This window comes from Hemiscyllium ocellatum, chromosome 33 (assembly GCF_020745735.1).
Source record: "Hemiscyllium ocellatum isolate sHemOce1 chromosome 33, sHemOce1.pat.X.cur, whole genome shotgun sequence".
Lineage (NCBI taxonomy): Eukaryota > Metazoa > Chordata > Chondrichthyes > Orectolobiformes > Hemiscylliidae > Hemiscyllium > Hemiscyllium ocellatum.
The window spans coordinates 10,480,978-10,599,429 of NC_083433.1; the positions used below are offsets into that span (position 1 = coordinate 10,480,978).

General features: G+C 45.2%; 2 protein-coding genes across 9 annotated transcripts in view; both read right to left on the reverse strand.

Moving 5' to 3' along the window:
- Positions 1-19,221: 19,221 nt before the first annotated feature.
- mybpc2a (myosin binding protein Ca) lies at positions 19,222-106,536 on the reverse strand. Of its 6 annotated transcripts, none has more exons than XM_060849648.1 (32): positions 106,482-106,534; positions 92,858-93,121; positions 92,716-92,742; positions 89,216-89,239; positions 89,072-89,101; positions 79,765-79,842; positions 78,318-78,466; positions 77,612-77,729; positions 75,485-75,527; positions 72,471-72,527; positions 70,958-71,127; positions 69,601-69,733; positions 67,611-67,735; positions 65,124-65,229; positions 62,230-62,396; positions 58,884-59,049; positions 58,185-58,291; positions 56,557-56,586; positions 56,076-56,218; positions 52,356-52,515; positions 51,542-51,646; positions 48,681-48,869; positions 48,256-48,390; positions 45,850-46,017; positions 43,822-43,910; positions 39,399-39,594; positions 31,794-31,933; positions 30,252-30,411; positions 27,470-27,606; positions 24,652-24,838; positions 21,909-21,950; positions 19,222-19,400 (listed from the first exon to the last, which is right to left on the reverse strand). In XM_060849648.1, exons 1-31 carry the CDS (start codon positions 106,501-106,503, stop codon positions 21,940-21,942), a joined length of 3,636 nt encoding a protein of 1,211 aa, XP_060705631.1. In that variant the 5' UTR covers positions 106,504-106,534; the 3' UTR covers positions 19,222-19,400; positions 21,909-21,939. The 6 variants fall into 6 exon arrangements, with proteins under 6 accessions (XP_060705631.1, XP_060705632.1, XP_060705633.1 ...); XM_060849649.1 differs by having other exon boundaries at positions 19,222-19,457; XM_060849650.1 differs by lacking the exon at positions 89,216-89,239.
- An 8,503-nt stretch (positions 106,537-115,039) lies between these two features.
- LOC132831410 (transcription factor Spi-B-like) overlaps positions 115,040-118,452 on the reverse strand; it is a 23,291-nt gene continuing 19,878 nt past the window's right edge. For all 3 annotated transcript variants that reach the window (XM_060849543.1, XM_060849542.1, XM_060849541.1), the window contains exon 6: positions 115,040-117,832. In XM_060849543.1, coding sequence (XP_060705526.1) covers positions 117,513-117,832 — 320 coding nt within the window. In that variant the 3' untranslated portion in view covers positions 115,040-117,512. The remainder of the gene's footprint in view (positions 117,833-118,452) is intronic.

Below are 118,452 nucleotides of genomic sequence, written 5' to 3' on the forward strand. Positions count from 1 at the left end.
AACTTAAATTGACAGTTAACAGTTCTTGCTGCATTGCCATGCTGATTGTGGTCCAACCAACCGGCATCCTCTTCTTATGCTTTATAAATTGTTGTTCTCATTCTAATTTTGGTTTTCTTGCATTCCAGTCCTGAAGACGAAAAGGTTCCACAGTATGTCTCTTAGCAATGTTCATTTAATGTACCAAGCAGTTTTTTTTGTAAGAGATACCTAGTTCAAAGCACAATATATATTAGTTAATGTGATTTCTCAATTCATTCTACACTTTCTCCATATTCTTCCCCAGACTGAACACGGAATTTTGCAGAACATGAGGTTCATACACTGTATTCCTGTCCCAATGCTTTCAACTGCAGTCAAATTTAGTCCTGTGCCCCAGTTGTTCCTATAATTGTGCAAATTAGACCTCTTCATGAGTATAATCAACTAGGAGAAAGTGAAGACTGCAGATGCTGAAGATCAGAGCTTAAAAATGTATGCCATTTTGTGAATCTGATCCCATAACCTTTTTTAAAAAGTGCATTTCAGATCTTAACAGTTGTCTGTGTCAAATCAGTTTTTCTTTATTATCCTTGTAATTTTTTGCTAATTATTTGAAATGTACAACTTCGAGTTTCCAACCAACTTGACAGAAAAAACAATTTCTTCCTATCAAAACCATTCCATATTTTCAGTTTATGTTTAACCTTTGCTGCTCAAAGGAGTACATGTACAATTTTTCCAATCTCTCTGCTTAACCAAAGTCTGTCATCCATGGTATCATTCTGGTAAGCCTTTCCCATGACACTCTAAGGTTTTAATGTTTTTCCTTCATAATTATGCATAATACTGTAGCTGAGACCTAACCAGAGGTTTATCAAGGTTCAGATCAATATCCTTTTATTTTGTAATCCTATATACAAACCCAAATTCAAAAACACAGGAAAAAGGAGCTAGACCACTCAGCACTTCAAGGCTTCTCCACTATTCAATGCATTATTGGCTGATCTTGGACTTGAACTTCATTTTCCTGCTCACTCCCCATATACCTTGGTTCCCTGAGGGTATCAAACGTTTGTCTATGGCAGCCTTAACCATATTCAATGATGGGGAACTCCATAACTCCCTTGGCCAGCAGATTTCATAAGTTTCATAACTCTTTGAGTGAAGACATTTTTTCTTATCTCAGTCCCTTATCCTGACACTGTTCCCCTTCCTCCTGCCGGTGTTTGAGATTTTCCAACCAATGGAAACATCATTCAGTCTCTATCTTGCAAATCTCCTTCAATGTATATCGCAATGAGACTGCCTCTCATTCTTCTAAACTCTAGAGAATATAAATCCAATTTATTCAGCCTCTTTCATTCCAGTGTGTAATTTAGTGAACTTTTGCTGTATTGCCTCTAGTGCAAATATATCGTTTACATAGAATCCCGACCGTGCAGAAAGAGGCCAATCAGCCCATTGAATCTGCACCAACCCTATCCCTGTAACTCTGCATTTCCCATGGGTAACGCACCTAGTCTTCACATCCCTAGACTCTACAGGGCAATTTACCATGGCCAATCTACCTACTCTGTTTCTCCTTGGATTGTGGGAGTAACCCACACAGACATGATTAGAATGTGCAAACCTCACACAGAGGCTCACACTCAGGTCCCTAGAGCGGTGAGGCAGCAGTACTAACCACTGAGCCATGTAGTGTCACCAAAATCCTATTCAGTTATGGTAAGATGTCTGTGCTCTTCTACTCCAATTATCTCGCAATAAAGCCCAACATACCATACACATTCTTAATCAACCTATCACAAAGATTTGAAAATTTACTCCCAGGTCATGATGTTCATGCAGTCCCACCTCCCTTAAGATAATATCGTTTAGATTATTTTCCACTTCTCTCTGTTTTCTCCTAAGGTGTATCATTTCTTATTTATTCACATTAGATTTCCTCGGTCTTCTGTCTGCTTAGTTCATTCATCTCTGATCCACGCCCTCGTGTAATTGCGCTCACTGTTTATAGTGCCCAGTTTTGTATCCTCTACCATTTCAAAATTGTGTTCCCTAGGTGACAAAACTGTGGTTTTAAGAGATGTATTTTATCCTGGGTTTTTTTAAAATGAAGAAATCTTGAGAGAGAGAGGCAACAGTCAACTCAGAGCCACTAGAATGAACAGTTTGTGAGGCCTTCGGTTTTTTCCTTCTAAAGTTGGAGCAATAGAAGCAGCCTGAATGGATGGGGTCAGGCTGCCACAGAACCAGGATTTTTAATTTTATTTTTTTCATTCGCAGTTGCTGGGGTCTTAAAACTAGGTTTGGAAGCTCCATCTCTCCCTGCTACTCTCTCTCTCTCACACACAGAGTTTATGTTTTTTCCTCTTGCACTGGAAAACGACATATGAGACAATCTATTTTACTGAATTTGCCTTTGTCAGGGCTGTATTTATGGGTTGTTACTATATTTGAACAGTTACTGTTTAGTAGTTAAATCATCTGTTACTCTGTTAAGTTTTCCAGTTAACATTCCAATTACTTCTTTCTTTCGTTGTATTTTAACTATAGTGCATGAATAATGTGTATTTTGCTTGAAATCTGATCATTTGGCCAGTTAAATTGTATCCGGAATGCAAGGCCTGGCCCTTACCTTTAAAATAAGAAAAAAATAGGGTCTAGGCTTTCTTCTTAATATATTTTGAAGGGGTCTAGTCTGGTCTAAAACACCTATCAAACCCCACCGTTACTTTTGCTGACGATTTCCTCCTGACGTACTTCAAATATCTTCAGATTGTGCAGAACATCCTAATATAATAATTAGTTTACTACCTCCACGTCAGATCCAAGCCTTTTAATGGAACAATGAAAAAAGAAAACATTGAAAGCAAAGCATTGAATGTTTTCAGGAGGAAGTTAGACACAGGGGCTAAAGGGACCAAAGGCTATGGGGAGAAAGCAGGATTAAGAGTACTGAGTTGGATGATAAACCATGATCATATTGAATGGTGGAACTCCTATTTTCTTTGTTTAATGGAACACTTGTCCTTCTAATTCTTTGAAGCCTCATCACGCCTCAAGAATTTAAATGAAACACCTTTGGTGACTCCTTAATCAAGTAACGAGTAGTTCATTCAAATTCCGCCAAAGGCTTGAGGATTTTATTCAATCACTTTTTCCCCCACCAATCTGGTAAAGCTAATGAATAAAATTACTTTTTGTCAGTACTCCTTATTTATGGAGCTGAAATGACAGGCACTGCTCAAGGAGACATGTACTATCTGATTTGTGGTGTGTGTGCTGTTAGCCGGATTCTACATGTCCTTGTGAGGACTTTGCTCTTCCTTCCTTCTAAAGAATCGAGGAACAGAAACATATGGTGAAGTCCTGTCATATATGGTGCTAAGCATCAGAGGGATTAGATGAGAGAAACTAGGGTCTGTAAAGGTATGAAAACCTGCTAGATGATTGGAAGCAGTTCAGAGAGGGTTTACTAGACTAATACCTGAAATAAGCAGAAATGCCTCATGAGGAAAGGCTAAACAGGCTAGGCCTGTATCCTTTAGAGTTTAGAAGTGTCAGAGATGTCTTAATTGAAACATGTATGATCCTGATGAGAATTAACCAAGTGGATGTTGAAAACATGTGGGAAAATCTACAATTAGAGTGGAGTGGAGTGTTTTATGTCACCCTTCAACTCAATTTTGATTTAATCCCTGCCCTCCCTTTCAATTTTTTGATCACACAGCATTGTCCTTTGATGAGAAGGGCATTGCTTGTCACTGGGCACTCAGGTGTTTCCTTTCTCCCTGGTGGTGGAACATAAAATAAAGATTTACACACTTGTTGTTCTTCACTGTGTCCTACATCTGCACACACGACATGGGAAAGAAAAAAAAACAAACAGGAGTCTTCTGGCCACTCAGGTGATTCCTGGTGGTAGAAAATGAATAAAGATTTTATATATTCTTTGTTCATTTACTGTGTCCGACACCTGCACACACAATACGGGGGCTGGGGAAAAATAAGCACTACCGCTGTTAGGCTGTAGTGTGGGGGTTTAAAGAGAGAAAAAGATGTAAACAGAAGTCTCAGAGGTTCTGCTCAGTCTGAGAGCTGGTTCTGAGGGAGCTGGATAAATATATATATATATATATATATACACAGGAGTCTCAAGGATTCACTTCACTGTAGGGGGCTGGCTCTGAGCTAGCTGGTCAGAGTCCACGCACTGTGTGCATGTACTTAAATGGTGACTTGGTGATGGGATACTGGCTTCCATGGAGTTATTTCAACTACCATCTCCTCCAAACCCCCACCTGTTTTGAATTTCCTTGTCTTAATTCAGCTTTAAATGCTCCAGCCTACAATCTCTACCTCCACTGTATACTTTTGTTTGCATTCAAGTCAAACTTCATGGCACTGTCTCTGACTCATTCTCTGTGGGACTTCAAGCTTGTGGAATTTCTTACCTTCCTAAGCAGTCCCTTTCTTTTATACACTTGATATCATTTGCCGTACCCACCATTTTGAATTTTGAAAGCCTTCCTATCGAAACAGACCATTTCCACAACTCGCTACCAAATTTCTTTTTGAAGAATGCTGTACATTTTCCTCAAAACATGTTTGTTCAGAATTCAGTAATGAAGAATAAAAAGCTGCAGATCTTCAAAGAGTTAGGTCATTTTCATTAAAATACACCAACACCATCAGAGGCTTCCATTTTGAATTGCTGCATAGTGACTGGACTGCAGAAGGACATTTCTTTCACCTTGGTTCATGACTTCTCAATAAAGCAGTTAATGCTGTTTGATGAGCTCATTAACCACTTCAAAAACCAGGATGAATAACTAGCTGGGGAGAATATGAATGAGGATTAAAAGGACAAACAGAGAGAGAAGATCAAATGTCAACCGCAACAGGATGGCTGCTGTGCATCTGTCAACACTTGTCAAAGCTAAGATACAAGCCTTTTCAGTTACATGCCAGCTGACTGTCTGAGAAATTATCGCAAGTCCAATAAAATTTGGAAATGCTTCCTGAAAAATTGTTTGAACTTTCAGCATTTGAGCAACCAAAGGTCATTTGCTGTCCCCTTCTTTCCTGATTTGATGACATAGCTTTTCTGTTATTTTTCAATCACACCAGGAAAGGAAATGCCACTATTTCGTCTGTAATGGAACCTCCAGGAGTAGGTAGTGATAGTGAGGGAGGGCACCGAGAAGAACTGTTGGAGAAGTCAAATAGAAACTCCCTAAAGGAAAGGGTATCTTTTGGGGAAGAAGGCCTCTTGGGAAGCGGGCCAGACAGACAAAAGATTTCTAAACCAGATGTAAATCTTAAGCTTCATTCCATGCACCCAGTGTTTTCCTTATTTAACCTTAATTTCTCTTCGTGTTTGTAATATTCTGCTGTCAGTGGAAGAAAGAATCCCTGTTTCATGACCTTTGGGCTGTCCATTTGAGATTGCATGTCACAGGCTAATTGATCAGAGCTGAAAAACTACAGCATGGTAAAGTGGAGTGCAGTGGAAAAAAGGATCAATAATGCATAGTTGGAAACATAATTGATGACAAATAAGACAGTTTGGACTTTAGAATTACAACTCGATGGCTAAAAGACAACAATACTCAACCTAAACTGAATTTGCCAATCTCATCAACAGTGCAGTAAGAATGTTCAAACAGGCCTGAGACCCCACACCTAAATTAGGGAGAGAATTTCAGACAATGTTCACATTTCCAAATTTTCCACAGCAAGTATGAAGATGTGGATGTTTTTTGAGGAGAGAACCGCAACTGACTAGAGTCCTCTTCAGTCAAAATGCATGTCAACATTGCTAAAACTCACACCTGAAGATTAGCTATTTGAACGACATCGTGAATGACCATATTTCAGTAAATAATCAATACCTTCAGGAGAAGAAGCAGTTGGGAGATGGAGGTTTTTCAAAAAGTGGAAAGTCTTCTAAAGAAAAACCATGGGCCTAACACCAACCTTACCCCATCCCCTCAATGCCATTCCAATTATGATAATTGGGTGACACAGTGGTTAGCACTGCTGCCTCATAGTGCCAGAGACCTGAGTTCAATTCCCGCCTCAGGCAACTGTCTGTGTGGAGTTTGCACACTCTCCCTGTGTCTGTGTGGGTTTCCTCCAGGTGCTCCGGTTTCCTTCCACAGTCCAAAGATGTGCAGGTTAGGTGAATTGGCCATGCTAAATTGCCCGTAGTGTTAGGTGAAGGGGTAAATGTGGGGGAATGGGTCTGGGTGGGTTGCTCTTCGGAGGGTCGGGGTGGACTTATTGGGCCGAAGGGCCTGTTTCCATGCTGTAAGTAATCTAATAATATCTCATTCTGATCAGGTGCTTTCCAATTATGCTTTTCCATTTCAGACTGGTTTCATTTGTAAAAATCCTTCTCGACTAGCGCTACTAGCCAAGGCTTCATTGTCCAATATGGTAACGGATTATGTCAGATTCTGACACGCTAGTGAGTTAAACACCACCACAGGATGATGCAAAATATCGCACAGCACTGCTCATTTTTGCAGTGTTATGTCAAGATAGAGCCACAGTAAGATGTCTTTAAAATACAGTTAATACTTCCTAAACCTAAATATTCTTTAGCAGCACAAGGCAGGAATTGAGGAGGGAGTACTCAGCATGACTCAGCAGTACTCCCTATTGAGGAGAGAGTACTCAGCATGACTGGTTCTAGATTTTGCAGGAGGCACTAAACCCAGGAACCTATCTATGCTCAGGTCATTGTGCTGAAATATTTACTCTTTCCAAAAATGTTGCCTGACTTGTGGATATCTGTGGCGTAAAACCTTCTGTATTAATTACTGTTCCCACTCTCAGGAGGACATAATAGATCCCTGGACAGAATTCAAAGGGCAGCAGGAGAGTTACTGTCAGTGTCCAAGCCAGTAATGGGTGGAATGGTGGCTCAGTGGTTAGCACTGCTGCTTAACAGCACGAGGGACCCATGTTTGAATCCACCCTTGGATGACTGCCTATGTGAAGTTTGCAAGTTCTCTCTTTTCCCCTGTAAGTTTCCTCCGCATGCTCAGGTTTCCTCCCACAATCCAAAGATGTGGATGTTACATGGATTGGCTGTGCTGAATTTATCCCATAGTGTTTAGGGATGTGTAGGTGGATACTGTAGGGGTCTGGATCGGATGCTGTTTGGAGGTAAAAATTGAATCAGTGGATCAAATGGCGTCCTTCCATATTGTAGGAATTCTATAAACATTTGTTCCATGACCAACATCACCAAAACAAAACAGATGATTTGGTCATTGTGTTGTTGCTCTGATTGGAACTAGGTGCACATTTTGGTTACCATGTTTCTTGCAATGGTGACTATATTTTTGCTTTATTCAAGCCTAGGATGTGGGCATCACTAGGCAAGGCTGGCATTTGTGGCAAAACCCTAGTTGCACTTGAACTGAGTGGCTTACTCAGCCATTTCAGAGGACAGTGAGTCAACCACATTGCTATAGGTCTGGAGGCACCCAAGAATACAGTAAGGATGTTCAAACAGGCCTGAGTCTAGGCAGGAGAATTTCAGCCCCCATTCACATTCTCAAATCTTCACTAGCAAATATGAATGTTATTTTTAGGAGAGGACTGGAATTGGCCTGATGCTAGACTGGGTAAAAACAATGACTGCAGATGCTGGAAACCAGATTCTGGATCAGTGGTGCTGGAAGAGCACAGCAGTTCAGGCAGCATCCAACGAGCAGTGAAATCGACGTTTCGGGCAAAAGCCCTTCATCAGGAATAAAGGCAGTGAGCTGGAAGCATGGAGAGATAAGCTAGAGGAGGGTGGGCTAGGGAGAGAGTAGCATAGAGTACAATGGATGAGTGGGGGAGAAGGTGAAGGTGACCTCTATCTCTTGCAAAAATGCCATCCCGTATTCCCAATTCCTCCGCGTCTGCCATATCTGCTCCCAGGAGGACCAGTTCCACCATAGAACACACCAGATGGCCTCCTTCTTTAGAGACCGCAATTTCCCTTCCCACGTGGTTAAAGATGCCCTCCAACGCATCTCATCCACATCCCGCACCTCCGCCCTCAGACCACACCCCTCCAATCGTAACAAGGACAGAACGCCCCTGGTGCTCACCTTCCACCCTACCAACCTTCGCATAAACCAAATCATCCGCCGGCATTTCCGCCACCTCCAAAAAGACCCCACCACCAGCGATATATTTCCCTCCCCACTCCTTTCCGCCTTCCGCAAAGACCGTTCCCTCCGTGACTACCTGGTCAGGTCCACGCCCGCCTACGACCCACCCTCGCATCCTGGCACTTTCCCCTGCCACCGCAGGAACTGTAAAACCTGTGCCCATACCTCTTCCCTCACCTCTATCCAAGGCTCTAAAGGATCCTTCCACATCCATCAAAGTTTTACCTGCACATCTACTAATATCATTTATTGTATCCGTTGCTCCCGATGCGGTCTCCTCTACATTGGGGAGACTGGGCACCTCCTAGCAGAGCGCTTTATGGAACATCTCCGAGATATCCGCACCAATCAACCACACCGCCCCGTGGCCCAACATTTCAACTCCCCCTCCCACTCTGCCGAGGACATGGAGGTCCTGGGCCTCCTTCACCGCCGCTCCCTCACCACCAGACGCCTGGAGGAACAATGCCTCATCCTCCGCCTCGGAACACTTCAACCCCAGGGCATCAATGTGGACTTCAACAGCTTCCTCATTTCCCCTTCCCCCACCTCATCCTAGTTTCAAACTTCCAGTTCAGCACTCTTCCCATGACTTGTCCGGACTTGTCCGACCTGCTTATCTTCGTTTCCACCTATCCACTCCACCCTCTCCTCCCTGACCTATCACCTTCACCTCCTCCCCCACTCACCCATTGTACTCTATGCTACTCTCTCCCCACCCCACCCTCCTCTAGCTTATCTCTCCATGCTTCCAGCTTACTGCCTTTATTCCTGATGAAGGGCTTTTGCCCCCCCGAAACATCGATTTCGCTGTTCGTTGGATGCTGCCTGAACTGCTGTGCTCTTCCAGCACCACTGATGCTAGACTGGTAATTGTAGCAGAATTCTTTCCTTAAAGAGGAATAGTGAATCAGGTGGATTTTAATGATAATTGTTACCTTTGGCCATTCACAGTGGGCTTTGAACTTACGTTCCTGAACATTAGTCTGGGGTCTCTGGATTAGTAGGGCACAGCTTCCCCAAAAATCGAGGAGTGAACCTCCATATTTCACTTAAAAACTATTGCAACTCTAACTTCTTCCAGCTTTGATGGGAGGAGATCCTGAAGATCCTACATGACAAAATGTTATGGAGGTGATGGGGTCTCACCTGTCAGCTGGAGACCCAGTGAGTGACTTTTTTTGCCTCCTTTTTAGGGAGTCCTGTGGAACCACATGCCCATCAGGCAGTTGAAACTTCCTTAATGGACTTTCCCAAGGGTCACAAACCCAGCAGTGGGGGTGGTGGTGGAGGTGGGGGATTCAAGAAGACCCATATGTTGGCAGCCCTTTTGCCCATCAGTGCCTTGGGGAGTCAGTGGTTCCTGCTGGAATGGCAGCCATCAGAGATGAAAGATCATGGAGTGACCCTGGCCAAAGATAATGGCCAGAGAGGTTTCACAGAATGGTGGGTGGGCCGTGCAATGGTGGATTTTGGTTTTCTGGGCAGGAATTTTGCCTCAGTTCTGCTCTTATATCATGGGTGGCACGGTGGCTCAGTGGTTAGCACTGCTGCCTCTCAGCACCAGGGTCCCAGCTTCGATTCCAGACTCGGGCAACTGTCTGTGTGGAGTTTGCACATTCTTCCCGTGTCTGCGTGGGTTTTCTCCGGGTGCTCCGGTTTCCTCCCACAGTCCAAAGATGTGCAGGCTGGGTGAATTGGCCATGCTAAATTGCCCATAGTGTTAGAGGGAACTGGGTCTGGGTGGGTTACTCTTCGGAGGGTCGGTGTGGACTTGTTGGGCCGAAGGGTCGGGAATCTAATCTAACCTAATCTCATGGTCAGAGAGTCTGCCCCTATTCCCAATGTCGGGTGTCTCGGCCAGCACCTTTGAAGGAGGGCCCCTCTCTGCTCTTTTCCCTTCACTCTCCCCCCCCACCTCCACAAACCCAGACTTCCTCAGGAGATGACCTGCTTCCCTCCTTTCAGGGCAACAAATGTCAGTGTGTGGGAAGATTAACAATGGGTCTTCCTGCCCTGGACCTGGTATTGCTGGAGGGAGGACAAAAGTCAGATGCTCACCCTGCCACCCTTCTGCCCAATTTAATGCCCTCCACACCCAAACATTGTTACAAGAAGATTCCAGCCAATAACTCTGCAATACTCTCCAAAGGTGCTGCCTGATTTAGCTGAATATATCCAGCATTTTCAGTATTCGTTTTGAATTTCCGGCAGCCACAGTGTTTTTCTTTTGTCAGTATATGATTCATCGACTGCAAAATACATTGAGGTGTTAATGGTATGTTAATTATATTGTTAAGATACAAAGGAGTTGTTAAATTATGTACTAAGAGCACGTATAAAGAGAGACTGCTGGGACCCCGGGGAGCAAGTAGGAAGCAGACATATGTAATAATGCATTCTGTAAATAAACCAACTATTTAGGAAAGGATTAGTGTCTAGTTTCATACTTCACCAACTGGCTTGGGGTAGAGTTAACATGTTGTCATGAAAGCTGGCACTATGTAAATGCAGTTCTTTCAATTAATTGATGCAACACAAGGAATAAATGGAATATAAGCCAATGTCAAATGCTTCATCCATTTATTTTGAGCTCTTTTAACATTCAAGTTTGGTACAATTAGCAGCTGATAGGAATGGCAACACAGACTAGACTATGCTGCAGACTCATCTTATCATCTTTGAGAGAGAGTCCATTCATCACAGTATTCTCCCCCACATTATTAACTGCATTTCACAGAATTATGACAAATTGCCAGTAACCCAGGAAGGAATAAGGTTTAAAGTCTTGGTCAGCAGAGAAATTAACACAAACATGATCAGTCAATCAGAGCGAACAGTTAACGCAATACTGAGAAACAGAGTTGCTGTCTAAAAGGGACTCCATCTGTCTCAAGCTGCACAATAAACAGAATTATATAAGGGAAAATGCAGAAAATACTGAGAAGCACCTGTTTCTCGCTCCACAGGTGGTTCTCCATATTTTCTGCATTTTCTCTCATATAATTCTGTTTATTATGCTGTTCTAGACTGATGGAGTCCCTTTTGATTGGACCGGATTAACAGCACCACGCAGGGAACTCATATTCTATGTAGTCCACCTGGCTGACCTCATTATAATCACTGCAGCAGGGAAGGACGTGGCTAGGTGGGGAAGAGCCTGATAGACAATGGAGGGAAGAAGCTAAATAATAAGATGGAAGGTCTGTTGATGGGGTGAAAGGCAGCTGTGAGTCAGATAATTCTAAATCTGCAAAATGGGCAAGCAGTCAACTACAGGTGAGTGATTTGGAGATGAAAGTTTAGGAAAAGTCTTTGTAGAGAGCAATGTTAAATTTATAGCCCAGAAAGTGACCTTCTGACCCTTTGGTTCATTGTCATAAACTTCTTTCTAACAATCTTCATCTTACCCTATCAAACTAACCCTCTATAGGATGGAAATCTTCCACTCTTACTCCATCTGGCCTACATACAGGACTCTAAACCTACAGCAATATGTTTGACTCTTAGCTGCTCTTGGGAATGACCAAGCAAGCTACACTCTTCAGGGTAATTAGGGAGCAGGCAACAAATATTGCACTGCCCAGTGATGGAAAAGCAAAGCAGGTCAGGCAGCGTCCGAGGAGGCCATTGGCCTTTCGGTCATAGGTCTTTCATCAGGAATGAGGCTTGTGGGCTAGGGGACTGGGAAATAAATGGGAAGGGGGTGGTGTTGGGAGGAAGATAGCTGAGAAAGCAATAGATAGATGAAGGTGAGGGAGAAGATGATAGGTCAGAGGGGGGTTGGAGCAGATAGATGGGAAAGGTGATGGACAGATCAGGAGCTCCATGCCGAGTTGGAGGCTTGGGACTGGGATAATGTGGGGGGAGGGGAAATGAGGAAACTGTTGAAATCCACATTTATCTTGTGTGGTTGCAGGGTCCCAAGGCAGAATTTCAGGCTTACTTCCTCCAGGCATCCAGTGGTAACAGTTTGGCGGTGGAGGAGGCCCAGGACCTCTGAAATGATCCGCAAGAAGGCGTCCTGTCTCCCCGATGTAGAGGAGACCACATCGAGATACAGTAGATGATATTGGTAGAGCTACTGGTAAATTTCTGTCGAATGTGAAAGGATCCTTTGGAAGTTTCCTCGTTTCCGAAACATCGATTCTCCTGCTCCTCAGATGCTGCCTGACCTGCTGTGCTTTTCCAGCACCACACTCTCGACTCTGATCTCCAGCATCTGCAGTCCTCACTTTCTCTACTGCCCAGTGATGCCCACACCTGACAAAAGAATAAAGAACCGAGTACTTTATATATCTTTTCTCTTAGGGATTTGTGTGGTGCATTGATGTGTTCAAATTAAGTCTCATTTGTTCTAGAGATGTGACAGAACAGGTTGATGAAGATATCTGTACCTTTTATGTGTGTGACATGGTGGCCCAATGGTTAGCACTGCTGCTTCACAGCACCAAGGTCCCAGGTTTGATTCCAGCCTTAGGTGACTGTCTGTGTGGAGTTTGCACATTCTCCCTGTGCCTGTGTGGGTTTCCTCCCACAGTCCACAGATATGTTGGCCATGCTAAATTGCCCATAGTGCTAGGCACATTAGTCAGAGGGAAATGGTCTGGGTGGGTTACTCTTCAGAGGGTCAGTGTGGACTGGCTGGGCCAAATGGCCTGTTTCCACACTTTAGGGAATCTAATCTTTTCTTCTTCCTCTACGTTCCCCTTAAATGCGTCCATATGCTATTCATCACCATGTGCTGTCGGGCTTCCACATTCTCTGGGTGGTTTGTCCTGCATTTCTGATTACAATTGCTTGTAACTATCTTATGCTGAAACTGTGTTGCTGAAAAAGTGCAGCAGGTCAGGCAGCATCCAAGGAGCAGGAGAATCGGCGTTTCGGGCATGAGCCCATCTTCAGGAATTCCTAAAGAAGGGCTCATGTCTGAAACGTCGATTTTCCTGCTCCTTGGATGCTGCCTGACCTGCTGCACTTTTCCAGCAACACATTTTCATCTCTGATCTCCAGCATCTGCAGTCCTCACTTTCTCTTGTAACTATCTTATACTGATGGCCTCTAGCTCAGCTTTGGGAACTTTCTCCCACAAAGGGCAGGGGAGGACTTCTGCCCTTTTAAAGGCAGAGGTAGACAGATTCTTGATCAGCAAAGGGAGTGAAAGGTTATCTGGGCTAGGTGGGACTATGGCGTAATCACATTCGAAAAGAGATACACATTGAAAATTCTTCCCTTACTCATGTTGTGACGCGAGATTGCAGACTGCCGTTTCTCTCAAACTGGTAGATGTCTGGTTGGTGTTCTGGCTTTGAGAACCCACAGACAATGCGTGATGGGTCTCCATGCCAATTAAGGGTCTGTCCTTACAGGGGAGAAATGGAAAGATGGCAGAGCAGGTTCAGAACCTGAAATCCCTGCTCCCCCCTTCACCCCTGAAGAGCGAAAATCTTTCTGCAACATCCACTTGGCGTATAGCCACAATGAGGCAGACTGCTTGTAGGCGGTGGGCCAAATGTATCAAACACCATGATGCCCTTGACCAACATCTATAGCTGTGACATAATCAGAAACCATGTCTGTTTTACTTTAGCCCTGCAATTTCGCCTCAGGCGACTGACTGTGTGGAGTTTGCACGTTCTCCCCGTGTCTGTGTGGGTTTCCTCCGGGTGCTCCGGTTTCCTCCCACAATCCAAAGATGTGCAGCTCAGGTGAATTGGCCATGCTAAATTGCCCGTAGTGTTAGGCAAGGGGTAAATGTAGGGGTATGGGTGGTTGCGCTTCGGCGGGTCGGTGTGGACTTGTTGGGCCAAAGGGCCTGTTTCCACACTGTAAGTAATCTAATCTAACCTAATCTAATCTAAACCAAGTCAAGCTAACTACACTATATCTAAATAGGGTTTAATCGTGGTGGGCTGAATTACCTTGTCCTATTCCTTAACATTCATGTTCCTAAATGTACAGCAATATAGGTTAGAAAATAGGACAGGAGGAGGCCAATCAGCCCTTCGAGCCAGCTCTGCTATTCCATATGATCATGGCTGATCATCCAACTCACTCCCTGTTTCCTCTTCCTCCTCATACCCTTTGATCCCTTTAACCTGAGAATTATGTCTAACATTTTCTTGAAAACATAGTTTAGCCTCAACTGCTCTGTGTGGCAGAGAATTCCACAGACTCACCACTGTCTGAATGAAGACCTTTCTCCTCATTTCAGTCTGAAATGGCATATGACTCCCGCTGCCCCTTACAACAGGATACCTCTGCACTTCTCGCAGGATAAATTTGCATTGGTTATTTCATCAGCTTCAAGATTAGTAGAATTGGACATCAGGAAAGGAGGCTATCTGGATCTGTTGCCCCTTTGAAAAAGTTATCTTCAAAGGCCCCACTCCTGGCCTCATTTCCCACAGCTCAGCAACTTCTTTCTCTTCAAGGCTTTGTCTGATTTCCTTTTGGAATGTTACTATTGAGTCTGCTTCCACATCCGTTTTAGAGAGTACATTCCAAATCAATAACTTCTGTCTCCTTGTCAACTTCAGCAACAATAATCACTCAACCCAGTACCTGGCAGCCAGCTCCCGACGTTTCTGATAATTGACTCTGAGATTTTCTTTTTAATTAACCTGTTCAGGTTGTGTTCTGAGATGACCAGCCTCTGGAGCAGATCAGACTTGAACCTGGTCTTCTTTTCAGAGGTAGGGACACTACACTGCATCACAAGAGCCCATAATCATTCCTTAACTTAGAGGCAGGAAATATAGATAAATGCCAAGTCAAGGCAGGACTCTACACTTAATGGTAAGGTCCTGGGGAGTGCTGCTGAACAAAGAGACTTGGGGCACAGGTTCATTGTTCCTTCAAAGTGGAGTCACAGGTAGACAGGATAGTGAAGGAAGTATTTCGTACACTTGCCTTTATTGGTCAGTGCATTGAGTTTAAGAGTCAGGAGGTCATGTTATGGCTGTACAGGACATGGTTAGGCCACTTCTGGAATACTGCATTCATTTCTGGTCTCCCTGTGAGAGGAAAGGTGTTATTAAACTTGAAAGGGTGTTGCCAGAGTTGGAGGGTTTGAAGAGGCTGGGGCTAGTTTCCCTGGAACATCGGAGGTTGAGGGGTAACTTTCTAAAGATTGATGAAATCATGAGGGGCATGGACAGGGCGAGTAGACAAGGTCTTTTCCCAGGGTAGGGGAATCCAAAACTAGAGGGTTTAGGTTTAAGGTGAGAGGGGAAAGGCTCTTAAGGGGCAACATTTTCTCGAAGAGAGTGGTGCGTGTATGGAATAGGCCAGAGAGACTGGTGGAGGCTGGTACAATTTCAACATTTAAAAGGCATCTGGATGAGTGTATGAACAGGAAGGGTTTAGAGGGAAATGCACCAAATTCTGGCAAATGGAGTTAGATTAATTGAGGATATCTGGTTGTCATGGACAAGTTGGACCAAACAGTCTGTTTCCAATCTATGACTCAATGATTCTATTTGCCAATTGACAAATTCACCTGTCAAATCTTTGGTTTGGGTCTGTCCTCATTGATGTCAGTGCTTTGCCATCAGGACTTTGCTCCCATGAGTGGTAGAAAATGTGGGACAAATAGCAGAGCTAATTGTATGAGTATTCACATTATTAATTCCCAAAATCACTCAACAGCTGCTCAAAAGAAATCAGACCATTGTAACAAACAGTGAAGGCAGCGTTCTTCAAATGAGATACTGAATCAAGGCCCTGTCAGCCCTGTCAGGGAGATGGGAAAGATCCCACAGCATTGATTTCTAAGACACTACTCATTTCTCAATCAGCATCACAAAAATAGGCTCCCTGCTCTTCATCACTTTGCCTGAAATGGCTGCCATGCTTCACTGTATTACAACAGCAACTACTTTTCAACAGCACTTGCATTAATTATGAGGCTATTTTGGATTGTCCTGAGGTTGTGAAAGGCTCTACGTAAATGCAAACTCTTCTACTGGTTGATCGGCAAGTGATTGTACTCATAAATGGACTGATACACAACCCGCCATACTTAATGTGTCACAACTGACAACATCTTAACAGTGTTACTTGCTTTGCCTTTTATCTTTCTAACCCACCCACTCAGCTGCACTTGACAATGTGAATAGAAATGTAAAATCAAGTGTTTTGATTTATCATCTCTTACCTTACTTTCATTATATTCATAATGACTGACTTACATTCAAACATAAGAATTCAGAGTAGGAGTAGACCATTCTGCCTTCCTCCTGTGCTTCACCATTCAATAAGATCATGGCTGATTGGATTGTGGCCTGAACACCATATTCGCACCCATCCCTGATATCCTCTGATTCTGAAAATATTTGAGAATTTAACTAGCTCTGCTCTCACAGTATTCCACTACCCTGCCTTCAATGTTGTCTGGGAAGAAAGTTCCAAAGACATATGACCTTCTGTGAGAAAAATAATTCTTCCTCATCTCCACCTTAACTGGGAGATTCTTCATTTTTAAATTATGTCCTCTAGTTTTACATTCTCCCACAAGGGGAAATATCTTCTCAGTGTCTACTCTGTCAAGACCCAGTAGGATCTTATGTGTTGTCAGATTTCCTCTCATTCTCCTAAACTCTAGTGGATATAGGCCCAACCTTTCCTTATAAGTTAACCTCCAACCACCTTCTTCCCCAATCTTGAATTCACTGAAGACAGCAACCAACATTGACCATTGATTGGCTTGCACTATGCCTTGTCATCAGGCTTCTTCTAAATATTTCCCACTTCCAAAAGTACCAGCCCTCACTGGAGTGTGGCTGCCCAGTCACTGGCTCAGATAGCAAGCCACTTGACCAAAGAAGCAGCAACCAAACATCACTCACCAACCACAAATGGGCTTTCCAATAGAGGACAGTAGGCATTCTTACCCGTAAGCTTGTTTTTCCTTCCCCCAGCAGGGGAAGGAAAACACAACTGGGACTAGCTATTCCACCTAGACCATTTCTCTGGTTTGATTGGCATCATTTTGCCATCTAAAAGGCAGTGCCTCTTAACCTAGGTGATGTCACACCATTAAAGCTAGTGACCGGCTGCCTTCTAGGTTTCTTTTCAAAGAGAACCTGTTGCAAACCGTTTTTATCCCTTTGTGGGGTTGGTAGGATACAGTCTGAATAGGTTCCCCAGTGAAGAGACTGAGTGAAAAGGCCCACGTTGGCTAGAATTTAGACGAATGAGATGATTTCATTGAAAACATTTGAGAGAAACTTGAAATATGAACTGCTGAATATTTCCCCTTGCTGAGTAGACTAGAACCGGGGAGTTACAGTCTCAGGATAACGGGGTTAGCTATTTATAACTTAGATGAGGAGAAATCTCTTCAGGATCATAGAGATTTTCCAGCACGGGAAGAGGCCCATCGGCCCATCATCTCCACACCAGTCATCAAACATCTTTTGGAACGGTGGCTCAGTGGTTAGCACCGTTGCCTCACTGCACCAGGTACCTGGGTGGGATTCTAGCTTCAAGCGACTATCAGTGTACATTTTGCACATTCTCCCTGTGTCTGCATGGGTTTCCTCCCACAGTCCAAAGATGTGCAGGTTCGGTGGACTGGCCATGCTAAATTGCCCATAGAGTCCAGGGATGTGGAGGTTAGGTAGATTAGCCATGAGAAATGCAGCATTACGGGGTTTGGGTAGGTCTGGGTGGGATGCTTTTTGGAGGGTTGGTGTGGACTGAATGGATTGCTTCCACACGATAGGGATTCTATGATCTATCTATTCCAATCTCATTTTTCAGTACCCTGCTTATCTTTGGAATTCTCTTAGACAGTCCTTGACTTGTACCTTAGACAGTCATTGACTTGCTTTCATTTGTTGTTGTTGCATATATCAAGATACAGTGATAAGTGTTGTTTTGCATGCTATACAGGCAAATTGTACCATACAAAATACATCAGGGTAGCAGAACAGTGTGAGGAATACAATGTTACAGCTGTGGAGAAGGTGAGGAGAGAGAGATCAGAATTAATATTTGAGAGGTTCATTCAGAGTCTGATATCAGCAGAGAAGAAGCTGTTCTTGAATCTATTCGTATGTGCATTCAAACTTTTATAATTTCTGCCCAACAGAAAAGGTTTGGGGTGGGAGGGATCTTTGATTGTGTTGGCTACTTTCCTTAGGCAGTGGGAATCCATCTATAGATGGAGTCAATGGATGCGAGGCAGGTTTGCGTGATAGACTGGGCTGTATTCATGACTCACTGGAATTGGGAATAGCAGTTGACTACCATTCTTTGATGCATCTATAAAAATTAGTAAAGGTTTTTGTGGACCAGCCAAATTTCCTTAGCCTCCTGAAGAAGTAGAAGCATTTAAGAGGGATTTGGGTCAAATGCTGGCAAATGGAACTAGATGAATTTAGAATATCTGGTCACCATTGACAAGTTGGACCAAAAGGTCTGTTTCTATGCTGTACATCTCTATGACTCTATAATCGTTCAGACCCATGTGACATCCCGACTCCAACAGATGACCTCTCACAATCTCTCACCCAGCAATCCATGAAGAGAAGTGATAGCACAGTGGCATTATTGCTGCAGTATTAATCCAGAGAACCAGGTAATGTTATGGGGACTCTGGTTCAAATCCTACCATTGCAAATGGTGGCATTTGAATTCAATAAAAATCTGCAATTAAAAGTCTAATGATGACCACGAAGCCGTTGCCAATTGTTGAGGGACAAAGCCCATCTGGTTCACAAATGTCCTTGAGGGAAGGAAAATGCCATTCTGACCTGGTCTGGCCTCTGTGTGATGCCAAACCCAAACCCATGCTCAATGTGGTTAACTCTGGATGATACATAATAGGTAATAAATACTGGCCTAGCCAGTGATGCCCACATCCCATGAATGAATTAAGAAAATCTTGTGGGTGCTTCAAGAATACAGACTTTTAGACAAACAAGGAGAAAATCCCACCAAATTCTTCCAGCAAATTACCAGACAGAACTGAGCTATCTCATTGCCAGATGGATGTTAGAACTGCTCAAACGTTCTCATAGAACAAAATAAAATGCAACAGAGACATCGTCTAATCGCTTTATTTTCACTAAATATAAATATGGGCGACATAACACTGTGAAACAGAGTAATGCTTTCAAATATTAATGCAGACAAAAGTTGCCATGTCCATTTTGGGAAAAAGGTTGGCGTCGCTCCCATCATCCTTCGCTGCCTGAGGAAAATGATTGCCATGCATTCTGGGAAAACTGCCTGCAGGTCATAGGGCGAGAGGTCAGATTGAGAAGCACCACCACTTCAAAACATAACCTACATCATAAGGGAAATTTAAAAAGTCTACTGTCACCTGAGATACATTAACCGTGAAGAGTCCATCAGAATAGTCAGAAGTGGTATATCTTGACAGATATCATCAACTGGTCCTTTACTTTCCTATCGATAATGTGTAATAGGATTTGCTTAATGCTGAGGGACGCACTAAAGCTTGGGGCAGCTGCCATCAAGGTGCAGTGGGGAAAGACCAGTGTCTGAGGTCTTTCTGCTGAAACCAAATGGGGGTCTATTGAATTATTGGACCTCCGGGTGCCTTAAATATAACATAACATTATATCAGTAAGCGATGCTTTTGGTTTGGTTGCTGGATAGAGTCAAACTCCAAAGTTTATTTCAAAAACAGAAATTGCTGGAAAAGCTCAGCAGGTCTGGCAGCACCCATGCAGAGAAATCAAGAGTTAATGTTTCTGATTTACAGCATCCACAGTTCTTTCGGTTTTTAACCAATGTTTGTTTGTTTTATTCATAGGCTACTGCACAGAATTGAACTGCTTTAGTGACTTTGTATGCATTTTTGTCTGCATAGTTTTGTTATGAATAAAGTATATTTTTGAAATTTAAAAAAAAAGGACTTTCTCAATACAGCCACTGCAGAGGGTCAGTGGGGCAGGTCGCTTTTATAAGGCCTTTCAGCCATAGTGCACTGAGGAACATGTGTAGAGCCCCTGGGCTGACAAGTGACATACATTGTGAACATCAAGAGCATTGAAACTGTATTGAGGCTGTTCATGGTAGAGTATATTAGGAAGTAAAAAGTTTAACTCAACTGTGCTTTATGTAATTTTCAATTTGAAACGTTTTGCCCTCGGGTAGCATACCTGACATGAAAAATACCTTGTAAATGTCAAAAGTTTTACAATTAATTGTTTGGTAGTACAGAACCAGGGTGACGTTGAGAAAAAAAGCTACATTTTGCTTTTTTAGGATTTTGTCAGTCAGGCACATGGAGTGGAATACTTCCATGCACTAGTGTCATGTATGTCATGGGATTCTGAACAAGGGTCACTTGACCTGAAACATTAACTCTGATTTCTCTCCATAGCTGCGGCCATACCTGCTGAGCTTTTCCAGCATATTTCTTTTCCTTGTTTCTGATTTCCAGCATCTGCAGTTCTTTTGGTTTTTTTACATTAGAGGATTGATTACATCACAAACCAGCCATCCTGCCAACTGAGCTAGAGTGAGGTCAACAGCACGGGTTCAATTCCCACACTGGATGAGGTCACCATGAAGGACTCTCCTTCTCAGCCTTTCCCCTTGCCTGAGGTGTCGTGACCTTCAGGTTAAACAACCACCAGCAATCATCTTTCTCTGATGAGAGAGTAGCCCTATGGTCCAGTTGGACTATGGTGACTTTTACAGATATTAATACAGAAGGGCTTGGTTTCTGCAAAGAGAAGGAACTTATACACACACTGCACTGGTTCCAACTCAATAAAACAGATGGTAGTCATAATGGAGACACCAGTGTTAGACTGAGGTGGACAAGGTCTAGTCACATGACACTAGGTTATAGTCCAACAGGTTTATTTGAAATCACAAGCTTTCAGAGCACTGCTCCTTCATCAGGCATCTGGATGGGTATATGAATTAGAAGGGACATGACCAAATGGAACTAGGTCAGATTGGGATGGCTGGTCGGTGTGGAGAAGTTGGCCTGAAGGATCTGTTTCCGTGCTGTATAACTCTATGACTCTAACTCAGTGACCAGAGGTCTGCCTGAAGCTGCTTGGTGGTGGGGAGGGGAAGACAGAGCAGGAATCTTTCCATATAATGTCTGGCTAAGTCAAAGTGGGCTCTAAGCACTGACCTGGGCATTGAAGAGTTTGTAACAAACACAGAGAATGCTGGAAAAACTCAGCAGATCTGGCAGCACCTGCACAGAGAGAAACAGAGTTAACATTTTGAGTTTGGTAATGACTTTTCTTCAGAAGTCAGAACAATCATGACACATTTTGAAGACACATACCAAACTCAAAATGTTAATTCGGTTTCTCTCCACAGTGCTGAGTTTCTCCAGCATTCTCTGTGTCTGTTTCAGATTTCCAGCATCCACAGTATTTTGCTTTTATTCAAAGGCTCATGTTGTTCAGGAAGCCGAATTTGTATAATATGGCAGCTCTGAAATCAGATCACACAGATCTGTGAGAAACAACCCAAGGGAGTGACATAAAAAGACATGAATGTGATCTGAGAGATCTTTTTGTGATCATTCTTGTGTGTGACTAGAATCAATGGTCAGAAACTCAACTTCCTGCAGGATCTGGAATAATGGATTTGACCGTGGCATCTGATTGATTTTTAAAATATTACCATAATTGGATTGTAGTCACTTTTTTTAAAAAGCAGAGCTGAAACATTAATTCAGCTAAAGATGGATTAGAGTTCGTGAATATTGAGTAACAAGGACAAAGAAGTTGTTCTTACCATACAGTAGCTGCATTACACCGGGCGCATTTTACTGAGGAACTGTAACAGGAAGAGAAACAAAAATAAAGGTTTGTATTTCATTTCATTTCTGAAATGTATCACTCCTGTCTTGCTTCTGCTGAGTTGGTCCTTCAGCCTCCCTGGCTTTGTGGCATGTGTGTACTGAGCCAAGCTGTCCCATCCTGCACTTCCATTTGCCTTCCTTAGGCAAGGATCTTGAGTGGCTCCTGGTTGACTGGGTCTCTTTTCGAGAGCATGACTCCCATTCTAACCGAACTCACCAAATGTCAATCTGTGTCCAGCTCCCACACAGTTCAATGGAAGCCTTGTCTGCAGAAAACAGAAAATGCTGGAGATCATAGTGGGTCAGACTCCAGATGACTCTTCATCTGGTAGCTCTGACGAAGAATCACCTAGACTCAAACATTAGCTTGCTCTCTCTCTCCATGGATGCTGCCTGACCTGCTGTGATCTCCAGAATTTTTTTGTTTTCACTATAGATTCCAGCATCTGAAGTAATTTACTCCTGCACTGTCTATAGAGTTTGTATGGAGAATGTGATGTGGTTATTACGTGTGTGTGTGTGTGTGTGTGTGTGTGTGTGTGTGTGTGTGTGTGTGTGTGTGTGTGTGTGTGTTTATCACACACCAAACAGAAGCACAATTGGCCACAATATTCCAGGCCTTGAGGGACAGAGGAAGGGCAATGGAAAAGAGGAACATCAGCTAATATTAGTCTTGCTGATAGCTATTTTGTGATGGCTGAGTGTGAGCATTAGGTGAGGGTAACAATGGCAATGTGATCAGCTGGCATCAATCTCAGTGCCTTCAGTATCATTACAGAAAAGTTACAACACAGAAGGAGGCCATACAACCCTTTGACCCGACACAAGAGCAACTCAGCTCATGCCTCTCTCTTTAGATTCTTACCTAATTCCTTTTGTAAAGTCCCAATTGAATCAGTGTCCACAACTCGTTGGGGCAGTGTATTCCAGGTCTTAACCATTGACTGTGCAAAATAGGGTTTTCCTAGTGTCACCTTTGCTGCTTGTATTGCTCATCTTGTGTTGGTGTCCTCTGGTTCTCAAGCCTTCCATCAACAGTTCCCCCTTAGCTGTTCTGTCCAGATTCATAAACATCTGCCTCAAATCTGCCAACCCTTTCCTCTCTGAGATGAACAGCTCTCTGATCTGTCTAACTGAAATCCCTCTTGCCTGGTGCATTTCTTATAAAATGTTTTCTTTTACGCCCTTCCTAATTCCTTTATATCCCTGGTAAAATGTGGCATAACTGAAAAATGTCCCAACATTCCTTGAAAACCTCAACGTAAATGTCCCTGAACAGGTCATGATCAACTTGGACCCTTTCACTTGAAGGCTGTACTATCAAACAAGAGTGTCTATCGGTCCTAAGGAAAAAGAAATATATTATTCATGTGGTGAGTAATACTGGCTGGATCAGCATTTATTGCCCTAATTGCCCTGGGGAATTGCCCTCTTCCAGTATTTGGTCCGGCCTGTATTTGATTTCAGAACTACAAGAATGAGATTGATTCTTAGCAGCCTTCAGAATTGGCTCTTGGCCAGCTAGTCAAAACATTGGCTCAACACCACCACATCCTTCAAGGCAATTAATGCCAGCCAGACCACACTCAATCCATGAAATAAGAAAGCCTGAAATTGCACAAAATGTTCTAAAGTTTTCATATAGGTTCATCATTACCTCGCTGCTCTTACATTTTAAAGCTCTTGTATTAAAACCTTGTACCCTGATGGCTTTACTTTTATAACTTCATCATCAAAAAGTGCAGCCTTTCATGTGTTTGCAAGGTAGTCATCCACCCAAATCCCTCTGCTTTTCCACAGAAACGAGTCTGTTATTGTCACCCTCTCTGGACCTATTCTCTGAAGCCATCACCATTCGTCTTGTGACACTTTTGATTTCTAATCTCTCTTGGCCTTTAGTCATTCCCTGAGCGCCTCTTCACTTGGTCCTTTTTCCACAATCAATTGGCTTCATGTTCTTTCCTGGTGGTGGTTACAGGTGGAAGGGCAGGATTGATTTTCAGAAGGTCCCATCTTGCCCATTCTCCAGATTGGGACAATTGGAGGCCCATACCCACAACTCAGCGGGCAGCCAGACAGAAAATCCAGTAAAACTTGCGAATGATACATACTATTGTCAGCTTCAAAACAGAGCTCCAATACAGTAATTTCCAAGTATGAAAGTTTCTTTACTGGTTTATACGTCTGGGAGTTGTTATGGTTTACAGTGGGAAACTAGCTGCCTTCTTGACCCACAAAGCAGGTATTCAGGAAGGTGTCAAGCGGGGGGCCCTGAGTAGTCATTTATTGGCCATTGGAGAGTCTCAATTGCTGGTGAATTGAGAAAGGTATCCATGGGATTCTTGTGGTACTGTCAGCCAGGAGACCTGGGTTCAAACCCCATCTGCTCCAGGAGTGTATCATAACATATTTGAGCAGGTTGGTTAGAAAATATCTTGAGGAATTAGCCTGGAAAGATCAGACAAGTCATCCAGGAACCTTTCTTGTCCTCTCTAAACTATAAGGTGATAAAATCCCTTCTGATTCCCTTCAGCTCCACTGAAGAGTCATATCGGACTCAAAATGCTAACTTTGTTTCTCCAGCACTTTCTGTTTCTTCTTCCGTTGAGATTGGGCACTGCATCCACCTCCTGAACCATAGGTCATATGAAGCAAGATAACAACTAAGGGTCATACCTCTCACTTCCAGCTTACACTCCACCTCATCTTCACCCAGGTCGTTTATTGCCTTGCAGGTATACATTCCTCCATCGAAGGAGCTTGGCTTACGGATCTGCAGTGTCAGGACGCCTTGGTTGTGATGCATCAGGAACTTGGGATCATCTATGATCGCCATCTTGTTCTTCATCCAGATAATCTTCGGCTGCATTTGAGACAAGAAACTGGGATTACTTCCATGAAGACAGAGAACCAAAGTAAGTTACAATAGACCAATAGTAACACACGCACAAAAGATAGCAAGGATTTGCATTTGTAGATTTGATAGAGGTGTTCAAAGCATACAACCCATAAGATTTACTTTATAGAAGTTTATAAAATCATGAGGGGCATGGTTTAATAGCTAAGGTCTTTTTCCCAGGGGTCAGGAGATCCAAAACTAGATGGCATAAGTTTAAGGTGAGAGGGGAAAGATTTAAAAGGGACCTAAGGGCAACTTTTTCACGCAGAGGGTGGTGCGTGTATGGAATGAGCTGCCAGAGGAAGTGGTGGAGGCTGGTACAATTACAACATTTAAGAGGCATCTGGATTGATTTATGAAGAGGAAGGGTTTGGAAGGATATGGGTCAAATGCTGGCAAATGGGGCATGATTAATTTCAGATGTCTGGTTGGCATTGGTGAGTTGTTTCCGTGCTGTACAGTTCTATAACTCTACCACAAAGCAGTTGGCCCATCAAGACTGTCATTCTGTCACTCAATGAGATCACACTTGATCTGATTATCCCTAACTTCACTTTTGTGCCTTATCTTCAGAACCCGTGACAGCCTTACTGATACACTTAACAATCGATTCTCTTCAGCGCTCTGCAGCAAAGAACTCCCCAGGATCTGGAATGTGCTGCCTGAGAGAGTGTGGTGGTGTGCCACGTTGAACCAAGGCATTTAAGAGAGAGTTGAACCATTATCTGAAAAGGGAGAGCGTGTGGCGTTACAGAGAGGCAGCAGGAAGTGGCACTGAGGTGAACTGCTCTGTCGAGAGCCAGCACAGATATGATTGGCTAAAGGGCCTCCATGTGTGTTCCATTCTATGACCTGACCACCTTTCCCAACTTCCTTTGAGTTGTAGTTCATCAGAAGATCCCATAAACAAGAATGAGATAAACAGCTGGATAATGAGGATGAAATTGGACAGGGGAGGGACTGCAAATGAAGAATCACTTTTTGTCTGTTGTACTGTATGCCTGATATTAGACTGAATATCAGAATAATATTAATAGCCTAATGGTTATGGACCAACAGCTGAGTGCAAAAGTTTAATAAAAGCCTGTGCTGGGGTGTTAGCCTAGTGTTTGTGATCTAGTCTCTAGAATGAGACTTAAACCCTCAATCTCTTGGCACACAGCATATCCAACTGAGCAACAGCTGCTACATAAGACATTAAGAGTCAAACATAAAGTGTGACACTGGAGTTATGCACAGGCCAGGAAGATTATCCTTGCAGTTTTCCCTCCCTCAAGGACATTTATGAACAAGGCTGCATTTGGACAGCCCTGGGGTGCCGTGACTTCTCTTATGTGGGAAATAAAGCATTTAGAACCATCGAGCTACACAGCACGGAAACAGACCCTTCGGTCCCACCCGTTCATGCTGACCAAGTGTCCTAAATTAATCTAGTCCCATTCGCCAGCATTTGGCCCATATTCCTATTCACATACACATCCAGCCTTTTAAACGATGTGTTCACTGCTCAGTCACACGGCTGCACAAGTTTACTTCTCTATTTGTTTCACCTCCCACATGGTATCTGCTCCATCTCTCTTCCTTCTTTATTAAGGTGCTGTTGTTTCCATCTCCTTTTTCCAAAGTTCCAAAACAAAGCATCAGCTTATACTGCTCCAAAAATTCAATGAAATCAGCTCCAAAACTGAAAATACCTCAGAAAAGGAGCAGCTCTTACAGCCACAATGTTTTCTTGTCCTCCATCTTGGATTACCCAGATTCCAACATTGATGGGATATGTATTTCACTGGGAAAATTGTGTCCCATTCCTAATTGACCTTAACTGAGCAGTTTGCTAAGCTAATGCAGAGAGTCAATGTTGAGAGTCAACATCATCGCTGTGGGGCTGGAGTCACATATAGGCCCGATCAGGTAAGGACATTAGTGATCCAGATGGGATTTTACAACAATCAATAATAGCTTCGTGGTCTTCATTACTGAAAGTAGCTTTCAATTCCACATTTAAATTAACTGAGTTTAAATTCCACTCATAGCAGTGGTGCTTTTGAACCTATTTGCACAAATCATTTCTTAAAATAAAATCAAAATATTGTTGATGCTGAAGATCTGAAACCAGCACACAAAGTGCTGGAAAAACTCAATGGGTCTGGTGACATCTGTGGAGAGACAAACAGAGTTAATGTTTCATTCTGCGACATTCTGAAGATGAATTGTACCGGACTCGAGATGTTTATTCTGTTTCGGTATCCACGGATGCTGCCAGACCTACTGAGTTTCTCCAACATTTTTGTGTTTTCCCAAAACATTAGCCTGGAGCTCTTGTCCAGCAATATTAGCACAATGTTAGCATCTCCTTCTAATGATCAAATGTGAAATAACTTGGTCAGGCGCTGGAGATAAAGTCGAGTGATTCCATTCAATTGGACTCAGTGCGTAAGGGATGAAGTGGAAGGGGATTTGTTCCATTAGAGGTTTTACATTCTGAATGGATGAAAAGGATCTTGGTCCATTAGACTCTGAACTGAAGAGTGACTAGGAAAGAGTGTGCATTCCTTCAGATTATTACAGCTAAATAGTCTTCAATAGTATACTTACTTTAGGGCAACCTCGGACAGAGCAGCTCAGCTTTGCTGTGTAACCTGCTATAATAGAACGATCCAACAGAGGCTGCGTGAATTTCGGTGCATGGCTAAAGTCATGTTCCTTGAATGGTGAAGGATTGTAGATTTTGCCTGTGAGAGAAATAGAACATAGAACATAGAACATAGAAGGATACAGCGCAGTACAGGCCCTTCGGCCCTCGATGTTGCGCCGACCGAATCCTACCTAACCTATACTAGCCCAATAACTTCCAAATGCCTATCCAATGCCCGCTTAAATGACCATAAAGAAGGAGAGTTCACCACTGATACGGGCAGGGCATTCCATGAACTCACAACCCGCTGTGTGAAGAATCTACCCCTAACATCTGTCCTATACCTACCACCCCTTAATTTAAAGCTATGTCCCCTAGTAACCCCTGACTCCATTAGCGGTAAAAGGTTCTTAGTATCTACCCTATCTAAACCCCTAATCATCTTATACACTTCTATCAGATCTCCCCTAAACCTTCTCTTCTCCAATGAGAACAGCCCCAAGTGCCTCAGCCTTTCCTCATAAGATTTTCCTACCATTCCAGGCAACATCCTGGTAAACCTCCTCTGCACTCGTTCTAAAGCTTCCACATCCTTCCTATAGTATGGCGACCAAAACTGCACACAATACTCCAGATGAGGCCGCACCAGAGTCTTATACAACTGCAACATGACCTCAGGACTCCGGAACTCAATTCCTCTGCCAATAAAGCCCAGTACACCATATGCCTTCCTCACAGCACTATTTACCTGGGTGGCAACTTTCAGAGATCTGTGTACATGGACACCAAGATCCCTCTGCTCATCCACACTACCAAGTAGCCTACCATTAGCCCAGTAATCCATCATCTTGTTATTCCTACCAAAGTGAACGACTTCGCACTTAGCTACATTGAATTCCATTTGCCACATTTCCGCCCAGCTCTGCAACTTATCTATATCCCGCTGTAACCTACCACTTCCTTCCTCACTATCCACAACTCCACCGACTTTTGTGTCATCCGCAAACTTGCTTACCCAGCTTTCAAGTCCTTCCTCTAGATCATTTATAAAGATAACAAAAAGCAATGGTCCCAAAACAGATCCTTGTGGTACACCGCTAGTAACTGCGCTCCAAGATGAACATAATCCATCAACTACTACCCTCTGTCTCCTTCCAGCCAGCCAATTCCTAATCCAAACCTCTAATGTATCCTCAATGCCATACCTCCGAAGTTTTAGCATTAGCCTACCATGGGGAACCTTATCGAACGCCTTACTAAAATCCATATACACAACATCTACTGCTTTACCCTCATCCACTTCCTTGGTCACCTTCTCAAAGAACTCAATAAGGTTTGTGAGGCACGACCTGCCCTTCACAAAACCATGCTGGCTATCCCTGATCACGTTATTCCTACCCAGATGTTCATAAATCTTATCCCTTACCATTCTCTCTAAGACTTTGCCCACCACTGAAGTCAGACTCACTGGCCTATAGTTGCTAGGGCTATCCCTACTCCCTTTCTTGAACAATGGGACCACATTCGCTATCCTCCAGTCCTCTGGTACTATTCCTGTTGACAACGACGACATAAAAATCCAGGCCAATGGCTCTGCTATCTCCTCCCTAGCTTCCCATAGGATCCTGGGGTAAATGCCATCAGGCCCAGGAGACTTATCTATATTCATTCTTTCCAATATTCCCAAAACCTCTTCCCTGCATATTTCCAGGGCATCCATTCTAATTATTTGTGATTCCATAGCGCAGAATTCAGACGCAATGTAACTCAGCATTCTTCCCAATGTGTTTCAGCACTCGCTCTATCCCAGGTGGGGAAATGAGCAAGAACTGGGTGCCCTGTCCTCAGATACCCAATTATCACATCTCCAGAATCATATGTACACACCCATCATCCTGCTGCTTCATGGTGCAGTGTGCTGGTACACCAAATTACATCTTATGGTGTAACCGGGCAAGGCAAGATCTCTTGTGGTGCAGTAGTAGCATCCCTGCCTTTGGATTAGAAGATCCCTGGCAGGTTCAAGACCCCCATCTACCAACGATGTGTAATGATCTGTCCAAATGGGTTAAAGTGTGTGGAGCCTTGCCTTGTCAGTAGCTTAGTGCATCCTATTTCAGGATGTATCAGGAACATTTCTCAGCGTGGTTATGTTGTTTGGGTGTTGGCCTTTCGAGACCAGTGGGCACTACAAAGCCTGGTGTAAATCATCCCCCTCGACAATGTTATTTTTGATTCGATAAGTTGTTGTTCTAGAAGGTTCTGTTAACTGCTTGTTGCTTCTGTTATACTAATTCACTGGGGACTGTCAAACCTGCTAAAGCTTACCATTTTAAGAGCTGTAACCATACAGGGGCGTTGTTTACAATAAGACCAGTGTCTATGTATGCTGCACTTGACCTGGGAATGTGTTCAGGGGCTGTGTGTGGAAGGAATAGTCACAGTGTCAGCACCTCACACATAACAAATGCATTCACTTCTTTGTGGGAGCTTGCTATGGGCAAATTCGTTGCTATGTTTCCTCTGTTTCAGCAGAAATTACTTCACAAAAAGTACTTCATTGGTTGGCAAGTACTTTGAGACATCTAATGGGTGTGTAAAGTGTTTGGTAAATGTACATCACTATTACCCTCTTCAAAATAAAAAGCTGTCAATGTATCAGAAGCAACAAGCAATGTTTCCATGCACTGAGAGATTGGGGGAGAGCTCCCATCATGAGGGAGGCTTAATGCTGTCACTTACTGTCTTTCTGGATGTAGGCCGTATTTTTCGATGTTCTTGGGCTGTCACTTAGGCCACAGATGTTCTCACTGAAGACACGGAAGTAGTACTCGTTACCCATGATGAGATCGGAGATGGTGCAGTGGGGTTTGCGGTTATGTTCATACACAGTGAACCATTCCTGAAACCAAAAGGGGTCAAGCTCATCACTATTGGCTCAATCAAAGTCAAAATACTCCCCAACTAACTATCAGGAAGATTAAAGCCATTGTCTTCCACCCCCTACCTATTGACTCCTCTCCTCTCCTGCCAACTGTGCCAAGTCAAATGAAACACTTGCACAATGTAATTTTCATCTCAGAACTGAGCTTCTGACAATGCAATCACATAGCCTGCCCAGTCCCACCACTCCGTAACATTGTCTGACTGTGTCCCTGCCTCAGCGTATCTGTTGCTGAAACCATCATTCACCCCTTCGTCACCATGAGGACACAGTCCTGGCTGGGCCCCCAGTAAACTTGGGGTCATCTCAAACCTCTGCTGCCATATCTTCACTCACACCTGGTTGCATTCACCTATCATCCCTGCAACTTGTCAGACGCCGCGAATTTAGAATTCTCCCCCTGCTTTACGAATCCCTCCATGTCCACTCTATTCCTCCAGCCACTCCATCTTCAGGGTGACCTGCACTCATCCCATTCTGGCCTCGTGAGCATTCCCAATTTTAATCGCTCTGCCACAGGCAGCCACACGTTCAGCTGCCTGGCTCCTAAACTGTGAAATTCTCACCTTAACCCGATCTCCGTATCCTGCTCTAAGCTGCTCCTTGCAAACCTCTGCTATTGGAGCTACACTTATCCAGGCAAGTGGGGAGTATTCCGTCACTTGGTGGAAGTGACTTATAACATGTGTCTCTTGGTTGGTAGACAAGCTTTGGGGAAAACTTGCAACAATATTCCTAGCCTCAGAGCTGTTCTTTTTAGATTAGATTAGATTACTTACAGTGTGGAAACAGGCCCTTCGGCCCAACAAGTCCACACCGACCCGCCAAAGCGCAACCCACCCATATCCCTACATTTTACCCCTTACCTAACACTACAGGCAATTTAGCATGGCCAATTCACCTGACCTGCACATCTTTGGACTGTGGAAGGAAACCGGAGCACCTGGAGGAAACCCACGCAGACACGGGGAGAACGTGCAAACTCCACACAGTCAGTCACCTGAGGCAGGAATTGAACCCGGGCAGCAGTGAGGCAGCAGTTGTGAACCCGTTGTGAGGCAGCAGTGCTAACCACTGTGCCGCCGTGCCACCCACTTAAGCCGCTGTACTTATATGGTGAGTCCAGTTTAGTTTCTGGTCAATAACTCCCAGGATGTTGATAGTGGAGAATTCAGCAAGGGTCAGAGTCTTTTTGTTGGAGATGGTCATGATGGTCAGTGGTGCTACTTTCAAGACCTCAGCTGAAAGTGCAAGTGCATTGGATGCACTGCTGTACAGTGTAGCATCACAAGTGTGTGTCATTGCATTGTGATATTCACCTGCCCCATTCACCTACTCACCATGGTTTTCTTGTCCGCTTTCTGAATGGTGTAGCCAGTGATTTCCGTGTTGCCGGTATCCTTCGGTGGGGTCCACTCTATACTAGCATTGAATCCCCAGACATCTACAATCTTCAGGCTCTCTGGGGGCCCAGGTTTATCTGAAGTAGATTCAGATCAAAGAAATATTACGGAAGAACCTGCAGTTGACATTCAAGAGAATGAAAGGAAAGAACTATTTGTTTCTCAGCAGCGGTCAGTTCATCTGAAAGCTCAGGGAATTCCAACTTCTGACTCAGAAGGTTGTGGGTTCAAACACCACTCCACTGAAGCTGACAGGATAGTGTTATACTGCGGGAATACCACACTGTCTGACGTGACAGCTCATTGACATGATGTTAAACAGAGGCTCTCTCTGGTTTCATCTGGCACATTATAAAGAACTGCAGAGGGTTACAGTCAATAGACAATAGACAATAGGTGCAGGAGTAGGCCATTCTGCCCTTCGAGCCAGCACCACCATTCATTCTGATCATGGCTGATCAGTATCCTGTTCCTGCCTTATCCCTATGACCCTTGATTCCACTATCCTTAACAGCTTTATCCAACTCTTTCTTGAAAGTATCCAGAGACTTGGCCTCCACAGCCTTCTGGGGCAGAGCATTCCACACACTCACCACTCTCTGGGTGAAGAAATTTCTCCTCAACTCTGTTTTAAGTGGCCTACCCATTATTTTTAAACTGTGGCCTTTAGTGCGGGACTCACCCATCAGGGGAAACATGCTTCCTGCCTCCAGAGTGTCCAATCCTTTAATAATCTCATACGTCTCAATCAGATCCTCTCTCAGCCTTCTAAACTCAAGTGTGTACAAGCCCAGTCGCTCCAATCTTTCAGCATAAGATAGTCCCGCCATTCCAGGAATTGACCTCGTCATAGAGACGTACAGCATGGAAACAGACACTTTGGTCCAATTCATCCATTCTAACCAGATATCTTAAATTAACCTAGTCCCATTTGCCAGCACTTGGCCCATATCCCTCTAGACCCTTCCTATTCATATACCCATCCAGATGCCTTTTGATTCTCCAAATGGCCTGGCCAACATTCATCTCTGAAGCAACGTTACCAAAGGCAGATTATCAAATCATAAACCTTATCGCAGATCCTGGAGTTGTGTACTGACTGCTGCATTTATACTACAATCCCAAAATGTTCTTGACAGCTAAGTGCCCCATGTCTTGAAAGAACTGTATAAATTCAAGTTCGTCCTTAAACAAGACAGTAGCAGAACAACATGTCATTAACATCTACCGCATTTCTCCTCTCTTTCCAACCTCTGGTCTCTTGTTATTTTGCTGCTGTCTCATGTCCAATCATTTGTTTCATTTGGATTCTCTCCCTCCCTCTCAGAACAGCTTCATATACAAATCAATTGACCCAAGCCCCAACCTACCCTTGCAGCTCATAGAGGTTATTAAGAGCAATGTGGTTAATTCTTAACTGTCCTCCAATATAAAGAAAGTGAGGACCGCAGGTGCTGGAGATCAGAGTCAAGAGTGTGGCACTGGAAAAGCACAGCAAGGGAAATGAGGAAACTGGAGAAATCTGAACCTCCCCCCACCTTGTCTCAGTCAAATCCCTCAACTCAGCACCGCCTTCCTAACCTGCAATCTTCTTCCTGACCTCTCCGCCCCCACCCCACTCCGGCCTAACACCCTCACCTTGACCTCCTTCCACCTATCACATCTCCATCGCCCCTCCCCCAAGTCCCTCCTCCCTATCTTTTATCTTAGCCTGCCTGGCACACTTTCTTCATTCCTGAAGAAGGGCTTATGCCCTAAACGTCGAATCTCCTGTTCCCTGGATGCTGCCTGATCTGCTGCGCTTTTTCAGCAACAAACATTTTCAGCTCCAATATGACTTAACATGCCACTCAGTTTGAGAGCAATTAGGGATGGTCAACAAATGGTGGCCTTTTCACTGACACCTACATTTCATTGAAAGAATATAAGAAAGCGAGAGTCTAGAGTACTGAAGTGAATACTGAAGGAGATGCTGCAGAAGGATGTCATTGTGAGTCAACTCACAGTACATGGACTGCAGCAGTTCAAGAAGGCAGCTCACCACCACTTTCTCAAGAATAATTAGGGATGTGCAGCGATGCCCACACGCCACGAATGAATAAAAAAAAGAGAAAAATAATCAAGAGCAGGAGCAGGCCTCTTGGCCCCTTGAGTCTGTTCCACCATTCAATACGATCATACCTGACCTTGTTACACCACATTCCTGCTTGTCCCAATAAACTTTCACCCATCATTTTGTTTACCAAGGATTTATTAACCACACCCCCCCTTAAAAATATTCTGCTTTAAAACCTTTTGAGGAACAGAGTTCCAAGATACTGTGAGAAAACGGTTCCCCACATCTCTACCTTAAAGGGATGACACCCCTGCTTTATAATCATTGACCCTTTAATTTTAGAGACTCCCTCAAGAGAAAACATCCTCTTCACTGACCCCCCAGGATTTTAAATGTTTCAGTCATATTGCCACTGACCCATCTGAACTCTGGGCAATCTTTCCTTATAAGAAAAACCCCCATTCTCAGCAAACCATTTCTGAACTGCTTCTAACATAAAAATCCCACCTTAAATTTGGAAACCAATACAGTGCACAGTACTTCAAATACAGTCTCTTCAGTGTCCTGCATAACTGAAGTATACCCTCCCAACTTTATTGTTCAATTCCCCTTGCAATAAGTAATAACACACTATTAGCTTCCTTCATTTCTCACTGTACTGCATCATAATATTTTGCGATATGAACATTTTGCAATTCATGCACTCAGATCCCTCTACACCTCACAGCTTTGCAATCCCTCACTATTTGGACGAGATGTTTCTTCCAAAATTTTCCTGCCAAAAATGGACAATGTCACATTTTCCCACAATGCATTTCACCAATCGCTTAACCTATTTATAATCCCTTTGTAGGCTTCTTGTGTCCTCTTTGCTACTTACTTTCCTACCTATCTCTGCGCCATTAGCAAATTTAACAGCCACAACTTCCAACACTTCATTTTTTTTGGACATTGCGAATAAAAAAGGTTGCAGTGCCACCCCTAATACATCCGACACACAACCTGAAGGAGAACGGAATGAGCAGATATGTCAACAGGGTGAGGTGGATCATAAACATCATAGGCTGAATGGCCAAGTTGCATTCTCTAAAATGTAATGGAGACTGTCCAAGTAACAGGAAAAACCTAAGCTTTGAAGGGCAGCACCTCTGACAGTGCAGCATTGCCTCTGTAGTGGACACAAGTGGGATTGCCAAACTCCCCGCAGGATCAAACAGATCTAATCTCTTCATTAGACATGAAAACTAATCGTTTGGGAAATGTAAGAAGGCGAGACCTTCAATAGTGAAGTGACAGGCTTGCCAGCAGGGCTGTTAAACTTGAAATGGAGAAACTGGAACCAATTGCCAGCAAAGAACATTTGAGTGTTCTCCTCCATCACCTGTCAGTACTGGGGAAGACTAGAGCCAAGGACACCACATGTGACTTCTCGGCCGAGTAGAATCAAATCTTCCACAACCCAAGCTGCTCTACAAATAGAGCACCTGCTGGCTTTTTAAGTTTCTGACCTTTTGGGGTTGGGATGCCCTGTGGGTCTTGGTTGAGGAGGTGCAATTAGAGGCTGGGGCAATACTTTTGAGAAATCTTCTGAGCTTTAGAATTGCCTCAAAATTTCCTTTTGTGGGAAATGAGAATGCTCTTCCTCAATGTCATTCCTTGGAACTTTACAGGACTGGGCTTGGCACACAGGGATGGAGTGGAATTACTGGCACACGCCTCTTGTAACATGAGCTTGACAGAAAGACTATCACAAGACTGGCATCAACTGCAGTGTACCAGGAGAAAAGATGGGTAATGCTGTGGAGATGGGCATTTTGAGCAGGTGGGTGGATTAAATGGTCTAAGTTACAGCAAAAGAATCCTAACTGCTGAGTTCAAAATGAATAATCATTGCAGATCAGAGAGATACTTGCAGATCAGATTTCCTTTGCCCAGCCATTGATGTCCGTGCCTCAAGAGGCTGGAGGTCTGTGGTTCCCTCCAGGAATCTCTCCAGCTCACTGTCCCCTCCTTTAGGCCACTCCTCAAAACCTTACCTCCGTGACCAGATACTCAAAGTCTCCTCAGTTATGGCTCAGTGTTGATCTATGCCTCATTTAACTTCAAGGTGCCGTTCCTTGTTGTTCAGCAAGGGGTTATGTTGGGGTCATAGGTATGTAAGAAAATGTTGCATTGTGAGGTGTGAAGTTGAGAGAGTGTTCATGAGTGTAAGGAAGTGTTACGTTGAGAAGTGCAGGGTACTTCAGAGACCGCTGTGTGAGGGGTGGGTTATCTGATCAGAAGGACAGAAGGTGAGGCCTGGAACATGTTGCCAGCAGAGGTAATAGAGGCAGGCACAGTAGATTAATTTAAAACCATAAGACATAGGAGTGAAAGTAAGGCTATTCAGTCTATCCAGTCCACTCTACTATTCAATCATAGCTGATGGACATTTCAATGCCACTTACCCACATTCTCCCTGGATTTAAGGTAGGTGTGGACAGCTGCATGAGTAGGTGGAGAGCAGAGAGATACAGATGCTTAGGAATTGTTTAGACAGTGGATTTGGATCAGCTCAGGCTTGGGAGGCCAAAGAGCCTGTTCCTGGGCTGTAACTTTTCTTTGTTCTTTGTTCTAAATTGAAGGAGCTCCAATTCTATACGATAGCTCGAATCGGGTCCAGTTAGCTTTGCTCATCCTACAGCCGGAAGCTCAATTAACATTCCGTAAACTAATCTCCTCTGGCTCCAAATTCCTGACTTCATTCCTTCAACTAAAGAATTATTCAGTGTCCTTTAGACTTGGGTCAACTTTGTGTCAGGCCCTCTGCTTGTGACTCTGATTATACTTCAACGGGTTTCATTCAACTCAGAAAGTTCCAGAATCTTGGCCAAGTCTCTCCAAGTCTACAGTGGGGGCATCATCAATCTTATTTTTTATTCACGAGCTAGGCCAGCATTTACTTCCCGTCCTTAGTTGCCCTTGAGAAGGTAGTGGTGAGCTGCACAATTTGAATATTTTCAAGAAGGAATTAAGTATAGTTCTGAGGCTGAAAGGATCAAATGGGAAGAAAGTGGGAACAGGGAGTTGAGTTGAAGGATCAGCCATGAACATACTGAATGGCGGAGCAGATGCGAAGGGCCAAATGGCCTACTCCTGCTCCTATCTTCTATCCTTTTTTTGTTTCTTAACCTAACTACAGTGGAGGAACAGTGATATATTCCTAAGTCAGGATGGTAAGTGGCTTGGTGGTGTTCTTGCAGATGGGTGGTGTCCCCATGTATCTGCTACATGGGGACACCACCCATGTCCTTCTAGATGGTCATGATTTAGGGTTACATTGTACTTTGCTCAAAAACTGCATGAATTCATGTAAAATTCCGTTATCTCACTTTTTAGATTAGAATCAATCTAAACATCATGGCATAGACAGAGAACACAGGGGGCTAACTCCTTCAACATGTTGTCTAGCTATCACCATTGTTAACAGCTAATCCGAGAATGTAACTTTTTAAAAAAAGATTTTGTGATTTACACATGAAAGAAGTGAAACTATCATGGTATTCTAACAGATGAAAGGCTTAACAGACAATCAATTTTTCAATGTATAATTTCAGTTACATCACAATGTAAGTTTTTGCTGAGAATTCTGTGTGTTAGGATTGAGCCCTCCACTACCACCTGATGAAGGAGCGACGCTTCCAATTAAACCTGTTGGACTATAACCTAGTATTGTGTGACTTTTAACCTTCTAGAAGGTAGCAGTCTTGGGTTAGGAAGGTGCTGTCTATGGATCCTTGGTGAATTTCTATGTGCCTACACATTCCCAGGTTCCCAGCATTTCAGATGTAGTTTTAACATTCATTGCCATGATGAAAGATGGCATGGGTCTGGCTTTTGTCCCTTACTTCTCCACCCACTAAATCTCCAGGTTTGACTGGAACTGTGGTGGGAAAGTTCCTGGAGCAAACAGCAGTTGCATGTTGCTCAGGACTGGAGGGAAAGGTTTCACAGCAATCTCTCCACTATCTTGTCTCCGTCTTCTTTATACGTTTGCTCTTGGTTCTGCAAGACTGCAGTTTTGCAACTCTCATCTTTACTTTGAAATCTCCCTGTGGCCTCACCCTCGTCCAGCCCCTACAACCCTCTACTCTCATCCAATTCTGGTGGCTAACACATTCATCACCTCACTGCTGCTGGCTCTGTGCCTTCATTTGCTTGCACTCTGAGCTCTGAAATCCCTTTGCTAAGGTTCCCTATCTCTCTCATTTTAAAACATTTTTTCAAACCCATCTCTTTAACCAAGTGCCCTGTCCAAATATCTCCTCCTTATGGTTTCTGTCAAATTTTAAATGAACTGTGAAGTGACCTTTAATCATGTAAAGGCACTATATAAATGCAAGGTGTCACACAAATCTGAAATTAATGAATTTTGCTGAACACCTCAAGGGATTGAACAATACCTCAGCAATGAACAAATTAGGAGCAAGAATAGGCCACTATGCCCCTGTGCCATTCAATACGATCACTAATAATCTGACATGGACCTCAAATCCCATTCCCACAACATATCCACAACTATGGATTTCCCCAACTCCCACATACATCATTTCATGACTGTCAAGAAGTCAATGTATAGAAGCTGGTCCCTTGGTGACATGCGGTGCAAATGCAAATTATAACTGATTAAAGATTAGTATTTCATTGAATGCTCTATTACCATCCATCTCCTGAACAGCTTGAACATATTGTGGAAAAACCCAGACCAGCATGGATTGGTTAGGCTATTGCTATGTTGTCTTGGCTAAATTGAAACAGAGGTGATAATGTTTGAGAGGTTTTGTCGCGAAGTAGATGTTGTAAAACTGTTTGCTGTAATGTACTGTTTAAATAGACTCCGTAGACAGCTATAGGACATTATTTAAATAGACACTAGAGTACTGTAATGTGTTGTTTAATTGTGTTGTTCGGCACAACATTGTGAGCTGAAGGGCCTGTTCTGTGCTGTATTGTTCTATAAACTCTGTAGACAATTGTAGTACATTATTTAAATAGACTCTGTAGTCTGTCTGGGGTAGTGTGTCATTCAAATAGACTCTGGGACTGTTGTGTAGTACACAGTCTATGCTCTGAAACCTTAAAGAAGGATTTAGATTTTGAGTCCTGTCTGGGGCAGAGATTGCGACATGTGACCATCCTTTATAGAAAACACATCACTCATGGATGTTCTCCTGGATTGTTTGTGATCATCTGAGGAGGGGGTGAGGAGCGGGATGAAAGGTGATGGTGAAGAGAAGAATGAAGCATCTAGACATGATGCTTGCATCACTGTGGTCTCCAGTTTTTATGGTCTTTTCCTATTTGTCAGCTTCACTCATTCTTATGTTCCCAGATGTCAATTTTGTAAATGTATATTCCATGGAAGATTTAAATTTCTATCAACTTAAAACTGAGGGACCTCTTTGGTTGTCCATAAGTAATGATGCCAGCCAGTCCACGGTACTCACCAACAACCTGAATTTTGATTGTTGCCTTGTCAATTAAGTTCTCAATCTGAACACTGAGTTCATACTTCCCAGAGTGACTGCGCTCAGCACTTCGAATAAAGAGAATAGTGTCCACTTCGCTGTTGCGGGTACTGACTTGCTTAGTATCCAATGGCTGGCCATCTTTCAACCATGTGACCACAGGTCGTGGCTTGCCCTGATGAGGGTCAAAGTACAAAGAGTCAGTTCAATGCAAGCAAATTAGGAAAGTGAAGCATGCTTGTGAATCAAATCGAGACTGTGCTTTTAATTCTGAAATAATTTTCTTCCCTCGCTCATTTAGTTCTCCCTCCCCCTACTCCTGAAGACTGCCACAATGTATAAATCGATAAGTGACTGGGTTTGATGTTCCGCATAGAATTTCTCCTGTGTAGTTATCCTCCACTCACTAGAGAAATCACCATGTTTTTATCAGGAGACACTGCTGCAGTTACAGTCATCGGTTCTGTTCCCTCTAGCACAAAGTGACTCTTTAAATACTCTGCAGACTATTGGCCTGTTAAAGTAGACTCTATAGACTGCTTGCTGCATAGTACATTTTTAAGTACATTTTTAGATTCTGTAGATTGCTGTGCTTTTGTGTAGACTCTGTAGACTATTTGCTGTCGAGCACTATTTAAACAGATTCTGTAGACTGTTAGCAGTAGTCTGCTGTTTCAAATAGATTCTGTAGATTGATTAGATTAGATTACTTACAGTGTGGAAACAGGCCCTTCGGCCCAACAAGTCCACACCGACCCGCCGAAGCGCAACCCACCCATTCCCCTACATTTATCCCTTCACCTAACACTACGGGCAATTTAGCATGGCCAATTCACCTGACCCGCACATCTTTGGACTGTGGGAGGAAACCGGAGCACCCGGAAGAAACCCAAGCAGACACGGGGAGAATGTGCAAACTCCACACAGTCAGTCGCCTGAGTCGGGACTGGTTGATGTAAAGCACCATTTAAATTAATTCTGTAGACTGTTTACTGTACTGTTTAAATAGGTTTTGGAGACTGTTTACTGTGGTGCACTGTTTAAATTGACTCTGTAGACTGTGTGCTATTTAATTGGCCTGTTGACTGTTATTTAAAGCACCCACTTCTGAGAGACACTCCTGCTCCATCCTATCCCTCAAAACACTGACATTTCATCTCGAGGACCAGGTTTGAAGATCCTGTCCTGTCTTAGACTAATTTGTTGGCAGCACGTACAGACAGAGGTTGACCTCACTACACCATCCCTCCATGGTGACAATAATTTCCCACTTCCCATGCCCTTCCACCATGGGAGTTACCCTGAGCATTGCTCCCTGTTATACCAATCCCTCTGCAATCACCTCTTTCCTCATCCCATTTTCCTCCCTCTCCTATCCACTCCCCCAACTTTTCCCATTTCCACCTTCCCATATTCAATGCCTACGATTCACTTGCCTTCCTATTCCCTCTATTTCTCTTCCACATCCACTTGCCCACTTTCCCTCTGGTCTAATTTATTCCTCCACCCTCTTCTCTTCTCCTTTCTCACTCATACACCCCTCCCCTTCACTTTCTTTCAGGTATCCCTGGCTTTTCTAATCCTGCAACACAAGTACTTCATCTTGATTCCCTGTGTGCAGGACAATGGCAAATAGCACTGTATCTTAAAAAAAAGTCTTCCATCCCTTTTCACATAATAATTTCTTACATTTACATCTGTAATGAAAGTTGCCTAGGTAAACATATCACACTCAACCCAACTAAAGCACTGCAGCATCAGTGATGGTGGGAGGTGTAAGTACAATATATAAGTCTGTGTGTATAATATGGATTTAGGAATAAGAATAGAACATAGATGTTAAAGTTACGAAATAATACCACGGAGGTCAATATCCAGTCATCAAGTCACCCTTTATTTGCATGGACACAGTATGTGAACTTTGACCCAGCCAGATCAGAGCCAGACCCTGGAGTGAGGAGAATCCCTGACCCTTCTGGTTTTTTTCACACAATCAAGAAGGAGAGTCCTTGCACACACACTGGCCCAGCTCCCTCAAGAGCCAGCTTTTAGAGTGAACAGGATGTCTGACATTCCTGTTTTGTTTTCCCCCCCCCACACTATCGCCTAACTGCGGTAATGCTTATTATTTTCCCCAGCAACCCTTCAGTTTATTTTTTTTTTCTTTTTTGAGACACAGTGAGAGACACAAAGTGCACGAATCTTCATTCAATTTCCACCACCAGGAAGATAGGAAAACACCCGGGTGGCCAGTGACAAGCAGTGCCCTTCACATCAAAGGGCAATGTTGTGTGATCAAAACAGTGAAGGGGAGGGCAGGGAACCCTTCTGTTCATATTTTTTTTTCTTTTTTTTTGAGACACAGTGAAAGGCACAAAGTGCCCAAATATTTATTTAATTTCCACCACCAGGAAGAAAGGAAACACCCAAGTGGCCAGTGACAAGCGGCGCCCTTCACATCAACCCTTCTGTTTATATCTATCAGCCCGGGCTCCCTGATTGGCCTAGGTTAACAGCCCCACTTGGTGAATTCATACTCATTGAGATTCACTTGGCCAACCTCGATCCATTCACTACAAATTTTCACAAACTTTGAACTACAAATTAGTATCAAATTTATTTCTCTAAATCCCAGTCTGTTAACCGTCATTCTCTAAACTCTTCTCAAACACAAACATGACTCTTCTGGATACAGGAGGACTGAGTGCAATGTCAGCCGACTAAACTCAATCTTGGCATGAGTCAATTTTATTATGAGAATGGGCAAAGTAGACAAGGCGTCTCTAACTTAAAATTGAAAAGAATGAGAGTTGGAGGGTTTGAGCTATGGGGAGAGGTTTAAATGGCTGGGGCTATTTTCTCTGGAGCATCAGAGGTTGACAGGTAATCATACAGATGTTTATAAACGCCCAAGGGGCACGGATAGGGTGAATAGCCAAGGTCTTTTCTCTAGGGTAGGGGAGTCCAAAAATGGAGGGAATAGGTTTAAAGTGAGAGGGGAAAGATTTAAAAGAGACCTAAGAAGCAACTTTTTCACACAGAGGGAGGTGTATGTATGGAAGGAACTGCCAGAGGAAATGATGGAGGCTGGTACAATTCCAAACTTTAAAAGGCTTCTGGAGGAAGATGAAAAGGAAGGGTTTAGAGGAATATGGGCCAAATACTGGCAAATGGGACTAGATAAATTTAAGATATCTGGTGGGCAAGGACGGGTTGGGCCAAAGGGCCTGTTTCCGTGCTGTACATCTCTCTGACTCTATGATCCCATTAAAATGAATAAGATTCTTAAGGGGCTGGCACAGAGAGGGTGTTTCCATTGGTGGACAATCCAGAACTAGGGATTATAGTCTCAGGCATTGTTTGGAATTGTCTTCGTTCCAGAGACTTACGAAGTTTTGAAATGCTGTACCCCAGGGCTGTCGAGTACATCAAGGCTGAGGTTGATGGGTTTTTGGACACAGAGGGAATCAATGAATGTTGGAACAGTCTGGAAAAGTGAAGCTAAATTAGAAGCTCCCCCACAATCATATTGAACGGGACAAGCAGCCACCTGTACCACTCGTTCTTTATGATTTTACAGGCATTTGGCATATTTCATGGTTATTAGGCCCTAGTGCGGTTCCAAAGAACTAACCTCATAGAAAGCCACGTCATGAAAAGTCAACTCAAAAAACCCTTTTAGTTGGTTTGGGTTGAGTTCATAATGAAGTGTGATAGAGTTCAAGGTGGAATACATTCTACATGATCTGTCGCTAGGACGTGACTTGTTTTCACATCTTAAGCTTGCAATGCTAACATGTCTTCAAATTGAGGAGTGAGGAAAGATTTGCTCCTTGTTATTACAAGTGGTGAATATCCCACTTGCCAGGGGTTCGATTCCCAGATGGGATGGCCATGCTGTTTCTCACACTGGCACAATGGACTGTAATTCCTTGATTTGTTTTCTTTTTTCATGGGATTTTGGAATTATCAGTATTTGTTATCTGAATCTAACTAGCCTTCAAACACATTGCTATGGATTTGAAGTCACATGTAGGCCAGACCGGGTAAAGGTAGCAGATTTTCTTCCCTGAAAAACTCAATGAGCCAAATGGCCTGCTTTCGCATTGTAGGGATTGTATGACTCTTCATCCTTTCGAAGATTCATAATGATGGGTTTTTACAATAATTGATGATGACTTAACCATCACCATCACTTAGACTAGCTCCGGATTATGGAGTTGAAAACAAGTTCCAACACTTACTATTGTGGGATTTGAACCCACACTGTGAGTATCACTCAGGGCCTCTGTAGTAAAACTCTGGTGATTTTACCATTACACCACCTTCTAAGGAGCTGATTGATAACGTCTTTGTAGCTATATATCCCAAGCCATGCTCTCACACACAAAAAACTCCTCACCTGGAAAGGAATCACTAGATTGATTTGTTGGCCGACTCTGCGGATGAATGTGTGTCTCAGTTGCCGTGGTACCCAGATTTTTGGGTGTTCTGGAAGGAAAAGAAAGGAATACAAAGTTAACAGTGCACCTTAGCAAGTCTGAACTGCCATGGCCTTGAGGATTAAACAGGTAATTAATTGGCACCCTCAATAACTTAACTTGATCAGAAGCTATCTAACTATTCAATTGAGCTCTATGCAGCACAGTATTGCTTATATTACTTTACATGTATTGTATCCCCAATCAACTAATCCAGCCCAAGTGATCCACACTTTCATTTACACTCCCATTTTTACATTAGAGTAACCCTGCATTCCTCCCTCTCCTGGTGTGTTTATTGAGCTACCAAAGTTCCCCTTAAAGGAATATATCACATTCCTAACTCACTGTGGGGTGGGAAGTTCCATGCTCCAGCCAGACTCAAACATTATTCCTGATGAAGGGCTTATGCTCGAAACGTCGAATTCTCTATTCCTGAGATGCTGCCTGGCCTGCTGTGCTTTGACCAGCAACACATTTGCAGCTGTGATCTCCAGCATCTGCAGACCTCATTTTTTACTCAAACATGCTGGATATGCTTTTGATTGGTATCTTTAGTAATAAATTCTAGGACTCATTTGTTGTGATTTTTAATTCCCGCTTACAGGATTATACCTTTTGTTTTAAGTTTATAAAATCATGAGGGGCATAGATAGGATAAATAGACATGGTCTTTTCCCTGAGACGGAGGAGTCCAGAACTAGAGAGCATAGGTTAAAGGTGAGAGGAGAAAGATTTAACAGGGACCTAAGGAGCAACTCTTTCATGCAGAGGATGGAGCATGTATGGAATGAGCTGCCAGGGGAAGTGGTGGAGGCTGCTACAATTGCAACATTTAAAAGGCATCTGGATGGTTATATGAATAGGAAGGGTTTAAAGGAATATGGGCCAAGTGCTGGCAAATGGGACTAGATTAGATTGGGATATCTGGTCCGGTGGAACAGTTGGACCAGACAGTTGTTTACTCACAGTGTGGGTACATCTCCATGACTCGAAAGAAAGATCTGCACCCATAAGGCTACGCTTGCCGAGAGACTCAGAGCATTCCAAGCAGGTTGATACACCTTTAATGGCAGACGAGGGTGGAGCGATGGCAAGCAAACAGAATTAAGCCAACACAGAAAATACTCGAGAAACCCAACAGCATCTATGTCAAGAGAAACCTAATTAACATTTTGAGTCCGGTATGATTTGGCAGCACGGTGACTCAGTGCACTGCTATCTTACAGCACAGAGACCCTGGGTTCGATTCCACCCTCAGGCTGTGTGGAGTTTGCACATTCTCCTCATGTCCAGTTTCCTCCCAGGCTCCAAAGATGTGCAGGTTAGGTGAACTGGCCATGCTAAATTGCCCACCGTGTCCAGGGATGTGCAGGCCATGGATTAGCCATGGGAAATGCAGGGCTATTGAAGAGAGGTGAGTTTGGCGAGGATGCTTTTCAGAGGGGCCAACTGGTTTGCTTTCACACTGTAGGGAACTATGATGCTTCATTGTCTGAATATTCATAATGCACTCGAAGAAGATTCACTGTGGACCCGAAACATCAACTCTGTTTCTCTCTTCACAGAATCTGCCAGACCTGCCCAGTTTCTCCAGCAAATTTTGTGTTTTTGTTTCGATTTCTAGCATCCGCAGTACTTTGGCTTTATTTGAAGAATTAAGATACAGATTGTCCATGATGAAACTGAATGCTGGAACCAAGGGGCTGGCTAAATGGTCTCCCCGTGCTGCCTCTGATCCTAACAAAGGGTCTTTCTACTGAGGCAGAGCTCAAGGATTTATGGCAAGTTACTAAAGGATTATGAGGATTTCACCCAGAGGAAAAACATCACACATAGGCTCCTGATCTTGGGTTCCACTGCTGTATTCCCAGATCCCTCAAAGCTAAAACTTCCATTATTGACCCAAGTATTCTTATTTTTGCATTGTTCATCTTGGTTTTACTTACGGACAATCTCGCGGATAGTGACTGATTGGGAGAGAATTGCGGGCTCGCTTTTTCCAGCTATGTTTACTGCCCGCACACGGAAATTAATCTTCTCTCCTGTCGGGAGGTTTTTCACGGTGAATCCAAGACGCTCCACCAGCTCAGTGTTGGCTGCAATCCACTCATTGGCTACAGAAAGGCAGAGAGGGTTTGCAGTTAGGACAACATAGTGAGCTGCCAGAATCAAAACTCAGATGGATGGATTCAGGTAAAGTGAGGGCAGCTGAACAGCGGCAGAGGCTCTGCTCCACTCCTTCCCTGATCCGAACTGGATTATCATCAGAATGGTCATGGAAGGCAAGTGGTTTGCTGCTCAGAAGGAAGGGGAACCGAAAGGGCTACAGAGTTAGGGTAGAGGAATGGAACTGAGTAGGATGCTTTTCGGAGGGTCGGTGTGGACTTGAAGGGCTGAATGACCTGTTTTCACACTGAGCGATTCGATGATCCTATGAAAGGGATTGGGGAAGTTGAGAAACTGGTTTCAACATAAGAAATAAAAGCAGGATAGGCCATTCAGCTTCCTCAACTAGTTAGTAAGATTATGCCAATTGTGGACTTAGTCCCAATTCCCTCATTTGCCACACATAATCCTCAACTCCTCTGTCATCCCAAAAACCTGTCCAAATGGACCTTGAATACATTCAATGCCCAAGTCTCCATTGTTTGATGAGGCAGAGAATTCCAAAAACTAACAACCCTCAGAGAAGAAATGCCCCCTCACCTCCATGTTAAATAGGAGAGGCCCTTTTTTTAAACAGTGCTCCTTGTTGTAGATTGTCCCATCCTTTCGACAGCCCATCCAGTCAAGCCACCTCAATAGCTCATAGTGCATGGGTGAAAGCTCCAATGAGGTAGAGGGTTAGCCATGATCATATTGAATGGCTGAATAGGCTTGAAGGGCCGAATGGCCTTCAATGTTAATTGGCTGTCAGCGATAGCTCCACTTAAATAATCAAATATCTCTCCGGGTTACGGAGTAAGATTTCATGTTTTCAGTTAATGCCCATTTTTGGGTTGGAATGGGACCTGGACTGTTTCAGGAGCAGCGGCCATGACCTTCCCCGAATTGGCCAGTAGGAGTCACTGCAGTGCAGAAGAAGCTGCAAACTAACATTGAAAGAGGGGAAGATGGCGACTCCATCTCGAGGCAACCTCTCAACAACTTTATAACATTTTTGAATAAAATTTATCACAGGCTCTGGTCCTCTAGTGGGGAGAGGGATCTCTCGGGGTGGGGAATTCCAGTCAACCTCAGAAACGTGGCCATTAACTGACCCTGAATGATGGTTTCTCAAACAGTGGGTCATGACCCCAAGACAATTAAGGTTTATAAAATCATGAGGGGTATAGATAAGGTCAATGACAAGGATCGTATTCCTAGCGTGGGGGAATTTCAAGAGTAGGGGGCATATTTTTAAGGTAGAGGAGCAAGTTTTAAAAAAAGACATGAGGGGCAACTTTTATACACAAGAGTGGTTCGTGTGTGCAATGAACTTCCAGAGGAAGTGGTGGGTGCAGGTGCAGTTACAACGTTTTAAAGATATTTGGATAATTACATGAATAGGAAAGGTGTGGAGGGAAATGGGCCCAGCGCAGGCAGGTGGGACTAATTTAGTTTGAGACTATGGTCGGCACGGACTGGTTTCTGTATGTATGACTCTATGACGAAGGATTTCTGGATAATGAGCCCTGAGATTATGACATTGGACTGAATATTAAGAATGGTATGGCCCCTTTAAATAGGTGGCATTTATCTTGTAATGATAGCCATGGCCTAAGGCATATATCTTGAAAATCTAATTGCTGTTGCAAATAAATTACTGCGAGATGGTAGTTTCTTTAAAAAAAGAAATGGCCCATGCCCCATTCAGCAACTAAAGCCCACCATACGTCTTCACCCCCTCCACAAATCTCATGCCCCCAAAACCTTCTCTCTGGAGTCAGTGCACTGACACCAGTGAGAACTGGGGGAGCGCGGGTTGGAGGTGAGAAGATGGGGGCGGGGGGGGGGAGCGCAATTCCAAAGTGGCCATTGCTGCATCAGAAGTCATGACGCCCTCCCCCCCACAACAAAAACCTTGGCTTGTGACTCCACTTTCGGGGAGGTGCCAACTCCCTCTGTGTGGTGTCCAGGGCACGGTGGGATGAAGCATTGCTTTAACTGGGGAAAGGCATTTTTTTGCAGGTGGGTAGCCCTTTCTGTCCCGATGCCACCTCCAGTCAGAAATACCCTCCCCCTCCCCCGGGGCGAGATGGTACGGGTGTTGGCCACCATCCCCCATGTACCCGCCTATCTCCCTCCCAATCTGGAGTTTGGACCCCCTTCACCCCCACACCCCTGGTGCCAGCTAACAGTGCGGTACTCACAGCCTTCCTTGCAGTATTCAATCAGGTATCCATCCACACCTCCAGCACCAATCTTCTCAGGCATCCTCCACTTCAGGGTGGTTGTGGTGTCAGTGACATCCTCAACACACAAGTGCGACGGCTCACCGGGCACAGCTACAGACACAAAGTATACGCTCAGTGGCGGGTTTGGTGTGGCACCTTTGACCAGCCTTGGCCTGGCCATGACCCTCCACCCAGGCACTTACAACCACCCAGCCTCCCAATGCCAGTTTAATCAGAAAGACAGGAAGTGGCAAATGTCTCTAAAAGCCACCATAGGAGGTCAAATTCCCCTTCACAATTAAAAAGGAACTTCTCCTCCCCACACCGCCCCAGTTGTTGGTAGAATTCCATTCATCCATTTGCCCATCGCCATACGCTTGCCCACACTGCCCTTGGCTTACCAAGTGGCATGAATGTCCTGGAGGAGGCGCTAGGCTGCGAGATGCCGATACCATTCACAGCGAATACCCGCATCTCGTAGAGGCAGCCCTCAATCATCCGAGTGGCAGTGAAGGTCGTTTCTTGGAGAGGTTCAAAGTTCAACTTCATCCACCTCATGCTCGTTTTCTTCTTCCTTTCCAGCAGGTAACCTGGAGGAAGAGGCAAAGGATGAGCCAAGTCCCAGTGAGACTGCAGAGCCCCCACAATGCATTGCAGCCCATGCACCATCTCTACTAATGCACAGACCAGAGATACTGTACAGGAGTCAGATTCAGGTCAAACAATCATTTCTTTGCACACAAGGAAACATAGAAACATTAAAAAATAGGAACAGGCGTAGGCCATTCGGCCCTTCGAGCCTGCTTCATCATTCAAAATGATCATTCAACTTAGTCCCCTGTTTCTTGCTTTCTTCCATCAATCCCTTTAGCCCTGAGGACTATATCTAACTCCTTCTTGAAAAATATCTATCTCTTTCTTGAAAACCCGCTGTGGGTAAACACACTGTGAAGTATAAATCCAACTCCACTGGGCTGCAGACATCTCCAAGTGTTGTACAATATATTACAACAGACAATTCCCACATTTCTCCATCCAGGTTCCTTATGTTACCTGCTGCCTTCCCACTGTTTTCACAGACATTGTCTGTGCTTTAGCCAAAGCTAGCTCTATCCTGCTGATGGTACAGCTCCTACATTTCTAACCAGTCTTCATTCACCTGTGGTTCCCATTTGCTTTTACAATATGACTGAGAATAACCCTTAACTAACTGAAACCAACTCACTCTCTTCAGTGCAATGAGACGGCTGTGTGTGAGCTATACTTCACGCTGTTGGAGCTATGCCTGTGCTGTGTAGTTCTCCTACAGACTAATGCCTGCTGTTCGTCCCAAACACTCCCTTGGTTCCCAGTAGGTCAGGGCTTTTCATAGTGGAGGAGAAGGGTTGTAACCCCAAGTGGGGTCATGGGCTGAAATTGTGGGATTGCCAGTTCCAAGGTAGTAATGGTGGAGTTCAGACCAAGTGGTAAGAACTGTTATCCAGTTCCAAAAGCCCCTCCCTATCACTGAGGGTGCATGAGGCTTTTCAAACCCTGAAATGGGGGCACAGAGTGTCTAGGGAACACTGCCCCAGGGCGTTGAGCTCTCAGCCATGCACTGTCAGAGGATGCACTATTTTACAGTGCTCCTTCTGCTGTTCAGAGTCCCTTGTCTCCCTAGCTTGTCCTTATCCATAAGACAGCGCAACAGAACGAGGCCATTTAGCCTATTGAGGTAAAAACAAGGACTGCATATGCTGGAAACGAGAGTCTAGATTAGAGTGGTGCTGGAAAAGCACAACAGGTCAGGCAGCATCTGAGGAACAGGAAAATCGACATTTCGGCCAAAAGCCCTTCATCAAGAATAGAAGCAGGGTGCCTGCAGAGTGGAGAGATAAATGAGAGGGGGATGGGGGTGGGGGAAGGTAGAAAAGAGTACAACGGGTGAATGGGGGTGGGATGAAGGTGATAGGTCAGAGAGGAGGGTGGAGTGGATAGGTGGAAAGGAAGATAGGCAGGTAGGACAGGTCATGTGGGCGGTGCTGAGCTGGAACACTGGAGCTGGGGTGAGGTGGGGGAAGGGGAAATGAGGAAACTGATGAAATCTACATCGATGCCATGGGGTTGAAGTGTTCCGAGGCGGAAGATAAGGTGTTCTTTCTCCAGGCATCTGGTGGTGAGGGAGCATCGGTGGAGGAGGCCCAGGACCTCCATGTCCTCGGCAGAGTGGGAGGGGGAGTTGAAATGTTGGGCCACGGGGCGGTGTGGTTGATTGGTGCGGGTGTCCCGGAGATGTTCCCTAAAGCGCTCTGCTAGGAGCCATCCAGTCTCCCCACTGTACAGGAAACCGCATCATGAGCAACGGATACAATAAATGATATTAGTGGATGTGCAGGTGAAACTTTGATGGATGTGGAAGGCTCCTTTGGGGCCTTGGATGGTGGTGAGGGAGGAGGTGTGGATCAGTTTTGCAATTTCTGCGGTGGCAGGGGAGGGTGCCAGGAAGGGAGGGTGGGTTGTTGGGGGGCATGGACCTGACCAGGTAGCCATGGAGAGAACGGTCTTTGCAGAAAGCAGAAAGGGGAGGGAAATATATCCCTGGCAGTGGGGTCTGTCTGGAGATGGCGGAAGTGTCGTCGGATGATGTGGTTTATGCGAAGGTTGGTAGAATGGAAGGTGCGCACCAGAGGTTCTGTCCTTGTTACGGTTGGAGGGGTGGTGTTTGAGGGCGGAGGGGCGGGATGCGTTGGAGGGCATCTTTAACCAGGTGGGAAGGGAAATTGCAGTCTCTAAAGGAGACGGCCATCTGGTTGTTCTTTGGTGGAACTGGTCCTCCTGGGAGCAGATACGGCCGAGGCGGAGGAATAGCCTATTGAGTCTGCCCTGACATTCAATAAGAGCTCGGCTGATCTGATAATCCTCAACTCCATTTTCCTGCCTTTTCCCATTACACTTGATTCCCTTACTGATTAAAAATCTGTCTGTCTCAGCCTCGAATACACTTAATGGCCTTAACAAACCCCTGTGGTAAAGAGTTCCACAAATTCACCACCCTCTGGAAGAAGGAATTCCTCCTTATCTCTGTCTTAAATGGGTGACTCCTCACTCTGAGATGATGCTGTCTGGTCCTAGACTCTCCCATCAGGATCATTGAATCCCTACAGCGTGGAAGTAGGCCATTCAGTTCATCAAATCCATACCGACTCTCTGAAGACCATCCCATCCGGACCCATGCCCCTACCCTTCCTAACATCGACAGCTTCTCCCCTGGAACACCCGTTACCTGTAATGGGCTGGCCACCATCATACTTTGGAATATCCCATCCCGCGGTACACCAATCCTCTCCAATGCCGATGATCTTGACATTCTCAGGGGGGTCAGGGACATCTGCAAAACAAAGGCTTGGTAACCCTGATTGTCGGCTTGTCAACGTAACTACCACTGCTCCTCACTGGAAGCTCAACAGAATTAAAGGTCATTAAGAGGGAACCAAGCATTCAGAGTGCTGGATGGCCTAAAGGTCTCAGATTCCCTTCAGAGAGAACTGCACAATTTCCCAAGGCAGGCCTCCATGGGACTCTGACACCATTTGATTTGGTTGCTCGGCCATTTCAGAGTTGTCGCATGATGGCATTGTGGGTAATCCTACACCACAGAAGGTTCAAGAAGGCAACTCATCATCACCTTCTCATGGACAAACAGGGAAGGGCAACAATTCTGGCCTTACTGATGACAAATTCCACAAATGTATAAATAAATAAAGATTACAAACAAGTTATCCTGAAAATTATAAGTTTCCTTCTTTAACCAAAACTTTTCCAGAGCAGACAGAAGTTTGAAATTGAAAACAGGATGAGGATCAAAGTTTAAATTCCGAGAGTTGAAGTTCATTGATTACCTCAGGAACTAAAACCTCCATGTCTCTACAAATTGGGAAATATTTTTGGTGTTTGGAATTTTGCTAGAAATTGTTTCTCCAAAATCCAGATTGTTGGCTGCCCAATTACCCTCTCTTTTCTGATCAACATTTTTGCTCCTTTTGCTCTAAAACCAATGCATCTGTTCCTACCACATTGCCCATCCCTCAGAGACCTACCAACAACTTTGATAAAGATGGTGGCCTTATCTTCGCCTGCTGGGTTCTGCACCAGAATGCTGTATTTTGCCTCATCTTCTCTCAGTGCACCCTCCAACACCAGACTGCTGATATTGTTCTTTGTCTCAATACGTAGGCGTCCTTCTACGTCTGTGAGTACCTAAACATGAAGTTAACGAATCAAGATACTTTCTTTGATTGCACCATCTTGTTAGTTTAATCATAGAATCCCTCACCTGTGGAAGCAGGCCATTCAGCTCATTGAGTCCATGTTGACCTTCCGAAGAGCGTCAAACCCAGACCCCCCACCACCTCCCCACTACCAGAGGACACAGCTTAAAAATACGGGGAGACCATTTAGGACAGAGATGAGGAAAAACTTCTTCACCCAGAGAGTGGTGGCTGTGTGGAATGCTCTGCCCCAGAGGGCAGTGGAGGCCCAGTCTCTGGATTCATTTAAGAAAGAGTTGGATAGAGCTCTCAAGGATAGTGGAATCAAGGGTTATGGAGATAAGGCAGGAACAGGATACTGATTAAGGATGATCAGCCATGATCGTACTGAATGGTGGTGCAGACTCGAAGGGCAGAATGGCCTACTCCTGCACCTAATTGTCTATTGTCTACCCCTGCAACCCTGTATTCTCAATAGCTAATCCACCTAACTTGCATATCCCTGTACAGTACAGGGCACTTTACCATGACCAGTCCGCCTAACCCACACATTTTTGGACTATGGGAGGAAACCGAAGTATGTACAGACATGGGGGAATGTGCAAACTCCATACAGACAGTCGGTGAAGGGCAGAATTGAGCCCAGGTCCCTCATACTGTGTTGTAGCGATACTAACCACTGAACCACAGTGTGCTGTTGGACTAGTTTGGGACCTTGGTTACTCCATCAGTTCCGACCCCAACATTAAACTAGCGTCAGTTTTAAAATGGGTGGACCACACCTGTGGTTCAGTTGGTTTGAGGAGGTTGGTGAGCAAAACTGTGTGGACTCTTTGGGGAGCCGTACTCCAGGGAAACATACTCTTCAGTCCAACCAGTCCATGCCGACCTTCATCCCAAACTAAACTAGTTCCACCTGCCTGCACCTGTCCCATATCCCTCCATATATTTCCTATTCATTATCTAAATGTATTTTAAACATTGTAACTGTACCCGCGTCCACCACTTCCTCAGGAAGTTCATTCCACACACAAACCACTCTCCATTTAAAAAAAAATGATCCTCAAGTCTTTTTAAAAATCTTTCTTCTCTCACCTTAAAAATATGTCCCCAGTCTTGAAATTCCCCATCCTGGGGAAAAAAAAACACCTATTGTTCACTTTATCTATATTCCTCATCATTTTATAAACCTCAATAAGATCACCCCTCAACCTAGGTGAAAGAAGTCCCATCCTTGTAAATCTTTTCTGAGCCCTCTCCAGGTTAATGATATCTTTCCTATAACAGGGCGACCAGAATTGCACTTAGTACTCAAGGAGAGGCCTCCCGAATATATTGTACAACCTCAACACGATGTTCTGACTCCTATACTCAAAGGTCTGAGTAATGAAGGCAAACATGCTAAACACCATCTTAACCACCCTATCTATATGTGATGCAAACTTCAAAGAATTATGTACCTGAACCCCGAGGTCTCTCTGTTGGACAACACTACCCAAGGCCCAAGGTCTCTCTGTTGTACAACACTACCCAAGGCCCTACTTTTAACACTACTTTTAACTCTGTTGTACAACACTACCCAAGGCCCTACTTTCAACTGTTTAAGTCCTGACCTTGTTTGCTTTACAAAAATGTAATACTGCACACTTACCCAAATTAAACTGCATCTGCCACTCTTCACTCTTCAGAGATTGGATCAGTTACTACAATGTTCACTGGAGTTTAGAAATGGTTGGGGTGGGGGTGGGGAATCTATAAAATTCTAACAGGGCTACATGTTGAACGAATGTTCCAAATGACTCGGGAGTCCAATAGACAATAGACAATAGGTGCAGGAGTAGGCCATTCAGCCCTTCGAGCCTGCACCGCCATTCAATATGATCATGGCTGATCATTCCTAATCAGTATCCACTTCCTGCCTAATCTCTATAACCCTTGATTCCACTATCTTTAAGAGCTCTATCCAACTCTTTCTTAAATGAATCCAGAGACTGGGCCTCCACTGCCCTCTGGGGCAGAGCATTCCACACAACCACCACCCTCTGGGTGAAGAAGTTTCTCCTCATCTCTGTCCTAAATGGTCTACCCCAACTAGGGTCCAGAACTAGGGGTCACAGTCTAAGGGTGCAACAAAGGCCATTTCGAGCTGAGGTGAGGAAAAGATTCTTCATCCAGACAGTGGGTGTGCCAAAACATTGAGTGTTGCCAGGAAGAAGTTAAATATAATTCTTAGGGCCTTGGGGATCAAAGGGTACAGGGGAGAAAGCATGAACAGGGCAGCATAGGAAGAGGGGAAATTATCGGATGATCAGCTGTGATCATATTGAATGACAAAACAGGCTTGAAGGGCCAAATGGTGTACTCCTATTTCTGATGATTCAAGTTCCATGAAGTCTAGGCCGACAGCTCCAGTCTTACTAATGAGGGAGAACTGCACAGTCCATGGTGGTGGATTTTAAACAACAACATTAAACAAAGCCCCATCTTGCCTTCCCTTGGGCAAACAGAGCGCCATATTGAAGTGGAGTGGGGTAGTTCTTCTTGGTGGCTAATGTTCATCCTCAAGCAACATCATTAAAAATTGATAACCTGGTCATTATCACACTGTCATTTAGAGAAAGCTTTCTGCAAACAAATTGGTTTGTCTGTATTTCTAACTGTCACAACTTCACTGGCTGCAGAATGTTTTAATATGCTCTGAGATATGGATGAATTGTTATGGAAATGCAGTTTTTAATAAGTCATACATCTGGCAGTCACTACGGGATGTTTATTACTGTCAGACTTCAATATCCTGGAAGGCTCAGGAATGAGAGTCTGGAGCACCCAGGATGTGGCTATGTGGCCTACTGGATAAAGGCATCTAACTATTGGGTAAGCCATCTGACTTCAATGTTAATCAAGATGTTACTGGAGGTCTGCAGGTTCAATTCTTGTTGTGATCACCCTTTTAAAGTAATGTTGAGAAAAACTTCTTCACACAGTGAGTAATTCGGGTCTGGAATGCACTGCCTGGGGATATGGTTGGGGCGGGTTCAATTGAGGCATTCAAGGGAGCATTGGATGGCTTTTGTGAATAGTAACAGTGTGCATGGATATAGGGAAAAGGCAGGAGATGCCAACTAGATAATAGATCCAGACTGGATAATAGATCCCGACTAGATAATAGATTCGGATTAGACAATATTTAGGGACTGGATAGTAGATCAGACTGGATAATAGAGTCAGACTGGATAATAGAGCCAGACTGGATAGTAGATGTGGATTGGATAGTAGAGATCCAATGCGGGCACAATAAGTTGACTGATCTCCTTCTGCACTGAATGATTCTGTGACTCTGCGGATGTCCGGAGGGTCCCAAAAGGTATCCAAAGGGTTCTGGGAGGTGTCCAGAGGGTCCCGGAGGGGATCTGGGGCAAGAATCCAGGGAGTCCAGGCATTGGAGCACTGCAGGGTGTGTGTCCAAAGTGCATTGAATGAAATGGTCAATTACAAACAAAGAAATTTGTTACCCCAAGAGCAACTGAGGGAATGACTAGTAATACTTACCTGGTCAGTCTTGTACCAGGTAATAGTGGGAGGGGGCTCACCACTGGCATCAGCATCCAGTCGGACTTTGTTACCTGCGACCACCACAATGGTATTCTGGGAAACCACACTGCCTGTGCAGTCAAGGTGGATCTTAGGAGGCTCTGTGTGTGAACAAAAATCACATTTTAAAAAATGGACAGAGACACAGGAAGACACGATCCCAGAGAGGAAGCATGAAAAAAAAATCAGATAAAGAATTAAGCAAAACAAACAGAAACAAGAAGAGAGAGAAGGAAGACAGAGAGAGAGAACAAGACTCTCGTTTTCAGAAGCGATTACAATTATATTTCTCAGATTATGCATTCACCTTCGGACAGAGGTCCTACTCAGGACATGACAATCCATTTGGCTGATCACTCAGTTTAATTTTAAAATGCAAACACAATACTGCTATGGAACGACCTCACCACAACATTCAAAACCGACATCCAAAACTCACCTTGGCGGGGGACGTAGTCGATTTTGATCTCTGGAAGACACAAAGAGAAAGAGAGAGTGAAAATAAAGTGGACAGTGAAACCAGACATTGAGCTTGGTTGCTGCTTGTTGTTTGTCAATGAGCCAAGATAGCAGCTTCGGAGCAACAAGAAGCTATTCAGCCTCTCAAGCCCATTCTACTGGTCAATGACTGAACTCCATGCACCAATTTGGTTCAATAATATCATTATTATGATTTCCTGAATATCATTTGCTGCCAAAACTCTCATAGTTAGTATTCTTTAGTTTATTTTCATAGGTGAGACCTCCAGCATCTGATCACCTTTTGTACAAAGCGCTTCCTGATTTATCTCCTGCCTCTGCTTTTAGGAGCAAGTGAGGTGTGCAGGTGCTGGAGATCAGAGTGGAGAGTGTGGTGCTGGAAAGACACAACAAGCCAGGCAGCATCCGTGGAACAGGAAAAATCAACATTTCCTGATGAAGGGCCAATGCCCGAAATGTCGATTCTCCTGTTCCTCAGATGCTGCCTGACCTGTTGTGTCTTTCCAGCACCACATTCTCGACTCTGCCTCTGCTTTCAGTTCATCCACTAGTCCCAGACTCTCTCCACAATGGGAAAAAAAAATCTCTCCATCCATTCTGTTCAAAATTTTGGAAACTTTAACCAAATCACTGATAAATCATCCAACACCCAGAGAAAACTGGCCTCATTTCAATAAAACCATCTCACAACCTAATCCTCGGATTCACGGGAATACTCCAGTGAATTGAGACTGTATCTCCTTCCAAGGCTGATGTATCTTTGCAAAGGCATGGTTTTCTGAATGAGTCCAGCTAGGACTCTGTATACCTGCAGAAACACACTCTGCCACACTCTGCTTGCCCCATCACTTGCTCATCTTTTCCTGGGAACTCCTCTATAATGGTAACTTGCATAAAATACATGGAATATTGTACTGGCAACCTTATTCTGTAGGTAAAAAGTGAGGTCTGCAGATGCTGGAGATCACAGTTGAAAACGTGTTGCTGGTTAGAGCACAGCAGGTTAGGCAGCATCCAAGGAATAGGAAATTCAATGTATCGGGCATAAGCCCTTCATCAGGATGAAGGGCTTATGCCCGAAACGTCGAATTTCCTATTCCTTGGATGCTGCCTAACCTGCTGTGCTTTAACCAGCAATACATTTTCAACCTTATTCTGTAGGCTGCAAACTATCCATCTCACTAACTTGTGACGAATATCACATCACCCAGAATCTTTGAACAGTATGTGTTCTGCTGCAACATATAAACCTTTGGTTTGTTTACAGTGCAGTATCTATATCCAAGCACAATCCATTATAGATTGCACATACCCATTCACAATCTTATATATAGGATGAATATTTAAACATAGATTGTATTTTCCCATTTACAGTCCTGCATATGGAATGTGTACCCAATCACAGACCTCTTTAGATCTTATATACCCATTTACAGAGCTGTACATATATAATGTACCCATTTACAGTCCTCTATATGTTGTGTGCGCCCGATCACAGCCTGACATACACAACCTATACTCAGCCACAGTGCTCAGTAGATTGTGTGCATTAACTGATAGAATGGGAGCTAGTGAAGTGGCCCGTACCTAAAAAGTTGAGCTTGGCAGAGATGGAGAGAGCATAACCATCTGGAATGAACGTGTAATCAGCTTCATCATCCGGTGTGATGTCATCAATGACCAGCTTGTGAAACCTGTGGGGAGGAACAAGGATGAGGCAGTGTGACTGTACAAGAGCTGGGGACGTGTTTTGCATTGGCACACATGCCAGAGCTGGGAAACCCCATGATACCAGCAACTCACCTGGACACCAGGAAAGTTACGGTGTGAAGGGGATCTGCTGGATGTCCTTGCACTTTGGGCATGACCACCCCGGTGGTGTTTGCGGGGGGAGAAAAAGGTTGAAGCTTTTAAAAATGTTTTAAAGGACGTGTGTTTACTGTGCCAGCGTGGTGGATGGAGAAGGAGATAGTGATATGATCAGCATCTAAAGGGAAGAAATTTTCTTAGAAAATGCCACTCTGTTGTAAAATTGTAGTCATCAAGCGTACTGGAGCAGATGGATATAATTTTCCTTCCTTGTTTAGAAGGAAAACTGACTGTGATATCCGTATTTAGTTGCCACGAGTCTACTGACCACCACTCAGACCAGTGAAAGCTCGGAGGACTGGGCTGGGGGGTCAAGTTGGCCTGACCCTACAGATTTGGCATTTGGAGGGAGACTGGGGAAGGAGAAGGAATCCAGTGGATCACTGTGGTGAGAAAGGGGATGATGGTGGAACCTACCTGCCCTTATGGGTGATGTGAATGCGCTTGCTGGGCTTGACCTCAATCCCGTTCTTCAGCCACTTGCCTGTCACCTTTTCATCGGAGACCTCACATTTGAAGACTGCCTGCTCCTGGGCCTTCAATGTCAGGTCAGCGAAACTCTGCAACACCTCCAGGACCTTGTCTGAAACACACACGCAAGGAAAAGCACATGACCGGTTGATTCCAAGCTTGCCTCTGGAAAATAAAAACTACTTCCTTTCTTGGCAGCTCAATACTCCAAGACCTTGAGAGCAGCCCAGTGAAGACAATAGACAATAGACACTAGACAATACGTGCAGAGGTAGTAGGGCAGGTGTGGAGGCATCTATTCTCACTGCAATCCCGAACCCAATGCTGAACTGATGTAGCAAAGACAAGGAAAGAACTGTACCCTTCAGCCAAAAGCACTTCACAACCAATAACGTTCTTTTCCAGCATCACTTATCAATTGATTTATTATTGTCAACATGTACCTGAGTACAGTGAAAAGTTTTGTTTTGCGAGCAGTACAGGCAGATCATACTATAAAAAAGTGCATCAGGATAATAGAACAGAGCGAGGAATACAATTTACGGTTGCAGGATAGGTGCACAGAGAGCAGGATCAACATTAAACTTAGTTTGAGGGGTTAGTTCGAAAGTCTAATAACAGTGGGGAACCCCTCTATAATGCTAACAGTGTTCTTGGATCAGTTGTCGTTCTATGTTACAATGCAAGGAACACCATAAGCAATTTGTACCCAGCAAACTCCCACAAGCAGCACTGCACAAATGACCAGATACATTTGGGCAAAGCGGTGGCACAGGGGTTAGCATTGCTGCCTCACAGCGCCAGAGACCTGGGTTCAATTCCCGCCTCAGGTGACTGACTGTGTGGAGTTTGCACGTTCTCCCCGTGTCTGGGTGGGTTTTCTCCGGGTGCTCCGGTTTCCTCCCACAGTCCAAAGATGTGCGGGTCAGGTGAATTGGCCATGCTAAATTGCCCATAGTGTTAGGTAAGGGGTATGGGTGGGTTGCGCTTTGGTGGGTCGGTGTGGACGTGTTGGGCCGAAGGGCCTGTTTCCACACTGTAAGTAATCTAATCTAATATGTATAGCTGTATCTGTACACATTTGTCAGATATTAGAGATAGGAACTGACATTGACTTTAAAGATAGAGTTCTCCTTATGCACAGATTAAAGTGCGATTATTCAAACTATGAAGAGCTGGTATCAACACAGCAAGACGGCAGCAGTTGGATCTCTTTCTTGGAGGCTGACTGTGTTATAAATTATAGGCTGGGGAGAATTCCCTGGCCTCCCTCAAATCCCTACAGTGTGGAAGCAGGCCATTCAATCGATCGCGACCACATTGACCCTCCAAAGAGCATCCCATCCAGACCCAGACCCTTACCCCGTCACACTGCATTTCCAATGGCTAGCCTGCATGTCCCTGGACACTATGGGGCAATTTCTCATGACCAATCCACCCTGACCTGCACATCTTTGGACTGCGGGAGGAAACTGGAGCTCCCAGAGGAAACCCTTATAGACACCGGGAGAATGTGCAAACTCCACACAGAAAGTCACCCGAGGGGGGAACTGAACTCGGGTCTCTGGTATTGAGAGATAGCGGTGCTAACCACTGAACTACTGTGCCACCAGAGAATCCTCTGCCTCTCCATGAAGGTAGACAAAGCCTTGGTTTAATGCGTCATTTGATAGATGGCACCTCCAGCAGCACTAGACTGCCTCAGTAACTCATTGGAGTGTCCAATGATGTTGTTTTTTTTGCACCAAAGTTCTGGATTGAGGTGTGAACTCACAGGCTCGGAGATGGGGACACTACCATTAAGCAACAGCTGAAGATACTGATGAGTGAGTGAAAGGTTGCAATCTAATTGCAGGGTTCAAGTGGCTTGTATGTATACAATCTTTATAGAATCACAGAACCCCTACAGCGTAGAAAGAGGCAGTTCGGTCCATTGAATATCTGAGAGAACTATAGAATGGTTACAGCACAAAGGAGGCTGTTCAGCTCATTGTATCCATGCTGACTCCCTGCAAGAGCGACTCTCCTTCTTGGTAAGGTTTAAATCCATGTCCTCTAATTACTAACCTTCAGCCGTGAGAATGTTTCTCCCTATTTGAACAAGAGGGGCAGTGGGTAACAATAATGTCACTGAGCTAGAGATTGAGGTGATTGCTCTGGACACAATGCAGCTGGAGGCTATAATTTCCAGAATTCATAGCTAGTCTCAATCATGGCGATCACAAAACGATTAACCAATTACTGTACAGAAACTCATCTGGCTCACTAATGTCCTTTAGGAAAGGAAATAGAGTTGTAGAGATGTATTGCGCAGAAACAGGCCCTTCAGTCAGAATTGTCCATCCCCCCAGATTAATCGAGTCCCGTTGTCAGCATTTGGTCCATATCCCTCCAAACCCTTCCTATTCACATATCCATCCTGATGCCTTTCAAATGCTATAATTGTACTAACCTCCATCACTTCATCTGACAGCTCATTCCATACATGCACCACCCTCTGCATGAACAAGTTGCCCGTCAGGTCTCTTTTAAATCTTTTTCCTCTCACCTTAAACCTGTATTTCTAACTTTGCACTGCCCTGGGGAAAAGACCTTGTCTATTTGTCCTATCGATGCTCCTCACGATTTTGTAAACTTCTATGAGGTTACCCCTCAGCCTCCGATGCTCCAGGGAAAACAGCCCCAGTCTACTCAGCCTCTCCCTATAGCTCAAACCCTCCAACCCTCTGCCATCTTTACCTGGTTTGGACTAAATGTGACCCACAGCAACGTGATTGACTCCTAACTGTGGGGAGAAAGTGAGGACTGCAGATGCTGGAGATCAGAGTCGAGAGTATAGTGCTGGAGAAGCACAGCAGGTCACAGCCCGATTCCTGATGAAGGGCTTTTGCCCGAAACATCTAATCTCCTGCTCCTCGGATGCTGCCTGACCGGCTGTGCTTTTCTAGCACCACATTCTCGACACTGACTCCGAACTGCCCTCTGAAGTGGTCCCAGCAAGCCACTCAGTTCAGGGGAAATTAGAGATGGGCATCAAAATCCAGATGTTGCTAATGATGTTCACATCCAACAATCCTCATAACTGGAACATCTCTACTGAACCTTCATTGAATTTTGACAAAAACTGCATCGCTATTCTCTTTTGAATGATATGTTGGATAAACACTACCAAGAGTTCATTGATGCCTGTGCTATTCTCTGCTGGCTAACGTTTGAGTCTCCTTTATTGAGGTTCAGGACGGCTCTAAGTCACCAGCCTCCCCTCTGCTCCACGCAGCTTGCTAGAACGTACCTTCCACAATCAAATCAGCTTCTGATTCCCCTCCGTTAGTCGCAATCTTATAGCGGCCTGCATCCTCCTTGGAGGCATCATTGATGATCAACATATGCTTCTTCCCACTCTTCTTAATACGGTACTTCAGGGAATCTTCTCGGGTCAACTCTACCCCATTCTTTGTCCTAATTAAGACAAAAAAGTACAGTATGATGAACGCCGCTGCCTTAACCGCTAGAAATCCTTCCCTCAACTTCAACCCCAACCCTCCAACTTTTATCTCGACATCTCCAAGTGGATTGGTCTCCAACCTTTTTCACAGTCCCACTCACTGCCATTGGGATGTTACTTGGTGTTAAAGGCAATTTGTTGCTGTCATAATCACGACAGCACAGAACAAGGCTATTTGGCCCATCAAGACCATGCCAGCTCTCTGCAGAATAATTGAATCAATCCCATCCCCCCTCCCCCCACTCCGCTTTTCCCTCCAGGTTTACCTCCCTGTGGTGTCACTCAGTTTCCTTTCGACCTGTGTTCGCAGTCATTGCCACACATTGTGTAATAAAGTTCTTCCTCACATCTCCCTGCATCACTCTACCAAGGCCTTAAACCTGTGTTGCCCTAGTCTTTATACCTGCTATTGTTCACCATTATCACTGACCATAAGAAGACCCTAAGACTAAGAAAATTCAGAAGTCTGACGTGCAAAGAGGCTTGGCAGTTCTTGTCCAGGATTTTCACAAGGTAAACTTGCAAGTTGAATCAGTAGTTAGGAAGGCAAATGCATTTGAGAGGACTTGAATATAAAAGCAGGGATGTACATCTGAGGGTTCATATGGCTCTGGTCAGACCACATTTAGAGTGCCATGTGCAATTTAGGGCCCCATATCTCAGGAAGGATGCACTGTCCCTGGAGCGTGTTCAGAGGAGGTTCACCAGAATGGTTCCAGAAATGGAAAACTTCACATATGAGGAATATTTGAGGACTCTAGGTCCTGGAGTATACGTAAGACTGAGATAGATAGGTTCTTGATTGTCAAGGGGATCAAGGGTTAGGGGGAGAAAGCAGGAGAATGGGATTGAGAAATTTATCAGCTATGATTAAATGGTGTGGCAGATTCGATGGGCTGAATGGCTTAATCTCTGCTCTGATGTCTTATGGGTCTAAATAGGAGGAGGAGTAGGTCATTTGGCTTCTTGAGATTGCTCTGACATTCAATAGGATCATGGCTGATCACTGGAAGGGCCACCCGGCGAGCACAGGATCAGGCTCTGACTTGCTAACTTCCTGGTTAAATAGTGCGCTGTCTCAGTTAACAAATAAAGAGGGTCTTCTGGTGCAGTGGTAGCATCCCTGCCTCTGGACCTGAAGGTAAAAACAATGACTGCAGATGGTGGAAACCAGATTCTGGATTAGAGTGGTGCTGGAAAAGCACAGCAGTTCAGGCAGCATCCGAGGAGCAGGAAAATCAATTTTTCGGGCAAAAGTCCTTCATCAGGATTGATGAAGGGCTTTTGCCCGAAACGTCGATTTCCTGCTCCTCGGATGCTGCCTGAACTGCTGTGCTTTTCCAGCACCACTCTAATCCAGAATCTGGACCTGAAGCTCTAAGTTCAAGTCTCACATCGGGACTTGATGGCCATAAAAGGTATATCATAATGTGGCCAAACACACATAGATGTGTGCAGTCTCAGTGGATGCTGGACTCAGATATATCGGGAAATGTACGACACTGAATAGAACCATTCAGCCCACCTAGGTAGTACCAGCTCTTGAAAAGGGAAGAATTGTCGGACTGTGAAGGAATTAGTTGTGTGGGACTAATTCAAAGTGTTTACCAGTGCCTACTGTTGAATCTGCTCCCAGCACAATTTCAGGTTTCATATTTCAGTTCCCTTTTCCCCTCAGCCACTCTCCGCTTTCTTTAGAAATCACTTGAAATCCATAGTTTCTGATTACTGACCTTCCTGCCATTACATATAGTTTCTCCTTATCTACTCTTTCAAAACGGATCATAATTGCAAACATCTCCATTGTATCTTGAATCTTCTCCATTCAAAGGAGAGAAACCTCTACATTTTTGCACTCTCAAAGTTTATCCAAACCTATCCAAAGTCATAGGTGAAGAATTGCTGCAGTCCTTTCAGTTTAGGTGGATCCACATTGCTGTGAGGGAGGGAATTCCAGGATTTTGACCCAGCAACATTGAAAGAACAGCAAGATATTTCTAAGTCAGAATGGTGAGTGGCTTAGAGGGGTTTTTTTGTGGGGGGGGGGTGGTTGGTGTTCCCCTGTATCTGCTGCCCTTGTCCTTTGAGATGGAAGGTGCTGTCTAAGGAACCTTGGTGTCAGGTTCTTTGAGTGTTGTTGGAACTGCACTCATTCGGACAAATGATATGCACTCCCTCACACTCCTGACTCAAGGCTTTGGTGAGATTAGATTAGATTCCTAACCAGTCCACACCGAGCCTCTGAAGAGTAACTCACTCAGACCCATTGCCCTTTGACTAATGCACCTCACACTATGGGCAATTTAGCATGGCCTATTCACCTGACCTGCACATTTTTGGACTGTGGGAGGAAATCGGAGCACCCGGAGGAAACCTATGCAGACACGGGGAGAATGTGCAAACTCCACACAGACAGTTGCCCGAGGCTGGAACCAAATCGGGACCCTGGTGCTGTGAAGCAGCAATGCTAACTATTGAGCTACCATGCCATCTCTCCTGTGAGATGTGAGGTGTGGTAACCCCCAGCAAAATATTCCCAGCCTCTTACCTGCATTTATTGCCAGAATATTTATACAGCTGGTTCAGTTTAGTTTCTGGTCAATGGTAATTGATAAGAGCCCTCTTCAGGAAAGACAGGGGAGAAAATTGGGTGAGGGTATGGGACAAGCAAAGATCCTCACCAGACTACGACTGCTCCTTCCTCTGAGACCTCACAGTCAAACTCAACCCGGTCATCCACAAATACATGTTGGTCATCCAAGGGGACAGTGATGACAACAGGAGGCTCTGGGAATAGAAACAGACCAATCAGCATTGACTTTCAGGAAGAGAGAAGGTCAAGTTCTGCCAAGCGTTTAGACTAGGAGATGCGAAGAAGGTGGATTCTCCTCACGGACCATTCAAAACTATCTTAAAGCTCTCATCAACATCCATGCAGCTGATGGATATTACAGAGAATGTGTATATAGAATATAACACAATAATGAGGTAGTGTTTTATATATCATTATCTTAATCAATATGTTTACGAATTTTGTGTCATACCTCTGGGACAGGTAGAGTTCAAACAACAGTGCTCCTAGTCCAGAGATTGGGACACTACCACTGTACTACAGAATTGTAATCATTGATCAATCTATTTGGACATTTTTTGGAAACTCAATAACAAGGTGGGGTTAAACCTGGGTACTGTTCAAGTGCATTGCATAATTGAGTTATATCCTAGCTAGTTCATCGAGTAACACAAAAGCCAGCGTTGACCAATCGACAACAACAGCCCGGTTTTTGCCAATCCCAGTGCATCCCGTGTGATTTCAGAGGGCTGAGAGTTCAAGCCTCCATGGATCTAGGCTGACCCTAGCGCTGAGGGAGTGCGGCACTGCCAGAGTTACTGACTCTCAGAAGCAAGGTATTAAACAGAGAGGTCTCCCTGGAGATGAATGCAGAAGATCCCATGGGCCTCCATTTCAGAGAAAAATGAGGGGTGGTCTCCCTCCACCATGTCTTGACCTCAGCCAACATCATATCAAAGAAGAGACGATCGCTGGTCGTTCTCACACCGCTGTTAGCAGGAACTTGCGCGGTCACAAACAGCTGACATTCCCTGGATTGCAACTGATGACCACGCTTCAGAAAGTACTTCCGTGGTCGCTCTGGGTCGTGTCGGGGTTGTGGGCAGGCATTACATGAATGTACATCCACGCCTCTCCCCTATGCGACTCCCATCCTTTCCCCCACAATCCTGTCACGGCCAGATGCACAGCCAGGTCACATGGGTCAGAGGTGTAGCCATCATCATTGAGCAATGTGACCTGTGGGACCACAAGTCCCGCCCTCTCCTCAAGGGAGGGAGGGGTCAGAGAGGGGCAAGAACAGAAAGGACAGGGCTAGATCTTCCCAAGCTTTTCCATCTCAGACCTCCTTTGTGGAGTGTTTCCTGATTTCCATCCATTGTCCCAACTTCTGGAAACAACATAAGAAAGGCTATGTCTGTGTCTCTCCAAACCCATTTGTCTTCTTTTGCGAATGGATGGTGGATTATTCCACTTAATATCAAGTGAGATCAATGCAGCTCTCAGGCAGTATCAAAAAAAACAACTGATTGCCTTTCAAGACGTTGTTAAACTTGAGGGTGCAGGAAAGATTGACAAGGATGTTGCCAGGGCTGGAAGGTTTGAGTTATAGGGAGAGGCTGGAGAGGGTGGATAGACTGGTGCTATTTTCTCTGCAACATTGGAGGCTGAGGGGTGACCTCATAAAGGTTTGTAAGATCATGAGGGACATGGATAGGGTAAATAGGTAAGGACTTTTTCCCAGGCTAGGGGAGTCCAAAACTAGAGGGCACAGGTTTAAGGTGAGGGGGAAAGATTTAAAAAGGAACAAAAGGGAAGTGTTTTCACACAGAGGGTGGCCCGTGTATGGAATGAGCTGCCAGAGGAAGTGGTGGAGGCTGGTACAATTACAACATTTAAGAGGCATCTGGATGAGTATATGAGTAGGAAGGGTTTAGAGGGAAATGGGCCAAATGCTGGAAAATGGGACGAGGTCAGCTTGGGATGTTTAGTCTATGCAGATGCATTAGACCGAGAGGTTTGTTTCTGTGCTGTATGACTCTATATCATGGCAATTCAGAGAAGGTTCACTTGAATAATTGCAGAGATGAAAGGTTTGTCTTATGAGGAGAGATTGAGCAGTTTAAGCCTATACTTGCTCAAGCTTAGAAGGACGAGAGAAGATCTAACGAAGGCAAAGGATGCTAAAGATGACAATGTTGAAGTAGAGAGGATATCCCTCATGTGGGGCAATCTAGAACAAGAGGTTGGAGCTTTGTGATAACGAATGACAGATTTAAAACAGAGATGAGGAGGAATTATTTTTCTCAAAGGATCGCAAATCTATGGAAATTACTGATGGATGCTGAGAAGTTGAAGAAATCTATGAAGCAGATAGACAGAATTTTAATTAGCAATTGGTTAAAGAGCCATGGAAAGGGTTTAGGAAAGTGGACTTGAGGCTGAGGTGAGATCAGCCATGATTGTATTAAATGACTCAAGGAGATGAATGGCCTACGCCTGCTCCTAATTCTTTCATTCAGTTAAAACAAGGGATACGCAAAAGGCCTGGACTTCAGCGGACCCAGGTCCCCAGCAGTGCTACAGTAATACTCACCCCTGACAAAGAGATCAGCCACGCACTTATCATCACCCACAATACACTCATACTCTGCATCATCTGCCAGTATGCAGTTCTTAATGGTCAGAACCCTCTTCAGCCCGATGACCTCAAAGATGAACCTGCCACAATAGAAAAAGCAAGAGTCAGCCTGTGAGACTGAAAGTGCAAAGTGAGGGAAATGAAGAGCTCCCTTAAAACAGCTGACCCAGAGAAGCTCGGACCTGAAGTCGGAGGCAGAAAAGTATGTTACACGTGTGAAAGGCTCACCAACAACTACAACCTGCATTCGCGGCATAGCACCTTTGCAATGGAAGATGTCTCAGGACACTTTGGAGTAGTGACTATCAAATGTAATTTGAGATCAGAAGGAGCCTTTAAAATAGGTGACCATCGGGTTCATATGTTAAAGGATTAAGAAGCATTTTAAAGGAAGAAAGGGAGACGTAGACAAGATTGAAGGATAGAATTCCAGATATTAGGATAGAACTGTCACTAATCTTGAAGTGATTCCAATTGGGAATGCATGAGAGGAAGTGGAGGAGTGCAGAGTTCTGTAGGCCAGGAGGATGAATGAGTTGAGATAGGTAATTGTTATAGTCCAAACCAAACTCCCACAATATATATTCAGAAGGTAGTCTTGACCCTAACTTTTTCTTAATTTAAAGGTAAGGGTACGTGTTGTGTTCCAGATGCAATTCGATTGGTCAAACTACTTGGCATTAAGCAAAATGCACCATATTTATACACTGTAGTTAAAAGTTAAAATACAATAAAAGAAAGAAGAAACTGGAATAATTAACTCTATTGGAAAATTAACAGAATGATAGATTATTCAATCACTAAGCAATAACTGTTCCAATATGATAACATTCTATCAACATGCCCTTGGCAAAAGGCAAATTCAGTAAAATAGTGTCACACAGGTAATTCTCCAGTCCAGGAGAGTTTGTGAGAGTGTGTGAGTGTGAGAGAGTGAAAGAGAGAGCAAAAGAGAGCAAGAGAGAGAGAGAGAGAGAGAGAGCAAGAGACAGCAAGAGAGCAAGAGAGAGAGAGAAAGAGAATGTGTGAGAGAGTGCAAGAGATGTACTGCAGCTTTTAAACCCTACTTCAAACCCCAGCAACTGCTACTGAAACTAAAAATCCTGGCTCTGTGGGAGCTTGACTCCACCCATTCAGGCTGCTTCTATTGTTTAAAAAAAACCCAAAGCCTCACAAGGTTTTACTTTAAGGGCTTTCAACACAACTCAATGCCTCAGCCTTAAACCTCTCTTCGAACGAAATGAAGAAAAACATACAATGTCAGGCTCAGAATTCAATGGAAGTAGTTGTCATGGGGACCCAAAAGGCACAGATTTCAGCCTGTGAGGTGAGAAATGTAGACCATGCATTCAAGAAACCAAATAGGGCCAATTCTCCTGAATGCTGGTCCACCAAAACTCTGTAACATAACTGTTCCGTCGGCTGCAATGTTCACCTCTTGGTTCTCCCCATTCCTGGTACCAGGAATGTGAAGCGTGTGAGACATGAGGTGTACAAACTGAAAGCCAGACACCAGGATAAGGACATGGAGTCTCGGCACAATGCCAATCCAAAATTGAGAAGGATAGCCGTAAGGTTAGTCCATACTTGCACTAAAAGAAAGCAGGGCTAATGGAGTGCCAGTCCTCGGGTTGATATTAAAATCAGATGGCTGCACCAAAGCTGATGCTTTCATCCATCCCTGGGACCTTGAAGACCAGAAATCAAGGTTAAAAGGCCCAAAATTCGAGGCAGAAATCAGAAGGTGGAGGAAAAAAAATTGACTTGGCGAATTGCACTACATCACCAACCTTCAGTGAAAGTGACCGCAAAGGTTGACATAGGGTTTTCACATTGTAAAACAAAATTGCAAAGTAGAAGAAAGACTAGAAAATGGACAAAAGATCCATATGCAAGTTCCTACTTTACTGCTACAGTCAAGTGCGGCAAATCAATTCTGACGTACCTGGCGCTTGGTCTGATTTCTTTCCCATTCTTCAGCCACTTCACATCCATGTTGTGTCCCGCTAGTTCGATGGCCATTCGAATCTTCCCTCCTTTGTCCACCTGATACGCACTCTCCAGCCTCTTAGCAAACGCTGAGGGAATTTCCAAGAGAAGGGGAAAGAAGTTAAATAACTGTTTTCTTGAAAATTAAAAAATTAATATTAAGTCATAAATATCATTTTCAGTCAGGTTGATGTGGGGACATGCTGGCATCGTGGTAATGGGTTCAATCCCACCATAGCAGATGGTGAAACTTGAAGAGTTTTATAAAACAAATATCTGGAATAAAAGATTGGCCCAATGGCAGCCATGTAACTGCAGTTCTAAACCCATCTGGATCACTAAGAAAATCAGTCATCCTTCCCTAGTCTGGCCTACATGTGAATCTAAAGCTAGAACATTACCCTAAGGTTCGGGATTTCTGGCTGAGTGACATTATCTCCAGCTTCCTGCCTCTTCCTATTGGAAGAAAAAAGGTCTAGCAAATACGCAATACAATCTTCTGAGTTTTAATATCTGTTTCCTCACTGCCTTAACTGGACAGAAAGGGTGCAACATGTTTCTCACACAATGAAGTTCCGCAGCTGATTTGAATTTGAGCTGCTGGCTTCCAAAAGGCAGGTAAAGAGGCTATAACAAGGAAATTTGCAGAGGACGTCAGCTCTCAAGGGTGGAGGGCTGGGGCAGAGGGTGGTGCACAGTGGGATTGAGGGGGGATGGCAGGTTGAGTATTGCACTGGGGATTAATCTTTCACTGAACCCAGCTGGTTCCATCGCACAGCATGGAACTGGGCAGAGTGTGTGGAGTTGGGAACCAAAATGACAATTGATATCCCATTTACCTCGTAACCCCAATGGCAATCAATATCCCATTTACCTCGTAACTCCAATTTCCAGATTAATGGGAGTCTTTTGTCAGAATCAAGCCATTGCTTCAGACACCAGGCAGTAGGCCTCATTATAAAATGCATTCCGGGTTCTGCAATATTAATTTGGCAGTGAAGAATCCAACTTCACTTTGAGGCCTTTAATGTCCAGTTTACACCGGAAGGCAAGGATGGATTCTTATGATGCAGTGGCAGTGTCCCTACCTCTGGGCCAGAAGAGCTGGATTCAAATCTTTCTTACTCGATGTCTGAATAGGTTGATACCCGTGCCAGGCATCGAAATTTGGTTTCTATGTCGACTAATGTCTTTGTGTGGCTGTTTCATTGTGGGGGAGGGGGATGCTGTATCTTCTCGTCTTCTTGTTCCAAACTCCCTCATTCCCCCCTCCCCCCATCCTCAGCTCTGGCAATGGTCAAAGATTTACTCACCTTCACTCTTCTTCTCCACCCTCTTTTTCTTCTTCAGTCTCTTCAGCATGCCACGCAGATCCGTGATGCCATATTGGAAGGCTATTTTCTCATAGTCACAAGGCTTGGCATTTTTCAGGATTTCCCAGACATCAACCTCTTCCTTCGGAGTTTCCTGAACTTTGACCTCCCTGTTTTAAAGATAACAAAAGCCAGTGATGCCAAGAGAATTTATAATTCTTGTGTTGAGTTTTGGGAAGTTTAGTTTCATTTTAGTTTAGTTTAGTTTCATTTTAGATTTGGCCACGTAGGAAGTCAGTTTAGTTTATATACATTTTAATGAGGTTTTAAATCTTGAAGTGAGGAACTGGGGTTTAATAGTTCAGTGCATTAGTGGGGAAAAAGTTGTGCCTTTGGTTAGTGACAAGAAAGATCGAGCCATCCAGAAAGTGAGTCACTCTGTGTCCATGAGCGACAGAGAGCAGAAAGGAAACTGATTGCAGCTGTCCCAGCCTGGGTTTGAACAGAGGGCCTCAATGTGGAGCTGGTGATAGCTCCTCACTCAGGTCTAGCTGTATAGGGTATTGCTGGAATAAATGGAAACATGTTACCACAATGCCTGAGGACCATAGGGCTGCCTTTTCATTAGACAGAGGGATGAATGCCAGTGGTTTAACCTGAGGTTCACCATGCCTCAGGTAAGGGGAGGGATTTGGAATGAGGGATGTTCATGGTAACCTCAACTGGTGCGGGAATTGAACCCACGCTGTTGGCGTCACTCTGAGTCACAAACCAGTGAAGACAATGGGGAACGACACTTCAAAAATACTTCATCGCAGTTCGAGACATCCAGAGAGGATAAAAGGCACTATGTAAATGAAAATCTTTTGAGGTGAAGGCTAAATGGATGATATGGAAAAACACAAATTAAGGAAGAGAGAACAAAAAACTGACTTTTCCCTCAGTTATGGAACACAGCATTTGACAGCAAACAAGATTTTTTTATATATATATAGCTACTGCCTAGGTAAGCATAGCAACCTCAATCATCCTTCATCCTACTGGGCGAGATATCAGGCCCAAGTAAGGAGCAAGGGGAACTTCCTTTGAATCTTCAGCAACCCCTCAAGGAGACTGACCAGACCGCATTTCAACATCTTCCTCTGACAATTTTATTTTCCTTTGTGTCACCATAGTCTTTAGAGGGGGAGGACTGGTGGTGGTTTAACCTGATGGCCACCTCGTCAGAGAGGAAAAGGTTGAGAAGGAGAGTCTTTCATTGTAACCTTAGCTAGAGATGGGAATTGAACCCATGGCTGTTGGCATCACATAGCTTTGAAAGCCAACCAAGCAGCCCACTGAGCTAACACAGCCCTCTGTCAGCAGTGCACTGTAGTGTCAGCCTAGATACACAACTAACTTTCCCAGATTGAGACCATCACTCTCTAGTCCAGAAGCAACAGTCTTTCCTGTTCAAACCGATACTTAGATTTCATTGATGCGCTTATAAGAACATAATTCACTCCACTCCTACCTCTTCTTCAGCAATCCACTGAAGTCCAGCTCCCCAGCATCTTCTCCAGCTGCAGCTCTGAAAGACAAATTAGCACAGCTTCATTTAATAATCAATGTCTTTCTGACTCGCATTCTGATCATCCCTTTCTCTGTAAAGCTCTCTGCTCTCCCTCCACGGTGCAGACTCTGACAGCGAATTTACTGTTCATCTGATGCTGGTGTTATATTCCCACGGGAGTCTCCTTCTAATCTTCCCCATTCAATCCCATCCACATGGCCTTCCATCCCTTATTCCATCCTGGGTCTATCTAGCTTCCCTAAACTATTCCCTCAACTATTCCCTGTAGGAATGAGTGGCACTTTTTCATCACTCTCTGGATGAAGACGTTTCATCTCAACTCTCTTGTTGAGTTGAGTACCAATTGTGTTACACAGTGCAGGGGTCACAGATTAAGGATGCAGGGTAGGCCATTTAGGACTGAGACAAAGAGAGGTTTCTTCACCCAGAGAGTGGGGAGCCTGTGGTTCAGGCCAAAACATTGAATGTTTTCAAGGAGTTAGATATAGTCCTTAGAGATGAAAGGATCAAAAGATATGGGGGAGAAAGCAGGAACAGGAAAGCTGCCCAAGTTAGATGCCCAGCCATAATCATATTGAATGGCCGAGAGTTTTGAATGGTCAAATGGCCTACTCCTGCTCTTATTTTCTAAGTTCCTGTGTTTAATGGCCTCAGTTCAGGTCTCCATCACAAGCTTCCCTCTGTCTAACCTAATCATAGAAACCTCTCTCAGGTCAGCCCTTAGCCTCCTCTTTAGAAGAGGAAAACAAAGACTCCCATTTATCTCCTAAGAGAGACATCTCGCTGAGGTGTGGCTTCATTAATGGTGGCCCCCTACACTGCCTCAACCCTTCCTCTGTGGCTGCAGACAGTCCTGGTCAGGTTCAAGTATGATATCCCCCGTGGCTGAATGACTAGCTGATTAGCAGTGCGTTCACGTGGGCAAGTTGTACTGGCAACTGGGTGCTGCCACATAACAAAAGCTGCTGTAACAGTGTCAAGTATTCAGTCTGGCAAAATCTGTGTTTAAATCACACTCCAGGACACTATGGTCAATGACAGCACATTCATAATGTGACCCAACAGGTTGAGTACCGTATCAGGTACTAGGCAGAAGTGGGTACTGCAGATGCTGGAGATTAGAACATATCAATCTGCAAATCCTTCTGACACACATCGATGGCAGCAGGAGAGGTTCCTGGATGGAAGTGTGATGGAAAAAACATGGCAGCCTTGACCATCGCTGTCTGTAGCTCCAGGCTACAACAGTTGCTACAGCAACTCCAAACTCCCTGAACAAACTGTAACACAACACTGCCTCAGTAACAGAGAGATTACTGGTGTTAATCAAATAAATATAAGTTCAAATCCTTCCATGGGAAGTTTAAGAATTGCATTCAGTTCAAAAAGATAATTCTTTAAAATTCAATCATGGGACATCAGCATCACTGGCTGGCCTTAATATTCATTGCAGTTGACAAGACTAAGGTGGGATCTTATTGAAAACTATAAAATTCTAACAGGGCTGGACAGGGTAAGTGAAGGAAAGATACCCCCAGTGCCTCACAACTCCTAAACTCAATGCACTGACCAATAAAGGCAAGCATACCAAACGCCTTCTTCACTATCCTGTCTACCCGTGACTCCACTTTCAAGGAACTATGAACCTGCACTCCCCAGGACTATTGAGTGTCCAATTTCTGTCCTGGTGGTTCTTAAGGCTAATGGGCTCAAAGGGTAAATGTTCAAATAAAATACTGGAATCAATAACAGTGACCATTAGAACCCAGTTACGGTCTTTAGAGAAGAAAACACCATTGTCCTGTCTTGTTCTGGACTGTCTGTGGCTTCCACACCGACATGGAAACTCTGACCTCACCCCTGAATGACCTGAGTGTAGTCAACTCTATCAGGACCACCATGGCAATAAGGGACAGGTAACCCATAAGGGGAGATGCTGATGGTGATTGGTAACCCAAAGGCCCAACATGAAGCTCTGGGGACAAATCCCTCCACAGCAGCCAATAATATTGAAAAACAATGAATACAATACAGAGAGTGAGGCATGAGGCCATTACTGATTACTTTAAGAAGGCACCTGATGTACTAATGTCAGAGAGTCATAAAGTCATACAGCATGGAAGCATGACCCTTGGTTTAACCAGTCCATGCCAACCATAAACCCAAACTAAACTAGTCCCATCTATCTGCGCTTGGCCCACATCCCTTCAAACATTCCTTATTCATGAACTATTCCAAATGTCTTTTGGCATTCTGTAGCTGCATCCACCACGTTCTCTTGAATTTCATTTCACACATGAACCACTGTGTGTCTAAACAAAATTGCCCTTTTAAGGTGACATGGTGGTTCAGTGGTTAGCACTGCTGCCTCACAGAGCCCAGGGACCCAGGTTCAATTCCAGCCTCGGGTGACTGTCTGTACATTCTCCCCGTGTCTGTGTGGGTTTGCTGTGGTTTCCTTCCACAGTCCAAAGATGTGCAAGTCAAAGCTTGAAACATTGACTCTCCTGCTCCTTGTATTAGCCATGGGATATGCAGGGTTATTACAGGGACAAGGTAATGGATGGGATGATCTTTGGAGGGTCAGTATGGACTCAATGGGCCAAATGGCCAGCTTCCACACTAGTGGGATTCTACATACTTAAAATGTGCCATCTTTATCCCATCTGGCTTAGATGTAACTCCAGACCCACAACAATGTCGCTGACTCTCAAACATAGGAAACAAGAGCAGGGGCAGGTCATTCGGCCCTAAGAAATCTGCTCTGCCTTTCAGTCTGATGATCCAACTCAGTACCCTACTCCCACTTTCGTCCCCTGTCCTTAATCCCTTAACTCCCCTGCGAAATGGACCCAGAAGCCCACTAGGTTCAATTAGGGATGGGCAACACTCTCTGGTCCCCAACCAGCACTGCTCGATCTTCAGACAGACCAAAAGAGTAAACAAATACTCACGTTCGCTTAAAAGTTGTCAGAAGGTTACTCTCCTCCACTGATGCTGCAGAGAAATGAGTGAAGACTTAGAAAGGCATGACATCTATAATAAGTTCTGCAAGATTATCAGGGAGACATGCAATATTGTCTTGAAAGGAACAGAAACCAAAATTGCTGGAAAAACTCAGCAGATCTGGTGGCAGCAAAGATAGAAATTACTGGAAAAATTCGACAACTGTGAAGAGAAATCAGAGTTAACATTTTAGGTCCAGTAACCCTTCCTCAGAGTTAACCCTGACTTCCTTTCCAGAAATTCCTATTTTTGTTTCTGATTTCCAGCATCCACATTTGTTTCAATGTTTAGGTTTGACAGGAGAGGTTCCAAATTGAATTTGAAGGTAAAGAGCAATATGACTTCAGTGACACTTGACAGAAAGTGACTTGCTTTTGTTAAAACATGCTAAAATTCCACTTTGGACAAAACTTTGTGTTTCCCTGCTTGGAAGATTGAACAGGCGTGTAAAAAAATTCAGACATTAGATTACTTACAGTGTGGAAACAGGCCACACCGACCTGCCGAAGCACAACCCACCCCTACATTTACCCCTTACCTAACACTACGGGCAATTTAGAATGGCCAATTCACCTGATCTGCACATCTTAGGACTGTGGGAGGAAACCCACGCAGACACGGGGAGAATGTGCAAACTCCACACAGTCAGTCGCCTGAGGCGGGAATTGAACCCAGGTCTCTGGCGCTGTGAGGCAGCAGTGCTAACCACTGTGCCACCGGGCTGCCCACTTTGTTTAAACTAAACTGCAAAGGAAAAGAAGACAGTAGTGAAACCAGTGGGAAGGTAATTTTAAGACTGCTGTTCTGACGGAGACAAAAGTTACATAACACCGGGTCGTAGTCCAGCAGGTTTATTGAAATCATAAGTATTCAGACTTGACCTGATGAAACAGGAGCACTCAAAAAGCTTGTGATTTCAAATAATCCTGTTGGCCTATAACCTGGTGTCATGTGACTTCTGACTTTGTCCACGCCAGTCCACCACCCCCACATCATGGCTACCATCGTCCTTGCAGAGACAGAGTAATCTTGAACATGGACCCAGGTTTTACAATTAAAAGGGGTGGCCCATTTAAAATGGAGACGAGGAGGAATTTCTTCTTTCTGAGGATTATTGTATCTTTTCTGGAGAAAGTAGCAGAGGCTGGGTGGGTGCATTCAAGGCTACACTAGATTTTTGATGGATATAGAAGTCATGGATTTTGGGGGACAGACAGGAATGTAAATTCGGGGCCCCAAACAGATCAGCCATGACCTTACTGAATGTTGAAGCAGACTTGAGGGGCTGAATGGCCTGCTCCTGATTTGGACAATCTTTTGAAATGGATTCCCAAATTGTGAAATGGAAGTGAAGGTTTAAGAATGGTTTGGATCTCATGGAGTTTTGGAGCAGCAGTATTCAGATTCTTTCAGGGTGGGAAGCTATAAGATGGGCAAAATAGTTTTCCTGATATGTTTTCTAAAAGAGCAGGTTGGGGTCTTTAGCAATTACCAGGGCCATTAAAACAGGCAGTTGTGACTCCCCTGGGTGTTACTGTGCACTTTGAGCTCATGTTTCTGGTGTAGAGGGGCAGCATGCTGGCTCAGTGGTTAGTACTGTTGCCTCACAGCACCAGGGACCTGGATTCAATTCCAGCCTCAGACAACTGCTGGGGCTTGCACATTCTCCCCGTGTCTGCGTGGGGTGTTCTGGTTTCCTCCCACACCCCAAAGATGTGCAGTTTAAGTGAATTGGCCATGGTATATTGCCCATAGTGTTCAGGGATGTGTAGGTTAGGTGTGTTAGGTCTGGGTGGGTTACTCTTTGGAGGGTCGGTGTTGACTTGTTGGGCCAAAGGGCCTATTTCCACACTGTAGGGATTCCAAATTTAACATGAACCCACTGTCCTTTAGGGTTGAGAATTCCTCCGACAAAGCCAACTTGAAAGCATTGAGTGCCCTGTATATAATCAGGGCAAGAGGTGCTTGTAGCGTACATCCTGGTTCAAGTCCCACCTTGCTCCCTGCATCCCTGAACAGGCTAGTTAAAAGTATCTAATATCAGGGTAGGATTATTGCAAAAGTATAGTTCTTACCTTCAACAGTGATATCAAAAGCCACACTGTCAAACTGATCTTTTGAGGTCACTTCACATCTGTAACCACCTGCAATGGTCTTATCAACTTTAGCTATTTTCATCTCATAGGTGTAAATCTGTGGAAAGACAGTTCATTCCCTTAAATAAAATGCTCCACTAGCAAATGTAGATGCCTGTAGAAATGCATCATCAGTCAGATCAGTGGTTAGCACTGCTTCCTCACAGTTGCCAGTGACCCAAGTTCGATTCCACCCTTATGCAACTATCTGTGAGGAATTTGCACATTGTCCCCATGTCTGAGAATGTTTCCTCTGGCTACCCTGGTTTCCTCCCACAGTCCACAACCCCACACGGATGTGCAAAGTAGGTGGATTGGTCATGCTAAATTGTCCAGGGATGTGCAGTTTAGGTGGATTGACTACGGGAAATGCAGGATTGGGTCTGAGTGGGATATTCTTTGGAGGGACTGTGCAGGCTGAATGGCCTCTTTCTGCACTGTTGGGATTCTAAGGTCTTTTAGATACAGGTCTGGTGATCAACGTAATTGGGAAAAATGATCAAGAAAGTTGTCCCAGTACAGGTAACCTTCTTGATTGGGCCAACTGCAGCTATAGAAAAAAGTCAGGATGGGTGAGAGGGGCGAGTTGGCTCTTTCTATCTGTAAACATGGACAGCCGAGTCATCATGCGGGCTGTGGGCCTCACCTTTGACTTGCTGTCGTACTGCTCCTTGAACTGGTACACTTTCCCAGCTTTACTGCTGAGATCCATCCATTTCCCTTTGAACCATTTGATGGTTGGCTTCTTCTGAAGATTGCTCGAGTCAACCTTAGCGACCAGACAGAGACTGCTACCTGTTGAGCAAAGGCAAGAAAAGGTCAGGCAACCCCTCCCCTTCAGCCTCCTCTTGGTTTACCCCAGCACTTAGCAGCATCTCGGTAAATCCCAACCTGAGAGGAGCGATCCTACACAGCGAGCTCCAGAACGTTTGTTTGCAACCTTGACATTCTGTATGACCCGGAGCAGAGCACCAGACCTCAGAAATTGTCCATCACATATATTTCTACCTCAATAATCTCGCCCTTCAGGTCTGTGTTCCTGTTACCTGCCCAATTTGACTGTCTTGACCAGACTTACGTAGCCCACACTCTGTAAATGTAAGCTCCTCCAAATATCTGCCAACTGTATCCTGACCCACATCCACTCCCAATGACCCAAAGCTCAAGAAGCTCAATACCATCCTGATAAAAAGCAGATCCCTTAATGGGCACCACATTCAATACTTTCCCGACACTCAGTAGCAGCAGTGATTTCCACCTTCCAGATGCACTGCAGAAATTCACTCAGGCTCCTCTGTCAGTGCCTTCCAAAGCCACAACCTTTACCATCTTGAAGGATTTGGACAGCAGATATATGGGAAAGTCAACACCTCTAAGCTCCTCTCCAAGCCGCTCACCATCCTGACTTGAAAATAAATAACCGTTTCTTCAGTGTGGCTGGGTGAGAGTCAGGGAATACCCTCCCTGAGGGCATTATGGGTGGCCCACCACACGGACTGCTGTGGTTAAAAACAGTGGCTCACCAACAGCAAGGGCAATTAGGGGCAGGCAACAAATGCTGGTCTAGCCAGCAACATATACGTCACAAGAAGAAATCATTAGTAAAATAACAAAAGCCTTGCAGTCAGTGATTTCGGCGACTTGGCAACATCTCAACTGGAAAGTGTTGATCTTTGTGGTCGAATCCCTCTATGGGTTCACCCTTCTCTAGGTCTATAACCCCCTCCAACCCTGTAATCCACAGAGTAACACATACACTGCTCTCACACTGAACCCACTCTGCTACACATCAAGGACGTTCATCTCTATAAGACTATCCTGAATGAGAATGTAGGACCAGGGAGAATCCCTCCCCAACCCTTTACCCTCCCCCCTCCCATCCTCCACAGTTTCTTGGAAGGTCAGTTTTCCAAGATTTACACGACCCTATTAAGTGAGTTGTAATTCCCACTGATAGCCTGGTTCTAATTATGCAATGTGCCCTTCCCTCTAGATTCCGCCCACCAACGTACAATATCATACACTGGAGATACTTTGACACATTTTAAATTGCTCCAATCATTCACTCAGACTGTCAATGTGTACAGACTCACCAATGAGAGCTGATGTTGTTTCTGGCTTCTCAATGAAGAGGCCAGTCAGGTTTTGATGTGCATCAGCAGGGGCTGTGTCTGCAAAAGGAGCAAAAATAAAAGATTCACACACCTCAGGAGCTTGCGCTGTAGACCGTGGCTTATGAACTGTGGACTCTTTGTTAGACGATGCTACTGAGAAAATGTTCCTCTAAGGGCCATTTGCAGCGAAATGAATGCACATTGTGCAAAACTCTAGACATCGTTATGAAAGTGGGCTCCCTGAAATATTAATATTGCATATCAATGACTAGACAGACCTTGGAGTTCTTGGGGAGGCACGCCTCGCAAAACAGAGAAGACTGACCACAGCAAGGATACATTTGTAAAGAATACAGCCAGACGACAGGAGTCACGAGGCTTACAACTCTTTCTGAGAGAGGTCACAAGACCCAGTTTGTGGGAATAATTATGTTATCGGATTTTATCACAGACAGCCAAAGAGATGACTTGCTTGGAACAGTAACCTGTGTTCTTTCTCTATTTTCTGAACTGCCCTCCATCTCAATCAAACTTTGAGAGTTGCAAACCCACTGGAAAATCTCTTCACCACAAGCAGAGAGTTCGGAAAGAAGCATAGAATCCCAACAGTGCACGCAGAGGCCATTCAGCCAAACCAATTCTCCAAAAGGCATCCCCACATTTCCCATAGTTAATCCACTTAACCTACATACCTTTGGACTGTGGGAGGAAACCGGAGCACCCGGAGGAAACCCACACACAGATACAGGAAGAATGTGCAAACTCCACATAGTCACCAGAGGACAGTATCAAACCTAGGTCCCTGGCACCGTAAAGCAGCAGTACTAACTACTGAGCCACTATGCCATTTATGCCATAAAGGAGAATTCGAAATTTACACCAATTTTTGTTCTAACTGATCCAGGATGCCACGTCAGTACCAACAGCTTGTGTGCAAAAGTGACTTTGGCTGCAGGCCAGAACATAGAACAACTTGAAAACATTGTTTTTTTTCTGATTGTAAATGTTACATGGCCAACATATTCTTTAAATGGATTGAATGTTGAGTTTAATAGTTTTTTTCCCCTGAATTTGAGTGAGTCAGAGTGAGAATGAGAGAGTGACTGACAGAGTTACAGAGTGAGTGTGAGTGTGACTGAGAGGATGTGTGTCTTATAACATGTTGCAGCCCAAAAGGAGGCTATTGAACCCAACATCTTCATACTCGCTTACAAAGATCTGACTGGACTAATCCCATTTTTTGGCCCATGACTCTAGAGGCTACAATTTTGTTTGGAATAAACTTGCTACTTAAGGAGCCAGGATAACTTGTTTCTGATACGGAGCTATACAGAGCGTGATTTGGGTATAGTTGGCAATATCCCCTCCTTTTTAAAATTCAGACTTTGTTGCAAATGGCAGAGGAGTGGAATGAGAAATGGATATCCCTCCTAACAGGATTGTAACATGTAGGCATTTCTGATTTAAGCATTACATCTCAATGTACTCCTGGGTTAGCTTATGGCGTGGCAGGAACAAAGATGCAAAGTAAGCAATAGTGTCTGAAGAGGATGTTGGCTTTCATCAATGGAGTAGGATTTTAATAAAGGTGACAGCACCATATCTGAGCTGCTCAATGTCCCAAGGGTTCATAGGTTATCCTACAAGAAAGCTGGGCTCAGCAAGGATTAGAGAGAGGAAAAATAAACAAATTCTGGAAATACTCAGCAGGTTTGGGTAGCATCAGTGGACAGAAAGAGAGGCAACATCACACAGAGGGGAAAGTGAGGACTGCAGATGCTGGAGGATTGTAGAGGGCGGGGGAGTACTTCTTCAAGGTGGGCATCCTTGGAAGAGGCTTCGCAGTTAGGTTAAAATCAGCTAGGAGCAAGTGGCACACATTCCTGATGAAGAACTTATGCTCAACTCTCCTGCTCCTCAGATGCTGCCTGACCGGCTGTGCTTTACCAGCACCACACTTTTTGACTCAAGGCAACATCTCAAGTCAATGTCATTCATCAGAACTGAAAAGAAATAGAGGTTTGGGAAGTTTAAGCAAGTGGAAACACAGGAGATAGGAGGAGGAGTAGGCCATTCAGCCCTTCGACTTGCTCAGCCATTTCACATGATCATGGTTGATCATCTAACTCTGTAGTCTTCTTAAAACTCACTCAGTAGCCTCTTTCCACTTTTTCCCCATACTCTTTTGCCCTATGAACGATGCCTAACTCTTTGGTGAAATACATTCCATGTTTTGGTCTCGACTGCTTTCTGCGGCTGAGAATTCCACAGACTCACCCCTGGCTGGTGGGAGCAGTAGGAAAGGGGCAGGAAGAAGGAAAGGATCGCTCTGTGATTGGATGGAGAGCAAATGGGCAGAGATATTAAAATGCAAAAACCAAGGAACTTGGTAATGGTTTCGGTTAGCCCCTCGGAGTTTGGCCATTCAGCAGCTGACACCATACAGAGCATTGACTCCGGTTTCGGAGGTGGCTTTGGGAATATTGATGGTAGGTGCAATAAAGATACAAAGGTCTAAATTGTTAATGGCGTCTAATGATGGGCATAGTGTATTCTGAGGCTTGCAAATCCAGGTAGGTTGAGCATGCTGCCAATTTCAAATGGCCAAAACGACATGTTGGTTTACCAGCCATTGGAGTGTACAGGCTACATATCTGGCACCACACAGGCACTGACACTCACATAGCACATTACTCATTAGACAAATATGCTTGATGGCAATATCCTGTTAGTGGAATAAGCCACTCGTGGGTTTGCTGCAAAGTAGCCATTATTCAAATCATTGAGGCATTTTTCTCTTCCAGGGTAGTTCTTTCAATCTACATGCTCAGACATGTCAGGACACTCCTTAGGGTCAGGTGGGACAAGAATCCAGACCTCATGGCCCAGGGGGAAGGACACTATCATTGTGCCACAAGATCTTCTAAAACACAACTTGTAAAATAATTAGCCATAATTGAGGGCTGGAGTAATCTGAGGTAGACTGGGCCCCATTGCTAATGTTGAAATTGCTGTGTCCAATGAGTGTGCAAACTCTAGTTGTGATTAATAGCTCGATTTGAGGAATAGCTAAACCAGTTTCCAGGGGTTTGGCAATTCTGCAGTCGGGAGAAGTCATGTATTGAAGCTGTATGGAGCATTATAAAGGAGGCAGTGTGGTGGACATGGTTGGTTCCTTCTTTGCCAGGTGCATGTTGACCACCAACAATGAATGAAACGGCTGGAAAGCTCATACTTTCTCCTGTTTTGATGTGACATTATCTCAATTTCAAAACATTATCTCTACTGTTCCTCTCTGGCCAGCTGTGTATGTTCAAGGGTGTTTTTCCTTTCTGTTTTTATCTCCTATTTCCAGTCCGGTTTTGTTACAGAATGACACTCGACTTAGTGAGAAGCAGTAAGGGGAACGACCTGGGCAGGTACACATTCATTGTGTGCGCAAACTTCCTGGGGAAAGGCTGCTCACTGTGCGTTGGATTGGGTCTCAAGACATTGTTTTGAACCACTGTCGCTGGGAGCCATATCTCAAGTGGAAAAACAGAGTTATGTGGTTAAAAACAAGGACTCCGGATGCTGGAAACCAGATTCCAGATTAGAGTGGTGCTGGAAAAGCATAGGAGTTCAGGCAGCATCCGAGGTACTGGAAAATTGACATTTCGGGCAAAAGCCCTTCATCAGGAATACAGGCCGAGAGCCTGAAGGGTGGAGAGATAAGTGAGTGGAGGGTGGGGGTGGGGAGAAAGTAGCATAGAGTACAATAGGTGAGTGGGGGAGGGGATGAAAGTGATAGGTCGGGGGGGAGGGGGTGGAGTGGATAGGTGGAAAAGAAGATAGGCAGGTAGGACAAGTCATGGGGACAGTGCTGAGCTGGAAGTTTGGAACTGGGGTGAGGTGGGGGAAGGGGAAATGAGGAAACTGTTAAAGTCTACATTGATGCCTTGGGTTGAAGTGTTCCAAGGCAGAAGATGAGGTGTTCTTCCTCCAGGTGTCTGGTGGTGAGGATGAGGGTTAATAATCACAGTTTGAATTTTATTGAGAGGTTTGGGACCTCATTGTCAAGACAAATTGGGAAGGGGCTGGATCATTCAAATTAAGAGGAGTATGCCATTCAGCTTTTTGGCTGTTCATCAATACAATAAGATCATGACTGACCTGATTTCACACCACATTCCTATCCTGCCCCTTAGACTCCCTCAATAATCAAGAATCTATTGCCACTACCACAAAAACATTCACCGATGCTGCCTCCAACAATCTCGGAGAAAAGAGAGAGAGAGAGATCCTGACTCACAACCCTCTGGAACAAAGGGTCTCCTCACCTCTGTTTCTTGTGGCTGACCTTTCATTTTTGAACAGTGACCCCAGCCCCCTGGCTCTCCTCCATAAGAGAAAGCACTTGGTAGCAGCTGACCATTTTAACAGGAAACAGCTTTCGCTCCCAACTATCCCCAAACCAGCAACACATCCCATCACTTCATTCACCTTGGGGACAAAGATCGAATCTTGTGTCTCTCACGCCTCAAGGTACCACCCAATCTGGATTTAGAGAGCTCTCTTTGCTCAGACATCCAGTGTCACTTGCCTGTTAGAGGTAACATCGCTATAGTCCCACTCGTTCATTACAGAGAGATGGTTGGTAGTGAATTTAATCTGGAGGTTCACCATGCCTCAGGTGAGGGGCACAATGACTCCAGCCGCCATTGAAGCCACACTCTGCATTGTAAACCAGCGGTCCAGCCAATGGCACTAACCAACCCCTCACATAACATACAGCCAGGGTGCTCAGTGGCGGTTTCATGCTCCACAATCACCTGAAGCCTATTTAAATGCAAATGAAAGACTTATGCAAATATTTCTCCTCTGGTTCAGGATGCAAGTGAGCAGTGAATAACTTTGTCAGTCTGCCGACATCAACGTTCTGACATTAAATTGAAAGACCTAGGTGTGACTTGCACTGTATTCAAATCCACTTGAATATCCCTCATTACATGTTTGAAATGAAGTGTTGATAGCACAGTAATTGTATCTATATGGGAGGCCTGAACTGTAGTTACCTTTTAATTACTTCCCTCTGTACCTTAATTCACAGCAAAATCTATTCTCTGGACCTTTGCTATGTTGCTTTGACTTACTGACATGGTCTTTTGAAGCTAAATGTTTCCTGTGTGATGCAGTCACAGCTATAACACGATAAATTAAAATCTAATCTCTTCGTGGGTCGAGATTAGATCCACTGATTCTCAGCCACTTCAGTGTAAAAGGGCCATCTTAGTTTGATGGTTCTGGCTTTGGAAAATGCTCAAAATGCAATGTTGGACAGGGAGGGGGGGCTGGGGTTGGGGGGAATGTAGCTGAGAATGCAATAGGTAGATGAAGGTGAGGGAGACTCCTCCCATTTATCTCTCAGCCCCCTGGCCCACAAGCCTCATTCCTGATGAAGGGCTTTTGCCTGAAATGTCGATTCTCTTGCTCCTTGGGTGCTGCCTGACCTTCTGTGCTTCTCCAGCACCACAATCTCGACTCTGGTCTCCAACATCTGCAGTCCTCACTCTCTCCACATTGTATGACAGGCAGTGCTGAGGTCAGTCCACATCTCTGCTGACATAATTGCAGAGAATGCTGGAAAAACTCAACAGGTCTGAGGGCACTGATGGAGAGGGAAACAGTTAACATTTCAAGTCCAATATGCCTGCTTTTCAGGACAGTCTGAACGGTCGATTCCAAATAGTTATATTGGATTTGAAATATTAACTCTGTTTTTCTCTCTCTCTTTCTCTCCACAGATGCAGCCAGACCAGCTGAGTTTCTCCAACACTTCTTGTTTTTGTTTCAGAGTTCTAGCATCTGCAGTATTTTGCTTCTCTCCTGATTGATGCCAATGGAAATAATTCGGCCCATCGTGTTGTTACTTGGCCTTCAGCAAGAGCAACCCCTCTAGCCCTCCCACATCTGCCTTTTCCCTTGGCCCTGCCAATTTTATTGCCCTCATAGAATTGTCCAATTCTCTACTTATGCGAGACCACGAGAAAGGTTAGCGACTATTTAGCACATTCCCTCTCCATTGACATTGCCTGAACTACTGATCGAGTGTTTCAACAAAGACACAAAGTCAACTCTGAAGAACAGTCACACTGGTCCCAAGACGTTAACTCTGTTTCTCTCTCCTCAGATGCAGCAAGACCTGCTGAGATTCTCCAGGAAGTTTTGTGCTTGTTTCAGATCTCCAGAGTATTTTGCTTTTATTTGAGTGTTTCCAGCGTTTTCCTGTTTTATTTCAGTGTTGTACTCCAACAGAATCAGGAGCGTGCGGAGCTAGTAGTACAAATCCCAACTCCAGGCTCTTTATAGCTAGGGGTCTCCTCCCAAAGCAGGCCATATCTTGAAGGTGGTGGACTGGAGTCACCCATACGTGGTATTGACATTGAAGTGAAGACAGCAAGGACTGCAGATGTTGGAAGCCAGAGTCAATAGAAGCTGGAAATGCACAGCAGGTCAGACAGCACCTGAGGAGCAGAGAAGTCATAGTTCCGGGCCGAAACCCTTGGTCAGGACTGGTGTCTGCGTAAATGTCGATACCTTTTAACCCCCAACTGAACACGTAACGTCTAAGGCAGCACATGTGCGTAGGTAAACAAAAGAAATAAAAACAGCAATGTCTGGACAAACTCAGTAGGTCAGAGAGTCATACAGGACAGAAGCAGACACAACCAGTCCATTCCAAACTGATCCCACTGGTTCATCCCGCAGCACCAAATCCGTTTCCCAAAGGTGGCCCACGAGGCACTCACATTCCACGCCCAGCTCCAAGCCACTGAATTGGGCTTCTTGCCCATTCAAAGGGTGGGATCACTTGGCCACAAGACCTCTAACCATTCACTTTACTGGGTAAAACTGTGTGGAGGACGAGCCCCAGCGATCCTGGGGGAGCCAGTCACCAGATTGTTCGATTAGTCTTTGCCCCCCCCAGGCCAAGGTCAGACAACTGATTTGCATACACCACAGAGTTCCAGCAGAGTTTCCTCTGGCTCTGCCCTGCCTAGGCATGACAGGAACGGGGCTGGTGGGGGGGAGGGGGGGGGGGGGTTGGCAAAGGGCTTTAGAAGGTGGTGTTCAGGTTCTCAAATTATTGAACTTGATATTGAGTCCTGAAAGCTGCAAGGGGTCCCCGAGCGCAAGGTAAGAGATGCTGCTCTTCCTACTTGCTCTGAGTCTCGCTGGAGCACTATAGGAAGACTGAGACAGAGATGTTGCTGTGGGAAATTCCTTTCAGTGATGCTCCACTACTGATATAAAACAATTGGTGAGCTTTTGCTCCTTTTTGAAGAGATTGAAATAATTATAGGACAATGATTTTAATTGCTCATTTACCACCCGACTTCAGAACAAAGCTGTTTTTTGCTTGTTAGTTTGGGGGATAGCAGCTAGATGTTGAAGTGCTGAAAATGCGTTGCTGGTTAAAGCACAGCAGTTAGGCAGCATCCAAGGAATAGGAAATTCAACGTTTCGGGCATAAGCCCTTCATCAGGAAAATGATGTTGAAGTGGTCTTACTGGCGTGTTGTGTGTGTGCAGCGTCTAGTAGTGGCTTTGGCCATAAAAACAGATCATCAACATGGTCACAAAAGTAGTATATTGCTGCGGCGGCATGGTGGCTCAGCAGTTAGCACTGCTGCCTCACAGCACTAGAGTCCCAGGTTCGATTCCAGCATGTTCTCCCTGTGTCTGTGTGGGTTTCCTCCCACAGTCACAAAGATGTGCAGGTCAGGTGAATTGACCATGCTAAATTGCCCATAGTGTTAGGTGCATTAGTCAAAGGGAAGGGGGTCTGGGTGGGTTACTCTTCGGAGGGTCAAAGTGCCTGTTTCCACACTATAGGGAATCTAATCTTCCAAAACAAAACTCAGCTGGTCTGGCAGTCTCTCGGGAGGGAAGGCAGAGTTAATGTTTCAAGTCCAGTGACCCTTCTTCAAAAGGGTGTTCTGAACTGTTTCCAGTTCACTGTTAACTCTGCTCTCCCTCCTCAGAGGCTGCCAGACCTGCTGAGTTCCTCCAGCAATTTCTGGTTTTGTTTCCAATTTTCAGCATCTGCAGTTCTTTTTTCTATCGACACAGTCTCCGTCAGACTGACAGTGATATATGGGGCGTGGGGTCAGTTGGCTAGTCAGCTGGTTTGTGCTGCCAATGATGTGGTGCAATACCATGATGATTCTTTCTCAACTTCCCCCATCACTTGAGGTGGTGGCCCTCAGATTAAATCCAATTGCGTCTCTCAAATGACAGAGTAGTCCTATGTTCCAGTTGGAATATAGTAGAATAGAATAGAATCCCTACAGTGTGGAAGCAGGCCATTCAGCCCATCGAATCCACACTGACCTTCCGAAGACTACCCAGTCCTGCAACCCTGCATTTCCCATGGCTACTCCACTTACCCTGCACTTCCTTGGACACTACAGTCAATTTCCCACGGCTAATCCACCTACCCTGCAAATCTCTGGACTGTGGGAGGAAACCGGAGCACCTGGAGGAAACCCACACAGACGCGGGGAGAATGTGCAAATTCCACACAGACAGTCAATCATGGGGCTTCCTGATGAAGGGCGTATGCCTGAAAAGTTGACTCTCCTGCTCCTCGGATGCTGCCTGATCAGCTGTGCTTTTCCAGCGCCACACTCTTCAACTCTGATCTCCAGCGTCTGCAGTCCTCACATTCTTCCACCCGAGGGCAGAATCAAACCCGGGTACCTGGCGTTGTGAGGCAGCAGTGCTGACCACTGAGTGGCATTACCTTTTACATGAGTCAACAATGGAAGCTCTTTCTCCCTGTCTCTAAGTTCCTTCCTAGTCAGCTCCAAGAGTCCGATTGCTTCTGCAGGGAAAGACCCCCTTCAGTGCGAAAGTGGGTACTGCAGATGCTGGAGATCAGAGTCAAGATTAGAGTGGTGCTGGCAAAGCGCAGCAGGTCAGGCAGCATCTGAGGAGCAGGAAAATCGACGTGTGGGGCAAAAGGCCTTCATCAGGAAAGACCCCCTTCAGCCTATTGTACCTGTGTTTCAAAGAACCATCCAACTAGTTTCATTCAATGTTAATTTTCAAAAGGCAATTGGATAAATGCTTACAAATAAAAACAACAGAGCTACGGAGGAATGAGCAGAGAGCGAGAAGCAGGACACATTAAAAGACTCCTTGAAAGAGTCAGCATGGGCGCGATGGGCCAAACAGCCTTCTCTATGCTCTCCAATTCTTTCAGAGCTTGTCAAGCGAAGCAAGAAAAACCTCAAAATTCTTACCATCTTCAGGAAGTTCACTGCGACTCTGTTCTGCAGAGGAAAGAGAAATACAGAAGTTATTTTGACTGATCAAAAATATTAATTAAGATATTCTATACACTAAGGAACATCATGGAAATAGACAACAGCAAAATGTTGATTTACCTTCAGCAGGGGCTTTGGTGGCTGCTGGAAGTAGGAGGGGAGAATTAGTGTGTTTGCTTTTAAGTGCCTTTTTACTCACAATTTTATCCATTTTCTTCCTCTCCTCTCCCTCTCTGACTCCATGATCACACACCTTGCCCTAAGGGTCACTACCCAATTATCTGATGTTGTGGGGTGGGGGAGGAGCAGCATGGCTAGGTCAGTTGGTAAGAGTGTGATGTAGAATAGTGCTAACCTCATTTGGATTTGAGCACCATGTTGGCTATCGTAGTTCATGGCTGACAACCCCTTCTCCCAGACTGCTAGAATCAATTGTCTCTCTCTCTCTCTCTCTCTCTGTCTAATACAGACAAATAACTATGGCCCTTTGTGAACTACGACTGTTTACTTTATCCAAAAGTCTGGTCAGTCAACATCAACTGAGCATCCAACATTAGAAGGTACTTCCATCACTTACTGCTACCCCCCACACACACCCTGTCATGCCACCCACATTGCCCCTAGTGGTAGGGAGGAGCGAGTGAGCTGACTAGACAGTGAACTGCAACATGAATCTTGAAAAATTCCTGTTTTCCCCTTTGTGGAATTACATTAAATGCCCTCTGGATGTCCAAAAATGCATACACACAATTAAGTCAAGCAAGTTAATGGAGCATCTCAGAAAATATAGCTCCACTATTCAACCATGATCTATTCCTCACAACTCTCTGTTCAGCTGATGTTAGATAAGGGCTTAGTAATGGTCTTTAATTTTTATATATACCTTCAATAATTTTAGTAGCTTCCCCATACTCTTACGTTAAACAAGCAAATCTGTAGAGTGACCGGGTTCAACCCCATGGTTCCTTTTTCAGAAAATTTTGGAAAATCATATGAAGTAGTTTCTCTCCCTGATTCTATTAAGGATCTGGGATGGAAGCCAGCAAGTGCTATCTTAGGCCCCATTGTTTTCACCAGTAACTTTTTTTCAAAACTTGTATGATTTCTCCAGAACTTAGGGGTCCCAATGAATCCCAAAGGGTGTCAATAAATTACTGCTCTCATTATTGTTCTATTTTGTATTACAATTGCTGACTAATGAGTACATTGACTGGGTATCATCAAACAAAGCATTCTATTTGAGCTCTTCATGATACGAGTGACTCACTCAATCACTTGAGGGTTTGAGTTGACGACATGTTGAGGTTGTACAGGATGTTGGGGAGGCCACTTCTGGGGTAACCCTGCTACAGGAAGATTATTGCTAAATTGGAGAGGAGGGTCAGAAAAGATTTACAAGATGTCACCAGGACTGAAAGGTTTGAGTTATAAGGAGAGGCTGGATAGATGGGGATTTTTTTTTCCATTGGAGACTAGGAGGCTGAGGGGTGACCTTACGGAATGATGATGGCATGGATAGGGTGAATAGTAATTTTTTTCCCTAGGACGAGGGAGTCCAAAATACAAAGGCATATTTTAAAGGTGAAAGGAGTAAGTTTTCAAATGGGGCAATGTTTTTTTACACAGACAGTGGTTTATGTGTGGAATGAACTGCCAGAGGATGTGATAGATGCAGGTACAGTTACAACATTTTAAAGACAATTGGACAGGCAAGTGGATAGGAAAGGTATCATCGGAAATGGGCCAAATGCAGGCAAAAGGGATTAGTTTAGTTTGGGAAACTTGATCAGCATGGACTAGTTGGACCGAAGGGCATGTTTCTCTGCAACTGCTTCAAAAGCTTGTGATTTCAAAGAAACCTGCTGGATTATAACCTGGCATTGCCTGACTTCTGACTTTGTCCAGATACAATGGTCCAAGTTGCTGAGTTATTTGTCTAGGCACAATGTTGGCCATCTGCAATAGGATCATTACTTTTGGAAGTTACAAGAGGGAGATTCCTTGGTAGACTACAAATGACCTCTGGGAATCTGCTAACAATTCCAGGGGATCTCGAGAGTACATCAGGAGGTTGGACAATGCTAACATGTGCAGAGTATCTCTGGGGGTGGGTTAGTAGATATATGAGAAAGCCCAGAGCTTACCTAGTGCTTATTAGGCACCTTTAAGAGTATATCAAGATTTACAGATGGCTCACAGGAGTGGGCCAGCATGTTAGGTTCAGAAATATTTCTGAATTCTATCCATACTGGGGGCAGGCTGAGGTTTAGTTGAAATGCCATTGGATTGAAATGCCAGTGACACAGTGACCCAGGGACTAATGCTTTGGGGACATGGGTTTGAATTCTATTATTGCAGCTGGCGGAACTTAAATTCAATTAATAACATGGAATATAAGGCTATCATCAAATATCATCAAAATCCATCAGGTTCACTAATATCCTTTAGGGACGCAAAGTCTGTCATTCCTGTCTGACTTGTATGTGACTCCAAACCCACAGCAATGTGACTCTTAACCACCCTCTGAAACAGCTGAGCGAGTCACTCGGTTCTGTTAGGGGCAGGCAGGAAATGAAAGGATAGCCTGATACCGAAATAATAACAACCTGCAATCACCTGGTCTAACATGATAATATACCCCATATCACTTGAAAGATATTTGGACAGCTACAAATCTTGGAAAAATAAAGAGTCTTCATTCCAATGGAGTTGAGGGTCAATGAACATATCGATCAGCCTCAGAAGTCCCATAAAATAATTTTACACGTGTTTCTCAGAACGTGCTACTGTGGAGCTCTACCTTCATGAACAATGCAAAAATAAGCAATCTTTACCACTTAGTAAGATGCCTAGCCTCGACCCGAAGAACCCCATGGCAGTGCGTTAAAGGATGGTAGGGGGCAGAAAAGGCCTGACCGAGAATTCCAGAGTCCAGGGCCCAGGCATTGGATGGGATCTCAGGTACAGTGAGCACCATGTTGGTGAGACCCAAATGGTTGTAGATGGAAGACAACCAGACTCAGCAACACTCTGAGGGGAATCCCCTTCCATGGAAAGAACACAGCAACAGGAGGTGGACATTCAGCCCCTCAAGGGGTGGCATGGAGGCTCTGTGGTTAGTACTGCTGCCACACAGCACCAGGCACCAGGGTTCGATTCCTGCCTCGGGTAACTGTGTGGAATTTAAACATTCTCCCCGTGTCTATGTGGGTTTCCTCCCATAGTCCAAAGGCATGCTATCAGGTGAATTGGCCTTGCTAAATTGCCCATAGTGTTAGGTGCATTAGTCAGGTTTAAATATAGGGTAGGGGAATGGATCTGGGTGAATTATTCTCCAGAGGGTCAGTGTGGACTTGTTGGGCTGAAGGGCCTGTTTCCATACTGTAGGGAATCTAATCTAATCAAGCCTATTCTGCCATCCCATCAGTGCTGAGTTTTGCTTTAACTCCTTGTTCCTGTGTGCATTCCACATCTATCAATGTCATCACCTAACAACAACTCTGACAATGTCAATCCTGAAAATTTCCAAATGTCCACCAGTATCCAGTCTTTTAGGGAGACAATTACGAATTGTTCTACGGAGACGGCTCCATCATTTTGTTAACGAAGCTGGTTCTTACCTGCAGTCTCTGGTTCTGCACTTTTTTCTGTAAAATAAAGAAATGCAACTGATTAATGAACGGATAATCTCAGTCAATGCACAGATCACCTGGTGCTAGCGGAATACATCGGTGTGGCATTACCTGGCACAGCACTACATACCAGCTTCCTTAATTTGGAGCTCAAACTTCTCCTTCACCGTGCCCACCACTGCTATATAAACAGAGTCATCCTGCTTGGCCAGGTGGTTGATGGTCAACGTGTGTTTCTTCCCCTCCGCCTTGATCGTGTACTTGGGTCCAGCGATGAGATCCTTCCCATCTTTCTGCCATTTCACCTTCACGTTCGGCTTGTCCACCTCCACCACAAACTCTACCTTCCCACCCACTGTTCCCGTCTGGCTCTGCGGCTTCTTGGTGAAGCCAGCTGCATCAGAGAGAAGAACAGTGCGTCACCAAAAGGAAGAGATGGGAAGGAGGGAGGGAGAAAGGCAGAGTGGAGAAGTGCAGAAGCAAGACACATCGTTTTGAGCTGAAATTGAATGGTTAGAATGCAACGCGGCAGGTAGGTCACATGGCCTCCAACCTAGTGACTTCCCAATATAGGCACGTAGGCCTCAAGATTGTAGTAAGGTCAACACTCCATCCATCTTTCTAAAGGAGACAGAAGCCATGTAATCAATAGTATATAGAGACACTGGAGAGGTACAAAAATAGATTAACAGAGCTGAGACTCGAACTGAAACCTTATAAATATCAGGGAAGGTCAAACAGGCTGAAGTTTGCAACAACACAAGAAATAGGAGCAGGAGATTTTTGACTATTCAGTCCCACAAACCTGCGACACCCTGTCCAAGACTATAAACAAGCTGAAAAGTGTGGCCCAATTAATAACAGAATCAAACACAGCCACTGAAGCTCCAGCTCTCCAACCAGTCCTTGAAGACCTCGGGAGCTTGAAGTTACGCACGCCTTTTTCACATTTGGAAAGGTGTTGCAGAGGGCCTGAGGGAAGCACAATGGGCTATAACAATAAAAACACCTGGCGGTTACTCTGATACCGAGTTATGGCGCTAAACTCTGTTTCTCAGGTTGTGCGTTTGCAAGACAAGCTGGACGTGATCACCAGGAATTTCCAATCCCAAGAGTTCTTGAGGAAAATCCCCGTAAAGGGTATTTCTTTTTCCATCGGGAAATTGGGAAGTCCATGTTGGGAATCATTTGATAGGAAGAAGATGCAGCCATTGGACCCTAAAGCAATGCAGGGATTTGCTTAATTGCAGATTTGATGCACTGTTGAGAGTAAGGATAGACAGATCCCTCCTTTATTCTTCCCCTCACCATGTCTCCAGTGTTCTCTGATATAGTTATGGCTCAAACTCAGCTTGCATTTCTTTCTTTCCAATTCTGCCCACTTCCAGTTCCTCCATCTGTCCTATATCGCTCCTGCTTTTCCATCCTATTCCACTTTCCCCCTTCATCTCTTCTCCCCATCCTTCCTCATTCCCTTTCTCAAGATAATATTTTCCTACAACAGTGACTGCATTTCACACGGAACATCCTGGCCTGTAAAGTTAGGCCTGTCTTGCCTTTTTCTCAACTTGCCTCCAATTTGCCTGCTCTCCTCCTCCAGAACTACAGGCTCCCTGTGGAGTTCTCATTGCGCAGATAATGGCACCTAGCATTACACCCCAATGTCTACACGATCCTAACTAAAGTGTGGTAACTTATCAAGTACTTTCTGAAAACCCAAGCAGTACAGTGGCTCGGTGGTTAGCACTGCTGCCTCACAGCGCTCAGGACCCGGGTTTGATTCCAGCCTCTGGAATCTGCCTGTGTGGACTTTGCACGTTCTCCCAGTGTCTGTGTGGGTTTCCTCTGGGTGGCCCGGCTTCCTCCCAACTCAAAAGATATGCAGGTGGATTTGGCACGGTAAATGTAGCATTACACGGATTGTGATGGGATGCTGTTTGGAGGGTCAGTGTCAACTTGATGGGCTGAATGGCCTGCTTCCACACTGTAAGCATTCTATGAAATAGAGACAGGAATAGACCCTTCAGATCTGCTTCACCATCCAATCTGATTATGGCCAATCTTTGGGCTTTAACTGCGCTGTCCAACTCAAACCCCATAGCCCTCAATTCCCAGAAGCTTGTCTGTCCAGCCTTAAACAGAGGTGAGGCAGTGACCTTGTGATAATACCAGTGGATTAGTAACCCACCTTCCCAGGTTAACGCTGGGTTCAAATCCCACCAAGACAGATGGCAAAATTTGAATCCTGTAAAAGCTATTTGGCTGACTAATGACATTTCAAGAAGGAAATCAGTCACATAATCTGACCTACATGTGACTCGAGACCTACAGCATCCTGGCTGTCCTTTAATTACCCTCCGGTAAGAGCCCAGAAAGACACTTTTAGATTAGATTAGACTTACAGTGTGGAAACAGGCCCTTCAGCCCAACAAGTCCACACCGACCCGCCGAAGCGCAACCCACCCGTACCCCTACATTTACCCCTACCTAACACTACGGGCAATTTAGCATGGCCAATTCACCTGATCCGCACATCTTTGGACTGTGGGAGAAAACCGGAGCACCTGGAGGAAACCCACGCAGACACGGGGAGAACGTGCAAACTCCACACAGTCAGTCGCCTGAGTCGGGAATTGAACCCGGGTCTCAGGTGCTGTGAGGCAGCAGTGCTAACCACTGTGCCACCGTGCCGCCCACTTTGATCTAGAGCAATTTAGGAAAGACAACAAACATTGGCCTTGCCTCCATATGACAGGCTGAGGAACATTTACAATGGGTATAAAGTGCTTTAGAACATCCCGTGCTAAGAAATCGGCAAAGTAAGTATTACCTTTCCTTCACTAACTCAGCTGAGACTGGGCCCAAAGGATGGCATCCTTCTGGAGAACTTCATACTCGCCACTGCCATCACCTTCTGTGCCATATGGAACCATCATCACTTGGCAGAAGGTTACAGGATTCAGCAGATGCCAACACTTCAGTGCAGCACCAAGACAGTGCAACATTGTCAGAGCAGCTGCCCTATAGGCTTCAGGTCGTGGGCGCAGCCTGCCCCAGGGACAGAGGAAGTTTTCGTGGCTCAGTTCCAGAGAAGGGCAAGGGGGTCTGTTGGTGCTCAACCAATCCTCAAGCAACATCTCACAAACTGGTCCTTCACAGCACTGCACCTGTGTGATCCTGCAGTGCACACACCACCCTGCCGCAGTTTTCCATCTCAGAAGTATATTTCCAAAGGAAATGATTTTCATTTAGCATTTGTCAAAATCAAGACCTGTCCTTTTGATTTTGTGTTGCAGATTTCTCTTGAGAGTCTCTGCTCCACTCTCTGTCTGTCTATAACTCAGTGGGACATCACATTGGCGGTATGGGTGGCACAGTGGTTAGCACTGCTGCCTCACAGCGCCTGAGACCCGGGTTCAATTCCCGACTCAGGCGACTGACTGTGTGGAGTTTGCACATTCCCCCTGTGTCTGCGTGGGTTTCCTCTGGGTGCTCCGGTTTCCTCCCACAGTCCAAAGATGTGCTGGTCAGGTGAATTGGCCATGCTAAATTGCCCGTAGTGTTAGGTAAGAGGTAAATGTAGGGGTATGGGTGGGTTGCGCTTCGGCGGGTCGGTGTGGACTTGTTGGGCCAAAGGGCCTGTTTCCACACTGTAAGTAATCTAAAGTAATTGCAGTTGTATACTGCATTGGTGAGGCCACTTTTGGAGTGCTGTGTACAATCCTGATCTCCCTGCTATCGGAAGGACATTATTAAATTGAAGAGGGTGCAGAAAAGATTTGTCAGGATGTTACTTGGACTGGAGGGTTTGACTTATCAGTATAAGCCGTGACTTTTTTTCTCTGGAACACAGGAGGTTAAGGGGTGACCTTATAGAGGTGTATAAAATCATGAGGGGCATAGATAAGGTAAACAGCAAACTCCCAGGGAAGGGGAGTTCAAAACTAGAGGATATCATTTTAAAGTGAGTGGAGAAAGATTTGAAAGGAACCTGAGGGACAACGTTTTACACAGAGGGTGGTTCATATGAGGAATGACCTGCCAGAGGAAGTGGTAGATGCAGGTGCAGTTACAATATTTAAAAGACATTTGGACAGGTAATTGAATAGGAAAGGTTTAGAGGGATTTGAACTAGAAGACAGTAAGATTTACAGATGCTGGAGATCAGAGTTGACAGTGTGTTGCTGGAAAAGCACAGCAGGTCAGGCAGCTTCCGAGGAGCAGGAAAATCGACATTTCAGGCCGGAGCCTTTCATCAGGAATGAGGGTGGGAGCCTAGGGGGTGGAGAGATAAATGGGAGGGGCGGATGGGGCTGGGGGAAGGGAGCTGAGAGTGCAATGGCTGGATGGAGGTGGGGGTAAAGGTGATGGGTCGGAGAGGAGGGTGGAGTGGATAAGTGGGAAGGAAAGTTGACAGGTAGGACAGGTCATGAGGATGGTGCTGAGCTGGAAGTTTGGAACTGAGGAAAGGTGGGGGGAGGGGAAAATGAGGAAACTGATGAAGTCCACATTGATGCCCTGGGGTTGAAGAGTCCCAAGGCGGAAGATGAGGCATTCTTCCTCCAGGTGTCGGGTGGTAAGGGAGATTCAATGGAGGAGGCCCAGGACCTGCATGTCCTCGGCAGAGTGGGAGAGGGAGGTGAAATGTTCGGCCACATGGTGGTGGGGTTGATTGGTGCGGGTGTTCTGGAGATGTTCTCTAAAGTGCTCTGCAAGAAGGCATCCAGTCTCCCCAATGTAGCCAAATGCAGACAAGTGGGACTAGTTTTAGGAAATTTTGTCAGCATAGACTGGTTGGACCGAAGGGTCTGTTTCTGAGCTGTATAACTCTATAACTCTCATTTAATCATGCTCTCTCATCCTCTTAGTTTTTCACTCACCCAGTCACTCATTTTCTCTCTCTGTCCCCCACTGTCTTTCCCTTCTTTCTCTCTCTCTCTTCTCTCTCTCATACACAAGTTGTCTTGCCATACTGATAGCCAGTCGCTTGGAGGATTTACAGCTGAGCACTAGATATAAAGCTGACTCAGGAACTGAAGGGGCTCTAGGCTGCTGACTACAATCTGTCAAAGAGCAACAACTTCAGTGATTTATGGTCCCACTTTGAACACCATTTGCCAAGTCTGTCCTTATTTAAGTCAGAGACCCTTACAAATCAAATTGCAAGCCAAAGAAGGAACAGATGTCAGCTTCCCTGGAAATGTGATCCTGTGACACAGTCATAACTCACAGGGCGGGACAGCTTTCAAGAAATTTTTATGGGTTTCAGGTGTCAAATCTCTGTTCTGTATCCACTGGATCACTGATGATCCCAACCCCTGACATTTACAAATAAAGTTAAATCTCATTAAAAGCATCTCCCTTGAATATTGTTGCAATTCGATCTCGTGGGACATCTAGAATTCTGCAATCAAAGAGGTTTAAAATGTACAAGAGTTTACAGTGTAGAAACAGACCATTTGTCCCAACTGATCTATGCGATTACATACACTCCTACAAACTCCACTGAGAATCACGAAATCTTACAGCGCAGTTATCCCCACTTGGCCTGTCATTCCCATCATAGTTCCCGGAAGGATGTATCTAATTTAGTCACTATTCCCCATGTAAGTTCAAGTAGTCTGTCCAATTGCCTTTTATAATTCCCTGCTGATTAGCACTCTAGAACATTCTCTGGTAGTACCTTCACCTCATCTCATTGGCTTTGCTCTTCCTGAAAAGTCCCTCGAAAGGGACAAAGAGGGAAGGAAGATTTCAACTGGAACAAGAACTTTCCCTGATAGTCCAGTGAATATTCCGGAAACTTCTGAACTGTCCCAAACAGATAACAATGGGGTCCTTTCAGTATAGAACAAAGAACATTATTTCCCGTGGCCTGTATCCATCATGTACACTGTACTGTCCAGCAGATGAGAGGCCACTCAGCCCATGAGTCCGTGCTGACCCTCAGCAAGCAAGCCATTCATTTCCCTGCTCCATCCACACTGTCCTGGGAGTTTTACTTCCCTCAAATGCCAATAGTTTCCCTTTAAGATCATTCCTTGTCTCCACTCACTCCACCCTCATGGACAGTGAGTGCTTAGACATTAACACACACGTAACGCTTGGTCAAGATATTAAAGCCTTGTCCTGAATGCTTGCACCACCATTAGAAGTCACATGATACCTGATCATAGTCCCACAGGCTTATTTGAAATCACAAGTTTTCGGAGCGCTGCCCTTTGAAGTCACTTTACCTGACAAAAGGAGTGTCACTCTGAAAGCTTGTGATTGCAACTAAACCTGTTGGACTATAACCTGGTGTCGTGTGAATTCTGACTTTGTCCAGCCCAGTCCAACACCGGCACCTCCACATCATGATTTGTCCCATCAGTAGTTGGGAAGAGATTCCCTTTGTCGAATTTTATCCACCTCAATCAAATCTCTGCTCAGTTCCAGGGAGAGGTTGCCCAAGTTCCTCCAACCTCACCCTGTCACTAAATTCCTGTTCCCAAGAGAAATCTCCTCTGTACGCTCTCAAGGACACTTGTACCCTCCCTGAAGTGTGGGGACCAGACCAGCTCCTTCACATAACACCAATGAAAGATCTGAAGAATATCTAACATCCAAGTGAGTTATAATCCAACCAACAAGCTCAGATAAGTTGAGATGTTAGAGCTCCCTTGGCTTAGAATCAGATGATTTGCCTGTACTTCATCCCAAACAATTAATTATACTCATTAGAGGTACAGGAGGTAATGGTAAAGTCACCATAGCTTTACCAGAGCACAGGACTGCACTCTTATTAGAGAGAAATGACTGGTATTGGGGGGTTAACCTGAGGGTCACCGTGCCTCAGGCAAGGGGAGAAGGCGAGTCCCTCGTGGTGACCTCAGATGGTACAGGATTGAACCCACACTGTTGGCATCGCTCTGCAAACCAGCCGTCCAGCCAACTGAGCTCACCGACCTCCACCCCACCCTGCGCCCCCTCCGGTTCAAGAGAAAGAGTAGGAGGAGGGGGACCCAGGTGAAAACTTCAATTCAGTGGTTAGTAATCTGAGTCAGATCTGACAGTGAAAGTAGGCAGGCAGGTGCAGCAAGCCATTGGGAAGGCAAATGGTATACTGGCCCCCACTGAACCAGTAAGACTTGTAATTTGTTTACTATTCTTCAGAACAGTGCTCCAGGATAACCAATATGTTTATTTCCAAGTATTAATGGGCTTTTAAAATTGATTTTTCCTTTAGATTGCAAGAGGGATTCAGTTCAAAAGCTGGGATTTCCATACCGCAATTGTATGGGGTTTTGGCCAGACCACACCTAAGTAATACATATTGTTTTGTCTCTCTATCTAAAAAACTTGCCATAGAGAACTTGCACAGTGGAGGCTGATACTCGGATAGCTGGGCTGTCCCATGGTCGGGATGAGTCAAGATTAGAGTGGTGCTGGAAAAGCACAGCAGGTCAGGCAGCATCCGAGGAGCAGGAAAAATCGCGTTTCGGACACAAGCCCTTCATCAGGAATCACCATGGTTGGGAAGAGCCTGTACTCACTGGGGGTGAGAGGGGATCTGATTGATACACATAATATTCCCTCAGGCTTGGACCGGGCAAGAAGGAGCACTCTTGGAGGGTCCAGAACCAGGGGACACCCGTCTTAAGATACCGGGTAGACCACTTGGGACTGAGATGAGGAAAAATGTCTTTGCTCAAAAGGGGAGTGAACCTGTGGAATTCTCTACCAGAGATGGTTACAGAGGCCAAAGCATCAAGGAAGAGCTTGATATATTTTTAGATTTTAAAGGCATCAGGGAGTATGGGACAGGAAGATGACTTTGAAACAGAGGGTCAGCCATCATCATACACTGAATGGTGAAGCAGGCTTGAGGGGCTGAATGGCCTACTCCGAGTTTCTATGTTTCTAGAAGGTTGTGGGCTCAAGCCCTACAGTGTGATGTTTAATGTCAGAATAACAGGCCTTTCACAATGACACTTCCAATCCCACCCAATGCCAAAACCATTGTGCCACCGTGGGCTGCACGGTGGCACAGTGGTTAGCACTGCTGCCTCACAGCGCCTGAGACCCGGGTTCAATTCCCAACTCAGGCGACTGACTGTGTGGAGTTTGCACGTTCTCCCCGTGTCTGCGTGGGTTTCCTCCGGGTGCTCCGGTTTCCTCCCACAGTCCAAAGATGTGGGGGCCAGGTGAATTGGCCATGCTAAATTGCCCGTAGTGTTAGGTAAGGGGTAAATGTAGGGGTATGGGTGGGTTGCACTTCGGCGGGTCGGTGTGGACTTGTTGGGCCGAAGGGCCTGTTTCCACACTGTAAGTAATCTAATCTAATCTAATCTAAAAAAACCCCAAAAACTCTAGGTAACAAAGACCACAAGCAATCACTGAGTCAATCTTCAATTGGTCTGGCTTGGATTGTTATTTGGTGAGGAGACTTCAAAACCTCTACCACCCTTCAGTTTACCCTGAGATCACTCCTATGTGAGCGGCTCTGACGATGACCCAAGTCTTAGGCTTTCAATTGATCCGCTCCACCAATGGGCAGTTCCCTATTTGAGGGAGAACCGGGATCTGCCGGTCAATGTTACGTCTTCGTTAACCCCACGGAAAGAGACGATCTTCTCTCTATCACGCTGCAGTTTGTGGGAGCTTGCTGTGTTTCCCATAATAATCAAAGTGCTAAAACGCTTTGTCATATCCTAAGATCCCGAAAGGTGCTACATAAATGCAAGTCTTTATTTTTGCGACTCACATCTTCTACTGGCATATGTTCTATTTTAATTTATTCTCTGAAAGAGACAAAAACTCACACAGCATGAGTCAGGGAGTCATTTAGGGGTTAGCATGAGGCCACTCAGCCCATTTAATTAAGGCCAGCTCTCTATAGAGCAATCCAGTCAGCCCCTTTCCCTTTCTCTATCCCCACAGCCCTGCAAGGGGTTTGCTCTCCTTGCCCCATCTCATTTCTTTTCAAAGCCATTCATCGTTCAAGAGAGCTAGTTGAATGGTAATGGCGTGCAGGAATATGGGGAAACTGCAGATTGGCAATAGGGCCAGTGCAGGCATGATGGGTCGAATGGCCTCTTTCTGCACTGCAATAATTCTGTTAATTGTCTCTATATCAACTGCTCTTGTTGGTAGCCCACTGCAGGTTGTAGAAACACTAACAACAGGAACAGGAGTAGGCCATTCAGCCCATCAAGCTGACGCTGCTCCCACAGGACCATCCTCTAACTCCAAAACTGCCCTCTCTCCAGACCCTGTTGCACCAATAGTCTTCAGAACCATTCCTTTTGTAACTTTTTCAGTGACCTGGCTCTCTGTGGTCGAGAATGCAACAGGTTCACCATTGGTTGGAGTACAGCAATGATAGCCCCAACCCTCAGGGCACGCACTCAGAACCCAAGGGAATAAGAAGGAAGTTACAGCGAAAGGAGAAAAAGAATGGCGTTGAAAAGAAGCAGGGAGTGAGAATGGAAGGGAGGGCCGGAGAAATAAAAAGGGGCACACAGACACAAAGACAGGGGGAGACACAAACAGGGGAAGACAGACAGGGAGAGACAGATAGGGTGAGACAGATAGGGGGAGACAGATAGGGGGAGACAGGGTGAGACAGACAGGGGGAGACAGACAGGGGAGACAGACAGGGGAGACAGACGGGGAGAGACAGATAGGGGGAGACAGACAGGGGGAGACAGACAGGGGGAGACAGACAGGGGAGAGACAGATAGGAGGAGACAGACAGGGGAGAGACAGATAGGGGGAGACAGACAGGGGGAGACAGACAGGGGGAGACAGACAGGGGAGAGACAGATAGGGGGAGACAGACAGGGGAGAGACAGGGGGAGACAGACAGGGGAGAGACAGACAGGAGGAGACAGACAGGGGAGAGACAAACACAGGGAGACAGACAGGGGGAGAGACATGCAAGTGGGGGGGGAGATGGACGGGGGAGACAGATGGAGGGAGACAGGCGGGGGAAGACAGACGGGGGGAGAGATAGACAGGGGGAGAGATAGACGGGGGAGAGATAGACAGGGCAAGACAGACAGGTGGGGGGAGGGGGAGACCGATGGGGGAGACAGACAGTGGGAGACAGATGGGAGAGATAGACGGGGGAGACAGACGGGGGGAGGGGGAGACAGACAGAGAGAGACAGACAGACGGGGGGAGGGGGAGACAGACAGGGAGAGACAGACAGGCTGGGGAGGGGGAGACAGATGGGGAGAGACAGACACACGGGGGGGAGAGATAGACGGGGTGACAGACGGGGGAGAGACAGACAGACGGGGGGAGACAGACAGGGGAGACAAATGGGGGAGAGTCAGATCTGGGGAGAGACAGATAGTGGGGAGACAGCTGGAGGTGGAGAGACAGACGGGGGAGGAAGAGACAGACAGGGAGGCAGATGGGGTAAGACAGAAGGACGGGAAGACAGACAGCGGGAGACCGACAGGGGGAGACAGACGGGGGAGACAGATGGGGAAGCGATAGACGGGGGAGAGATAGACGAGGGGGACAGACAGGAGAGACAGACAGGGAAGAGACAGACAGCAGGGTGAGACAGACAGACGGGGGGAGACATTCAGTGGGGCAAGACAGAGAGCAATAGAGAGAAATGGGGATGGATAAAAAGGAAAAGTGAGAGAGAACAGCCTCACACGGAGCACTCAAAGTGAAATGCAGCTAAACAGAAAAGGATGAGAAGGGACACTAGAAAAGACAGAGAAAGATACAAACATGGTCAGACGGAGAGATAGAGGCACAGCGGGAGAGATATGGATAGAGAGAACGGAGGTGCTACAGCAATTGAGAAATCAAAGCTTGACTTGAAAGCAGGAAGAAGTGAGAAAGAAACGACGAGCATTAAAATGTTTTATGAGCCTTAAGTGTCGGCTGATGGGATTTAACTTAGTGTTCCACTAAATCCTGGTAATTTATTTCCCAGTGACAGGGTGCAGAGCATGAACAAACCGCTGGGCTCGTGCCATGCAGCCAGGCTGAGGGGAACGGAGCTGGCCAACCTGTCCTATTAGGGGCAGAGACATTGGCTCAGCAGCCCCCCCCCGCCCTCCCCTTCCTGTCCCTTGCCAGGGCCCAGGGGCACACGATATAATAAAATGATACCCTGCTGAAGCCTGCTGCAGCAGCAACCGGACACCCTGGGAGACAGCTTCCAAATTTTCTCGGCAGCAGCTTTAAGACGACTTACCATGGCAGGTGCTATTTTAAGCTAATCCTCCAAGACTATCACTTTAACCCCTTGAGGCATGGTGGGTGGAGGGGGGTCACTAATCTAAAACTCCCCCCATCCTTTAGGGATCGTGAGGGAGAGAGCCTCATCTCCTTCAGATAAAGGATATCAGCTTACGGGGAATGCAAGGTCAGGTTGTACAAGGGTGGGACAGGAAGGATGAAAAGATAGAGCCTTTAAAGAACTCGGGATGTCCAAATACGTTCTGCGGCTCCTGATGCCCTTACGAAATGCAGAAAACCTGTCCATTTTCCCACTGCAAGCTCCGGAGAACTGGTGAGTGGGTATCCTGGTGAGCCACAGACCCAGCTTAACGCTGGGGGGATCCAGGTTCAAATCCCAGCTGATGGAGCTTTCATTCATTTAGTTAAACCGGGACTTAGCAGGAGTGTTGTGGCACAGTGGTTGTGCCCATACCCCCTGGGCCAGGAGGTCTAGTCCAAATCCCACCTTCCCCCAAGGTGTGTCAATAACATCTCTGATTGGAAAATATACACGAGAACTAAAATCAAGTCATGAAAATAAAATTAAATCTGGAATTATCAAAGCTTGAGAATGGTGAATCATCACCAAACGCTGTAAAATTGGTTTCGGTTTAAGGTTTAGATGTCCCTTTAGTGACTCCACTCATAGCAGCTTGGATGATTCTTATCTGCCCTCTGAAGTGAGGCACTCAATTCAAAGGTAATTAGGAATGAGGGGCAAATACTGGCCCAGCATTAAATGAAAAATATTCTTAAATAACATTGCTGGAGGTAAAAACATTGAGGTAGACATTGTGGTAGTATCCAGAGATGGGCAGGCTACATGGATTAGACAGGGGAAAGGCAAGGTTACAGGATTAGGGTAGGAATGGGTCTCGGTGGGATGCTGTTTGGAGGGTCAGGATGGGCTGAATAGCCTGCTCCTCTACACCGTTGGGGTTCTATGATTCCTCCCTCACTCACCATTGAAATCTAGTGACCACGGGGTCAGGTGTGTTCACCTGAGTGAGCTGACTCTTGGCTTAACACTTCACGGAGGTACATCCCAAACAGCTCAGAGTGCAGAGAGAACAGAGGGAGAGAGGGAGGGGCAAAGGGTGGAAATATTTCAGTTCAAACAGCAAGTGGGTCAATGACTGAAGGGTCTGGTTCCATGCTGCATGTCTCTAAGACTCTGTCAACCAAGCAAAAAGGATCAAAAAGGCAGGAATTGTTTCCCCAGCTTTCAAGGCATGGACAGATAACTCAGTACGAACAAACGGTGTTCTGTAGGGTGAGGTTGGCATCAATGGGGTTCCGTGCTGACTAAAGGTACTTTCCTTCATCTGCCAATTGACTGACCCTCTGTCAGGGCAGCATTGTGGGGTCTGGGTAGATAAGGTAATACTGAGGGGAGGGGATATAGTGGGACACCTTGTTGTTGGTGGGGGTGGTGTTGGTAACTTTATCGGACTGGGAGATCAGGTCTGGTGGACATCTGGGTCCTCTTGTACATAATCGGGTGTGGGCTGTTCTCCCCCAAAACACCCCTTCCCCCCGCCAAAAAAAATCATCTCATCACTGTCGTGTAGTTTGATATTGGGCATTGGATTGCCCTCTCTATCAGAACCTCCACCACACCGACTGCTGCGGCTCACCCTAGGGGTAATTAGGGAGGGTCGATAAATGCTGACCGCGATTGTTTCTCAAAAAAGATAGCGGAGGCTGCGACTGCCAACATACCACGCACCATCTCAAACTCAACACCAGTCCCCACCCCTCTCATCCCAACTTACATGCCCAGATGCTATCAAATATCCCAACTTAAATCATCTCTCACACTTTTGAAGGGATTAGCTAAAACCACAAGTATAACATTGCTATGGGAAACCTAGTGGGAATCAGAGAAGGGAACAAGAGGCCGTTCAGCCCATGGTCTCTGTGCCAGCTCTTGGAAGGAGTGACCTAATGTAGTCTTAACATTCCAACTGCTCCTTCAAAGACCCTTACCATTATTTTCCCCTTTGCCCTGATTCCCTTCTGAAAGTTACAACCCCCCCCCCCCCCCCACCCCCACAAATAGCCCATCCCAGTTCACAAGAGACCCCAACCTCCTATATTGTCTGCCGTCACCGAGACAGGCTGTTTTGGAAACATTGACACCGAACAGACTTCAGTTTGCAAACATGTTTAAAAGCAACATTCCCTTAACCCCTTCGGTGCCGGATTCAGTCTGCAGCTCCAGTCCTTTTTGGTCAGGGAAACGCTGTCATTGATGGAAATTCACAAGAGAGACTGTGAAAACTGCAAGATGCAGAATCACCTTAAAAAGGTTTCAAAACTTGCAGCAGCTCCAGAACTAATGGAATCCAAAAATGTAAACAATTCTCTTTATTGGATTTCAGATTTAATTTAAAATAACTTGCATTATTCCTGTTTTGACAAATAAGAGCACACACAAAAAGACTTGTCATGGTAAAAGTTTGCAAACTCTTTCGCTGGGCAAGTGAAGCAGCATTTCCCTGGGAGTCCTGGTTACTCACCTGGTTTCTTCGGTTCCGGCATGGTGTGTGGTCTCGCTGCTGCTCCGCTCCCACTGAGCTCCGCTCTAGGAGATAAGAGCCTTTCAGATCACAGAGAGGCTTGCAGCCACTCGGTCCCCTCCCCCGGGTCCTGCTGGATGGTTGGGGCAGTCCCCTAGGGAGGGACTAGTCTCCAGAGGGATCTGTGCCAGACTCACTGAGGATCTTGGACAGAGAGAGAGAGACAGACAGACAAACAGATTGATAGCACCATAGAGTCATACAGATGTACAGCACAGAGACAGACCCTTCGGTCCAACCTGTCCATGCCGACCAGATATCCCAACCCAATCTAGTCCCACCTGCCAGCACCTGGCCCATATCCCTCCACAAACCCTTCCTATTCATATACCCATCCAGATGCCTTTTAAAAGTTGTAATTATACCAGCCTCCATCACTTCCTCTGGCAGCTCATTCCATACACGTACCACCCTCAGTGTGAAAAAGTTGCCTCTTAGGTCCCTCTTATATGTTTCTCCTCTAGTTCTGGATTCCCTGACCCCAGAGAAAAGACCTTGTCTATTTATCCTATCCATGCCCCTCATGATTTTATAAACCTCTATAAGGTCACCACTCAGTCTCCGACGCTCCAGGGAAAACAGCCCCAGCCTGTTCAGCCTCTCCCTATAGCTCAAATCCTCCAACCCTGGCAACATCCTTGTAAATCTTTTCTGAACCCTTTCAAGTTTCACAACATTCGTCCGATAGGAAGGACACCATGCAGTCCACCTTTCCATCACTTAGTGTCAATCTCCTACCTTTTCCTGCACTCTATTTCTATCCAAAAGATCTTCCCAATACCCCAATGAAGAGTCACCTAATCTCAAAACATCAGCTTGCTCCCTCTGCCCGGATGCTGCCTGACCCAATGTGACTTTCAGGATTTTTTTGTTTTCCGTCCAGGTTCCCGTGTCCGCAGTAATTTGCTCCAATTCCCCTCTTAATTGATCCACATTTCCAAGCAACACATCCCATTCCCTAACTACTTACTGAATGAAAAATAATTCTCACCTCACCCTTGCGTCATTTGCACATCACTCTATCTCCTTACTCGCTATCCAAGCGGAAGAAATTTCTCCCTCTCTACTCTATCCAGCCTCACACACGATTTTGAAAATCTCTATCAGCTCACTCTGAAACATCCCTTCCCTGAGGAGAACACCTGAGGAGCAACTTTTTCACCCAGAGAGTGGTTAGTGTTGCCAGAGGAAGTAGTGGATGCGGGTACAGTTACAACATTTAAGAGACATTTGGATCAGTTCATGATTAGGAAAGGTTTAGAGAGATGGATGCCAAACGCAGGAAAATGTTTAGAGGGATGGATGCTAAACGCAGGAAAATGTTTAGGGGATGGATGCTAAACGCAGGAAAATGTTTAGAGAGATGGATGCTAAACGCAGGAAAATGTTTAGAGAGATGGATGCTAAACGCAGGAAAATGCTTAGAGGGATGGATGCTAAACGCAGGAAAATGCTTAGAGGGATGGATGCTAAACGCAGGAAAATGTTTAGGGGATGGATGCTAAACGCAGGAAAATGTTTAGAGGAATGGATGCTAAATGCAGGAAAATGTTTAGGGGATGGATGCTAAACGCAGGAAAATGTTTAGAGGGATGGATGCTAAACGCAGGAAAATGTTTAGGGGATGGATGCTAAACGCAGGAAAACGTTTAGAGGAATGGATGCTAAATGCAGGAAAATGTTTAGGGGATGGATGCTAAACGCAGGAAAATGTTTAGAGAGATGGATGCTAAACGCAGGAAAATGTTCTGAGGGAGGGTCACTTGACCTGAAATGTTAACTCTGGTTTCTCTCCACAGATGCTGCCAGAGCTTTTCCAGCAATTTCTGTTTTTGTGGGAGGCAGGCAGAACTAGTTTAGTTTGGGATGATGTTCAGCATGGATGACTTGGACCGAAGGGTTGTTTCCATGCTGTATGACTCTACAGAGGCAGGGTGGCAGAGATAAAATCACATCATGATTACAACACAGACGGAGGCCATTTGGTCCGCTGAGACTGGGTCTGCTCTCTGGCGGTGCAATTCTCTTAAAGTCTTTCTCCCCACAACCTTGCACCTTCTCCCTCTGCACTGAATCTCAGTGTTGTTAGAGCACAGGAGGAGAACATCCAGCCCCATCTTGTCTACACTTGCTCTCCTACGGGCACTATCACCCAGTGGCATTCCCCTGCCCTCACCCTTGTCCATCATCTCTCTTCAAATATTCATCCTGTGCCCTCTGTAATGCCTCACTCATCTCTGCCCCCAATACACCTCCATGCAAGAACCCCTTCAAATCTTTGCCATCATGTTCTTGATCCTTCTAATAGATTACAATCTTATTTCCCGTTGAAAGAGAAATAGAAGTTTTTGGAGGAACTCAGCCTCTGTAGAGAGAGAATCAGAATTAACATTTCAATATGACTCATTTTCCGAACTGTCTTCAATGTCTCAGTTGAAGCTGCCTCTATCAGTCCCCAACCACTTGCTGTGTGAAAATCGCTCTCCGTTCATGTGCCCACTTCTTCTGACCTTCGACCTGCGTCACCTTGCTCTATACCCCTCCAACATGGGAAATCCCTGACCTACTCTGACTGTAAACGCTACAGAAGCGCAAGCTGTTACTGTTCTGGTTTCAGAATAGGATGAATACAGGAGCAGGAGGAGCCCCTCAAGCCTATTCCAGGCTGGAAAAGACCTTTGGGAGTGAGAGAAGGAAATCAGTTTGCGATCCCACCTGGGGGTCTGACTGCCACTTTGGGAGGCACTGGTCCACCTGATTGAGGTTGCAGGTCGAGTAGGTGCTGTCAAAGGGACCTTGTTGAGTTATTGCTATTCATCTTGTAGATGGTACATACTGCTGCTACTAAGTGTCGGTAAATGTTTGAGGTGGTGGACATGGTGGTGATCGTGTTTTGTCTCAGACAGTGTCAAGCACATGGAGTGTTGTCGGAGCTGCACCTATCCAAACAGGTGCAGAGTTTGTTGGGACACCATCACACCAAATTAATGGAAATATCCCAGATTATAATCACAGTCCTACATGTGAGTCCCCCATGTAGCCTTTGTAAAAATAATGCTGTTCGTTCTGCATCTATTTAAATAGCTCCTGACAGTGAAGTACCCTCAGTCATATCAAAAACCTACTGGGAGCTCGTGTTGGGAATGTGGCTTTAAGGTTGAGTCTGTGCTGAGTTCCAGAAAATCTAAGCGTACACAAGCTTGATAGAATCTCTACAATGTGGAAACACGCCCTTCAACCCAAGAAGTCCACACCCACCCAGACCCATTCCCCATATTTACCCCTGACTAATACACCTAACCTACACACCCCTGAATACTATGGGGCAATTTAGCATGGCCAATTCACCCTAACCTGCACATCTTTGGACTGTGGGAGCACCCAGAGGAAGCCCACACAGACACGGGGAGAATGTGCAAACTCCACACAGACAGTCGCCCGACAGTGGAATCAAACCCAGCTCCCTGGCGCTGAGGCAGCAGTGCTAGCCACTGAGCCACCGTGCTGCCCATAATTTGGAACACCTATTCCTTCAGTCTCAAAATTTCCTTCAGAAATTGCTGGAGACGTTCAACAGGTCTGGCAGCATCTGTACGGAGAAATCAGAGTTAACATTTCGAGTCTAGTGACCCTTCCTCAGAACTCAAAATGTGTTGCTGGAAAAGCGCAGCAGGTCAGGCAGTATCCAAGGAACAGGATGCTGCCTGACCTACTGCGCTTTTCCAGCAACACATTTTCAGCTCTGATCTCTAGCAGTCCTCACTTTCTCCTTCCTCAGAACTCCCCCAGTTCTGAGCTTTTCCAGCAATTTTTGTTTTTATTTCTGATTTCTAGCATCCGCAGTCCTTTCGGTTTTTATTCCACCAGGCTATTCAGTTCTGAGGAAGGATGACTGGACTCGAAATGTTGACTCTGCTTCCCCTCCCCCCCCCTCCACAAATGCTGCCAGACCTGCTGAGTTCCTCCAGCAATTTCTGTTTCTGTTCCTTGAGACCGTCCTCACTAACGTTCCATTTGCTAAAGTGAGACATGGCGCCACCCAATGGCGCACTGGGAAAAGGCATTGTCCCCTTCAGAAGCACTCATTAACCTATCAGTGGGACATTAACAGATCACAGGCAGGCAGTTGGGGAGGAACAAGCAGCATCAGAGGAAAAGAGGGGAAAAATAAATAACCAGCAGACCATTTCCCATTACTCCACTTGCAAAGGATGTGTGTACAAATGGAAGCTTGTGCATATTTAAGCAATAAAATGTAGGCGCAGAATAACTGACCTGATAATTCTCATCTTTACTTTCCCAGGATTTTTCCCATCACCCTGACTGATTAAAAACCTGTTTACCTCCGCCTCAATTTTTATGTCAAGAAGTTTGCGTGTGCAGGTCTGCTGAGTATGCACACAAAGGAATTTTGTTTTCTTCATTCATGGGACATGAGCAGCGTGGGGTGGGCCAGCATTTACTGTTCATCCCTAGTTGCCCTTGAGAGGGTACAGGTGAGCTGCCATCTTGAATGAGTGTAGGTAGACCCACAGCACTGTGAGGGAGGGAGCTCCACAACTTTGACCCAGTGCCACTGAAGGAATGGTGATATATTTCTGAGTCAAGACGATGTGTGTCGTGGAGGGGAACTTGCAGATGGTAAAAGGTTCTGGAAGTCACAGGTTTGGAAGGTACTGCCTAACATTCTTTGGTAAATTTCTATAGTGCATCTTGTACATAGTATGAACTGCTGCTACTGAGCGTCGGTGATGGAGGGAGTGCACTCTCATGAATATGGTGTCAATCAAGCAGGTTGCTTTGTTCTGGATGGTTTCATGCTTCTTGAGTGTTGTTGGAGCTACAATCATCCAGGGAATTGAGGAGTATTCCATCACAGGTCCGATCTTGTAGATGTTTGACAGGCTTTGGGGAGTCAGGAGGTGAGTTAGGTCAGATCAGGGCCCCTAGCTTCTGACCTGCTCTTGTAGCCGCTGTGTTTATGTGGTGAGTCCAGTTTAGCTTCTGGCCGATGGTATGGTTTGATCAAGAATACACTGATGGACAGTCCAGTTGTGTTGGATTTGTTTTGATTTTTTTTGTACAGGACATGTCATGGTAATTTCCCATGTTGCCGGGTAGACGTCAGTCCTGGTACAGCTTGGCTTGAAGCAGTACAATTGGAACAATGTTGGCAGGGACAGTTGTTAAATTGGGCACCACCATTCACAACAGAATGTGACAGTACAGCAGAGCCAACATCTGATCAATGTCTGTCCATCTACACCTGTCCAACTATGTGTGTGCGTGTCTGTGTGTATATGTCTTTGTGTGTATATCTGTGTGTGTGTGCACACGAGTGTGAGTGTGATAGGGTGGTCAGCTTGAGAGGCAATCAAAACTGAATCTGTTCATATAGACAAAGTATCATCTTCACAGAAGAAGCCCTGACTTTTGTATCTCCTTCACAGCGAGGGTCCTGCAGATGGGAACAGAACAATCATTCACTTCCTCAGCCCCTTTACTGAGAGAGCGAACTAAGGGTCAGAAAGCCAAGTGGGAAGCCATCCTGCATTTGATAGTGGCCACACTGACCAAACACTGGGCTGTGTAGTACAAAACAAGCCACCTGGCTATCCCACTGTGTGTGTATATATGTACACACACGTGCATGTCTGTTTATGGAAAATGTGTGTGTGTATAAAGCTCTGTGTGGGTGTGTGAGAAGCTGTGGTTGTGTGTAAAGTGAGCATATGTGTGTGTGAGAGAGAGAGAGAAGCTGTGGGTGGGTGTGTCTAAAGTGTGTGAGTGTTGGTGGGTGTGTGTGTGTGAAGCTGTGGGTGTGTAAAGCTGTGTGTGTATATAGAGTGTGTGAGTGTGGATGTTGTGTATACAAAGCTGTGTGTGTGTGTGAGGGGTTGGTGTTTGGGTGAAGCTGGGGGGGTGTGTGGAGATATGTATGTAAAGCTGAGTGTGTGTGTAAAGTGTGCGAGGGTGCGTGTGTAACGTGTACAGGTGTGGGTGGGTGTGTGTGTGTGTGTGTGTGTAAAGCTGTGGGTAAAGGTAACTCACCTGTGCAAGGGGACAAAGTAGACAGTTGGCACAAGCTAATGATGATCATTTGAACAGCAAGTTCTGGTACAAACAGTTTCTTTCTGTGTTGGAACAATTCTGTGATTCTGACCAAGATCACACCAACTTCAGGCCTTCAGCAGATCCTCAACCTTGTGCAATGCCAAAGGCCTGGGCAATATTGCCCCCTGCTGGATATCAACCCCAAATGAAGTGAGAGGCAAAATCTGTCAAAACCCTTTTTCTGAAAATGCTTCTTTGCCAAGAGCTAACATATTGTTTCAGTGAAATCCAATTTTGGGAACAGTCGTTCAACTGAGATGTTCAATGGTATCCTCTGCCCTGGACTATGCTGCCTTCACAGCATAAGCACATTGAAGCAAATGGAAACGATCTTCCTGGCCTGCACAAGTTGATAGATAGACCCAGCTCAGAACACTTTCCTTTCAATCTCACCGTATCACTCAATGTCATCATAGCTGTCCATCCTCAAGCCCCCCCCCCTCCCCAAATCAGTAAACACAGCGTGGAGCCAGGGTTAAGAAAAATTAGTGACATGGATACAGGATTGGAGACACTTGGAAGTGTTTTCTTGGAGAGATGTGATGGAGGTATTCAAATTGTGGACAGTGCAGAAAAGGAAAAGCTGTTCCTGTTGCTAGGAGGATCGAGAAGCAAAGGCCAGACAGAATGTGATGGGAAATGACCAAGTGTGTGACAGTAGAGGGGTGGAAGAATTCTTTTTCTGCTAGGAGGGTGGGGAATCTTTGGAATTCTCTACCCCGGAGGGCTGTGGAAGTTCAATCACTGAGCATGTTCAAGACTGAAATCAATAGGTTTCTAGATGCTGAAGGTATCGGGGAGATGTGGATGGCATGGGGGAAATGGCACAGTGGTAGATGATTAGCCATGATCTAGACTGGCTGAGCAGACTCAAGGAGCCCAATAGCCAATTCCCGCTCCTAATTCCTACGTGACATAAGGAGAAACACTTTCACACGGCGAGTGACTAGGTTTTGAAATGCGCTGCCTGAAAGAGTGATGGAAACAGGTTGAATCAAGCAATTTCGACAATTATCCGAAAGGAACAATGTGCAGGGTTACAGGGAGAAGGTAAAGAGAGCAACTCTAGGTGCATTGCTGAGAGAGTCAACACAGACATGGTGGGCTGAATGGTCTCATTCTGTGTTGTAACAATTCAGTGATTCAGAGTGAGTTTACACAGACTCCTACTCAATAATGACCATCCCATAATCACCCCTAAACTTATCATAACCCCAACAAACCCATTAATACCAACAGAAACCCAAATAAACAACATAATCTTCCCAAAACCTCCAATAAATCCTCCACTCCGCTGCAGATACCTTCTGCGCTGAAACAGTCATTGTACTAATTGTGGCTCCCATGTTGCTTTGTGACTCTGGTTTCCCTTAGTAACCTCTGAGCCAAGTCCATTTCCCCTTTACATGTCAAACTTTCCTGCTGACTTCGCTAATTAATCCCAAGTTCCTCATTTTGAAACCCGTGACGCTTGGTTTCGAAGTCCTTGCACATACTCTTAACACCTAACTTCTGATTCTTTTCTCAAGCTTGTAGTTTTCCATTGCCTACGTCTACAGCTTTCGATAAAACAGGATCCCTGGGGGAAAGGGAGGGCGAAGGGGAGACGGGAAGAGGAGGAAGTGTGGAAAGTATGGAAGGAGACAGAAAGGGAGGAGGAGGGGATTTGGAGAAAGACAGAGGGGGTGGGGGTAGGATCTAGATTGAGCTCTGATTGTGGAGGGTCTGCAGAACTTATTTGGATTAAATGCAGCACAGAAACTAAACAGGGCCTTGGCAAACCTCAAGTGCCTTCCTCGTACGAGAATTAGGACTGAGGTACAAGGGGGCAGCAGCTTTCTCTGGGACCGTGATTTCTCCCCTTCCTTCTCCAATTTGACCCCAGTTGATAGAGTCAGATATAAAGGGAATTAAAGGCTATGAACAAAACACAGGATTGAGACAGTGGAGTCTTGGTAGTGTCCCTGAGCACTGGGGTTATGGGGTTAGATCCATAGCTGGTGGAATTTAATTCCAATTGATAAAATCTGAAATATAGATCTATTCATGTCCAACCCAGCCTGGCCTAAATGTGTCTCCAGACCACTGCAATATGGCCTCCAAAATAGCCCTAGTAGTCACTCAGGTCAAGTATTTACAGAAAGCCCCCATGTGACCGATATGATCACATCCAATCCATCACATATGGGGTTGTGGGGGTCAAATAGACTGCTGCAGCTCCTAGTTATTTTGACTGCAAAATAAAAGAAAGGTTGATGGGCAGAGGAGCAAATGGTCTGTTTCATGCCTCTCAGTGAATCTCATTTACAAAACAAGTGAAAAGTTTCCAAAATAATGGTGATCCTACCCTAGTGCTTTTGAAAAGAATAACAGAGATCAGCTCCTGCTATGAAAATTAGAGGATTTTTATTTTCCTTTTAATTCTGTTGAACAGCCAAACATCCCACAACATCTGGTCCTGGTCTGTTAGTATCAACTAACGTTTCTTCTATTTACATTTATTTACATGAGGGTTATTGTGGGGATAATGGTACCCGCAGTTGTGTTGGCACCCAGCACCATTGTAGCGCCAGGCATTGACTGGCAGAATAGGACTGCCAGACACTCTCACACGCACACATACCACACACACGCTCACGTACACAACTCATACACAGTCATACCACACAAACACATGTGTTCATTCACAAATTATGCATACATACATTGCACACACACACACAAACTCATGTACACAACTCATACACAGACATGTACCACACAAACACATGTACCCATTCACAAAATTATGCATACACACACACACTCTCATGTACACAACTCATACACAGACACATACCACACAAACACATATACTCATTCACAAATTATGCATACACACCACACACATACAATGGCCACATCAGTTACACTGGGAGACTGGACATCCCTGATGCATGTAACACAGTTTTCCAATGCATTGAACGGTGTTTAAAAAAGCAACAGACAAAAATATTTGGGCTTCAAAACAACTCGATTCAGCGCACACAATCTACACAAGATAAACCCAAGGCCAGAACCACGCGGGTACCTCCTCGGACACTTTACAGATTCTTCTCAAGCACCCGGTGCACCTTCCCCCCCCCACCCATCCCACCTCCCCTGCTACCGACTCCAACCCCACCTTCCCTCCCTCATCTTTGCCTGCTTTGCTTTCAAAATATATACAGATACATCTTCAACTTTCTGAAAAGGTGTTTAAGGAATTTAATTTTGCTTCCCCAAGCGCAGCGCCGTTCCATTAATGCTTTCTGTGGGGTGCAGCCTTTGATGTCACTTTGGGAAAGAGAAATGCACTTTCTCACTGCAGCTTGCAGGAGCTAACCTGCCTCTTAACAACAAAAAAAAAGTCTTTAACATAAAATTTACAACAAAAGCACGCTTTCTAAAATAAACAGAATACTGCAATGGGACGAATCGGCCCTTGCTTGATTGGTATCCCATCTGCCAACTTAAACATCCACTCCCTGCATGGCCGACGCGCATTGTACCATCCACACGATGCACTGCAGCAAAGCACTTCTGGCAGCACCTGCTGACCACACAACCTCTACTGTCTAAATGGACAAGGGCGGCAGATACATGAAAACCTGCGAATACCCCTCCAAGCCACATGCCATCATCCCGACTTGGAATGTTCCTACAGCGTCACTGGGTCAAAATCCTGCAACTCCCTCTCTGACAGCACTGGCAGTGTAATGAAACCAAATGGAATTGCCACAGCTCAAGTAGGGTGGCTCACCACTACCTTCTCCAGGGTCATGACTGATGGACAATAAATAAACACTGGCCTCGCCAACAAACACCTCCTCCAATGAAAAAATAATGTAAGAAAACAAAAAACACAGCAAAGCCCCCAGTTGGCTGCATTTTCCAAAAGGGCCGTGTTTGGGTCTTAGCGTGTCATGACCTATCCAGGATCATTTCTCCACCCAGGTGAACCTCCAGCCCTACAGCATCAAGCAGCACTTAGTCACAACAAACCCTGCAGGTAGCGGCTTTCATCAACGGGATACAGGAGGCTGACGTCCTCTAACCTAAAGCAAGGGGAATCTGATCATTTTAACTTGTCCACCAACACTCCCAAAGCCTGCACCTCATTCTGATGGAAGGTGGATGGTGAGTTCAGGCCAAAAGGTGTAAACAGAGGCTCTATTCTGCCAATCAGCAAGATCGTAATGGATCCATATCTGTATTGGGCCCCAGCTCTGCATTTCCTAATGTCCTGAGCCAGCAGTGCCCACTTCTGATGAATTGAGCTACCACTGGGCTGCTTTTGTGCAGGAATTTATTCTCATGGAAGTGAAGCTTTTCCTAAATTTTCTCCTATGGATATGTCCCCAGGCCCTGGAAACCCCTCTCCCCAACCCTGCCCCAAACCCCCAAGCAGTGGAAAAACGTTCTCTCCAAAGCACAGAGGTTTGTAATGAACGTCCTTTCAAAGTTCTCCTGTAAATGGCTCCCTCAACCAGCCCGAGCCCCCTGGGGGGAGGGGAGGGAGGGAGGGGCGGGAGGTAAAATGAGGGGCAATCTCCTTTTGGGTAGTCAGCAGCCTTCAGAGGTTTTCTGGAGAAACAGAATGGGCTGCACAGCTCTATTGGGAAAGCAGCAGGTAGCGTCCAGTTTGTGAGCCTCGGTATGTTTCACATTGACAAGCGATGGGTATTCAACAGCACTCTCGAAAACCAAGGCAGAAACACAACGCAAAAACAAGGAAGTAAGTGCAGTGTCAAGCCCAGCCTTCACGTCTTAATAAACATCGACAGTCCAAGATGGAACAGTCCAAAAGGAAAGGGAAAAGGGCCCCCTCCCCCGACTTTATGGCAAATAGCTGGTTTTACATTCAGATTTCTTCTGAGAGAGCAGCATGCCATCAAATTGGTAGGTGAGTTTCTTCTTGATCTTGCGGATCTCGCCAGTCTTGCCGTAGTTCCTCAGGGCCCGCGCCATCTTCTGGTAGGTCATCTTCTTGCGGTTGCCCTTCTGCATTCCCCAGCGATGTGCCAGCACCTCCTTGTGCTTGGAGGAGAACTGGAAAGTGCCCTTCTCACGGTCCACCCACCAGACGCAGTCCCGCATGTCCCCACTCTTCAGAAGCTCCAGCAGGAACTGATAGAGGCGCACCTTCTTCCGAACACCTGCACAAGTTGGGAAGTACGTTAGTCACATGATTCAAGAAGGCCTCCTGTGTCAAGAGACAAATTTAGCAAATGCTGTCTGGTGTTTGAAGGGGCATTCCATGGAGTCATAGAGATGTACAGCATGGAAACAGACCCTTCGGTCCAACTCATCCATGCTGACCAGATATCCTAAATTAATCTAGTCCCATTTGCCAGCTCTTGACCCATATCCTTCTAATCCTTTCCTATTCATATACCCATCCAGGTGCCTTTTAAATGTGGTAATTGTACCAGCCTCCACCCCCTCCTCTGACAACTCATTCCATACACGTACCACCCTCGTAAGAAAAAGTTGCCCCTTAGATGCCTTTTATATCTCTTCCCTCTCATCCTAAACCTTTGCCCTCTAGTTCTGGACTCTCCCACCCTGGGAAAAGACTTTGTCTGTTCACCCTATCCATGCCCCTCATGATTTTATAAACCTCTATAAAGGTCACTCCTCAGCCTCTGACAGTCCAGGGAAAACAACCCCAGTTTATTCAGACTTTCCCGATAGCTCAAATCCTCCAGCCCTGGAGAACATCCTCGTAAATGTAAGAGTTCCTCCTGCTCTCACCCAAACTGGAGGGATGTGCAAG

Bases quoted from the DNA above. Each gene is read 5' to 3' on its own strand.
- mybpc2a (XM_060849648.1), bottom strand. From the start codon at position 106,503: ATGCCGGAACCGAAGAAACCAG. The intron at 56,587-58,184 runs GTACGGGCCACT...TGTGTCTTCCAG, and splicing joins TGCCAAGCTCAACTTTTTAG to AGATCAAAATCGACTACGTC. The intron at 48,870-51,541 runs GTAACGGGTGTT...CTCTTCCTCCAG, and splicing joins TGGTGGCCAGCCCATTACAG to GTTACCTGCTGGAAAGGAAG.